Genomic DNA, 144,179 nt, shown 5'->3' on the forward strand with positions numbered 1-144,179 from the left:
TATGTTATATTCTGAAAGGATTACAAACATGGCATAGACTAGAACTCCTATTAAACACTTAAAATTAATAAAAGCTCAAATCTATTTATAGCATTTTAGGATTTACAAAAGAGCAGCAGCAAGGAATAGTGGATGGTGAGCTGGCCTCTGAAGAAGGCCTGGGCTCCAGTCCTAACTTTTGCATGTGCTGGTTATGTGACCCCGGGCAAGTCTCATTGCCCCAGGAAACACTTTAAGACTACAGTTATCCCTTCCACATTGAGACTTTCCCTGTCCAGGTTGCGATGTATCATGGATCAGCATAAGGAATTAAATGGGAATTTGGGGGGAGTTTTGCAGAAGCCATACAAAAGCCAGCAGACGACACAATACTTAACCCAAATTTTACAATAAGGTACTGTAAACGCCCCATAAAAGAAAAAGAATAAAATCAGACCTACTCTGGTATGAAGGGAGGGCCAAAAAATTTTACACTGATTTTCCAGAGCATAGGGATGCTGTGCCCCTAACTCCCGAGATGTGAAGGGATAACTGTAACACACAAGGAGTTCCTTATACCAAAAAAATCAGAGGCCTTATCCAAAAAAATTAATTTTAGTGTCTTCCCTCTCTTTTCATTTCTTATTTATCCTGTAGAGAGCTTGTGTATAAAAATTCATCTGCTTATTTTCTCCCCCATTAGACTATGAGCTCCTTGCAAGCAAGAACTGTTTTTTTGTTTGTTTGTTTTTTTTGTATTCCCAGGGCCTAGCACATAGTGCCTGGAATAGTAAATGCTTAATAAATGCTTGCTGACTGACTTACCACTATAAGCCCCTTACTTCTAGCTCTGATACTCGATAGTAGGGGGTAATAGAATGCCACAAGAAAATTCCCAAGCCTTAGGCAGCCTACTTCCTGACCTAGAAGATGTTTCCATGGTCCATCTATATGTTCACTAATACTGCTCTGGGGGCCTCAAAGAGCCGGTGAATCTTTAGAAGTCTCTAATAGCTTCACCAAAGCTATTTAAGGACACAAATTTTCTGTCTCACTAGATAGTACTTTAGAGATAATTCCTTCAGACATTTTCATTTTGAAATGATCCTTGAAACATTGCCTTTGCACATCGCCTGCTTTGAGCTTGTCACAGTGTACTTCCTAAATTGGAGTTTGAAGTCACCCTTGTAATTCAGATGAACTGCTAGGAAAAAGCAATTATTATTCTTGCTTAGTCATTTCAGTCATGTCCAACTCTTTGTGACCCCATTTGGGGTTTTCTTAGCAAAGATACTGGAATGGTTTGCCAGTACCTTCTCCAGCTCATTTTACAGATGAAGAAACTGAGGCAAACAGGGTTAAGTGAGTTGCCCAGGGTCACTTATCCAGGAAGTGTCTGAGGCCAGATTTGAACTCACAAAGATGAGTCTTCCTGACTGCAAGCTGGGCACTCTAAACAATGTTTTAAGGTTAAAAACAGTGTCTTCTCCTTAACTGGGAACTGGTGGCTAAATAAAGATGACCACTGAAAAGGAATTCTTATGCTCATAATCAAAATATCAGTCAACAAGCATTTATTAAGTACCTTTTGTGTGTATTAATTGCAAAGCCTAGTATAAGGTGCTGAGGATGTCCCTGGACACAGGAATATCACTGAAAACAAATAAACATAAAAATCTTCCTTTTAAACTTCACTGTCAGAGGCTAAATCTAAAACACTTAGCAGGAAGAGAGAATGGACTGTATACCTTTACCTCCTCAATTCATCTCTCCGATTTGTCTCCTTCCCCTATCTTTCCCAGGTTCCCCCACTGAAATTTACCTCTTTCTACCAGAGAGAGTTCTAATTGTCAGATAGGGCCAAGCTTGCTCAACTGCTAGGCCAGCCAAGCAGGGAGATATGCAGGCTTGTTTTCTTTGTATTTTATTTTTGTTATCCCTCCATCCCTACATTTTTTCCCCTCCTTTTCCTTCCTTTATAGCATGAGTCTCTGTGACTGTTCTTCCTTCCTCATCCTTTCCATAGCTAATTCAGGTCTTGGATGTTCTTCCCTAACAGACAGGTAATATGTATCTGGGAGAGGTCCTGGACATATCTTTCTTCCATATATCTGTGCCATCTATCTAGTCATCCTTGATATTATCAAGGGTGGGTGGACCAAGAACCTTAGTAAACCAGAGCAGTATCACTGTGGTCTCTCTGAACACACTGGCATCAATTAAAGTGATTCTGTGATACAGTGTCAAATTAATAGGTGTCCTTTCTCAGGTCTGGGGTGGGGTTTTCAGTTTCGTTTTGTTTTATTAATTTGCAAATGAAAAATGAGAAGGGGCAAAAGAATGCAGTGCTGAATCTTTCTGTGCCCAGGACAAGTTCCAAGAACTGCTTCCCCAATTTATGGACTAAAACCCTGGGGAAATAGCCCTGGGATTTTAACTGCATTTGTAAATCTCAAGCTTTATGGGATACTTCCTTCCCTCCCCTTCCCTCCCCCCATGAGTAGCAGGGGCAGAGTGCATTTTCATAGTGTAGCCAGAAACCTCTTTTTCAGAGAGGAAATCAAAGGAAAAAGATTATAACCACAGACCAAAATTCTGAGCCCGGAAGTGGGCCCAGGCCCCGGGGGCTCCCCTCACTTGTACTAGAACTCTGTGCCCCTGCCACATTGTAGGTGGGGCAGCTCCCCTCCTCCCACTACTTCCACTCCTAGGGACAAAGGTCAATGGCACCTCAAAACTAGACCACAAGCTGGAATTACAAGATTGGGATATCTACCCCACCCCGACTTGGCTGGCTAAAAAGCAGAGCAGGGGCATCAACTTTCTACACTAAGTACCATTTTCCAGCATCTGACATATATTTAAATATTAAATATCCTATTTTTCATTCTTTCAGCAAACAGAATCTAAACCACCTATCCAGACCCAGTTCTACCAGTGTGTATCTTTCCTTCACACAATATATACACAGTCTATGTATATAACTTCTACCTTTGTCTATATTTAATCGTCCTGGGTGTTTGCTTGCCTACTGTCTGAATTCAAGTATAAACTACTTGAGAACAATAATCATATTTTCCCTATAGCGTCTACCATTGTGTCATGTATCCAGTGTCCGCCATATAAATACTTCCATGAATTGGCTCCATCCCCTTCTCAAAAATCACCATGGAAGGAGATTCCACAGCCTTCCTTGGCAACCTCCTAACTCCTGTAGGCTACTGCAGGAAGAACATTCGTGCTAACCCCATGACAACAGAGACAAAAACAAGCCACAGTTTTAGCGATGGAGACAACACATTCTCCATCACCGTGGTGATTCTCAGTTCTGAGGGCATTTAACTCCCCTGTATCTGTTTTGTAGCCACACTGACTAACTCTGTACATCTCTTCTGAGAATAAGAAAAAAGTACTTTTCATGGCAAACACACCATAAAGAACTCAGAGAAGGAACTAGAAGGGTAGAGAAACCAGATTTATCAAATGGTTGTATTTTGTAAAACTTGCTTGTAACTAAGGAATAAATTAGCTGCTGGGCATTGGTATCTTTTTCTGGGAGAGAGGAGGGAGGGTAAATTTAATCAGCTCACTCTCATTCTTAGCTTTTGCGTATAATCTTTCTAAGAGCAAACCAAAGTGCTAGTTGAGTTCTTCATGGAAATGTAGTCATTGGCGATGGAGGGGCAGCTAGGTGGCACAGTGGATAGAGGCCAGGACTGGAGTCAGGAAGAATCATCCTTGTGAGTTCACATCTGGCCTCAGACACTTACTAGCCATGTGACCCTGAACGAGTCACTTAACCCTGTTTGCCTCAGTTTCCTCATCTATAAAATGAACTGGAGAAGGAAATGGAAAACCATATCAGTATCTTTGTTGGGGACACAACTGAAAAATGACTGAACCACAACAATCTTTTTCCCCCTGAGCCAAATATTTAAAGTCTTTATTAAATCATCTAGAAAAATTGGAACTGCACAAACTACTACTTAGGAGTCTCTTCTAAAGCCTTTCTAATGTAACTCATACAAGTTGGGTGGGGTGATAGGATTGATTCACTCAATCAGCCCCACCCTTCCACTAAAATATAGTCCCATCCTCAAACCCAAACATCAGCAAAGATCACAAGGAGGACTTGGGATGAATCCCTTCTAGGTTTTTTAGATGGAAAGAAAGAGCTCATTAAGGTCTATAGGTATAATCCTCTGACTCTGCAGCCTCTCCAACAATTAGGATTCTTTTAATGGTTCAGATAAGTCTGGCCACACAAGAGAATGGTCTGTGATTTTCTCTGTTATCAAAAACCTGTAGACTGCCTTTCATCTTACTAAAATTATACCCTTCCTGGGGTGAGTGGAAAAAAAAAAGTCAGGAATTGGTAATTGTACCTCACTCTACCAGCCTCTAAAGACGAGAGGAAAGTATCAGGGCCCTAATTCCAGTCATTCTCAGTTTATAATATCACATACTCTGCTGTTTTTAACAAGGTCTGCTGAGATCTCAACACATGTAATATTTATATTTTCTGCACCCCATAGACTGACATGGCAGGGGTTTTGCTCAGTGCTTGAAAGCTGGGAGCCAGACTTTGCTTTGATTTCCCACCCTCCCTTGTTCTCTAAAAGCTTTTGGCCAGATTACTAACTGCTATACGGATAGAATTTCTAAATTCCACCTACTTTGGACAGTCAGGTAATTATGGAGTCAAGTCATAGCCTTTTACCATGTTGCCAGATGTTCTTAAACATTTGGAAGGTAAGGATGAGACTGGAGACCACAGGCTGAATGGAAAGCTGGGCAGTTCCATGCTGCCCCTGGAGTCAGGAAGACCGAATTCAAATCCAGCCTCAGATACTTACTAGATGTATGACTCTGATGAAGTCACTTAATCTCTGTTTGCTTCAGTTTTCTTAACTGTAAAATGAGAATAGAATAGTGTGATACTTAGCTTGGAGAAGAAAAGACTGATAGGTTACAGCCTGGACATGATGGCTATCTTTAAGTATTTGAAGGGCATCATGGGAATTAGCAGGTGAATGGAATGTATGGATGAAAACCATTTGAGGAATGGGCAGATGAGAACCATTTGTTTCATGAAGGTGGCTGAAGCAGGTGCCGTAGAATGCTTAGAGCTTGATCAGACACGGGAGGACGTCAAGGTCAGGCACCGTGTTCCCGGCCACTGCCAGTCATCTTGCCTTTTGTCTTGCTACTGGACTTCGATGACTCTGGGAAAGAGAGTGAGGCTGATGGCTTTGTGCAACTCTGCCTCACCTAAATCCAATTCGATCCAATCCAATCCAAGTCAAGATATCGCCCCTGATGTCACCCACCCTCCTTGAAAATGAAGGACGAGTAACAACAACATGAATTAGATTTCTTTTTGCTCCCCAGAGGAAATAGCTAGGAACAGCGAGTACAAGTTGCAATAAGACAAATTTAGTCTTGATATAAGGAGAAATTTCCTGACATTTAGAGCCATTCGTAAGTGGAATGAAATTCCTCGGGAGGCAGTGGGTGCTAACTCACTGAGGGCTTTGAAGAAAAGGCTGGTTCACAATTTGTTGAATTCCCAAGAAGTTACTAAGTGACGTGGCATATAAAATGATGCACTTGGAGTCAGAAAGACCTTTCAAATCCTACCTTAGATGTTCATTACCATTGTCATCCTGGACAAGTCACAACCTCAGTTTCCTCATCTGTCAAACGGGGATAATAATAGCACCTACCTCAATACCTAGTGTTGTGGTGAGGATCAAATCAGGTATTATAAGCAAAGTGCTTTGCAAACTTTAAAGTGCTATATAAATTTTATTAATATTGTTAAGGTGGAGAAGATGACTTCTGAGTTCCCTTGAAACTATAAAATTATTTGATTCTGATATAAATGCGTATTCTAATACATATGGTTTCCTGCCTGAAACAATAGAAATAGTAAGGTATATACCTACCCAAGGGGTGTTTAAGAAACCGATTGGTAGAATACTTATCAATCAACATACATCTAGTTAGTGTCTATCCTGTGCCAGATGGGGTGCTAGAGATACAAAAATAAAGTGAAACAATCCTTGCTTTTAAGAAACTTTACATTCTTACTTATAAAGGAATCTATATTTAGTAACTGCTAATAAAGCAATAAAACAAAAATAGCGTATAGGCTTGCTTCCTTCCAATTCTGGATTAGTCTGGTTAATTGTAAAACAAAGAGAAGACCTCCACAAAGGCCCAATCAAGCACCAATATTTCCCCAAGGTGTTTAATCTCACTTTCCTCTCTCTGTCTCTCTTAGGTCTCTCCCCTCTCCTCTATCCCTTCCTTCCTCTTCTCTTTTTCTGCCTTTCTCTCTGTCCTTTCTCTTCTTCTTTCCCCCTCTCCTTTCTCCCTTTTCTCCTTCTCTCCATTTATGTATCCATCTTTATGACCAAACAAATGTACTTGTTAGCAAGTAAAACTGCATACCTATATTACCCTAGCTTTAATGAATAGAAACACATCCCCCAATTTATGATACACAAACATGCAAACATATATAATGTGTGTACATAGAGATCCAAAAAGGATACTTGAAGCTTACAATTCCACCATCAATGAATGGGTGTACTGATCTTTACATACCCCTATTCAATCCTACCCCCCTTCATGGTTTCACTGTTTTTTTACTTATATGTTTACATGTATATTTTTATATAGACAACATGTCCCCAAAGTGGTAGTTCAGTTTTAAGCTTCAGTAGCTTTATACACACACAAACATACATCATACATATGTATGCATGTGTGTATATATGAGCTTTATACACATATGCACACCATGCAACACATGCATGTGCACAAGCATGATACAACATACACACATACGCATATATAAAAAACATATACATATACAGCATAGCATAATGGATAAAGACTTAGTCTCAGAGTAAGGAAATCCTAGGTTTAAATACCTCCTCTGACACATATTATCTGTGACTGGGCGAGAGAGAGAGAGACAGAGAGGGAGAGAGGGAGAGAGGGAGACAGAGAGAGAAAGAGAGACAGAGAGAGAGGAAGAGGAAGAGGGAGGGAGAGGGAAAGAGAGAGAGAGAGAGAGAGAGATAAGCATTTAGCATTTATTAAGTGCCTCCTCGGTGCCAGGCACTATGCTAAGTGCTTTACAAATATCTCATTTTATCCTCACAACAACTCTGGGAGGTAGGTGCTATAAATATTCCCATTTTACAGTTGAGGAAACTGAGGCAAACATGTTAGGTAATTTGCCCAGGTTCACAATCAGGACCAAATGAGAAGCAAAAAGTGAGAAAATGTAGCATGCAATTAAAGAAGCTCCAACCTGTCCTCTTTAAAAGAACTCCACCCTGACAACGAAAATAATAGCAGACATCGTGAGACTTAAGATTTCTTAAGAAAGTGTAAGTGTTGTAAAACCAATCACCACAATTAGGGAACCAGAAAAGCCTTGTAACTGCCTGGGCCAGAAAATATTTGATCTTCTTCCCAAGTGGAGAATTAGGGCAGCTGAGTACAACAGTGGTTTAGAACATAAACCATCTCACCAAGAGGGACGGGAGAAAATTATCTCATAAAACAGTAAAAATCCACAGAGAAAAACAAGCCTATGGAATACTGTGGAGAATTCCCAAGACAAGTCATCCTGAGCACATTTAAAAATGAATCTAAAAGTAGAATAGCAGATAAAAAAGGAAAAGATCTGTGGAGATTTTTGGAGCAAACTCATTTCTTTATTAGTGGTAGGGAGCCCCACATTTGGACTTGGATGTCAAAGTCCTTGTGCTGTATGAGGAGGTAGAAATAAACTAGAAAATGAAGCAGAGAAGATCTCTGTTTGAGGTTATAAGGGCATTGAAGAATTGAGGACCAGAACATCTGAAAGGTGGGAGGATATCGAGTGCTTGGGGAAAAGCAAAGATATTACTACTGAAAAAAGGCAATCAAGAAAATACCAATAACTATACGCCTATGTTCCTTACACCAATGATATCAAGGGTCCAATGTAAAATATGCAGTATACTGATGTCACAGGAGGTCCTTAAGCCCTGAGATAATATTTCTAAAGTGCTTAGTACAATGCCTGGCACACAGTAATAAGCTCTATAGAAATGTTAGCTATTGTTATTAAAAGTTATTATTATTAATTACAAGCTTTGCAATTTATCAAAATGAATTTACATGAAAGAAACATGCACTAAATGATATAGACCAAGATTTATCTAATATTAGAAAATCTTTTAAAGACTCCCTTGTCAGGGGCAGCTAGGTGGCACAGTGAGTAGAGCACCGGCCCTGGAGTCAGGAGAACCTGAGTTCAAATCCATCTTCAGACACTTGACACTTACTAGCTGTGGGCAAGTCACTTAATCCCAACTGCCTTGCCTTCCCCTCCAAAAAAAAAGAACCCCTTGTCCAGCTCCATCATTTTTCAGATTATGAAATTCATGCCAAGAATTGAAGTAACTTGCCTAAAGTCAGCCATGCACTCAGTGGCCACAGGTGAGATTAGAATTCAGAGCTCTGGTTTTCCAACTTAGTAACAGAATGCTTTCATTTAAAAAAAAAAATAAAAACACCAACCTGACACTATCAGTTATCAATTTTAAGACAATTTTAAGGTTAATTCAAATCTATTCACCTTACTACAGGTAAATAAACATCAGACCCCTTTTCACCCACGTTTCACTAAATACTCATATTTGGCCCAAGATGCAGAAAACTAACAGATCAAAGTCTTGTTTGTCTCTGGTTATCTAATAAGAGATAGCACCATGTCAGAAATACATGTTCCTAAAAGTCAAGAAGTGATTGTTTTTTCCCTTCATGTGAACTGGTGTTATGTATTCATCAGTGGGAAGTCAAAGGAAAGTAACTGTGTCCCTAATTGTGAAATCAGGCATTTTCCACGCTTAGCAAAAGCTTTTAAAGTAACCTGTCATCACTTTAGTGAGATTACCAATTCCTGCAAGCAATTACTATCCCAACCCAGGGCTCCATTCTTTAAACATAAGCATCAATCAATGTGCAGACTCCAAGCATCCTGAAACTGATAGACATTAAAAAGCAAAAGCTGCTTTCAGAATCACAAATATTTATTTTAAGGTAGGTCTTAATTCAGCCTTCTACAGACACAGGGTTGCTTGCTGAGCCAAGCAACCAGCAGTTGGCATGTTTCTGTGACATAAGCCATTTATTTCACCCTTATTAAAAAATGACTCCATGCCAAATCACCTGATGAATGGGAGCCAGCTGTTTATAACTGTAGTTAGCCCCTCTCCCTTATTATTCACATGCTAGAAATCTAGCTAAAAAAGCCTAGAATGGTTTCACGTATTTGAATTACTTGGCTGACCATGCAAAATCCGAAGAAGGCTAGCAATTAAACTCTAAAGTATAAATCACATATTCATAGGCAGTTAGTTGATAACGTGGGTCAAAGCTGGACCTGGAGTCGGGAGGACCTGAGTTCTAATGTGACCTCACTCACTAGCTGTGTAACCTTGGATAAGTCACTTAACTTCATTTTCCCCATCTATAAAATGAGGATAATAGCAACACTTACCTTCCAGTGTTGTTGTGAGAATCAAATAAGATAATAGCTGTGAAGCACTTTGCAAATCTTAAAATACTATATAAATGCTAGCTAATATTATTATTATTTTTGTTATTATTATTATTACATGGTAGGCAAGGAACTGCCCAACCCCTTGACTGTGAGGGGATGGTCCGCTCCTCGCATGAAGGGAAGGGAAAATCAAGTCATATTCTATTTTATTTTGGATTTTGTTTATACTTTATACTTACACTTTAACGTGTACAAAGTACTTTCTTCATCATAACCCTGCAAGGCAGTGTTAAATATTATTCCTACTTTATAGTTGAGAAAACCAAGTCTCAGAGAGGAAAAGTGATTCACCCAAGGTCTCTCCGACTATGCTTTCATTTCTAACTCAACATATCCAAAACAAAACTTATTTTTGACATTTGAGTAATGTCCTCCAAGAAAGAATTCCCATTCCTATTTAAATGGCACCATCATTCTTACAATCACCTAAGTTCAAAACCTTGGAGTCATTTTTTACTCCTTACTCTCCCTTGCCTTCCATATCTAATCATACCTTTCTGTCTTTGAATTCTTTGCCCAGTAGTGGAATCTCTGGGTCAAAAGATGTAAAAATTTTAGTCACTTTCTAGGCATAATTCCAAATTTCTTTCCAGAATGTTAGTACCACTTAATCTACAACTCTACCAAGTATATTAGTGTGCCTGTCTTTCTGTAGCCCTACCAAAAATATTTCCATCTGTTGTTATCTTTGCCAATTTGCTAGGTGTGAGGTAAAATCTGAGAACTGTCTTGATTTGCATTTCTCTTATAACTAATGATTTGAGCAAACATAGTTGTTAGTCGTTTGAAATTCTTATTTTGAGAGCTGTTCATATTCATTGATACCTTATCTATTGGGCAAGTTAGTAGTTAGGGCAAGTTGGTTAGTAGCCTTATAATTTGTGTTAATTCCCTATTTATTTCGGATATCTGGTGGAAAGATTTTCCCCCCCACCCCCATGATGGCTTCCCTTATCATAGTTGCTTTGATTTTCTTTGTGCAAAAGCCTTTCAATTTGGTGTAATCAAAATTGTCTCTTTTGTCATTTGTAATTGCCTATACATAAAAGCACTCGATCTTATTTCCTCCTAATTTGTTTATGCTGTGACCTTTTGTATTCAGGTTGTACAACCATTTTTGTACTTATTATGCTATATGGTTTAAGATGTTGGTCTAAACCTAATTTCTGACAGTTTTTCCAGCAGTTCTTTTCAAAGAGGAAGTTGTACCCATGAGTTATTTGTGTTCTCGGGGTTTTGATTTTTTTTTTAGTTAAGATTTTTTTTTATCCTTCCTTATCTAATTTGTGCCACTGGTCTAGTTTTCAATTTTTTAACCAATACCAGTTTGTTTGTTTGTTTGTTTGTTTTGATGATTACTACCCTATAGTATAATTTGAGATCTGGAAGTCCCTTCCTTTTTCATTATTTTCTATGATATTCTAAGGCCTTTTGTTTCTCCAAATGAATTCTTGCTTTTATTTTCTCCAGCTCTATAAAGTATACCCTTTGTAGTTTGAGTGGTATAGAACTGCATCTGTAAAAATTATTTAGGTAATATTGTCATTTGAGACCTAACCTTGCATAATGACTTATGTATACATTGTTTCTTCCCAATACAGTCTAAACTTCCTGAAGGCATCTGTAAAACTTTAATGAAAAACATTTGAATCAAATTCAGTCACAAGGCAGAAAACTACAATTTTGTTAACAACTTTATTGATCCAAAGGATGTAAACATTCACCTGTCCTTTCCCTAGTAGGCTTGATTTAGATTCCTTCATAGTACCCACCCTGAATCCTTTTTCTTAGCATAGGATTTAGATTATTTTTCCCCACTGAATTAACTACATACTTTATCCCAGCTTCCCACGGAACCATTATAGATCCAACAAAACCTTCATTGTTCTCAATGGTTAGGATGTTTCCATTGGTTCAACAAAACCTTAGATGTTCTTGTTGTTTCAGGACTACCAACTCAATATTAGGGTCTTTTCTAGTTAAAGAGCCTTCTTGGGCTAAGTAATCCAGATTTGCTAAACTGTGTTCAGCAAATAATTGCTTAAAATTTTAATCCACTGTGCTCCTGCAGAAAAGATGCTAGTGTCTGCAGATGTGTGTGTGTGTGTTTAATTCATGCACAAGCTATAGATCCTCCTTTGAATTTATGAAATTAATCAAGAATCTAAGGTGTTTTTGAAAAATATTTTGTTTTCATCAGCGAAAATTCACCTTCTCATCTGTTTATCACATCCCTCCTCCCCAACTGAGAACACAGTATTCCAACCACATTTATCACAACTTGTTCATCCATTTCTCAATTTATGGGTAACCCTTCATTTTCCCATTCCTTGTTGCCTGAAAAAGGTATGAATATTTTTGTCCTTGTTTAAAGTTTGTTTTGCTTAGGACTAACACTTCCCTTATTCTACTCTCCCTCATATTTCTCCTCCCCCTTTCCCTTTTTCCTCATATTTCCATTGATTTAAATGTATTTCTGTACCCAATCTATCTCTCTCTCTCTCTCTCTTCTCTCTCTCTCTCTCTCTCTCTCTCTCTCTCTCTCTCTCTCTCTCTGTCTCTCTCTCCTCCCCTCTCTCTCCCTCCCTCTCCTCTCTCTCTCTCTACCTCTCTCTCTCTCTCTCTCTCTCTCTCTCTCTCTCTCTCTCTCCTCTTCTTTCTTTTGACCAGTTCAGATAAGACAGAGGTCCATTTATTCCCCCTTTAGCATTATGCTTTGTTTAGCTGGATAAGTTTTTCTTGGCCATTGGACCATGTATCTCCAGCTTTCTGGAATGTTATTCCAAGTTCCAATGAAAGTTCCAAGTTCTCCCTTAATAGTGGGAGCTGCTGAATCATGTATGATTCTGAGTGTGACTTCCCAGTACTTGAATTCTTTCTTTCTGTTTACTTACAGTATTTTTCTTTAACCTGGAAAATCTGGATTGTGGCTATGATGTTCCTGGGAGTTTTCATTTGGTGGTTTCTTTTAGTAGGTGACTGGTGGATCCTTGCTATTCCACTTTATCCTCTGGTTCTAAGAGATCTGAGCAGTTTTCCAGTCTTTTGACTTTAATATTTCTTGTTGCCTCATGAAGTCATTGGTTTCTATTTGGTCCATTCTAGTTTTCAGGGAGTTTGTGGCTTGAGCAAGGTTTTGTACCTCTTGTACCAAACTGTTAATTCCTTCTTTCTTCTATAGCTCCAATTTCTTATCTAATTTTTTTCAAGTGTTCTTATTTCATTTGTGAAAACATCTTGTAACTCTTTTTAAACTCTTGTTTCATCTCTTTGAGGAATTCTAGTTGAATTTGAGCCCAGGCTGTGTTTTTCTTTGAAGCAATGCTTATAATGTTTTGAAGTCATTCTTATCTTTTGGTTTTCTGTGTGGAAGCTTCCCTTCCACCGTAATAGCTTTAAATGGTGAGATTCTTTGTTTGCATATTCTTCTGGCCTCCTTCTCCTCCTTCCCTCTCACCTCCCTGGCTCTGCAAGTTCCTTTGATTTGGGTCTGAGCAAGAATCCCTATTAGCCAGCTGAAAAGCTCTGTTGGTTCAGAGTGGCAGAATTTAGGTTCCTCTTTCATCTGGGATTCCTGCCTTGATTATTCCTCTGCTGGCTAAGCTAGATGCTAGAAATAGGACCTTGCTTTGTGCCTGGAATCTGAGCCACACTGCTGCTGGTGGTAGCTTTTGAACTTTCTGGATATCCCCGTCAGGATTTGGTCTGGTACACTTTCTAGATCTGTTTGCAGGGGTTTTGTGGAGGAGAGCCATATTGATTCCTACCACTCTGCCATTTTGGCTCCCATCTAAGATCAAATGTATTCTTCCAGTTTTTGGGGGGGGTACTTTTCTTTTTAGTTGCTTTGTCGGTCAATGACATTATTGTCGTGTACAAAAAAATGAGTGCTGGCTTTGGAGTCTGAAGACCTGGGGTTGAATACGCTGGAAGACTGGATGGTTCATTCCATCTCTCTAGGCTTCAGCTTCCTCATCTATAAAATAAGGAATTTGGACCGGATGCTTTTTAAGGTCCCTTCCAGTTCCAAACACCACAGAAAAGCATATGGATATGGTTAGGAGGTGGATAAGGAATTATCATTCACAATTCTAATATTTAAATACAAACACAAAGTAAAAAGCAAAAAGTCAGGTACTGAAATGTAAAACAAACATTCTATGCTTTAGGAAGAATTTGAAGCTTGAATAGCTTGATTGCAGATTAAGAAGCCAAAAAAAAAATGAATTTGTCTCTAGAATTGCCCTAGCTGTTCATCTATATAAGACCCCAGGAATAGTCTAAGAAGCATAATTGATAGGATTGGGTCTGATCAGCATAAAAGAAGGTAATATCTTTACTAAGGGAACTTGCTTTGAACCTGAAATGACTGTGATAGAGGTTAGATCATTCCCACATCCTCGATGGAGGTAATAAACCTCAGAGTTAACACTCTCAGGAAGTAAAAGAGAAGAGGTTTGTGCCAATCTCATAGAATAGAGCAACTAAACAAGAGCAATGTAACATTTCTACTGAAGAGACTACAGTACTGACCAGCTGAACCAGGGGCTGAAAATGGTGAAAGACTACAGCTCTCCATCAAAGAATGAGCCCAGGAATTTCAGAGGATCAACCTCTCCAGCAAAGAGACCAAGCTGAGAAGAACCTGGTAGTCTGGCAGCAGTTGTGCCCAGCAGCCAAGGAACCAGTCCAACTGAGTGATGATTAAGCCTGGTAAGGAAACCGCTCAACACTTTGACCCAGCCCAGGCTGACCCATCCAGCCAAGACACCACACCCTGCTTGAGTAAATTTAATAAAAGTAGACTGAGGCACAGACTCCAAGCAAAATCAGTTTATTAACAGTGATGGGTACGGCTGTCAACAAAGTGTGTGGATAGCCACCTCAATTAGGGCTGAGGGACGGGGGTGGGGAAGGATGGGGGGATCTTTTAAACCTAGGTGTGTCCTCCTCTTGATTGGCCTGACGGTACATCATTTGGACCTCCCCTGACAAAGGTAAGACAATCCCAACTGGTAGACATTTTAATAAGGAGGTAGGTTAAGAATCATCTTAGCTCTTCCTCAATACTTCCTGTTAGGACACAGGAATAATTCTCAGATGATAGGATTAGTCTACAGACCTGCTGTTTTGATTGAAACAACTTGATTCTGAATCAAATTGAATTGGAGTTAAGTGGGTGGTGGGTGAAGTTACAAAGGTAGGCAACACAGGGGTGGAGATTCAATTCACAATAGAACTGAGTCCTGAGTGGAGGTTAATTATAAAACAAAAGCTTAGCCTTTAGGAGAGTTTGTCCAAAAAGTTAGGGCAATGAAGGTGGAGGTTGAAGTCAATTTCTCACTCTATGAGGAATGAACCCAGCTGAATGGCTTATCCAACAAAAATGTCATGCCCTACAAGGAGCTAGCCTAGCAGGGCCACTTATTGATCACTGATACTTTGCCCACAGAAAACTTCATGGGAGCCCTCTGAAGAAACAGCATTGAGTGCCTTCAGTTGTGGAGTTGTGACTGTCTTAGCCATGAGTGTTCCCTAGAAGTGTGCCTCACAATCGCTGTACTGTAAGTTCATGCCCCCTTTTCACCCTATGTACTTGACATGTACTTGTGGGAGAATGTGCCCTTGGTTTGGGGGGCTCAGAGTAGCAATTGTTTTTTATTCTGGCCGGAAACCCTGAGAATCTCCCCCTCCCAGGCTGATTGTTATGGGGAGTCAAACTAAGCCATCTTCTGTTTCAGTTCTTACCTGACCTTTAACTACCGAATGGGCATTGCCTCAGACAAACTGAGACCTGAGAAAGAACTGAGCTTAAAAAGGCCAAGGTCTGCCAATTGGAAGGGACAGTAAGGCTGGTAACTTTGCACAGCCCTGCCTCACTTAGATCCAATTCACTTGCAAGTCAAGATATCACTCTCCTGATATCATTGGTCTTCTAGACAAAGGATAAACAACAACCAAAGCTGATGTAATTTCTAGGGTGATAAGTACTGTCTTTGCTGTGACATTGAGTAAATCCTTTTCCTAAAGAACTGGGTCTACTAACTGATTATTAGGAGGAAGTACACACATTGAGGATTACACCCAGAAGCCTGGAATAGAAGCCACTCCACCTCTGGGGAGCGAATCTGCTAACGCCACTGTGAGTTGGAGGAGTGAACCCTGAGAGGGGTGTTACATGTAACCAAAGAAAAATTTCCCTTATAAAACCATGCACTAAATATAATGCTTACAAATATATCCATACTAGTAGTTCATTTATAGGCATTGCTGATAGCACACAAAACATAATGAATGTTTTATGTCATAAGATACACAAATTTTCTACTATGGATATCTTCCCATGAGACATAAATTTAAACATCTCCTTGTAATGTTCACAAAATATTTCACATATTGTTCAATATATAAGCATATAAAATATTTATTGGCTATTTACACTTCCATTTTTAGGCAAATCATTGAACATCATATTACACAGGACTGAAAAAAAAAAACAACAACACACACCTACAACAGACACCAGTGAAGAAAATAATATCGCCCCAAACAGTATTTGTCAGCAGTCTGGCAGCTGTCGTTTCTTGACTTTTTTAAATTTTTTGCTTGCTTCCTGACGAATAGTGTCGTATTCTAATATGGCCAGTTCAGAAAGTCTCTGTAAAAATTCTGGTGGTGCTCCAGTGAGAGGACTTCTAAAAGTAAAACCTTAAAAAGAACATATAAAAACTTGAGACAAATTGAACATGTGTGTGTATATATGTATATAAATATGTACTTGACAAATCTAATTAATAAGTAAAATACTTGTTTCAAAACTGAACTTCAACTATGTTTTCACAGAAGAATCTGAAACAGAAATGCTACTACTTACCTCCTATCCAATAAGATCAATATAAGGCAAATGGCAAGACATTTTGAAAGAAATTATTAATTCTTCATGGAGATTTTGTTATATGCCCTTATTAAAGGTGACAGGGAGGAGGGAAGGAATGCAAAAGGGAGGAGTGTGATTAGTATTAATAAATGATAGAACTTCAATAATACAAAGTTAAAAGGAACAGTTATCCTTAAGACAAGTAACTCACTGATAGTTTATTTTTCTTCATTCATTCTCTTGACCCTTTAGCTGGCTAAAGGAAGAAGTAAAGTAATACATGTTAAGGAGACTGACAATTGAGATTATATTAACCGTGCTCCTGTAGAGTATACACAAGAATATGATACTTTTCTACTCTACTATCTGCAAATAGCTCTAAAGCATCAAAAATATTTTCCTTTAACTTTCCTTAATCAATATGAACTTTAGTTTAGTTTGACAGTTTGATATGAGAGAAACTACTATTTTTTATTTAGTGACACACACAATGGATAGAACACTAGACCTAAAGTCAAAAAGATATGAGTTCAAATCCAGCCTCAGACCTTTGCTAGCTGTGTGACCCTGGTCAAGTCACTTAACCTCTGTCTGCCTCAGTTTTCTCAGCTATAAAATGGAGATAATTATAGCACCTACCTCTTATAGTTGTTAGGATAAAAGGAAATAACATTTGTAAAGAGTTTTGCAAACCTTAAGGAACTATATTAATGTTCACTGTCTTCATGATTATCATCATCTGATTCATGGAGAAACTGGTAGATAAAGTAGAAATGAAAGGAACCAGGATAGGGAGAAGTTTACACTTTAAAAAAAATCATGATAGAAATGAGCTGAAAAGCTGGACATAATCTGACATGTATCTTAGATTTTAGGAGAACAGATATCAAATTTAAAGTAAAAGGACAAGCCAATGATTTAAATTTCTACTGAGGAAGTTAGCCCCAAAGGGACAGGAATGATACTTGAGGACAGGATGGTGACTAGGATTGCAATTATCATTGGTACAGGGAACACCCAGATAAGCAAACTCCCTCCACCAATACAGGTAAGTACCTGCTGTACAAGTTATGGCCTTAAGAGAGCCCTCTAAAGCACTGTCGTATAAAGTGCCTGGCCAGGGTCATACAGGCGAGTATATGTCAGAAGCAGGACTTGAATACAGGCCTTTCTGATTCTGAGGTCAGCTTGCCAAGCACTCCACCAAGGCTGCCTCTTACATTTGAGGACACTGCAGCAATTATTCCAAAGGGAAAGAAGAAGGAATAGAGGCAGGTGGCAGAGCTAAAGAGACTAATGCATAAACAAAGAACTCATACTCTCTCACTCACAGGTTTTTTTCTTTTTTTAAATTAATTTATTTTTAGTTTTAGTTTACAAACTTCAGTTCCTCAAGTTTTTGAGTTTCAAATTTTTTCCCCTTTCACTCATAGGTTTTTAAAGAAATTTATTGAAGATGGAAAAAAGGGCAAGTAAATGAGGATGAATACAAAAGAGCATCACAGTCTCATGAGAATAGTGTCTGGAGATTTAAAGCTGAGAAAGAGCTGAAGCTGTCAAGTAAAAGGATTTTGTTAGCCATGCAGGAGCATGAGGCGGGTCAAAGAAGGGACAGGGCAGCTTAGATAAACAGGATGATGACGATAAATGATAATGAGAAGGCTGAAATACCCAACTTTTGTCTTGCTTCTCTTTTCTTTGTCAATACTACTAACAACAGTCACTTTATATATATTATCTCATTTGAGCCTGAAAACACAGTGAGGAAGATACTACGGTTATCAAGTGTCAGAGAATTTGTACTAAGATTTAAATCTCGAATCTTAGTAAATCTTAGTACAAATCCTCTGATACTTACAACTGTGTAACTATGGACAACTCACTTATATTCTGTGAGTTTCATTTTCTTCATATTTAAAATGAGATAGTAATACCTGTAAGCTAGGTGGCACAGTGGATACAGTGCTGAGCCTGGAGTCAGGAAGATTCATCACTGTGTGACCCTGGGCAAGTCATCTAACCCTGTTTGCCTCAGTTTCCTCACCTGTAAAATGAGCTGGAGAAGGAAATGGCAAACCACTCCAGTATCTCTGCCAAGAAAACCCCAAATGGGGTCACAAAGAGATGGACAGAACTAAAACATGACTGAACAACAATCCTTAGTTCCAAATCCAGCACCTGAGGAATGATCTTTGAGCTAGGAAGAACAAAAACTATTAACAAAGAGGGGAAGGTGAAGATATGAAGAGATGGTAACAGAACTTGAGCAGCCCTTGATGAGTTTAGGTTACTAGGCCTAGGCAACTACATCCTAAAGCAGAGGTATCAAACACAGGGCCCACAGCACTCCTTAGTGCAGCCTAAACCAGATTAAAATGTAACTGGGAAGTACTTAACAAAATAAATAAAAATATAACAAAACACAGATATTACATATGAAAACTATATCAATATGTGCCCTGATGGATTTTTATGCATGGTTTAGTGGCCTCTATTTCTATTTAAATTTGACACCACTAGCCTAGAGTAACAAGAAAAGACTGGCAAATGTGATCACTAAGCCATTCTTTTTTTTTTCTTTAAATTTTTAGTTGATGAATTTTTTTTATCATCTTTATTTTGGAATATATCATTCCCACCTGTTAGCCTGACATTCTAACAGAAAAGAAAAAAGAAAAAAAATTTCAGCAAAACTAACCAAAATATCAGCTGAGTTTGATACTATATGTGAGTTCCACATCCAAAATCCCATATTCCCTTCAATGAAGAATCTTCTCATCTCATCTGATGAACCACTCTTGGTGACCTCTGAAAAACTGGGGAGAGTGGAAGAGATGCCACAGGATGGAGAAGGGCAAATGTTCCCTTCAGAAGAATATAAGGTCTTTGGTGGTATTTTTATCTTTGTATGCTGTGTACCTCACAGTACAACACTTAGCACAGAGTAGGTGCTCAGAAATGCTTGTGGAATTGAATTGAAAGGTAACCTCAATGTTTAAAAAGGGAAGAGGATATGGTCTGGAAACTATGGATTTCACTTTGGCTCCTGACAAAATTCTAGAATGTATTGTTAAGTGAATGACTTACAATAATTTAGAAATGGAAGCGATCATCACTAAAAGTCAGAAAAGCCTTATCAAGGTTGGGACCAAACCAGATCGACTTCATTTCTTTTTTGAGAGAGTCACTAAGTGGGTAGATGAGAGGAGGGTTTTAGACACGATATACATAAATTTTGGCAAAACGTTTGACCAAGTTTGTCATGCTATCTTTGAGGACAAAATGGAGAGCTGTGGTATAGTTAGGTTGATTTGGAACTGGATGAATGAAAAGACCAAGAAAAGGAATAGGTTTATGTCAGTTTGGAAAGGGTCCCTAATGGAAGGCTTCTATCTGTCCTTTCTCCTAGGCCATTCAGAATCTTTTTCACTGATTTTGATGAAGGCATAGATGTCATGCTTTTCAAATTTTTTCCCTAAATGTGATCTGGCCTAGCTCCTACCAAAACACAGGGACTCAGCCAGGATCACATGAAAAGTCTAAATTCATAGCTTAGGTAGATCAGCAAGTAGGTTCTTTGGCCAGATTATCAAGCAAACAGAAGATTCCTCCCTCAGAATATTAACCAGTTCTATTTATTTTCCATGAATATTTTATTGTCCATCACAAACTATATATTTATAAATTCTATTAGATGCTTATTACAGAATTTTTATATAAACAAGAGACACAAACATATTTATAGGCAGTCATATATAGTTGGTCCTGATCTCATGAAAAGAAAATTTACTTTTATTAAGAGTTTGCTAAAAGAATACATTTTGTCAGACCATATGCTTGGATCTTTGCTTCAGGAAACAGTCACCAGAAACATGGTTCATCACTCATTTATCAGTGACTCAGGACTTTATTCAAGGGTGTGCTGAAGCCAGATCTAACTGGCTTGGGAGAGCTGGTTATTAAATTTTCTACACTTTAGAAACTGGAAATTCCAGAACAGGGCTTAATATATTGTTTTGCTGGTTATCTAGACTTAAGAAATTGCCAATAATGAAGATTAAACTTAAAAGTGTATGTACATACATTCCATCCTTTCCAGTCCAATTGTTAAACATTTACCTTCAAACCCCTGTATTGCTATATTAACGCTACTTGAGCTTAGCAGGAGTACAGTAGAAAACAAATGAGGTCATTACCAGACTGGAAGCCTGATGACCACAGGCTAATGAAAACAACTGGCATTTATATAGTGCTTTAAGCTTTGCAAAGTGCTTTACATTCATTCATGCACTTGTCTTATAACACCTCTGGCTGCATCTATAAAAGAATAGCACAGAGCTATTGAAAAGTGACACACCAAAATGAATACAGAAACTTCAGGGAGTTTTCAAGGGTTATATTATTTCTGCCCAGGATTTGGACTCAGATCTTCCTAACTCCAGGCCCAGCACTCCATCTACTGACCTAAAGGTGAGGAAGGTGTATATTCCAGGTATGGGGGACAGCCAGTGCGAAGAAGAGAAACAAATATTATCAGATGATAATTATCAAAAAGGCCACTGTGGCTCGACCACAGTGCTGGAAGGGGAATTATGTGTTATAATGCTGGAAAGGTAGACTGAGGTACCTAGGTTGGTTTGGACTTCAAAAGCCAGGTATGTATTTAAGGCCACTTTTGTCTTTGAATCCCCAGTGCTTAACACAATAACTGGCACGTAGTAATATTAGGTGCTAAATAACTGCCGGCTGATTATCAATTGATCCTATCTAATGCTAGAGGCAGCAGGGACCACTGAGTTTCCTGAGTAGGGGCCTGAGGTCAGATCTTCACTCTGATGCTTATATATGCTACGTATAGGACAGATGCAGTGAGGTAAGACTTGAGATAGGGAGAACAATTAAAAGGCTACTATAATACTTAAAGAGAGAGGCAACAATGGCCTAAACTAAGGTGGTGATCATGAAACAAAAATGGGAAGAATCTGTGAGATGCTGTGGAGAAATGACAAATGCATCAACTGGAGATGTTGGGTGTGAACCTGAGTGCCTAGAAGGATAATGGTGCCCTGGATAGAAATACGAAAGTTTAGGAAAGTGGTGTGAAGTGTGTGTGTGTGTGTGTGTGTGTGTGTGTGTGTGTGTGTGTGTGTGTGAATTGGTGGGGGTGGGGTGAGAGAATGAGTTCAGTTTTGGATACTTTGAGACACCAATGGGATATCCATTTTGAAATATACAACAGTGAGTAGGAGATGCATGCCTTGAGTTCAGGAGAAAGACTAAGGTTATTAGGTATGTTGACTTGGGAGTCTGATACTTAAAGATAATTAAACTCATGGGAACTAAGATCAATGAGGGTGAAGAGAGAACAGAAGAGGGCAGAGCTTGGGGGAATACCTACAATTAAGGGATGCAATATAGTTGATGAAGTAGCAGATGAGACTAAGGAATGATCAGATAGGTAGAAGGCAAAAGTATTCAAGAAGAAAGGATGCTAAGCAGTGCAGAGTTCAGAAGAATGATAGAGAAAAGAACTATTTCCTTCCCAGATGGCTGCTGGAGAGGCAAACCACCCAGGTCCCCTACACAAACTCCAGCAAAACCCTGAAACTCACACCAGAGTGAATAATGATCAAGAGGTCCAATGGGAAAATAGTGACTTCTTCCACCCCAGAACTACATGAAGTCAGCTAAAAACCCAAGAGCAAAGCCATTACGGGAGCAGGGTGGCCTCCCAGCAGAACTACAGAAGGCCACGGCCATGCAGGGCTCTGCGTCCTGAGGCAGCAATAAGTGAGAATTCCCCTGAGAAAGCTCTAGTGTGAGGATATTGGAAGCGCTGGTGGCAGTGATAACCAGCATGTGCTAGTTGGTGCCAACCAGTGTGACTATGCAATGCTCGGATGGAGACAGATCATGCCTAGGGCTCTTAAGTCTTCATGCTTAGTCCTGAGATGCCAGAGAGGAGCCTGAAGATCCAGCACTCTAAATCTCAAAGATCCAGGGATACCTAATCCTGGAGGTAAAGGTAAGCTCAGGAACCCAGGACATGACCAAGCTGGGCCAACCAACCCACCTAAAAATGAAGCAGCAGATGTAACCTAACAAAAACCCCTAATTTAGCCATTACAGCTGAGGAAATAAGTACATCAAAGAAAACACTGACTAAAAAACTCTGCAAAACTAGATATTCCCCCAAAAGCAAAGAAAAACTACATAAAAACTGTTAAGCAGAAACTCAAAGGAAAAAATGAATTTTCTACAAGTCTTATAAGAATACCTAGAAGAAATTAAGCAAAAGCTAAAACAGTAAAATAAAAGCTCTTGAGGAAAGAACTGGAAGGAGAATAAATAGCTTAGGACAGAAAACAGCTAACCTTTCCCAAGAAATGGATTTCCTGAAAACTAGAACAGATAAAACAGAAATTAATGAAGCCATGAGATAGCAAGAATATTAGAGAAAAATCAAAAGACAGAAAAAGTGGAAGAAAATGTAAGTGATATGATATAAAAACAATTGATATTAAAAACAAGTCAAGGAAAGATTAATTTTAAAATTCTGTGCTCCCTGAAAACCATGGTTTTAAAAAACCCAGAAATGACATTTCTTTTCTTTTTCTGAGACTAGCTCTTCCTATCTCTCTCCCACGCTGCAAGTATGGTAACTGGTCACTCATGATCTAAATCCCACTGCTAATCAACATGGCAGGTTTTTATATGCTCTGTTTCTGACCTGGGCTATTTGTCCTACCTTAAGAAGCCTGGTGACCCCACTACTCACAGGAGCTCACTGTATTAGTGCTGGACTTAATGCAGACACCCACTCAGCTTAGCCCACTATACCTCAGAATTCCCAAGCTCAAGTGATGTACCAGTCTCCACCTCCCCAGGAGCCAGGATTAGAGGAGTACATCAACCTCTCTACTTGTAACAGGATCACTTTTTCATCTCAGACTGAAACATATGTGAGATTTCATCAATGTGCATGGTTCTTTCAAGGATGCAGATCAAACCCTTTCATGTCTGCCCATCCTTGTCCACACCCTCCCAGAAACTCTCAAAGGGAGTGTACCCAACATGCTAGGGGCCTTTCATACTTTTTCTTGACATCACCAGGAAATCAGCGGTGCAAACAGGTTCTCCATTGTTTGCTCCTCACTTTTAATGTGTGACCAGTCTCATTGTCATTTTCTATGCATTTCATCGTCTTTACTACATTTTACCAAAAGTCTTTTCAGACTTTCTATAGGGATGATCTTTCTGACTAATTGGGGGTGATTGTTGCAGCTCTGAGATAACTCAGAATTATGGTAGAAGTATTAGAACTTTCAGAGAAAAGCTACAGAAAGTAATAGCTAGTTGTTGGAAGATACTTTAATTTCTCTAGAAATTATAAAAAACACTAAGTGGAAACTAATATGTAACATACAAAGTGTGACTATGAAGTGGTGTGACTATTTTAACAACCAAAGCAGAACATCTAAATGACTATTCACCTTGAATATTCCACCTCTTTTAGAATTGCCTTCACAGTCCATGAGCAGCCATTACCTAACTACTTTTAGTGATGGTAAATCTTCATCCTTTGAGGGTAGATTTGATTTCTGAAAAGTCAAAATTCATTCTGACCCAAAGCAGGTGAATAACATTCAGACTGAATAAAACCATATTTTGATCAAAAGTCAAACTGTGAGTACAAAGCAATGAGATTGATTTTCTAAGAGTATCTCCTATGGCAATTCAAAAAGGCACTCCAGGGGCAGCTAGGTGGTGCAGTGAGTAAAGCACCGGCCCTGGAGTCAGGAGGACCTGAGTTGAAATTCCACCTCAGACACTTGACTCACTTACTAGCTGTGTGACCTTGGGCAAGTCACTAAAGCCCAATTGCTCGGCCTTTTCCCCTCCAAAAAGGCACTCCAAAAATGTGTTGAATAATGGTAGTATCATTAGAATAATTTATAGGCTCTCAGAGAGTAACTACTTTGAAGAGATCAACACTTATTTAGATACGCCAACCACATAGGGGCCAATAAAGGCCACACTGCCCTCTCTCTCCCCACCAAATCTAGCTACCTTAGGGCGGCATATAATCATAATCTCAGCATCTAATAATGGTACAACTATAATGGGAAGTTCAGAATGACAGCAGAAGTGATGATAAAGTAGGTGATGATAAAAATAAAGCACCATTAATTGAAAAATGTTTTCCAAAAAAATTGTACAGTAAATACGTTTCATATTATAGTACTATATAATTATTTTTCAGCATGTACTTATATTTTTTACTTACTAAAGTGATTTTATTTTAGGGGTAGTGTTAATATTTGGATCAACACAGTTCTGTTTTGTTCATTAACAATTAACAATCACAATTAGTCTCTTTATAGTCATACCTGGCCATTGAAATATTAATACTTGGACCTTACAACTTCTTTAAATATTTTCAGCCATTTGAGATTGGGCTTGCTAAAATATCTAATCCAAATATTCTGGATATCATGTTGGCCTACTGGGAAACAGGCCAGATTTTGAGTGGAAATTTTAAAATTAGCTTTCCCATTTTTATTTGTTGCAGCTTACTCATCTACAAAAGTGTTTACAGTCTTGTAACTTATTTGACATCTATATTGTTCTGCCTAACTTTCCTGAGGTCATCTAGTCCAATCCCTTCATTGCAGAGACAAGAAAAATGAAGCTCAGAAGGTTTAGGAAGTGGTACAGTCAAGTCTCAGATCAGATCTCCTGCCTACCGGCAGTTACAGTGTTCCTTCCACTATACAAGACCGCCTCAAATGAAAGAAGTAAAACTACACCAGAAATCATAATGGGAGATGTGGGGGGAAGGGGGGTAGAAAATAATCATTCTGCTCACATTTTGTTTTCTCCTGAAGTGGTAACATGCTGCCTGCTTGGTTATTCTTCACTGACCTAAATAATGACATATAATAATCACTTTTATATAAAAGCAGTGTTGTACATTATTGAATTAAATCCTTTAGGACTGAACAGTCTGCTTAAAATGAAACTCATTTAAATGTTTGGTAATGTTGTACTGAAATGATAGCCTTGAATTCTGGTAAAAAAAAAAAAGTGATAGAAATGAGTGAGAACTGCAACTGGCCTCGGACATTAAACATTTATCAGTAGATTACAAGTTCCTCTCAAGAAAGTAAGCTCCTTGAGGGTAGAGACTGTTGTTTGGCGGTTTTAAAAAATGTTTGTTTTATATTCTCCACACCTCACATATGCTGCGGGCTCTTAAATATGCTTGCTGAATTAAATCAAATCATGATCATCACTGGCCATAAGATGAATCCTAGAAACAAAGGATATATCAGGCCTTTCTAACAGTGGAGCTATCCTCATTATCTATCATTTAATTGGGTGGAATTTAATTAATAATCAACTCAACAAGTCTGAGTCTTGGTCTTTCTTTTTCTTTAGCCATTGCAACATTCCTTAAATAAGGGATCTACCCCCTCAGTAAGGCTACTACATGGAAAAATGTAGCTGCTCTAGTTTGGCAAAAATAGTTCCGGGCTTCAGAGTGGAGAGATCCAGGTATAAATCCTGCCTCTGAAATTTTAACTAGTTTTCACTCTAGGAGTTACTCAATCTTTTTGAACCTCAGTTTCTGCATCTGTAAACTAAGAATAATATAGCCTGCATTACTTTATGAGGATCAAATAAGACAATTAATGTAAAGCATTTCGAGTACCCTAAAGTCAGGTATTAGCTGTATTAATTCATATCATAAAAATATAGCACAATAGAACATTTAGGACAAATGGGAATTTGCAAATTACCTGGTATAAATCTTCCATTTTACTGATGAGGAAGCTGGGGCCCAAAGAGTTTATGTGAAATCTTTACATTCACATAGGTAGTAAACAGAATCAGACTAGTTTCTCTGGAAACAGCTTCCTAGTTTCATTATATCCTTGTTTATTTTATTTCTATGCTGTATTTCTTTTGGGTAGCGAGGTGGCACAGTGGATAAAGTGCCAGGCCTGGAGTCATGAAGACTCATCTTCCGGAGTTCAAATCTGGCCTCAGACAGTTACTAGCCGTGTGACCCTGGGCAAGTCACTTAACCCTGTTTGCCACAGTTTCCTCACCTGTAAAACGATCTGGAGAAAGAAATGGCAAACCACTCTGGTATCTTTGACAAGAAAACCCCATAAAAGGGTCAGAAAGAGTCGAACATGACTGAAAAATGCTTTATTTTTAAATGAATGAATTCCACCATAATTACAACTAAGTGATTTTAACTGAACATAAGAAAAAACTCTTACCTTTGTAGTAGATATAATAGATCTAATTCATGCCAGATGTCTTCTCAAGAGCTACAAATTTATTTAAACTATACTACCAATGTGACATCAGAGACTGACAGTCTCATTTAAAATATTACTTTCCTTTACAATTACCATAACAATATTAACATGAACATTACCTGAAAATTACTAAAAAGGATCCCATCATCACTAAAGAGAACTTCAGCAAAAGATATTCTCTCAGAGTTCCAAAAACTAAAGCATTCCTGTTATGGGGTTAGGGGTCAAAATGAATATGAAATATATACTTTCCTGTTTTTAAAATTCTCTTCTCTTATAGACTGCTGCCCAGGGTTTTGAGATAAAGAAAATGATGGCAGGCAAGTGGGTATATCTTCATTCAAACTAAAATAAAATTAAGAAACATTTTAAAAGATGTTTATAATATGTCTAAAATACAATTGTTTTTCATATTTCACAAAGTTAAATTAGAGTACGTAAGTCAATTTAGAATTTTAGGAAATAACTTCACAAATTAGAACAGATCCAAAACAAAGAAAGTAAATAAAAACAGCCTAAAATTCAGTGTGGCAGACTGAATGGACAAGATGCTTAATAAATGTTTGCTCAATGAACATTAAATAAATGGACAAATGGGGAGGACTTCTTTAAAATTAATACTCCATTTACTTTGGAACAGGGCTGTCCAAAATGTGGCCCACAGTGCAATTTATACAGCCTGCCTACCAGCATAGAAATTTACATAAACACCTTAGTAAATGAGCTCTCACTAAAATGGCAAACCAAAAAATTGTCTATTATTTTAATAAAAACCTAAGGTTGGACAGCCCTGCTTTAGAATAATAATATAGCAAAAAACAAACAAACAATAATATGGCCCCAAAGTAATTGTAACAGTGCTAGAGTTGGCAGGAAGCCTATCAAGTGAGGTTGTGTTATGCCTCCCAGGTATACCTCAGCCTTTTGATTATTTCTTGATCATTTTCTTGAAAACTAATAAGAAAAGTTCAATGTCAGGGACCAAGGGATAGATTAATTTTAAGTCACCTTCCTTAAGGAACAACAGTGGTTTCTTGTTTAAATTGGTTCTTTACTTCTTTGTATCCTCACCGTGTCTCATTATTGTTATTGTGATCTACACTACCAATCTTTTATCTACATTGCCCATCTTTCCCAACTTTTCATTGCTCTGTGATTCCTTCTCATTGTTTTCTAAGTTTTCATAAAGTATACTAATATACTATGTAACTGGAAATGTAATTATTATTTAAGATAGAGTCTTTTGACCACTCTCCTCCCCAACTCCCACAACTGATATCAAAGACTCGTATCAATAACTATTCCTTGCAGGGTAACTATTAGTATAATTTGGACATAATATATAGGTAAATCCACAGGAATAATTTCAAGGATAACTGAACATTTAGTCATCTAAACTAATAATATTTTACATTGTAGGTAATCTTTTTTAATGGCAACTGCTTATCAGTATCAATATTAATGTAATATAAAAATTTTATCTATTAGCCATGAATTTACATGCACATGAACGGCTACTAAGATAGTAGTCTGTATTTAACTCTAAAATGGTCCATTTTGAGTAACACTAAATTATTCACAATATTCATTTTACTAAGGTGAAATTTTACATATTCATTAAACAATCGAATGGCATTTTTAAGCACCTATCTATAGTGTGCGAGGCACTGCAATAGACACTAGGGAGGCAAAGACAAAAATGAAAGTCTCTGCCCTTCTAGAATGATGACCACTACTATATTATCAACAAAAAAACAAAACTAGAGGGAGAGAAAATTCATACATACCTGGAAGAGGGTCTAGAAGAAAAGTGGTTTTTCCTTATTTGCTAACTGATTTGGGCTTATTTTATTATGTTAAAATACTTAGAGTTTTGGTTTATGATTTTGTAGGCTTATTTGATGATTTGTTTTCTTTATGGTTATTAAGCTCATAATTAAATAAATTTTAAAATCACTATGGATTTGGGGAGGAATGTGTAGCATCCCATTGTTTGAAGCAATTAGTATTATCACCTGTGAGCAAGAGCATTTAGAAAACATCACCATAGAGAGTCCTCTGATTTGGACACTGTTCAGGTCATCAACACTAAATATGGCAAATGCCATAGGTAAATAAGTGTATGTCTCTGTTTTATACTTTCATGTTGATACAGATTATTGAATAAAAACTATGTCCATGGTTATGTCCAGGGTGCTGTGAGGCTCAAATGAGATAATGGATGTGAAACACTTTGCAAAACTTAAAGCACTATATAAATGCCAGCTATAATAATTATTATTATTAGCTTACAGTCACCAGGCCTCCAGTCTAGTGATGACTTCATTCCCTGAACCTTCTACTGCTCTCCTGCTGTGCTCAAACAATGTTTACAGAGCATTACAGCGGTGTGCTGGTAAATGTCTAACAACCAAATTCTTTGGAGGGAAAAAATGTGCGTGCACACACTTTTAACTTTAATCGGCCTTATTAACACTTTCTTAAATCTAGACAATTCACAAAACAATAAATCAGGCTCCAACTTCTTAGGTGTCAAATGCTCACACTGAAAATATAAGCCCATTAGAGTTGGCTCCAGGACACCTTTGGCTATACCTGCCAGTCTTGTTTTAACACATACCTGAGAGATACTTTATTTTAGGAAAATCCTTAAGGTTGCATGCGTCTTGTTCTACCAATCAAATGCTTTTAAAAAATAATCAACAAATAGTAGACAGATTAAGTCCTTATAAGTTCCATGTCTCTTAGTCAGTTACGTGATCACAATTATTTAGTTTAAGAAAACTGTTTCTTAACCTTTTTCATATTTTCATCAAGGATACCCAAAATGAATTCATTGATTATTCTCATGAAAATTTTACATAAAGATGAGGAAGCAGGCAAAAGAAAAAGGTAGTATCTTCTCACTTGTATTTTTTTGGTGAAAGGACCATTTTTCTCATTGGAGCTCATCTATACCATCAAGTCTACTCTAAACTTCCCTATTTCTGCGGAGGGTACCAACTTTCTGTCAGTCACTCAGGTTTGTAAGTTAGGATCATCCTCGATTCTTTCCCTCTCCATATCTTTTAGGGGGAAGAGCTAACATACACACACATTTTTTGTCTGCTAACTTCCTTTTTAAGTTTTATTGACAACTTTTGTTTTTATAGTAGCCATTTCTGGACGGTGCTTCTCCCCACCCCCACTATGAGGCTTCCTTTTAACAAAGATAAGCAATTGGGTAAAACCAACCAACATAAGAGACCGCATTTGAGAGTACACACCGCATTCTGCACCTACAAGCTTCACCTCCGGAAAGGAGGGAAGTACATTTCTTCATCTCTTCTCTGGGGCCAAGTTTGGTCATTTCAATTACACAAAATTCATCTTCATTTCATTGTTATTTTTGCTTACATTATTGTAGACACTGTGTATATTCTTTTCTTTGTTCTACTTTTTTCACTGCATCAGTTCATTCTAGTCTACCCATGTTTCTTTTAAATCCTCATATGAATTATTTTTTATAGTTCGATAATACTGCATTCCATTCAAATGCCAAAATTTGTTCAGCCATTCCCCAAATGTTGTGCATCCACTGAGTTTCCAACACTGCTGTAATTAAAGAACTGCTATAGATATTTCAGCCTACAAATGATCTTCCTTCCTGTCTTTGACTTATAGCAATAGAATCCCTGGGTCAAAGTGTCTTGACAGCATAGTTCCAAATAATTTTTAAAAATAAATTATTTTTATTTATTTTGTTAAATATTTTCCAATTACATGTAAAAATTAATAATCATTTTTTTAAACTTTGAGTTCCAAATTCCCTCCCTCTCTCCTGCCCTTTCCCCCTCCTTAAGAAGGCAAACACTTTCATTTTGATTATACATGTGAGGTCATGACAAATATATTTCCCTATTAGCCATGCTGCAAAAAAAAACACAAACAAAATAAAACAATAAAAATAAAGAAAGTTTAAAAAAAAGTATGCTTCAATCTGTATTCGAAGTTCATCAGTTCTCTGGAGTTGGATAGCACTTTTCATCATGGGTCCTTAGGAATTGTCTTGGATCATTGTACTGCTAAGAATAGCTAAATCATTCATAGTCATTCACATCATTACAATATTGCTATTACTGTATACAATATTCTCCTTGTTCTGCTCACTTCACTTTGCATCAGTCCGTATAGGTCTTCCCAGGTTTTTCTGAAACCATCCTGTTCATCATCATATCACAACAGTATTCCATCACAACCATATAACACAACTTGTTCAGCTATTGCTCAATTGATGGGCCCCCCCTCAATTTTAATTCTTTGCTACCACAAAAAGAGCTGCTATAAATATTTCTGTATAAATAGGCCCCTTTCCCTTTACTTTGATCTCTTTGGGATACAAACCTAGCAGTGGTATTGCTGGGTCAAAAGATATGCATACTTTTATAGTCCTTTGGGTGTAGTTCCAAATTATTCTCCAGAATGGTTGAACTATTTCACAACTTCACTACCAAAGCATTATGTCCCAATTTTTCTGCATCCCTGCCAGCATTTCTCATTTTCCTTTTTTGTCCTATTAGCCAATCTGATAGGTGTGAGGTGGTATCTCAGAATTGTTTAATTAGCATTTCTCTATTCACTAGTGATATGAAGCATTTTTCCCTATGACTATTGATAGCTTTGATTTCTTCTTCTGAAAACTGCTTAAGTCCTCTGACCATTTATCAGTTGGGGAACAGCACTTATTTTTATAAATTTGGCTCAGCTCCCTACATATTTGAGATATAAGGACTTTATCATAGAAAATTTTTACAAAATTTTCCCCCAGTTTCCTGTTTTCCTTCTAATTTGGGCTACATTAGTTTTTTCTGTGAAAAAGCTTTTTAATTTCATGCAATCAAAATTATCTATTTTACTTCCTGTAATCTCCTCTTTCTCATGTTTGGTCATAAACTCTTCCCTTTTCCATATGTCTGACAGGTACATTTTTCCATGCTCTCCTAATTTACTTATGATATCATCCCTTATGCCTAATTAATTTATCCATTTTGACTTTATCTTAGTATAAGGTGTAAGATGTTGGTCTATGCCTAGTTTCTGCCAAACTACTTTTCAGTTTTCATTCTTTTTTAAAATTTAATATTTTATTTTCCCCAATTACAGGCAAAAACAATTTTTAACATTTGCTTTTAAAAAATTTTGAGTTCCAAATTCTCTCCCTCTTTTGCTCTCTTTCTTCCACCCTCATTGAGAAGGCAAGCAATTTGATATGTTATAAATATGCAGTCATGCAAAACATATTTCCATGTTAGTCATGTTGTGAAAGAAAACAAAGACAAAAAAACCACAAGAAAAATAAAGAAAAAGTATGCATCAATCTGTATTCAGACTCCATCAGTTTTTTTTCTCTGAAGATGCACAGCATTTTCCATCATAAATTCTTCAGAATTGTCTTAGATCATTGTACTGCTGAGAATACCTAAGTCATTCACAGTTGATCATCATACAATATTGCTGTTACCGTATACAATGTTCTCTTGGTTCTGCTCATTTCACTCTACATCAGTTCACGTAAGTCTTTCCAGGTTTTTCCAGAGATAATCCTGTTCATTTCTTATATCAAAATAGTATTCCATCACGATCCACACCACTTATACAGCCATTCCCCAATTGTTGGCCATACTTTACAGTTTTCTTAACAATTTATGTCAAATGGTGGGTTTGGTCATTTATTATTGTGTATCGTGTACTTATTCTATTCCACTGATCCACCATTCTATTTCTTAGCCCGTGCCAGATTGTTTTGATGATTACTGCTTTGATGATAATATGGTTTGAAATCTGGAACTGCTAGGCCACCTTCCTTAACATTTTTTTCACTAATTCTCTTGATATTCTTGACCTTTTATTCTTCCAGATGGATTTTGTAGGTATTTTTTCTAGTTCTATAATTTTTTGGTAGTTTGAATGGTACTGAATAAGTAAACTAACTTAGTAGAATTGTAATTTTATCATATTGGTTCAGGTTACAGATAACAATTAAATTTCTCCAATTGTTTAGATCTTTGTGTGAAGTGTTTTATAATTGTATTCATACAATCTCTGCGTTTGCCTTGGCAGATAGACTCCCAAGTATTTTATACTGCCTACAGTTATTTTAAATGGAATTTCTCTTTTTATCTCTTGCTGTTGGACTTTGTTGATAGTATATAGAAGTGCTGATGATTTATATGGGTTAATTTCATATCCTGCAACTATGCTGAAGTTGTTCATTGTTTCAACTAGTTTTTTTTTAGTTGATTCTTTAGGGTTCTGTAAGTATGACAACATATCATCTGCAAAGAGTGATAGTTTTGTTTTCCTGTTGCCTATTTTTATTCCTTCAATTTCTTTTTCTTGTCTTATTGCTATAGCTAGCATTTCTAGTATGATATTGAGTAATAGTGGTGATAATAAACATCCTTGCTTTACTCCTGATCTTACTGGGAAGGCATCAAGTTTATTCTCATTACAGATAATGCTTGCTCTTGGAGTTAGAAAGATATTACTTATCATTTTAAGAAAGCTCCATTGATTTATATGCTTTCTAATATTTGTCAAAGGCTTTTTTGCATCTATAGACATAATCATATGATTTTTTGTACTTATTATTATTCATATGATCAATTATGCTGTTAGTTTTCCTAATGTTGGACCAGCCCTGCATTCCGGGTATAATTCCAAATCATTTTTCAGGAAGGTCATACAAATTCACAGATTTACCAATAGTATATTAAAGAGCCTATATTCCCAGAGCCCCTACAACAATGAACATTTTATCTTTACCAATTTGCTGGGTGTGAAGTAATACCTCAGCACTGTTTAAGTTTTCACTTTTCTTCTTATTAGTGATTTAAGACATGCTTCAACATGGCTGTCGATAAGTCTATGACTATTCTTTTAAAATCCATTTGTTCATATCTTTTGACCACTTTCCTCCTGGGGCATGACTCTTGGTCCTATATGTTTGTGCTAATTTCTTTCATTTTTAAAATCAGACTTTTATCATAGATATTTAAAGAAAAGATTTCCCCCCCACAATTGACAGTCTCTACTTATCATTGCTGCTTTGATTTTGTTAATTTTATATAATTGAAATGATTCCATTTTCTCTTCCATGATCTATTTTTGGTTAAGAATTCTCTTCATAACCATAGTTGTGAAAGGTACTTTCTTCCACACTCCTTTAATTTTTTTCATAATATAATTTTTTATATTTAGGTTATTTCCATGTGGAATTTCTGTTATATATGATGTTTTCTGTCAAACTAGCTTGCAATTTACTCAGAAGTTCCAGTAAAACAGAAAATCCTCCCCACCAAGTGGTTGCTTGGTTTAATCAACACTCAGTTACTAAAAGAAACAACTGTTCATTATTATTATTTTATAATATAGTTTGAGGTCTGGAAATGTGATGTCCCCTTCATACTTTTTTTTTCATTCTTTTCTCTGAGATTCTAGAACTGCTGTTCCTCCAAATATATTCTGACACTATCTGTCTACTTCTAAAGAGTAATCCCTTGGTTGTCTGCTGGGAATAGCATTACATCTATCAGTTCTTAGGTAGTATTTTTATTTTACTGTCCATACCCTTCCAATAATGCCTTCCCATACTTCTATTTAAAAAAAATAGTCTTGAAACTATTTCTATATAGGTCTTGAGTGTGACAACTTAGGCTGATTCTTAGATATTTTATATATTTTACAGTTATTTTGATGGCTTTTTTTCCATTTCTTCCTGGTTTTTGTTATTGCAAGTTAGAATTTCCAACAATTCTTGTAGAATTATTTTTTTAATTAATGAATACAAAGATCTCAATTTCCTTCCTGTGGTGATTAAAATAATTTCAAGACACAAAGTTTTAGGGTAAATTGTAATCAGTTTTATCAATCACAACCAGCGGATGACTAATAAAAGAGGCTCCTTACACTCTAGTTGTGTCAGAATACATGACTATTTTTTTAGGTTTATATGCCTTTGGACAAGAGGTGTTGCATCAAACAGCAATGGACTCTTTAATTGGTTAACAATATAATTAGAGGCAGATGTTACAAAGAGAAATGGGTTTACTCCAATGATGAGCTGAGAGTGATATCATGTCACTCTTGGATAGAAAGACCATCCCTATACTCAGATCACCCCAACCTTGGGCAATCTAGACAAAAGGATCTGTTTCCACCCAAACGTGATTGAATTCACCACAGACTAGAGATTCCTTGTAAGGTTGTGTTCCCTTCGATAGAGAAATTTAGCTTGGCCTTCAGAGACTGAGGTCTTGAAAATAGGAAAAAAGAGCTAACTCTGAATCTCCCTAAATCATTAGTTGTTAATAACCATTTCTTTCACTCCTTATTCCCTAGATTTACCTTAAGTAAATTACCATGTAAATAGGGATAATTTTCTCTTCTTTCTAACGTTCATACCCTTAATTTCTGTTTCTTGTCTTACTGCTATCACTAAAATTTCTAGAACTATGTAAAAAAAATTGGACAGGGGATTTTACAACTATATTTATAGGGAAAATTTCAAGGATTTTCAATGACAAAAAATAATGTTAGCCTTGGAGACAGATAATTTTTTTATCATATAAAAAGGTCTCTTCAATGTCCTTTTAGAGCTGCATTTTTACTTGTATTCTCCACATTAATTTCTACTTTACTGTAAATGTTCTATAAACATAACCATTTCCGTCTTTTTAATCTTTATTTTTAATTTTTCAATGCCTTGGAATATGGTCCATTTTAAAAAAAATTTTTAACATGGTCCATTTTTGTAAAGATACCATATGACAGAAAGAAATATTTATATTTTTTTTATGTTTCCATTCGGATGTCATGTCTTACGAATCTAATTTTTCCAACAGTGTATTCAGTTCTATGTTGTCCTATTTTTAAATCATTCTGTTAAATTTAACCAGTTCTGATTAATATTAAAATCTTCTACAACTGTGTTTGCTATCTCTTTTTATTTAATTATTAATTATATGTAGTATATAATATTATATTAAATTATTATTTAATTCATTTTCTCTTTAGGTATTTAGATTCTATACCATTAGGAATACAAACATTTAATCATGATTTTGTTTCCTTATTTATTTCATTTGACATTGTTCTGCATTTTAATTTTGGCCTGTTTGATAGCACAATTGCTATTTCTACTTTTTTTGAGGAATAGCTCAGGGCAGAGTAAATTTTCTTTCAGCCTCTCATCATTATAAAGTGTATCTTTATTTTTAAGAGAAGTTCATGATATACAGTAAATTAGTGAATTTTGTTTTCTTATTCATTCTATTATTCTTGGGTTTTTTTAACATACACATTAAAGATAATAATCGTTAGGTTTGGTTTTTCTATATTTCTTTTGCATTGATACTTAAGACCCTATCCTCTTAAATTAGTACTCTGTTCCTGTGCTTAGTTTTATCTCTACTAATGTGACCCTAGTTTATTACCACAGCCTTCCCCATCTCCTACTGCAAACTCCTGTTTGGTTGCTCTACCCAAAAATTCTTTAATTTTTTTAAAATTTTAATTTCTCTTTCATTCTCCCTTATTTATTCCCCCCTCCTCCCCATACCCTTTTAACTTAGGTAACATTCTTTGGTGGTGTTCCTTTCCAAGAAGTGTTCATTTACTTCTTCTTCCTTATTTTTATCTCAGGTTAGATTATTCTGAATTTTGCTCTCCCAGTCAAAAACATTTACATGCCCTCCTTTATTTTATAACCCTCAAGTAAGTTGGTGCCTCTGGTGATCAGGAGTTGAGCTACCTCCTCTGTCAAAGAACTTGTAGATTTCACTATAGCCTCACCTTCCCTTATTTAGTTCGTTTGGATAGAGATTTCTTCTGAGTCATATGCTCTAGAAATATCAGTTTATGAAAGAGGCCCACAAAGTTTGGTGGGAATCACTTTGTATCACATAATGAGACCCACTCAATTCAACTCCCCTACCCATTACTACTCAGTCCCACTGAGTCCAGTATATCCTATTTCTAGGTCAGAGGTTCTTACATGGACTTCATTGGCAGTGTGGGGAAACCTGTGGGTTTTTTAATGCATAAAACAAAATAAAATAAAATATGTAAGATTACAAAGAAAATGAATTATATTGAAATGTAATCATCAAAAAAAAATTTTAAGTTCCCAGAACTCAGGAAAAGAACTGCTCTCTAGAACTATCCACTATGCCTACAAACTTGGGTGCTGGTCATCCCTCAAGATACACATACCCCATCTCCTCGGGCTGGAGACAGTTCTAGGAAGCACAACCTTGCCTCACAGATAATAGTCTCCTAAGATTCCCATTCCCACAAAGAAGTCCATTATGAGGCCTCTCTCCACTCCTCAACCATCATGACAGCATGCTACAATGATACCACTTCATTTCCCCTTCCCCACTTGAGTACCTTGACTCTTCTTCTCTCATGCTCCTCTCCCACAGAGCCCCAACCTTATGGAGAGATTGAAAAAATTATTATCCCTTTGCTGATCACATTCAGGTCAGTTAAAATTGTATCTGCAGCTCTCCTTTGTCTCTTACTTCCACCCTCCCCAATTAAATGATTTTCATTGTGTTATTCCCCCAATAAACAAAGATATTGGTTCCCTTAGACAGAAGGATGGGGTATTAATCCATGGAATATTAACTCAGTTCTTCCTTCCCTGACTCTAAATTGCCCTTCAATTTTTAGTCCCTTAAATCCTGTGCTCATTGGTGATTCCTCTTTCTTTTAACTCAATCAGATTTTTTTTGACAGTCCCTTGAACAAGTGAGAATTTCTTTTTCAGGAATGCCTCAGATACTTCTATATTAAAAGTCTATCTTACTAAAAAATAAAAAATGAATTTTAAAAAATGATCATTCAAGGCCAAAATTTTAAAAAAAGTCTATCTTATTTTCATGGAAGTTTCGGCTCAACTTTTCAGGGTATATTTTTAAGAGTGTATTCTTTTCTCTTTTGCTTTTTTGAAATATACTATTCTAGCAGCACCAGATCTTAAACTATATTATAAGGTAGTAACTCAAAATTATCTGGTATTGGCTAAGAAACAGAAAGGTGGATAAGTGGAATAGAATAGACACACAACACACAGTAGTAAATGATTATAATAATTTTGTGTTTGACAAATGTAAAGATTTAAGCTTTTAGGATAAGAATACACTATTTGGTAAAAGTTGTTGAGAAAATTGGAAAGCAGTCTGGCAGAAATTAGGTATAGATCAATATCTTACTCCATTTACCAAGATAAGGTCAAATTAGAAACATGACCTAGATATAAAAGGGAATATTACAAGAAAACTAGAAGAACATGAAACATATTAGCTATTAGACTTATGGATAGGAGAAAAATTTATGAATAAATAAGAGATAGCATTCTCAGATGTAAAATGTATAGTTTTGGCTACATTAAATTAAAAAGAACTTGTACAAATAAAATCAATGTAGCCAAAATCAGAAGGAAAGCAGAAAATTGGGGGGGAAATTTATAGACAGTTTCTCAGATATATAGAGAACTTTGTCAAATTTGTAAGAATATAAGTCATTCCTAATTGATAAATGGTCAAAGGATATGAACAGGCATTTTTCAATGAAGAAATCAAAATTATATATAGCATATGAAAAATGCTCTAAGTCACCATTGATTAGAAGTACAAATTAAAACAACTATGAGGTATCACCTCACAACTATGAGATTGGCTAAAATGATAGAAAGGGAAAATGACAAATGTTGGAGGGGATATGGAAGAACTGGGACATTAACACACTGTTGGTGAAAATGTGAACTAATCCAACCATTCTGTAGAGCAATCTGGAATTAGGCCTAAAGTGTTATAAAACTGTGTATACTCTTTAACCCAGCAATACCACTATTAAGTCTGTTTCCCAAGGTGATCAGGGAAAATGGAAAAGAACCTATATGTTCTAAAATATTTATAGCAGCTCTTTTTGTGGTGGCAAAGAACTGGAAATTGAGGGGATGCCCATCAACTGGGGAATGGCTAAACAAGTTATAGTATATGATCGTGACGGAATACACTGTTATAAAAAGTGATGAACTGGTTGATTTTATAAAAACATGAAAAGACTTTCACGAAATATGAAAAGTGAAGTGAGCAGAACCAAGAAAACATTGTATACAGTAACAGCGATATTGTTCAAGGAATAACTGTGAATGACTAAGTTATTCTGAATAGCATAAATATTCAAATCAACTACACAGATCCTTACCTACGAAGAAAGATGCTATCCGCCTCCAGAAAAATAACTGATAAACAGAAATATGCATAGTATGGTTTTACATATATTTATAAATCTTCATCAAATGGTGGCCTTCTCTAGTGTGAGACAGAGTGGGAGGCAGGGAGACAGCTTGGAACTTAAAACGTAACCCTCCAAAAAATTAAATTAAAAAAACAGAAATATCCTATTTCAAGCTCTTCTCATGGATGCGGAGTAATCCTTTAAACTGACATTTCTTCAAAGCTGAAATCTTTTTCCTGATTGCTTTCCAAATTTATTATTTAGCACAAAAATTCTGAAATTTACCATTACATACCTCGGAATTTCAGTCTTGGAGTTCTTTGCTGTTGGCAATCTGTAGAATTAATCAAATGATGAAAAAAAAGTATGAAATCACAAGTAATTAAAACTATACCAAAAAAAAAAAGAAAACAGAAACACCACTATGGTTTTAATAAGGCTTGCTTTTTTTTAAGGAACTTTTCTTCTTATCCCATTTCAATTAGCCAAGAAAACTATAATGTTTTTTTCACTATATGCAGGGTTCTATACTCATTATATTGGAAAGTTACAAGAGAAATAGCAGAAACTATCCTTGATAACTTGTGATAAATGAGTCATCAAGAGAAATAATTTTCTGTCTCTGTTGCAACCTGGCATCTATCCACAACCTGCCCATAGATATTTCAAGGAATCTGTGAATTTAGATAGGAAAAAAATTACAGCTTTATTTTTAACCTATAACTGAAATTTTAATATTAAAAAAATTATTAAGGGGGGATCCATAGGCTCCTCCAGAATGCCAAAAGGATCCATGACTCAAAAAAGGTTAAGAACTTCTCTCAATTCAAAGCCAGTAGGAAAATTTCCTAATATTCACATTTAAGTATTTTTATTATTATTCGGATTTTGTGGGGTTTTTATGTTAAAAACTTCTAACTCTCTCACGAACAGGTTCCTATGTATATAAGGTTTTTCCAGCCTAATCATAAAAGCCACCAGTTTCCAAGGAATACTATATAACTCTATCCTGTCTATCCAAATTTAGCAAAGGAAGAAAAACAAGTAACATGTAGAAATTGTCAACTGAAGCAGAAAATTTAAATTCTTCATTAAAATATTTATAATGGGCAAAAAAATAATCAAAATTGCTTCTACAAAGAAGCCCCAATATTACCAGTATGACATAAAGAAATATTCTACTAAAATACATCTAAATTTCTATAAAATCTACCTGATTTTAGGTGTCTTCAGAGGAGTATATGGCTGCCTTTTAAGCACATCTAATGGAGCCTCTGTATTTGTTCTGTATCTTTGCACTTCGGGTAGAGATGGAATTGTATCCACTTCCTTGAAATCTTTCAGACCAAATACTGAGGAGTATTCTAATTTAAATATTTTCAAAGAAATACATGTTATTGTTTGATCATAAGCATAATACTTCTTGTATTCAAAACAAAATATTAAATACAAAAATATTTTCAATCACTCATTTAAAAGAATATCTTGAATTCATATAGAACCTTTACTTGGAAGACTTTTATTTCCACATATCACAATTTTGTTAAAGTAATTCTGATTTTATCATTTTAATGCTCCTAACCCATTCCTGCTACAGACAAGTATGTGTAAAGCTTCAGAATCCCAAAGAATAGCTGAGAGTTAGGCATAATGACAATTCAATAGAAACCTGGGAGTCTCCAATTTCAGTTACCATCAAGGCTGACTCTGATCCACCAAAAGGATGTTAGGAAACAGCTGGGCTCCAAGGAAGTCTCTTTATCTTTTCATCCTCTGACAGATATTCTGCTCCTGTGGCTGCAGTTTAAAAACTACTCATTCTTTATCCAACTTTCATTGAAGTCACAGACAATAAGTAAAGAGAAGTAAACAATTCCAAAACGGAAGAGGAAGAAAATTAAAAACCATCCCTGAAACTCACCTAATACACCAGATAGTCTGTGGAATCTCAAATTTTGAAATAAAACTATAGGAGTAGAGACACAATAGCTATAGTCTCACAAAGCTATATTTAATAAATACTATGTTCAATAAGTAGGGTATGTTTGAAAGCTGTTTTAACTCTTTTGGTCCAATGTGTTGGTTTTCTAAATATTCCTCCTCTGAATTACATTTGAGTCACCTCAACAGTATACATTGCCTTCATCATTTCTTTTTATATATGAGGCATTCAAGAAGCATTTATTGATGGTGGTGATCATAGATTTAGAACTGGAAAGGACCTTAGAGCTCCTGTAATCCAGGGGTTCTCAAACTGAAGTCTGTGAATTTAAAAATTTTTTTTGGATAACTGTGTTTCAATATAATTTGTTCCTTTGTAATCATATGTATTTGATTTCATGCACGTACAAACTTTATTCTGAGAAGGGGTCCATTGGCTTCATCAGACTGACAAAGAAGTCCATGACACACACAAAAAGTTAAGAACTCCTGCTCTAGTTGAACCTCTTCATTTTACAGATGAGGAAAATGAGGCCCAGAGAGATTAAGTGATTTGACCCAGGTCACAGAAGTAGCAAGCATCAGGGCTTGGATTTGAGACAGGTCCCCTGAATCCATATCAAGTGCTTTTTCCCCCTTCAGCTAAAATATGAAATTGTACTTAATGCAAATTAAGGGAATGTCCAATTTAAGTTTTGTTTTGGTGAAGTGGAATTTCCTATAGTCCCACTTCTAGCTGTAACACATGTCAGCTATGACTTCTCTTCCTCCGGGGATGCTTACACAATCTTTCCCTTTCCCTTGCCCCCCACCCCCCACTAGTTCAGGCCCTCAATCCCTCTTGCATAGATTATTCTAATAGCCTATTTCCAGGACTCCTGGACTCCAGGCTCTCCTTACTCCACCCTACACACATCTGATCAGGTCATTCCACTGTTCAAAAACATTGTATGGCTTCTTAAAGTCTAGACTGCATCTAGCATCCAAGGCCCTCCATAATTTGGCTTCAGTCTTCTTTCTAGCTTTATCTCATATTACCTCTACTTCATATTTTCTATGATGAAACTACTTTTAATTATCCACTGAAAATATACAATGCTGTCCTGCCTCTGTACCTTTGTTCTCTCTATGCCCAACGCTTTATTCTAATATCCTTTATTTGGGCACATAAATTCTATGGCTAAACATCTCTTCTGTGCAGCCTTCCACAATTATGCAACAGTTGAAAGCAATCTTTCCAACCTCAGAGTTAGCATTTTGTATTTCTCTCATATAGTGGGACTTGTCATTGTTCTTGTTCCAGATTTGTGATCTCATTGGCATTTTCCCAATGAGAAAAATCCTTCTACTCACGAAGACCAGCAAATGCTCTGCAATTTCTAGTCCTAGAGAGCAGCCTAGTGCTGAGAGGTTAACTGTATTGCTCAGCATCATATAGCTTGTATGTGTCAGAGGCAGGACTTGATCTCACTTATTTTAGACTTTAAGGCAAACTTTGTACTGATGATGCTGTGGTGGCTTTCATACATTTGTATTGCAATTATACAAGTCCACGCCTAATCAGTCCTATTATACTATACATTTCAGAATGAAGGCAGGGATTGTGTCTTATTTATATTTGTATCCTTGCCATCCCCAATACTCCCAATAATCTAGCATGGTCCAATGTATATAGTTGATGCTTCTCCATTTGTAACCAAAAGCAGGTATTAAATAAGAACTTTTCTCAAGGATTAAATATTACAGAAACCAGGTATACCTGTGCACAAAGGTGAACCTGTCTGATTGTTAGCTGGATGAGTGGGTAGGATTAATGATGAATAGGGCATGCACACATTTTGACTAAAATTATGGAGGATCAAACCACTGTCTCAAACTTTTATAGCTATGCATAGTTACTTCAATACTTCAATTCATCTTTGATTTTTATTGATGTGGCTAGTTCTTTCATTGGCATAGCTTGCAACCAATCCATGTGTTCTCATTCTGTTCAATTCTTGTCCATGTCTTTCCATGAATCCTTCCTAGATAATGTACTCAATATGTTGAGAGTCTTCCTCTATATGTCTTAATATAACATTCTTCTTACCGAAAACCAGTCTGGTTCCTTTCTGGTCATACACATACTTAATGATGATTTTTTTTTTGCCATTTCTCATGGAAAACTTATTGTTGGTAATATGCTTCATTATACTTATACTCCCACCATGTTTTACCTTTGCATTTGGGATACATGAAACTGATTCTTCTGAAACAGAATTTGCAGCCATATGAGATAACTAGGTGAATACCAGTATTTAAAAAATGTGTTTCTATGGCAAGGAACAGCTTAGGATCACTGAAAGTACTCAACTTCCCAAATTCAATCCAGCCCATCCTCCTATTCAATATTGGGCCCAGTTTACTTTCTATCTACAGTATTTGGACTAATTCAATTGATTGCATATTCAACAGAATATCATACTCTACGTAACATACATTCATTTCATTCATTTAGCTTTACCTGTGTAGATTCTAGGCTAGTCTTTTTTGAGTGGCTGTAGATCTCATAGGAGAGGCATTTTAGCTTTCTGGGTTTCAATGTAATTGTATCAGTAATTAAGGTGGGACTTTCTTTTACTGTTTTCTCTTTTAGCACTTATTTAATCAAGTGCCCTTGAAGAGTCTGGCCTTTGTTTCTTTGATTAAATCAGGGGTCTTTGATGACCTTGGTGCCTCAAGGGAAAGCCTAGTTTACATGGGTTTGAATCACATATTTGTGACTCCAGAAGTTTTTAGGCCACGTGGGTTTAAGTCAGGCCACATGGGTTTAAGTCACATGTTTATGACACTTTTAGGTCACATGGGTGAGTTGCATGTTGTGACACCCTCTGACCCTGAACAGAATATATAAACTCAAGGGGCTGGCATTTTGGGGGCGGGGGTTCTCACTCACTGGAAGAGTGTCATGTAACTTGAAGAGACTCTGGGGTCCCGCTGTTAAGTGCCCCACCACCTTGTAAATCCAGATGTTGATGCATTCCCGATAACTGTGAATTGTGATTTGAATCAGACAAGGTCTGTTTATTGATGTTTGTAATTTGTTTGTACTTGCTCTGAAGTTCAGGTTGCTGGCTTTTCCTCCTGAACTAAATGAGTTATATTTATATGTGTGATTAAAGTAAGATCGTTAACCCCTTACAATTACTTTCCTTAGTAAAGCAGATAAAAGAACCTGTGTTAGTGGCCTTCTGTGTGCTGGTTGTTGTTGGTTTTATACAGCCACAGTAGCTGCTAGCCAGATTGTTGCTACAGTAATCAACAAAATGTTTTCCACAAATGAAAGATTTGGAGAGGCCTCATCATCAATAAAACATTTCTTCCATTTGAATTTGTTCCAAGACATCCTCCATAAACTGTCAGACATACCTGGTAGGGTGGCTCTGGAGTCAAATCTCAATCTGATACATGCCATGTGTGACCCTGCACAAGACACTTCACCTCCCTGGGCTTCAGGTACCTCATTTATAAAACGAGAGGGTTGGAACAAATGATCCCTTCCAGCTCCCGCTGATGATACTTGGCAAGCATGTTTTCCTGTTTTATGTCTCAATTTGAGAAGCAACATGGTTATAACAGATAGAAAATTGGCCATTTAGTCAGGAAGAACAGGGTTCAGGTTCTGCCTCTGATATGTAGCTTATGACCCTAGGCATATATCACTGCACCATTTCAAAGTAGGTGCTGATCATCATGGTGCATGGAATTTTGTAATCAAAAGCTCCTTATAACCAAGAAAATCATAGGTTTGGCATTCCCCCAAAAGCTTTTATTTGTTATGTAGACCTGGAGGATACATGATATATGTTTTCTTCTTTGATTGATACAGATAAGACTTTAGGGCAATCTGACAGCCCTCCGTCACCACTACTGTCCTATAATCCTTTCTCCTTTTCAAGAAAGCCATCTACCATTGGTGCCTCCATTTCCTTTCCTCTCATTCTCTTCTTAACCCTCTTCAATCTGACTTCTGAACTCCTCATTCAACTGAAATTGCTTTCTCCAAAGTTATCAAATGTACTCTTAATTGCCAAATCTAGTGGACTTTCCTCAATCTTTATCCTCCTTGACCACTCTGCAGCCTTTGCCACTATAGATCACACTCTCCTTGACACTATCTTCTCTCTAGGTTTCTGTGACATTGCTCTCTCCTGGTTCTCCTCCCACCTGTGTGATCCTTTCTTCTCAGTCTCCTTTCCTTGGTGTTCATCCAGGTCAGGCTCGATAACCCTGGGGGTTCTCCAAGGCTCTGTTTTGGGCCTTCTTCTCCATTTTGTTTATTTTGTTTGGCGATTCCAGCAGCCACCAGGGTTTCTCTATATAAATGACTCTAATATTTATCCATGCAGCCCTAACCTCACTCCAGACTTTCAGTCTGGCATCTGCAACTGCCTATTAGACAGTTCAAACTGTTTGTCCCCTAGATATCTCAAACTCAAATTGTCTAGAACTGAGCTCATTATCTTTCCCCTCTTCTCACCTTTCCTATGAATACTGTCAAAGGCACAGCAATCCTTCCAAGCTCGAAACCTAGGTGTCATCCTTGATTCCTCACTCTTTTTTATCCCACCCCAATATCTACTAAGTTTCCAGATCCTACTGAATCTACCTTCAAAACATCTCTTATAAGCACGCCCTTCTCTCCTCTGACATTACCACTACCCTAGGCATGCCCTCATCACCTCTCACCTTCTGGTTGGTCTACCTGACTCAAGTTTCTCTCCACTCTAAACCATTCTCCACTCAGCTGTCCAATTGATCTTCCTAAAGTGTAGATCCGACCATTTCACCTCACTACTCAATAAATTCCAGTGGCTTCCTATTACCTCTAGAAACTGGCCTTCTTGCTATTCTTTATACACCGTACTTCATCTCCTGACTCTAAATGGCTGTCTTCCATGCCTGAAAACCTCTCCCTCCTCATCTCTATCTCCTAGCTTCCATCAAGACTCAACTCAAATCTAACCTTCTGCAAGAAGTCTTTCCAGGTTCCCCTTAATGCTTCTGTTATTTTCTCCAATTTATCATGTATATATTCTATTTTTATATATCTGTTTGCATGTTGTCTCCCCAATTAGATTGTGAGCTCCTTGAGATCAAGGGCTGTTTTTGCCTTTCTTTGCATCCCCAATGCTTTGCACAATGCCTGGCACAGAGTAGGTGCTTAATGTATGCTTGTTGACTTATCTTCTACCTTTACTAAGTTCCCTCTACCCCCACTGCTATACCTTTACCTCTTTTCTTCTGTGATTACCTACCAAGATACCGTGTGTGTGTGTGTGTGTATATGAATGTGTATGTATGAATACATTTATCTTCTTATCTATCTGTTGTTTGCATGTTGTCTCCCCCCATTAGAATGTGAGTTTCTTGAGGGCAGGCGCTATGATTTTAATTTTCTCAATATGCCCAACACAGCATAGTAAGTGATTAAGAAATGCTTGTTGGTGATGATGTTGATTTTGTCTAACTGCTATTCTTCCAATTTTACCTGTATTTACAGATGAAACAATTTGCAAATTATTTCATCTATATCTATGCTATCAGGATAACCTATTTTAGTTGGGCCTCAAACTAAGCATTACATATATTCATTTCCTCCTCTGCTAATTTTTTTCACACTTTGTGACACATAACCTACTCTTATCCTTTCATCATTCTCTTCCTCCATAAACTAATATAGCCCTTGGCTGCCACATCTCTCAGTTCAACAAAAACAAGTGCTTCCTGGGTGAGGTGGTTTTTGGGTTTCTTTTGCTTTTGAGACAACTGCTTTAAAATGGTTAAACATCTTTTTAAAATAGTGAAAGAATCATTCTTTATTTTTATCCACTTCCCATTTCCAGAGTCAACAGTTTTCTTAAATTAGATTAAGTTGTAGGCACTGTATTTGCACACAGTATAATCTACTCATCTTTATATTGTCTTCTAACTGTAGCCCTGATTTTAGGCTTTGATATGATGATCTGATTGTAGTAGGTTAATGATCTGAAATAACTTCCTTGTTGGTAAGTAGGCGCTTCTTTGTCTGATAAAAGACAGTCAATTATGATTTTTGTGATGTTTGATATTCACCGAGTCCTGTACTTCCCAATTCTCTTCTTGAAAAAAATGATGAAATACACATGTAAGGTTGTCCACAAGCCTTTAAACCTCTTTCATTTCTTAATATCAAACAATATTTTCCAGTAATTTTCATTTCACCTTCTGTGACCAACAATACATTGAGTATTAAGATATATTTTTGCTTGGTTTTTAAAGACCTAGTCAAATTCTTGTAAAATTCCTCTACTGCAGCAGATGGTTGGCCAATAAACTGTTATTTTATGGTGGGCTTTTGGATTGTATTCAGTATGGGCATTACAAATAGAGAAGACCAAATTAAATGAGCCAGTGTTTCATGAAATGAGCAAAAAACGGTTCTTGCCCTCAAGAAGCTTACATTCCAGTGGGTGAGACTATGTAAAAAACAGTTCATACAATATATAAAACAAAATAGGTAGAAGGTATTAGCAACTGGGAGACCAGCTGGCATCCTGATTAACATATGATTTGGGCTGAGTCTTGAAAAAGTCAGAAAAACTAAAGGGCATATTAGGGGGGCAGAACACCCCAGGAATGAGGGACTGCCAGTGCAAAGGCATGGTGGAGGTAGTGTCCTTTTTTGGGAGTTATAAGAAGGCCAGTGTATCTAGATTACAGAGTGTTTGGAGGGAAGTAAAGTGTCAGAAGGAAAGAAAGGGGACAGGCTATGAAGAGCTTTAAAATCCTCTTACTTCTTCTAAGACTTTGCACCATTACTCATTCCTTCTCCTTCCATCTTCAGTCTCTCTCTCTCTACATGTTCTCTTTTTCCTCTATTAATTTCTGATAATAAAGGAAAAAAACTTTTCTCAAACTTATTGCCCCTCCTTCAAGATTCCATCCTATGTGTCTCTTTCCTTATTCAGACAAACTTTCAGAAAGAGTCTTCATTTCCTGCTTTCACTTCCTCACTACCCAGTCAACCTTTGTTAATACTCCACCACAACCTAATTGCAAAATACAGGAATCTATTCTCAATCCTAATCCTCTACTGTTTCTCTGTGACACTGGATATTGCTAGTTACTTCTTCCTTGATATTCTCTATTTCTTTGGCTTCCATAACATTATATCCTGCTGGATCTTATGCTTCTCTGATAAAGCTTCCATTTCCTTCAATAATTCCTGTAGCTCCAGGCACCCCCTCCTCCCAAGGGGTCCTTCAAGACCTTTTCCTTGGCTAGGTCCTCTTCTATCTAAACTGTAGATTACAAATAGTACTAGACACTAGAGAAAAAAAAGTTTCTGTTTCTGGTTCTACCACAGACTCATTGAGTAACCAAAATACATAATCTCTATTCATCTTATATTTTTCTCTAAAATAAAGATTACCCTTACTGGAATGTAATAGGGTAAATTATGAAATGTCTGATAAAGGTTTTAAAAAAATTCACTTTGTAAATTCAAGATGTTACTAAGTATTTCTTCTGAAGCATTAAAAAATTAAAGTAGCATTACCTTTTTTCATCTTTTGTGTTTCAAGAGCTGCTTTCTTCCAGCTATTTTCAAAGAAAAAACAGCCATCAAGTGAACTTTTGGTGACTCTTGAATTTAAGTATCTGTTCTCAGGAGTGAGCACAGGCATTTTATTTTCTTCTTTTAAAAATGATGATATGTTCCTAAAGTGAAGCACAAAATAAAAAGGAAAATGCAAGAATTTTAGGAATTTTTTTTTCTAATTTCTGCTTCAAACTGACCTTTGATTCAAAGAAAAATGTGTTTGTATATGCATTTTTAAAGATTTTAAAGCAAAAGAACTTTAGGAATATAACTAATATGTACAGACAATGATTTTTTTTCAATCTTTTTCACCCTTGTCTCAACCAGGGGCAATCAAGAGTTTGTCAGGGCATAGTGCTGTGGCTTTGGATTGGTCAGTCAATTAACACTTATTAAGTGGCTACTATAGGTCAGGTACATAGAGCTGTGTAATACAAAGAAAAGTAAAAGAAAAGTCCCTACTCTCAAGGCACTCAGAGTCTAATATGGGACAGTGCCTGGCAATGGGCCAAGGAAAAGTCGGGTTTTATAGGTATCAAAGCACTCAATAGGAAAAGGCCAATAAGTCCATCATATAAAAGAGGAAATGAAAAGGTCCATACAACAAAGAGATAAACAGTAGATTTTCAACAGAAGCCAAGCAATCACAAAGGGCTTGTATGAATATTTTAGAAAAAGTTAGTAGAAATGAAACTATCGTGTATAAGGATATTCCATTTGGGAGGTCATGAGCCAAATCTGACAGCTCCAGTGAGTATATATCTGTGCAAAAGCCATATGCAGCCCCACACATTTAGAGATTCCCCAAAGGTCTATGGCAATTGGACCTCCCTTGATGGTCTGTACTGTTTCCTATAGGTTGATTCGGGCCAGTTTGGGTTCCTCCAGGTAGCCACCTACTATTGGTACAACAGTGTAAAGGCCTAATTCAGGTAATAAAATGGGACTGGACTCTGTCTCCATCTTTGTTTCTCTGATCTTTAGTCTGTCCTGAACAATATAATCATTCTGGACTAGAAAGAGGCTCAGGTCTCCTCCTCCCTAACAAACCACCATCCTATCCTGTTCTCCATTTTACTGATGGAACATTTACTAGAAAGAACTGTTTAAATTCACTTCATTACTACACATTTACTTTTTAAAACTACAATCTAATTTCTTACCTCACCTGGAATACTGGAATAGCTCTCTCAATCTCTCTTGACCTTACTGAAGCATTCAACACTTGACTTCCTCATGCTTCCTCTCACCACTCACTCCTAGCTTTCTTCCCTTGGGGCCCTCTTCTCTTCTTTCTCTACACCATTTCACTTGGTGACCTCATCAGCTCCCAGGGATTTCATTACTATCTCTCTGCCGATGATTTGCAAATATATCTTTCCTGCCCCAAACTCTGTGCTATCTTGGATTAGAATGTCCATTAAACATCTTAAACTCAATATACTCAAAGTTGAACAAGGAAGAAGTTAAGGACCTGAAAAGAATTTTAGAAACGTTAGATATAATAGGCCTCTAGATGTTGCTGAATGGTAAAGAAAGGAGTATGCATATTTCCAACTATCTATTACATCTTCACAAAAAGTGACCATATATTAATGCAGAAAAAAGAGAAATCCTAAATGCATCTTTTATGGTCTATAACATATTAAAATTATATTCAACAAAAGGCTGGGTGGGTCAAAGAACAAGTCATAGAAATAATCAATTTTATTAAAGATAAAGACAACGATGCAAAAACATGCCAAGATTTTGGGAGTGGGAAGAATAAACACAGGCAAAGAAGCAGCAAAATTATCAGTTTTTGCAAGTGACGGTTTCCCTAGAGAATCCTAGAGAGTCCACTAAAACATTAACTGAAACAATTACCAGGTATAGATCAATACCATATATCAAGATAAGCTCCAAACAAGTACATGACTTGGACATACAGGGTGACATCAAAACAAAAAAAATTGAGAAAGGAATAAATTATCTGTCAGATCTATGAAGAGGGGTGCAGTTAATGAGATACTAATAGAGTCACAAAAGGTAAAATGGTCAATTTTGATCACATAAAATGTAAACGCTTTTACACAAGCAAAACAAATGCAGACATAATTAAAAGAGAAGTAAACAAAAAGAACATCTTTGTAGCACATTTCTCTGATAAAGGCCTCATTTCTAATGTAGGGAAACAATTCAAATTTATATGAATAGGAGCCTTTACCCAATTAATAAATGGTCAATGGATATGACTAGGTAGTTTTTAGAAGAAAACAATTTAAGTCATCAATAACTATGTGAAAAAATGCTTTAAGGTACTTAATATATTGTAGTTATGTGGCAGAAAATTTTACATTAATATGACAGGTAGAATGTACCAGTATTTTGAACTGGTTTTAAATGTTCATTTTTTTGCCCTTTTTTAAACAAATTTTTACTTGATTCTACCAAGAAAATATAGAAACATGAGGCTGCAAATGTATTTAGAGATAACAGTAAGGCAATGATACTCAAGGTCACATGCACACTGCCTTACTGCTACTTGTGTTCTACTGAGTTTTGATTTTTATTCAGGTCATATTCTGGATAATTTTCCTCATCAGCTTCTTCTTCCTTAGCAGAAGTTAGAAGGCAGAGTGTTGGACCTGTTGTCAGTTAGACCTGAGCTCAAATGTGGCCTTAGACTTACTAGGTATTTGATCCTGGACAAGTCACTTAATCTATTTGCCTCAGTTTCCTCAACAATAAAATGGGGATAATAATAGCACCTACCTCCTGAGGTACCTCAGAGTTATTTTAATTTGTGTTTCTCGAATCAATGGTGATTTAGAGCATTTTTTCATATGGCTATTGATAGCTTTGATTTCTTCATCTGAAAACTACCTTCATATCCTTTGACCATTTATCAACTGGGGAATGAACTGTATTCTTATAAATTTGACTAGGTTCTCTATATATTTGAGAAATGAGGCCTTTAGCAGAGATACCTGCTGCAAAAATTTTCCCATTTTTAGCTTTCCTTCTAATTTTTATTACATTGGTTTTGTTTGTGCTAAAACTTTAACTTTATATAATCAGAATTATCTACTTTATATTTCATAGTGCTCTCTTTATCTTGTTGGGTCCTAAATTCTTCCCTTATCCATAGAACTGACAAGTAAACTATTCCATGCTCTCTTAATCTGCTTATGGTATCTCCCTTTATGTCTAAATCATGTACCCATTTTGATCTTATCTTGTGAGATGTTGGTCTATATCTAGATCCTACCATACTATTTTCTAGTTTTCCCAGCAGTTTTTTGTCAAATAATGAGGTTTTCTTTTGGTCCCCAAAGCTTGAATCTTTGGGTTTATCACATACTAGATTACTATGGTCATTTACTACAATGTATTGTGTACCTAATCTATTCCACTGATCCACAACTCTATTTCTTAGCCAGTACCAGATTATTTTGATAATTACTGCTTTATAATATAGTTTGAAATCTTTTATAGCTAGACCATCTTCCTTTGCATTTGTTTCCTGATTCCTTTGATATTCTTGACCTTTTGTTCTTGCAGAAGAATTTTATTATTTTTCCTAGCTCTGTAAGATAGTTTTTGGTAGTTTCATTGGTATGGCACTGACTAGATCAACATAGGTGGAATTATCATTTTTATTATATTGGGTCGGCCTACCCATGAGCAATTGACCTTTTTTCCAATTGTTTAGATCTGACTTTGTTTGGAAAGTGTTTTGTAATTGTGTTCATATAATTCCTGGGTTTGTCTTGGCAGGTAGACTCCCAGGCATTCTATATGGTCTACAGTTATTTTAAATGGAATTTCTCTATCTCTTGCTGCTGAATTTTGTTGGTAATATATATAGAAATGTTGATGATTTATGTGGGTTTATTTTGTATACTGCAACTCTGCTAAAGTTGTTCATTATTTCAAGTAACTTTTTAGTTGATTCTCCAGGATGCTCTAAGTATCCCATCATATCATTTGCAAATAGTTATAGTTTTGTTTCCTCATTACCTATTCTAATCTCTTCAATCTCTTTCTCTTCTCCTATTACTATAGCTAGCATTTCCAATACAATATTGAATAATACTGGGTAATAATGGGCATCCTTGCTTCACCCGATTATATGGGGAAGGCTTCTAGCTTATCCCCATTACAGATAATGCTTGCTGATGGTTTTAGATAAATATCATTTATCATTTTAAGGTAAGCTTCACTTATTCTCATGTTCTCTAGTGCTTTTAATAGGAATGAGTGTTTAATTTTGTCAAAGGCTTTTTCTGCATCTATTGAGATAATGATATGATTTGTTGGCTTTGTTACTGATATGGTCAATTATTCCAATATTTTCCTAATATTGAACCAGCCCTGCATTCCTGGTATAAATCCCATCTAGTCATATTGTATGATTCTTGTGATATATTGCTAGTATTTTATTTAAAATTTTGGCATCAATATCCACTGGGGAAATTGGTCTACAATTTTCTTCCTCTGTGCTCTCCTTGGTTTAAGTATCAGCACCATATTTGTGTTATTAAAGGAATATGATAGGACTCCTTCTTCGTTGATTTTTCCAAATAGTTTATATACTATTGGAATCGAATTTTCTTTAAATGTTTGGTAGAATTCACTTGTACCTCCACCTGGTCCTGGGGATTTTTTCTTAGGAAGTTCACTGGTGGCTTGTTCAATTTCTTTTTCTAAAATTGGGTTAAGTATTCTCATTTCCTCTTCTGTTAATTGGAACAACTTATGTTTTTGTAGATATTCATCCATTTCATTTAGATCTTCAAATTTATTGGCATATAATTGGGCAAAATAGCTCCTAATAATTGTTTTGATTTCCTCTTCTTTGGTAGCAAATTCACCCCTTTCATTTTTGATACTGGTAATTTGATTTTTTTTAATCAAATTAACCAATAGTTTACCCATTTTATTGGTTTTTTCATAAAAACCAGCTTCTAGTTTTACCAGTTTGATGGTTTTCTTACTTTCAATTTCAGTAATCTCTGCTTTGACATTCAGAATTTCCAGATTGGCATTTAATTGGGGCATTTAATTAAATTAATTAAAAACAATTTGTTCTTTTTCTAGTTTTTGTTTTTTACTTGCATGCCCAATTCATTGACCTGCTCTATCTCAATTTTATTGATGTAAGCAATTAGAGATAAATTGTCCCCTAAATACCACTTTGGCTGCATCACATAAATTTTTGTGTGTTATTTCATTGTTGTCATTCTCTTTAATGAAACTATCAATTTTTTATGTCATTTGTTCTTTGACTCACTTATTTTTGGGGATTAGATTTAGTTTCCAATTAATTTTTAATCCATCTTTACGCTGCCCATTACTGAATGCGATTTTTGTTGCATTATGATCTGAAAAGGATGCGTTTACTATTTCTGCTTTTCTGCATTTGGTTGTGAAATTTCTATGTCCTAATACATAGTCAATTTTTGTTTAGGTGCTATGTGCTGCTGAGAAAAAGTATATTCCTTTCTATTCCAATTCAATTTTCTCCAGAGATCTGTCATATCTAACATTCCAAGAATTCTATTTACTTCAACTTCTTTCTTGTTTATTTTTTGTTAAATTTATCCAGTTTTGTGAGGGGAAAGGTAAGGTCCTTCACTAGTATAGTTTTATTGTCTATTTCCTCCTGCAACCCATTCAACTTCTTCAAAAATCTAGATGCTATGCCATTCGGCGTATGTATGTTTAGCACTGATATTGCTTCATTGTCTATGGAACCTATTTCAGCAAGACAGAGTTTCTTTCCCTCTCTCTTTTAATTAGATCTATTTTTACTTTGTGATCATGAAGCTTTTTCTGCCTCAGCTGAAGCATAATAAATTTTGTTCTAGCCCCTTACCTTTACACTGTGTGCATCTGTGTTTCAAATGCATTTCTTGTAAACAACATGTTGTAGGATTCTGGTTTTTAATCCATTCTGCTACCCACTTCAATTTATGGGTGAGTTTATCCCATTCATATTTATAATTATAACTATATTTCCCTCTATCCTATTGTTCCCTTGTTTATTCTTCTCTCCTACCTCTACCCTGTCCTTCCTCACAAGTGTTTTACTTCTGATCACCACCTCCCCCAATTCACCCTCCCTTCTATCAGTCCATACCTCCCCCTTCTCTTATCCTTGTAGCCATATTTACTTCCCTATACAGCAAGATAGATTTTCATATCCAATTGAGTGCATATGTCATTCCCTCTTTGAGCCAATTCTGATGATAGTAAGGTTTAAGTTTTGTCCATCTCCCCACTCCATCTTTCCTTCCTTATAAAAGCCCTTTTATGTAAGATAATTGAATTCATTCTGTATTTCCCTCTTTTTTCTCCCAGCACAACCTTGTTTCTCACCCCTTTGTTTTTTGGGGGTATCATCCCATCAAAGTCACCTTATATCTGCATCCTCTATCTATGTATAATCCTTCTGTCCTTATAGTAATAAAGTTCTTAAGAGTTAGAAATATTATCCTGCCACATAGGACTATAAAGTTCAACCTTGTTGAATCTCTTAAGTTTTCTCTTTCTTGTTTTTTGCCTTTTTATGCTTCTCTTGAGTCTTGTATTTGAAGATGAAAATTTTCATTCAGCTCTGGTCTTTTAATTAGGAATGCTTGAAAGTCCTCTATTTCATTAAGTATCCATTTCCCCACCCCACCTCCAGAAGGATTATACTTAGTTTTGCTGGGTAGATGATTCTTGGTTGTAATCCTAACTCCTTTGCCTTCCACAATATCATATTCCAAGCCCTCTAGTTCTTTAATGTGGAACCTGCTAAATCCTATGTAATCCTTACTGTAGCTCCATTATATCTGAATTGTTTCTTTCTGGCTGCTTGCAGTATTTCAATTTGACCTGGGAGCTCTGGAATTTGGCTATGACATTCCTGGGAGTTTTCATTTTAGGGTATCTTTCAGGTAATGATTGATGGATTCTTTCCATTTCTATTCCGCCCTCTGGTTCTGCGATATCAGGGCACTTTTCCTTGATGATTTCTTGAAAGACGTTGTCCAGGTTTTGTTGTTTCATTTTTTTTTTTATCATGGCTTTCAGGTAGTCCAATAATTCTTAAATTATCTCTCCTGGATCTATTTTCCAGGTCAGTTGTTTTTCCAATGAGAAATTTCACATTTTCTTCTATTTTTTTTTAATTTTATTTCGTCATATCTTGATGTCTCATGAAGTCATTAGCTTCCACTTACGCAATCCTAATTTTTAAGGAATTATATTCTTCAATGAGCTTTTGTACCTCCTTTTCCATTTGGCCAATTCTATTTAAGGTGTTATTTCCTTCAGTGAATTTTTGCATATCTTTTTCCATTTTTTTGTGTTTCTTTTACCAAGCTATTGACTTTTTTCATGATTCTCTTCTATTACTCTCATTTCTTTTCTCAATTTTTCTTCTACTTCTCTAGTTTGCTTTTTAAATCCTTTTTAAGCTCTTCCAGTTCTTTTTGGGCCTGACACCAAATTACATTTTCTTTTGAGGCTTCACATGTAGCCGTTTTGACATTGTTGTCCTCTTCTAGATTTGCGCTTTGATCCTCCCTGCCACCATAGTAACTTTCTATAGTCAAGTTTTGGGGGTTTTGCTCATGTGTATGTGTACATACACACACATACTTGTCTATTTTGTTACTTGGTATTTTTATGTGGGAGTTGGGCTCCTCTCTTTCACTGCCCCAAGCTTCTTGTGCCAGGGGTCAGGGGCCTTGCTGCTGGATTGTTTTGGAGGCAGGGACTCTTTGCTGACCAACCCTGGGGACAGAATCTTGTTGTTGGCTGGCCCTGGGGGCATGGTCTTGCTGCCGGTCAGCAGTGGGGGTGAAGCCTCACTGGTGGCCTGTGCTGGGGATGGGGCTGCTGAGGTGGGGCCTGGCTGTGCTGCACAGACTCCTGGCTTGCATGAGGATGGGGCCTCACTAGTGGATTGCCCAGGGGCTTAGAGCTTTGCTACAGACCCCTGAAGTATTGCCCACAGCTGTTGTCCTCCACCCCTACCCTCCCACCCCAGTGAGACGGACCTTTCCTACTGTGCTGGTAAGCTGCTTCCCCACTCCTAAGTCAGTTCTGAGGAGATTTTCAATGTTGTTTGGAGGGGAATTTAGGAGAGCTCCATGGAGTTCCTGTCATACTCCACCATCTTGGCACCAGAAGTTCATATCCTTTCTTAATAGTTTTCAAAGTAACATTTTTTACCTTTTTTCCCTCTAATCTACTTGATAACCTGTGCACCTCATAATTTCTGGTCCACCAAAGGAGAAGAGATCTGAATCATCTGGCTTTGACTACATCCAATATATCTTTGTCAACACCTCATTACTCAAATATCCATTGGGTTCAAAGTGAAATTCCAACATGAAACTCATAGGTTGGCCACCATATGAGAACTTCACTTCATCTTTCAACTGCTTTGGAATAGGTTCATCATGTTCCTGAACCATATCATTGAGCAAGTCAACATTTTTTTAAAAGGCCAGAATTCAGGAATTCCTTTAGAGTGTTCTTTTTCTTAATCTTTTTTCCTCCTCTTCAAAGGCTCGCCTTCTCTTTTATCTCTTCTGAAATTTCTTCATTATCATCTGGTTTCTATTCATATTTTGCTTCTGTAGGTTCATAAATTGCATTAATTTCACTTCTTTTATCAAAAAGTGGCTGGTAAAGAAGAGCATACTTCGAAGCTTCCCCTTAGAATGTGGCTTCGATCTGCACATTTAACTTAAAGGTTTCTGAGGGCACCGACACATTACTTAATTAATTTTGTCAAGCTTTCAACGTAAGCAGTCCATGTTCCCACCCAACCATACAATATTTTTTAGAGGGCTAAAAGAATTTGAGGATTTTGCATCACCTGAACAGTAAGCTGATGAACTTTGCTATTTACATCTTCACCAGTTTCTTTTTCTAACCAAGTTTAGATTGTTCTTTGTCATCAACGTCTGCCATATTTGATATCTATAGCTGCTACAGGGATCAAGGAGCCACAACAACCCAGGGTAACTCAGAGCAATGGTAGCAAGGAAGAGAAATAGGAGAAAGAAGATGACGTATCTTGGGCAAACAGTCCTTTTGAAAGGGTCACAGTCCCTTTCCCCTGTTCAAACCTCATCCGGAATAGTTTATTACAATCTGAGTGCCATTCTTAGTTTAGAAACGACCCTGATAAGCTGGAGAATGCGCAAAGGAGGATTACCAAGACGGTAAAGGGCTCAGAGCAAGCAGCAGTATAGATGGGTAAAAAGATATGCATAGTTTACTAACTTTCTAGTTATAGTTCCAAATTGCTTTCCAGAATGGCTGAGCCAATTTTCAGCTCTTCCAACAGTTACACTACTATACCTCTTTTCTCATAGTTCCTCCAACATTTGTCATTTTCCTCTTTTGTCATCTTTGCCAGTCTGACAGATGTGAGGCAGAACCTAAAAGTTGGTTTAATTTGAATTTTTATAATTATCAGTTATTTAAAGCATTTTTATTCTTGATCATTGATAGGCTAGATTTCTTTCCCAGGAAACTACATATTCCTAGCATTTGACTGTGCATTGGAGAATGGCTCTTTTAAATGGGAATCAGCTCCTTATAGGTCTTGGAAATAATCTCTTGATCAGAGAAACTTCGTGTAATTTTTTTTTTCAATTACCTGTTTCCTTTCTGATTTTAATTACATTAGATTTGTTTGTACAAAAACTTTAAATCTTTTTTCAGCAAAATTGTCCATTTTATCTTGTGTGATCCTATCAGGCTTATTCACGAATACTTCCTTTATCTATAAATCTGTAAAGTAATTTCTTCCTTGCTTCTCTAATTTATTTATGATGTGACTTTTTATATCTAACTCATATATGCATTTGGAGGTTATCTCAGTTTATGGTATGAAGTATGGTGCTAAAACTAATTTCTGCCAGAATTGCTGTCCAGTTTTCCTAGTAGTTTTTGTCAAATAGCAAGTCCTTCCCCCAGGAACTAGGACATTTGGGTTTATCAAACAATATGTTACTATTTGCTTCTATACATGATGTACCTAATGTGTGCCACTTTTTTTTTAAACCAGTACCAAATTATTTTCATTAGAGATTTGTAGTACAGTTTGAGATCTGACACTGATAGACTCCATTCCCTCCCACTTGTTTCATGATTATCAACTTTTTATGCTTCCGTATGAGGCATTATTTTTTTTACACATATAAAATATTCTTTAGGGAATATGGTACAGCACTGCATTAATTAAATTTCAGTAGTATTATCATTTTTGTTATGATGTTTTACCATGAGTAATTAATATTTCTCCAATTATTTAAGTCTGTCTTATTTTGCAAATGGTGTTTTGTAATTAGATTCATATAGTCCCTGGGTGAAGCCTGGAAAATACACTCCCAAGCATTTTATAGTTTCTATAATTATCATTAATGGAATTTCCTTTTCTTGCTCTTTTACTGAGTTTTGTTGGTGATATATAGGAATGCTAATGATTTATATGGATTTATCTTATATCCTTCAACTTTGCTGAAGTTAATTATTCCAACAAACGTTAGTTGAATCTCTTTCAAAGTACCACCATATCACCCGAAAAAAATCTTCTAGCAATATATTAAATAGTAGTGATGATGATCGTCATCCTTGCTTTACTCTTGATCTTACTGGAAAGGCATCTAACTTTTTTCCATTACCAATAATGTTTGCTTTTGGATTTAGGTTAAAGCTATTTACTATATTAAAGAAACATCTATTTATTCTTATTTCTAGAATTTTTACTAGAATTAAGAGTTGGATTTCGTCAAAAGTTTTTTTCAACTCTGATATAATCATATGGTTTTTATTATTTATATTACTAACATGGCTTATTATATTTATAGTCTTCCTTACATTGAACCAACCTTACATTTCTGGTATAAACCCAACTTGGTCATAGTATATAGTATATTTCTAATATATAGCTATAGCCTACTTGATAAAATTTTATTTAAAATATTTACATCAATGTTCTTTAGGGAATACTCTCTGCTTTGTCTCTCCTTGGTTTTAATATCAAGACCATATTTGTGCCACAGGAAGAAACTGGAAGGGTGTCTTATTACTATCATTATCATCATCATTATTATTCTTATAATGAACAGTTTAAGTAGTATTATCAGTCTTATTAGCATACAATTGAGCAAAATTTATTTTTTATTTAAAACAAGTTTATTGATGTTGTTTGCTTTTTTTATTACCTTCATTTCCCAGTATACCCCTGCCCCTAGCCTGAGCCATTTCTCATAAGAATTTTTTTAAAAGAGGGGGGAAAAGAAGTTCAGTAAAACTACCCAACTGAATCTGATAGTATCTGCACTGTTTCACATCCATAGTCCATCACTTCTTCAAAGACAAGAGGGACATGTAGTCTCATTTCTCATATTTGGAGACAAACCTAGTTAGTCATTATAATTATATGCTGTTCATTGGGGGAATGGAGGAGGGAGGAGGGAAAAAGACTTTTCACTTATATTTGTGTAGTCATTGTGAATATTGTACTTACCTCACTTTGTTTCAGTTTGCATAAATCTTTTCATGCTTCTCTGTATTCTTTACACTTACAATTTCTTCCAGCATAGAAGTATTCCATTACATTCATTCAGTATAATTTGTTTAGCTATTTCCCAATCAATGGGAATCTACTTTATTTCTGAACTAGATGCTTCCCGGACTGACATGGTTTAGAATCTTATGGAATTTTTTGTAAAATCAATGGCAAAAGGGTAGTACAAAAGAGGTAATCTACACCTTCCCTCTATTGGTGGGAGCTGCAAAGTATCCCCTCAAAAGGTAGTTTCAGCAAGGAAAGCTCCTAAATTGAATGTTGTCAAGCGTAACCAAAAATTAACTTAAAGGACCAAATGAACTTAGCTACAATTAAGAGAAGGGGGGAAAAATGGCTCGAAGTGATATTTAAAGTATGGAGCTCTAATACTACTAGAGATCCATGCTTTAAATATTACTTTACATCCAATATATCTTTTAATGTAGTACTCAAATGATGACTGCTAGGGACAACATTCTTGGGTAACTTAAACTACTTTAACTCATCCTCTAGCCAGTAAACAGGAATTCAGTCAAGGAACTTCATTGCTACAGTCCTGTTTCAGAGGCTGGAGCTGTTCCATTCATTGTGAAAGTTCAAACTAGGGGAATAGAATGATCATATCATACCTGTTACCCTGGACTCCTCAGGAGAGGGGAAAAAAGGCAAATGTGCCTCAGGAGCCAAGGGCTAAAGTTAATATACTATTGACTCTTTTAACCTAGAAAATATATGGGTTAGGAGTGCTAATAAATTAATTCCTACAAAAGCAGGTGATTTAACAGTGATTGAAGAAGACTGTTAACTCTGCTTAAGGCAGAATTTTTATCGAAAGAAATAAAATCTTAATAAATTGTTAAAATCTTTAATTTGTAAAGCTTCAAAACTGAGTAAATCTAAGTCTATATTTCTTATAGTACTAAAAAGATCATAAAGGTATCAGTTCATGTCCAGAGACTGAACACATTAAAGTAACACTGGTATATTAATGGAAAATTATTTAGGCTAATGTAAGAACTAACATTAAAAAGAAAAACAAAAACAACATAGCATTAAGAAAGTCTTTAAGATCTTACTGAGGAGTAAAAGATCCATTAAATGGAATTCAAATAAATAAAACAAAAATACCTAAGTTTCTGAAAGTAATCTCGATCAAATCATCATGCAGACCCTTACTAATTGGAAAGTCCTTGAGTCAAAAGTCCTAAGACTCTCCCCATCTCAATTTTCAAATTTAAAGAGAGGGAAGTCGAAAGTTAATGAAACTTAGCAGAGAGATGAAACTTGTCTTTCAAACCCAAGACGAACCATAGCCTACCTTTTTTTTTTCCTCCCTAAATTTTAGAGGAAAAAATATTCAATGCTACTGTCTGCTCTGTGTTCTTTGCTTGTGGCCTTGAATGAAGGCTACAAAATCAAAAAACTTTCAAGCTGGAAGGGATCTTACAACTCTCCAGTTTTGCAGATTAAGAAAGTGAAGTACATGGAAATTAAGTAACTTAATCTAGATCACAAACAAAAGCCACTGGTACTATATAAACACTGACAGAGGCTTTTCAAATATTTTGGGGGGAATACACAAAGTAGAATAAGTGTTAATCAAATGAAGATCTAAGACAAGAAACTAACAATAAGTAGTGGAAAACAGATTAACAGGAAGGCCAAAGAAGCCATTGAAGAGGAGGCAGTATGAGTTAGGCCATGAAGAACGGGGTTTCAACAGACGTGAGGACAGAGTGGAATTCATTTTAGGTATGAACAATGATATGAACAAAGGTGACGGAGAGCAAAATGAGGACCAAAAGTAATGCTGTTTGGCTAGAAGCTAGATGGTAAAGAAGGCAGTGTGGGATAATGTTAAGATTTGGAGCCAGAGGACAAAGATTATCCCAGCTTTCCCATTTACTACTTTTTTTGAGACCTTAAGTAGCTTAGGTAACCTCTCTAGGAATCCGTTTCAGACAAGTGGTTGGACCTACAGTTCATTCCTGTGACTATGGTCTTTGGGGCAAGAATATGAAATATGACTGGATAGGTAGGTTGAAACTAGATTGTGGAGGTTCTAGAACAACAGTGACACCTGGTGCCTGGGGAATTACTTGGCCTAAAGCCCTTTCCCAACAACCTCCTGGAGGTTTCTGTAAATAACCAATTTTCCTTTCTCTTGCAGCACTCATAGTTAAATTAATTCTAATAAAGCTAATCTCTTTCTCATTAAGCACTCTGAAAACCCCCCTTTCTTCTTTTCCATTTCTTGCCTGGTACCTCAAAAGCCACCCCTCTCCCTCTTATCCTTTTGTGGATCCAAAAATAACCTTAAATGTGATTCCCACTAAAGTCCTGTTCTAATGCTTCACTACAGCATGTGGGTGATCCTGGGTTCTCAAAGGCTATCTCAGATAAGCCCAAACTCTGAAAAGTCCTTCCTACCAGTTGGAAAAGCTTGAAGTATAGATTGAGAAGAGCCTTCATGTCTACTGTGGGAAAACTGGCCCTAGGTAAGGCCAAAAAGCCTCATCATCAGGTTGGCCACATAGTGATAATTTTTTTGGGCTATAACTCTCAAAGACTATCTACTTAAGAGAGCTGAGATCAAACAGTGGAAGAAATACCTACACAGACAAAATCATGGCTTTTAGGGCATTTAAGAAATCATGTAAAAAATAATGATAATATATGCTTGTCTTTAAAAAAAGTACACATTTTTAAATGAAATTAGATCTACTAAAGAGTAAATACCATAAATTTCTAGTCTTTGGAAGTACCAAAAAGTCCATTGCAAACCTCCACAAAAATCCCCATCTATCTCCTTACCCTCCCTTCTAATTTAACCTGATTTTCCTCAAGCACCAATACCAAGATGAAGAAAACCAAATATATTTTTCAATTTGTTGTTTAACAATATTGAAACTATTGTTTTCTTTTTTTTTTCTTTGCAAAAAATGTTCCAGCTTTTGCAATCCTAGAAACCTACATATGGCAATCCTTTCTTGGTTCCAAACATGTAATGTACTGATGATATACCTACTTGTTTGCAAGAAGGAGACATCTGTATAGGGAACTATCTTTACAAAAGTGTATATAATAAATCTTTAGAAGCAGTATATATAAAATCTGTGGAGGGTTGAACAATTTTTTCTTACATTAGTGCCTGATTTATATTAGTACTTGGTTTGATAAGTTTTCACTTGGTTTTGCTTTAGTGTTGGTAGACATAAGGGTTGTTCTAACTGGCTTAAATCAAAAGCGCTGAATTTATTTCAAAGAATCAATTACTAAATACGCTCATTTAATTTGAGACATAAATGTATCTGGATATATGTAGCAGTATAGTATATATATGTAGGTATATCTGCACACATTTTTTTAATGAATCTGTCTTTATTTAACTTACTATAAAATGTTTTCCCAAAATTTTGATCTATTAAAAAAGAAGTTCATTACCTTTTCTTAAGAATTTAAAAACATGGCAAATAAAAAAATAATATTATACCTATCAATTAAATAATATGACTAAAAAAGGCAGTGTGCTATAGTGCACAGTGCTAGACTTAAGAGTTAGGAAAATCTGAGTTCAAATTTCAATTCAAAAACAGATATACAGAGATAGTAAGATATACATGTTTGTTGTTATTGTTCAATTGTTTTAGTTATGTCTGATTCTTCATGACCTCTTTAGGGTTTTTTTTGGCAAAGATATTGGAGTAGTTTGCCATTTCATTCAACAGTTCATTTTACAAGCAAGAAAACTGAGGCAAACAGGGTTAAGTGACTTGCCCAGGGTTACACAGCTAGTGAGTGTCTGAAAAGCCACATTTGAACTCAGGTCCCTCTGACTCCAGGCCTAGCACTTTATCCATTGCGCCACGTGGCTGTAGATATATTCAAACTCCATTTCAGCTACAGACATAAATATGCTCATGTCTATAGATATATAAACTGTGAGCCTCGGGCAAAATACTTAACCTCACTTTCCTCTTCCATAAAATAGTGATGATAATAATAGTACGCACCTCACAAGGTTGTTATGAAGTTAATATGTAAATTGTTTTGCAAACCTTACAGAGTTATAAAAATATCAGCTGAGGACAGCTAGGTAGTGCAGTGGATAGAGTGCAGATCTTGGAGTCAGGAAGACTCATCTTCCTGAGTTCAAATCTGGCCTCAGATACTTCCTAGCTTCGTGACCTTGAGCAAGGTTTGCCTCAGTTTCCTCATCTGTAAAATGAGCTGGAGAAGGAAATGGCAAATCCCATCAGTATCTCTGCCAAGAAAACCCCAAATGGGGTCATGAAGAGTTGGACACAAATGAAAATGATTGAACAACAATTGTACTGTGAGGGGCAGCTAGGTGGCACACAGTAAGTAGAGCACTGGCCCTGGAGTCAGGAGGACCTGAGTTCAAATCCTGCCTCAGACACTTGACACACTTACTAGCTGTGTGACCTTGGGCAAGTTACTTAACTCCAATTGCTCTGCTTTCCCCCCTTAAAAAAAATATACTGGGAGTTCCCATTAGATTGTGAGCTCCCTGAGGGAGCTCTTTTTGTACCCCCAGCACTTAGCATAGTGTCTGGCATATATAATGCTTAATAAATGTTTACTGACTATCATGTTCCATTTGAGGTTGTACTTTAAAAAGTGAGTCAAATTCTAATGACTAGGCAGGGTCTACAAAAACAGAGTGGAGTACTGAAGCAAACATCTTTATGATTAATAGGTGCAAGTGAAGAAATAATACTTTGACTGTCTAGATGTTTCAGATATGAGTAGTTTTAATATGAATCATCTAACACTGAAATGTCATTTTATATACTAGAGAAGTAATGTTCTAGATGGTGTCCAAATAGACAGAAAAATTTAATTGCAAATGTCAAATGTAGAGCCAAGAAATAGCTTACTTACCTTTGAGAATCTATAACATTATATTGCAGTAAACTCAATCTGAATTTCCTGTATAAATGAATCAATCAATTAATAGATATTTACAGACCACCTACTATATGTAAAGCACTTTAGACAGCTAGGTGGAGCTATGGATAGAACACAGAACTTGGAGTCAAGAAGTTCTGAGTTCAAACCCTTTCCCAGACACTTACTAGCTGTATGAGCTTAGTTATTTAACTTCTCTGTGCCTTAGTTTCCCCATCTGTAAAAGGGAATAAAGATAGTACCTACCTTGTAGGGTCACTGTGAAAGTGACAACATATGTAAAGCACTTTGAGCAAAGTACTCTACAGATGCAAATGATACTAATTACTGTTATTACTACTATTATTATCACACTTTGCTTTATGAAACAAATTTATACAAGACTATGCCTTGGAGCTTAGCGGAGAGCTGACATCTATCTATGAAGGAATATACTACAAAGTAGTATCACAACGCCAAATAAGTGGTAGAATATGCACGTCATGCAACACAGAACTAAATGGCTCAATTAGCAAGTCTACAAAGTGACTTCTTATCAGTGCTCTGACAATCCTGTTTCCCAAAGTAATGTGAAAACTTTACATTTAAGCATTAAACATAAGAAACATTTTATGAGAAACATATAAATGATTGAGTTAATGGGTATCATGCTGAAAGAAAAAGTCAAAACTGCTTTTCTTGGATCTGGGAAACAGGCTTTTGTCTATTTAATACTAAATAATAAAATACAAATTGTAGATGTTAAATGGCTTTCACATTAATCAAATGACAGACTCAACACACCACCAAATGAATATAATGTTCTGGTAGAGCTGTCTGGTTTACTAAGAAAGTAAATTTTCATTTTTGAAAAGACTAAAACCCTAGAAAGGGGTTTTGTTTACCAAAAGTGGATTGCATCCCAATTGATAGTCTATTTGTTGAAATACTCACTTTTGGACTTCCCCATAGCAAGTCCAGAGTTTACAGTTTACTATTTAAATCATTTAGTGTACTACATATTTTACTATTCATTTATTCTTATCCACTGATTCATTAAATAATGGGATATGTATCTTGGCAACTTCCCAAAGCTCTCTTTGGAGTACCTAAAGAGCAAGTAAAAATGTCATGAATAACGCCTTCTCTTCTCTGTTCCCCTGTAATGTGTATGCATATTATGTGTAGATATGAGCAACCACATATGTGTAAAATGCTTGTCAATACTACTTCATTATGAGGCAGAAGGCCACAGAGATTAGAATCAAAAGTGGAATGGAGAAAATGGAAAGATGGGAGAATTTTGAAGAAAGAAAGAAATGACTGGTGACAGAAGAAACCTAAGGAGAAGGAACTGGTGGTACCCAAAAGGAATAAATGTATCAGTGTAGGAGCTCAAATTCCACTTAATCCAATTCAATAAGCATTTACTATATGCAAAGTACCAGGGACACAAAAGCAAAAAAAAAACAAAAAACAGTCCCAGCCTTCAATGAGCTTACATTATACTGGATATAGATACACATATTTATGAACACACAGAGATGGGTAAAGGCAAAATATATCCAAAGTAAATACAAGCTGGCAGAGGAAAAGAACTAATAATTGAGATGATCAAGAAAGGCCTAATGTAGGAAGCAGTACTTGAACTGTACCTTGAAGGGAGCTAGGGATTCTAAGAGTCAGGTAAGAAGAGAAATCATTAAAATCATGGCAGCCAGCCTGTGCAAAGTCACATAAGCAGGAGATGATATACTGTATACAATTTAAGGGGCCACTTTGGCTGGTAAGCAGCATAAGAGGGAAAAAAAGTGTGCTGTGATCAGCCAGGAAAGACTAAACGGAGTCACACTGTAATGGTTAGTAAACACTAAACAGAGGAGTTTCATCCTAGAAGCAATACCACTGAAGCTTCTGGGCCAGAGGAATGAGATAGTCAGATAGCTGTTTTAAGAAGATCAATCTGGCAGCTGTGTAGAGGGTACACTGAAAAGAGGAGAGATTGGAAGCAGGGAGAACATTAGGAGGCTATTAAAATAATCCAGATGAGAACCTCAAGTAGGGTGGTGGCTGTGTATTCAGAAAAAAAAGGGACAGATACAAGAAGTGTTACAGAAGAAAAATCAATAGGATTTGGCAACTGACTGGATAAGGGGATGAAGGAGAATGAAGAGCTGAGGCTAACTTTGAGGTTGTGAACTTGATGACTGGAAGAATGGTGGTGCCATCACAGTAGTTGGGAAGTTAGAAGAGAAGTGTATTTCCTAGGGAAAGATGATGAGTTCTGTTTTAAACATTTTCATGCCTATGGGACATGCAGTTAAAAATGTCCAGCAGACATCTAAGAAAGAACCACCCCCTCTGTCATATCTTATACCACAATAGTATTCTGTCATAATACTATACCACAACTTGTTCAGCCATTTCTCAATTGATAAGCAACCTCTCAGTTTCCAATTCTTTGCCACCATAAAAAAAAAAAAAGCTGCTACAAATATTTACATAACTATGGATCCTTTTCCTTTTCTTTTGATCTTCTGGGGGCATAGACCCCAAGCAGCATTGCTGGGTCAAAGAGAATACACAGTTTGGAGTATTTTTTCATATGATTATTGATTGCTTTGATTTCTTCCTCTGAAAACTTCCTGTTCATATCCTTTGACCATTTATCAATTTGGAAATGGCTCTTATTTTTATAAGTTTGGTTCAGTTCACTATATGTTTGAGAAATGACACTTTAATCAGAAAAATTTGCCATAAATTCTTTTTCCCAATTTCTTGCTTTCCTTCTAATTTTGGTTGCATTGGTTTTGGTTGCATTGGTTGCAAAAACTTTTAAATGTTATGTAATCGAAATTATCTATTTTACCTCCTGAGAACCCATTGATCTCTTGCTTGGTCATGAATTCTTCACCTAGCCAAATATCTGGCAGATAATTTTTTTCCTTGCTTCCCTAATTTGCTTATGATATCACCCTTTATGTCTAAATCATGTACCCATTCTGAGCTTATCTTGGTATATGGTACACTGGTCTATCCCCAGTTTCTGGCAGACTACTCTACAATTTTCCCAGCAGTTTTTGTCAAATACTAAGTTCTTGTAGGACAAGGGTTCTTAACCTTTTTTGTATCAATAGCTGATGAAGACTGGTAAAGCCTATGGATCTCTTCTCTAAGAATAATGTTTTTAAATGGAAAAAAATACATGACTAGAAAGGAAACTAAATAAATTATAATCACATACAGTTATCAAATGTTATGACTAGAATTCTATTCTCTGTGCATGTGCAATCCAGCCAGGGCATAGTAAAAATTCAAATTCTAGGTTGAAGCAGGTTATGTCTCACTTGGCTTCTTTCAGATGAAACTAGTTCAGCTATAGATGGGGGTGGGGAGTGGGGGTTCCCCCATAAGGGTTCTCCCCTCAATGTCTTTGATGACTTATTGGTTTTCATTGTTTCACTTCAATGTTATTGAATGTGTTATTGTTTGTGCCCCTACCTTTATTTCAATGCTCCTGAATACTGGTCCACACAGGTAAGGATACAAACAATAAAATACTCAAGAACATCTAGATAAAAGAATGAAAAGACATAAAGCAATGAAAAAACAAGATAACAGCAGTTCTACAACAGGACAAACCTATCTATTACTTAGTCTCATAAGAAATACTTGAGTATGTCAGGCTAAAATAATGTTAGCTAAGCAATGCCTCAGGAAGACCTAACTAGCAAGGGGACTGTAAACTGGGGTTTCCTTGAAATTCTGATAACACATACTGCTGCCAGGCCTATTAGCACAGGCATATGTCTGATACTTTTCTGCCCTTCCCTGTCACACTACATCTTCCCCCCAAGACATAATCTGACTGTAATTGGGGAATTTATAGCCTCCTATTTGAGCACTGACTTTCATTCCTGGACTTACCACTTTTACTGTAAGAGCCAAGTGACCACTGCAGCCCTTCTCTAATTTCTCCGCTATTTCCTATTCTGTATGACAAACCAAAGAGGTTCAGAGGACATACCTTGTCCCCTCCAATCTCTCTATGACCCTCTCCAGCAACATTTCCTATAAGTAGTAACCTCCATCCCAATTTTTTCCCCAGTGAGTCCATCCCCAAGATGGACTGTGGCAAATTTAGAAATTTACCAGTGAAATGACAAAGGAATTTTTAAAAAATTAGGAAAGAATGAACTAGAGAACAGTACTTCTTCCCTTTGAAAAGGAATCAAAAAGTGAGGTTGCTTTCTACCACTAAAGAATGAGAAAATTAGCTGAAGAGGAGCTAAGAAAATCATAAAGGAACCACTGACCCATAGGAGGACTAAGGTCTTCAATTTAATTCCATCTGACCCAGAGGACAATATCCTATGATGTTATCATACTCATTTAGTAGATAAGGCCTCTGAATTTTTGTGATGTCAAGAAGCCTGCCCAGGGGTCACTCAGTGGGGTACAATATGATGAACCTCACTCTACTAACCCCACATCCAGCACTCTTTCCACCACAATACTCTGCCTCTCCATTTACATTTGTACTTGTTAAAATACAACACAGCTTTTACAAGCCTTTAACTATGGCCTAAAAGGCCACAAGATTAAGATGGATCTTCACAAAAGTCCATCTGCGGTTCGATGCTCTGTGTCTTTCTCTGGGTTATTGGGGATTTATGTGTCGGTTTCTTATTCAGTATCTTTCTATGTATACTTCTGTCTCCTTTTGTTTGAGATTTTTTTCCCTTCATTTAAGGAGAAAAAAGAATCTTGGTCACATATACTGCATGTATGTAATTCAATGAAAAGGACAAACACTCTGACCTTAAGTTCCTTCTGATTTCAACAACATTGAGAACATAAACACAGTGTAGGCATTTATTCAAAGTATAAGGTAAAAAGACTTTTATGCAAATAAACTTGTTCAACAATGCAATATTTAATAAATCACAACATACAATGCTCACCTTCTTAGACTGCATGTGGACAGCAAGTAATTTAATTCTGATGGGTATGATTCTAGAATATAAAAATATTTTTAAAATTTCCAAAAGACATAAATTTGTAATTTCTCTAATTATAGAGACAAAGACAAAAATTCTGCTTTCAACACCAAGCTTCACTAATCATTAGCTGGGTATTTCTGTTCACGTCCAGCTCAGTTCACAATCACAGCTGGGCAGGTCCTCCAAGTTCATCCAGTCATCTTTTTGAACATGTCTAACTGTCACAAAGTTTTCCCTTAAGTCAAGCCTAAATCTCTCTCTCTTCAACTTCCACCCCTTACTCTTAGTCCTGGCCTCTGGAACCAATCAAAACAAATTACTGAAATCACAAAACTTCAAAACTGGAACAGAATTCAATGGCCATCCAAGTCTAAAACATACCTGCAGAAAGAATCCGCAGCACCTCTAATGAGGGGAGATCCTACCACATGTCATGGAAACACATTCCATTCTGAGATAATTGTAATTATGAGGAAATTTTTCTTCACACCAGGCCTGAATCCACCTCCTTGGCTAAGTCTGTACACCCACTGTTCCCCATTCTGCCATCTGGGGACAAGCAGAATAAATCTAATTCTTCTTTCACCTGATGGCCCTTCAAATATTTGAATACTATCATGTGCCCTTTAAATCCTCTCTTTTTCAGACTAAATCTCTAATTATTGCAACCAATCTTCACATGGCATGGTCTCCATAACCCTTACTATCTTGGTTGTACCCACCTCAGTTCTTCATGAGTGTCCTTCCTAATACGTGTTACTCAAAATCAAACAAAAAACTCCTGATGTGTTCCGATCAGGGCAGTGTGTAATGTCACTATCAATTTTTGTTCAGATATTATGCTTCTCTTAAAATGCTTAGCATTACATTAACTTTTTTGGCTGCCATACTGTTAAATCATTCTTCAGATTAAGTTTTCTTACCTTAAAAAAAAAGATGGCTTTATTTTCTCTAAATTTCTGGGAATTTCAGATCAAAGGGATAGAAAATGCCAAACATTTACTATTAAGTATTCACATGTCATTTGAAATTTACATGTGATTAATTTAAAAACATATTTTGAAGTCTCCAGGTAACAGTAGATTCCAAACAGATTATCATGTTCTAGTAGAACTGTCTGTTTTATTGAAGTTGTTACTTTTTAAAAATGATTATTAAAAACTGATGAGAATCCCTCATTACTAAAAAAAAAAATGGAGCTTACTTAATTATTGCCTAATCACAGAAAAATAAGAAATTTACTATACTTCTTGCTGCAAGTCATCTTCAGCCTACGTAAAACATATGGAAAAATTCAGGGTTTTCTGTTTATTGTCTAAATATCTAACTGTACTTTTTTGTATAAGCTAATAAGTGTTCATGGTTTTATAAAGAGGTTAATGTTAAAACTTTCCCTTCACAAAATAAAATAGGATGATAATAAGGCTGTACTTGGGGGGGAGGGGAGGAGCTCGAGGCAATCATAGTTAAGTGACTTCCCCCGGGGTCACCCTACTTGTAAGTGTCAAGTGTCTGAGGTGGCATTTGAACTCAGGTTCTCCTGCCTCCAGGGCTAGTGCTCTATCCACTGCCACCTAGCTGCCTCATAATGGTGTACTTTTGAGAGTCAGTGGAAAGATCAGTGGCCTGGGAAGAAGGATGCCTGGAATTGGGGCCTTCATCTACCATTAACTTCACTACATAACCCTGAGCAAGTCACTTCACACCTTCCTGGGACTCAGCTTCCTCTTCTTCCAAATGAGGTAGTTGGACAAGTTGATCTAAGACTCCTTCTGGTTCAAATACTCTAAGATTCTATGGTTATTTCCTTTGTGCCCCAATCTTTCAGTTTAGCTTCTGGATAACAGGCAATATTTGGCTTTTACAAACCAGGATTTGCACCTTGATAAAGTTACAAAACAGGGGATATATTTTTATACCTGCTCCTCTCATTTCATTCTCAGTTATTAATGAAAATAATAACCTAAAGATAAAACATTTCCTAAAGATTGATGCCTGGCTGTTCTGTTGACTACTCTTATGTTTGCCATTTAGACCTAGATATTTTCCTGAACCTTGATCATCACTGCTTATTTAGAAAATGTAGCTATGAAAGTTATACAATTGATTTAATAGGAAGGGTGGCCCCTACTGAAGGGAAAAAATATCCATTCCTTTCGCACCCAAGTCTTTATAGGTCGGCCATATATTTAATGACAATATAAATCGGCAACTGAAAAATTAGATAAAACAAGATCTGGGCATCTCAGGAAACTGCATGAACGGAATACATCAACAAGCTATAGTTCACTACTTCCCAATGGTTCTGACTTTCTTAGCTTTTACTCCTATCCAAAACTTTCCTAAGTCCTCCGTCCAAAAACACCTTTACCTTATTTGGCCCCGAGATGGATTTATCTATTTTACCCCACATTGATACATCTGCTGTTCTCATGGCTTTTCTAACCTGCTTCCTCCCCTTCCACTCCACCTCTCCAACCATATCTACTTACATCTACTTGTAGCTATCCCTCATTCCCAATTTAAATATATCTAGAAGTATCTCCTGAAATCCACTATTGGCAGGCTACTCATTCATGCCATACTACTTATACTTTGGGTATATCACCACAGATTGACCCTGCCATACTTGTGCATCTCCCCTAATCTCTTTAGGGATATACTCTCATCACCTTAAATGTTATTTCACTGTTAATTTACTCACCAATCCTCTCATTCAGTTTGCACACTGACTTATTTTTCTCCTAATTAAATTCACCTCGCCAATTATCTTCGTCTATACTCCTTTTAGATACTCTGTTCACTCTCAGTTTTAACTTTGGCTTCCTCCTCTAAACAATAAACTCATTTCTATACTTCGCCTGCAGAACCACCTGGATTCTTGCTCCTCATTAATGAACCTAAATCCTCCCAAACCTATAGGGATAAGACAGATGAAAATGTCAGGAGGTACTAGGGAAACACTGAAGGGTAACACTTAACAATTTAGTGGACTCAAGTTCAGATACCTATAGGTTAAGTGTTACCCTTCAGTGTTTCCCTAGTACCTGCTGACATTTTCATCTGTCTTATCTTGACAGCAGTACTAGTTTCCCTTTCTCTGTGCTTATGCCTTTTTAGAAGGCTATCGTATCATGAAAAATATGCTCAATTTGGATTCAGGACACTTGTGCTGGAATAGTACTTTCAACACTCAGTGACCGTGTAACCCTAAGCAAGTCACTTACTGGTTTTCCCCTTTTCTGTAAAATAAGGATAATCCACCTGTACACCTCAGGGTTGTTAAAAAGAAAACCCTTTGTGATTCTTAGAGTACCATATAAATATAAGGTAGAGTTGCAGATGTCTGGGTCCCCACTTAAGTTCTAGCTGGTCTTGTTTCCAATTCCACATATTCCTCCACCTGCTCATCACCAAAGGTAATGCACAGCATCTAAAAGCTGCTTCAGCCCTCAGGGCTTCCCCTCATCCAGGGTCTCCTTCTCCGGCCCCGTAACTCTTACTTGAGGGTAAAGTTAATGAAAGGGAGGCAGTCCTAGCAGAATCACGCATGTCACACCCGATCCAAAGGGACTAGATCCCCGATTCATCATTACCGGTGAACAGCACTTCTAACCCTCTCTGCGGAGCCCCGCCCGCCTCAGTTTCCTCTCGTGGAAATAAACTAGGGCTAACCTGCTCCGTGGCCGTGAGGGTCTCCGCGTCCGACCACGCCTCTGCCCCGCCAGGGCTGGGACTTGAGCTCGCACACCACCCTCCGCCCCCTCCGCTCCTTTTCTCCCCCGCCCCCACCTTCTCGTTCTTCCCCCTCCTCCTCGCCCCGCCCCCGCCCGCACTCACCATCCCCGGGGCTCCACAGGGGGCGGCCTCTCCGCCTCATCCCTACGCTGTCTCCGGCGGGCCCCTGGCGGGCGGCTCCGGCGGGCAGCTGGATCCCCGCATCCAGCGGCGACCACACGCTTGTGGTCGCCGCTCCCAGGGCGGGCATGCCCCCCGGCCGGCGGCCCGGGGTCCCATGCGGAGGGCCGAGAGGCCTCCCGGGGCCCGGTGTGTCCTCCCTCACCCCCAGCTGCGCTAGAGCCGACCCTGACGGGGGCGGAGACGGCAGCCCCCGCCCGCAGGTGGCGGTTCCGCGGGCAGGCGCCCCCGCCCGCCTCGCTTCCCCACCACCCCCCCGCAGCGCGCGCGTTGCTAGGTGCCCGGCGCGCGAGCGCGGGTGGGGTGGGAAGGCGGGGCCCGAGGGCCTCCGGAGCAGTTTCAGGAGGCAGGGCAGAGGACCAATGACAGGCAGCCTCTGGGGAGCCGGGCAGGGCGGGTGGGGAGGCTCGGAATTCTGCAGCAAGTAGGTAGAGCCCAGGGCGGGGGAGGAGAGAGGAAGAGGCTACTGGTCACTTGTTCCTGCGGCTTAGAGATGCTTGCGGTGTAGGGCTGATGAGCTTCTACGGCCGGAGCAGGACCCAAGCCATCTTACAGACCAGATGCCATTAGGTTTAGCCTTTGACTTCAAGGTGACAAGTGCTCCCCAAAATGGGTCTGGGCGACTCTCTCCTTCCTCGCTTCTTCCATGAGAACATCTGCCCCGAGTGAGAACCCGAATTGGAAACTGAAAAATCTGTAGTCACAGCCAAACGGATGTTCCAGTGATTGTGCTGTTATGAGTACTGGAGTACCACAGAGGAGACCTACTCTGTGGTATTAATAAGAGTTGGACATGACCATCTTTCTAGTTATAAGTCTTGATTTTGGGCCCTTCTCAACCAGTCTTGTTCCAAAATTTAACTGGTTAAGATAGATGACCTTTACCAATAAAGCCAATGGCCTTTCCCCTTTTCTTAGCATCCCAGACTGTTCAGCATTCAACATTATTACTGTAAATAATACAAACTCCTCCTTTGACCTGAGCCTGAATGGGACCCTGGTTCTTGGATGTCTATTTACTCCAGCCCCCATTGATTATGCTTCTTTCTGCTCTTCATTATAGTCTTCTGCGGTTTTATTTATTCCTAACTTCAACTATCACCTCTGCATATGACTTAAGAATCATCTCGTGCTTCTCTGCCATCAAGGTAGTTCTACTTCAATGACTCACCATGAATGGAGCAGTTTACTAAGCACCTTCTGTGTGCCAGGCACCGAAAAGACAAAACACCATCCATAGTGTATGATCCATGAGAAATAGCACTTAAAAATGCAGTTTCTTGCCACTGTGCTAGAATTAACAATTGGAGAGGTGAGGAAGCATTAAAGGTCTCATGAGGTGGCAATTTTGCTGAGATTTGAAAGAAAGTAGAGATTCTGAGATGAATTGTATCTAAAAATATGCTCCCCCATCTGTTATTCATTAGTCCAAACCCCTCTTTTTTCAGTTGTAAAACTTATGCTCCTAAGTTACTTGCCCAAGCGCACACAGATACAAAGTGGTAGGACAACTCCAAACCGAGCACTTTACCATACATAACTGTCCAGCACCTTCAGCCCCTAGGGCCCCTGAGTGGAGACCTAGTCTCCCACAATCTCCAAGGAGGCACCCTAGGAGAGCCAACTCCATCCAATTTCCTACTCATCCCTACTCCTCTAACACACCCTTTCCTCAGCCCAACAGGTAGGTACCTTTCACCCCTTTCTGCATCCTTTTCTGTTTACTTCCACCATCAGATTGTAAGCTTCAGGACAGGAATTGTCTTTTGCCTTTGTTATCTCTAGTTCTCAGCACAGTGCCTAGAGTGTAATAGGCACTAAGTTTATTGACAAGTATTCCAGATTATCAACCTCAACTTCAGAGGTGCCCTCAACATCCCCATATCCCCCAGATATTCTGCCAATACCTGTCATTCAACCTTTGCACACCACTCAGGTTCATTCTTAATTGTCCCATAGCCACCAACCTTAGGGCTTCCAAGCTACATGTCTTATCTTCCTAAAGCTAAAACACTGGGTTCCTAAGAATTAGAAAATCTGGCCATGAGTCTTGATTCTTCCACTTAAGTCTTGCAACATGTTATTTCACTTTAGTTTCCTTAGCTACAAAATATTTTATCAGCCCAGGCTACTGGATATGGGTGGGCTGAATGGCATGTTAAAACAGATCAAAACATTTTGTAAATAGAGCCCTAGAACATGACATAAGTCATCTACTAGAGCATAAACCTTGAAATCACTACTCGCATTAACTAGGCGGTTACTAATAGGATAGTCAAAGCCCTCTATAACCTAAATCTTACCTTTCTTTCTCACAGTATATGCCAATATAGTCCTTGCATCTTGCATTCTCTTCAAATATCCCCCACTCCATTCTTTTAATAATTAGTCTTTGGCTTCTACATTCATTGTTCCCTTTTATCCAATGTTTTTGAGTACCTATCATACTAAGAAATGTGCATACAAGCGGTATATAAACTCCCTGCCAGGTAATAATCCAGTTGAGATGATACACCATATTGATCCAATAGTGGTCAACTCTGAAAATAAACTGTTTTAGAAGGCGTATCGAAGACACAAGGCGTGTAGAGGAGAGACCAAAATGATGGCCCAAATAACGTAACAGATGTGAAAAGGGGAAGGAAGTGTGTTAGGGGTGTGTGGTACAACTCCTCTGGTAAGATTTGGAATTGAAGCTACATAAAGCAGAGAAGCATCCAATTATTCAGTGATTTTTTTCCTGATTATTTGTATCACTCTTGGCCTTTACCAAATTACCTTGTGATAGGATTTGCTAAATGAATGAAAAGCTAAGTGCCTACACAAATGTGAAATAAGCCTAAGTAACAGAACTAAGACTGAAACCATGTCATAATTATTTAATTATGATAATGTTAAATGTTCAAGAAGAATACAAAATACTGGAGGAGATTCCAAGATTACTTCTGGCAAGTACAGGCATTCACTCAGGGACAGTTTCTAGCATGTCAGTTGGGCCCAGGGTTCTTAACCTGAGGTTTATAAATTAAAAAAAAACCAAAACCCTACCATTGCCACTCAATTGGTTTCTTGTAATCCCGTGTATTTTACTTTATGCATTTATTAAAAAGTCTGAAAAGGGGGTCAACTGCTTTCACCAGACTGCCCAAGGTAGTTAATGAATACTTCAGATGTTAGACATACATCTGAAATTCCATTATAATAAAACTTTCTAAATGAGGATATTTGTGTCAACAATGTTGCCACCAAAACATTCCCTACAAATAAGTTGTGTTTTCTCCAGTAACAACTTCTCAATAAACACATGTTATTTTGTAAGGTCCAGTCCCCAAGCAATATCTGGAAGCAACATGCTGATGTGGTCTTAATGGCTTGGATCCATTTGCCACTAAATATACCCCTACTCTCTATTCTCTAGGGTTTTATCTCTCTAGGTCCCTAACCCTGAACTTCAACTTTAAGCATATTGCCAAAGACAGCCTGACTAGTCAGAAATGTGTCCAATAAAGCAAATATCAATTTTGTCACAGGCATTTTTTATTAACAGACCATTAGAAAAATAATCATGGTAGAGACCTGAAAATAGAGAAAAGAAAAAAAAAAGACATTAAAATTTATTCAAACACATCAGCTCAAATCAGCATCACAGGCTAAATATATCAGATGCAAATGATTTTTAAGGAAATACTTCCATCAGAAATGTTTTTCTCTTAAAGAAAGGCTATCCCTTTAAGCACGGGACATTAAACACAATCCATTAAAAAATGCAGCAATTATAACCACCCCTTCAAATAAGACCATTTGACCTAATGATCTCTGCCCAACAATTAACTTATTCACAGAAACTGAACTAAGAATACTCTTACTGGTTTTTGCCCCAAAGGTCTGAAACATAGCCTTCAAGTCTATCAAAATGTAAACCAAAAATTTTCCTCAAAATGCTCGACACTCACCTTTAGTTCATTCTTCTAATAAGCCTGTTGATCTGGTCTTCCCTGTTACCAGCATCTCCACCTTCCACAAAATGTGTAGTCTTTTTCTTCATTCCGCCTCGTGGAGAAGATAATTTGAAGGGCCACAGGAAGTTGTTGGCAGCTTTGAAGTGCTTGCCAACAGTGTAGATCTCATGGATCAAATCCTCCATGCAGATAATTCCATATTTACCTGAAATTTACTTGGGCTATTAGCTGTGATCCATTTATTCAAACATATGTTCATTGTTAAGAGATTTAAAAGTTCAAATGTCAAATTTTCTATGCTTGAAAATATCAGTAAAATTCATCGGTGAAACCAACTCAAAACATTTTATTTTACTGCAACATATAGGTATAGAGTCCAAATCTTAGTCTATTGGAAGAGCACCAGATTTGGAATCATCACACAGGATTAGAATCTAGATTCTGCTACTAATCACCCCGTATAATTGGGGGCAAATGACTTTTTTTTACCCACCTAGTTTTGTCATCTTCTAAATGAACCAACAATATCCCTTCCTGTTCTAAATTGTACAACAATCCCCCTAAATAGGCCAAACTTACCAAGAGATTTTGCAATAAGGGCATTATCCGTCAGGGCAATCCTCTGTTTCTTGATCTTGCCATAACCACGTTTGTAAATCAAGTCATTCACAGACTTCAGGTTTGGGTAACTGAAATAAATTTTAAAAAATGAGGGGTGTGTGTGTGTGTGTCAGTAAAGGAATTATTTCAATAACATGAATAAAATTAAAATAGGAAGAACTCGTTACCCCCATGCAATGTATGGTTCCACAATCCTCAGCATGTTAATAGAAGCCTTGTTAAGTTTAACAAAAGTGCCATTGAAGATTTGGCGAAGACGAAGAAGTTGCAATACTTTTCGGACCTTTGGGCTAACACCATTGATACTGGAGGGGAAAAAAATATTAAAAAATTGATCAGGCTTTTACTTCCTTTAGTGCCCCATAATTACAGTAAAACAGCCACAGTTTTAAAGACTCTGAGAGGCAAGAATACATGTTTCAGTCCTATAAAGGTTTTTATGTGAATGTTTCCTGAGTCAGGGAATCCAGTCACCTGAGATCTAGGGCTTTGTATTTCACGAATAAACATTAACCCCCAAGTCAGAACTCAACTTACCCTCTGATTCTGATCACAAAAGCTAACTTGGGTTCAGCAGGTACATAGTAGTTGCCAGCTTTGCGTGCCATTCTAGCCAGCCGGATTTCACTCCTGTACATCTGTCTGTACTCCTTATGGTAGGCTTTCGCTTTTTCATAGATAACTTTTCTCCGTATTTTACGGAGCTGAAAAAGAAATATCCAGGTTTCACTAAATATAAATTTAATTCAAATACTATTTCAATCTATTGATTGATAATACTATATTATCTTAGTATCCAAGTGCTTAAAAAAATCACTTTAGATCATGTTGCTGAAGTCAACCTCAAGGATATTCTCTATCAGTCCAGTCCAAAACTGTTGCTCAGGAACTTTGTCTCAACACAAAAAACTAAGTATTAATTCTGTCTTCTAGGTGGTGAAGCAATGAAATGCTTTCCTCAAAACTCAACAGTAATTCAGAAAACATAATAATGCATCCATTTAAAAATTTAATCCAAGTATGTGTCTATTTATGACATTCAGAGGAAAAGTTTAGCTTTTTTTAAAGTAAATAAATAGTGCTATGCTATTACCTTTTTAATAGCCATCTTCTTCTTCAAGCGTTTGGCCTTCAGTATTGCAAAAGCCTTTCGCTTTTTCAGAAGGGATTCTGGAACGGATGGTAGCTTTTTCTTTTCTCTACATTAAAAAAAATAACAATCATAACTAGTATTTCTCTTTCAAACAAATGAAATCTAATAATAAGCCCAAATCTAAATGCAATTATATACTAGGACACACAAGATGATGTTACAGTGGATAAAATACAGAGTCTGAAGTCAAAAAAACCTGAGTTCAAAAACCAGACTCTACACACTTAACTATGTGATGCTGGACAAATCACTAGCCCTCTATTGCCTCAGTTTCCTCATCAGTAAAATGGGGATAATAGCACCCACCTCCCAAGGTTGTCGTATCAAATGATTATTTGAGAAGAACCTGGCATATAGCAAGCACGATATAAACATTAGTTATTATTAGATCTACAATATTCTGAAGTCTCTTTTATTATCACAGAATTTTGAGAGTTGAGAGATTAGAAGTCCTCCAGTTGAACCCTCACCTGGAAAGGAATCTATGGTGCCTTTAAAGTTTGCAATACACTTTAGAGGTGTCTCATTTTATCTTTACAAAATACTGTAAGGTAGGTGTTATTATTATCCCCATTTTATTTATATATATAAAACATATATATAACAACTGGCTCCCCATTTTATATGTTATATATAACACATATATATTAACACATATATATTTTATATATATAACACATATATAACAACTGGCTTGCCTAGGGTTGACACAGTCCGTCCACACCTGAGCTATCTGAACCAGCATTCTTTCTGCAATCCTACCAAAGTGGCAGGCCTCGGAGCCACGAAGAATCGAGGTGGACGGCTTCCCTCCAACATGCCACTTAACCTCTCACTGTTCTAGACAATACACTCAAATCACAGGTCCAGCTCCTGTAACAGGTACGTTTTACCATAGATATGGAATCCCAAAGCAAAGACGCGTTACTCCTTCCAACTTACTAGCATTTCAATAAACACTTAATAATAACTCATGTGCCAAGCACAGAAAGTTCAAGCACTGCCTTCAAATACTCATTTCATCAAGCGAATACACACACACGTATATACATATAAACGTACAAGACGAAAAACAAAGCAAGGGGTTAAGAGTGAATGCGTGGAAATTGCTGTAATTTAAGGCAAAGAGGCCTAAATTGACTAACAGTAGCAAATGAAGAACCCAGATCTGATTTCTACCTGGAACCCTTTCCAAAAAACAAAAAAAAAAAACAAAATTTCCCACAGACATAATTTGAGTAGAGAACATACTGGGGCTGGATCCCAAGTCAACAACAACTAAGTGCCTGCTACTTCTTGCATTAGATTAACGGACTTAAGACTACCGGGGCGCTGAGAAAGGGTCGCTCCGTACTTCAGGAAACGGCCCCGGGGCTTCCCAACGCGGGCCTCAGCAAGGCCTTCTGGCCCCAAGAGCCAAGGAAAAGACGCCGGCCCCCCGGGGCGGCGGCAGCAGCGAGCGGAGGGGCGCGGGGCTCCGAGGGCCTCGTAAAGCTGCGGCCTTTGCCTCCCCAGGCCGGGCCCCCTCTCCCGCTTACCCCAATTCCTCCCGACACCTTCCCTCCCTCCACTCGCAAGGCGGCCCGCATCCCAGCCCGATTTCGAAGGATCCCGCACCCAAAAGTAACTCAAACTACATAAATTAGAAACATAAAGTCCAGGCTACCGCCACATGGAGGGAATAAGGACAGGTAGGACTCCATTCTCAAGGATGGAGAAGGATTCTCAAGAGGAGCCGCATTTACTTACTCTACGCCCGCCATGATTCCGGCTGGGAAAAAAGGAAGTACGCGCATGCGTACTGAACACTTAAAGACTTGGCAAGAGTTGGGGTCCTAAAATGTATAGGTGACTGACGTAGTGCCTGAGCATAGGCGAGACAGATTAGTTAGCTTTTGTAGGCGGAAATCGAAATTCAAGTAGTGTCTGGTTGGGTACTCGTTTGACCAAACTACGGAAGGAAACAAGTACTGGGGAAAAGAATACAACTAAACTTTTCCATCAAAATGCTAACACTTTTGTGTTATCCTACTTGACAACATGAGGTCCTAAATCTCCCTCTACCATTCGTTAACCGTGTTGGGTTGGGAGTTCTCCACCCTTATCACGACTTGCAAAAAAACAAAAAAACAGAACACACTCCCCTTCCTTCGAGCTACCTAGTTTCTCGGAAACTACAAGTCCCAGCAGGCCTTTCTCGCGTTCTTGCCCGCCGGACAGGGAAGCACAGAATGCTGGGGACTGTAGGCAGATCTAGGATTGGGAAGATTAAGGCCACTACTACCCAGGTTCCATTTTAGGGATGGCGGTGATTAGGCACTGCTGCAGCGAATGTGCTTGTTACCGCCTCCCGGGCTCTGCCAATACTAGTTATAGGCTCGGAAGGCTCCGGTGGAGCTCCGCCGAGGCCCTTCCTTCCCTCCTCCCCGGCTGGCTGGGGTGTCCCCCTTAAGAGCCTGACCCCGGGCGCGGGCAGGAGCGAGCGTGGGCCAGGCCTGCTCTGGAAGCCGGAGTGGCTGGAAGGGGTCGGGACCGGGGGGCCACAGAGGGGGATGGCGGTGGTGACTTCCCTGTCGGAGGCTGCCGGGCTGGGCAGGCGAAGGTCGGGGCACCCCCTGGCGCGGGGCGTAAGCGGGGAAGGGAGGTGCGAGCTGGCTGAGCGGCTGCGGCCCGGGCCAGCGAGAGGGGCTGCCCTGGCACGGCGGACGCCGCTGCGGAGCTGGCGGGCGGACTGGGGGCTGGGCCAGGGTGGGGGGCGGGGTGCGCTGTGGGGGGGAGGGGAGGGGGAGGGAACAAGGGGGGCGGGGGGAGGGAACGAAGGCTGCTGCTGCTGCTGCCGCCGCCGCCGCCGCCGCCGCCACCGCCGGCTTTTCCCCCCGTCCCGGTTTATATAGCGCAGAGCGTGGAGCCCGCTCAGTGCGCGCGGGCAAGCCTGCGAGTTGCAAGCTGCGCCTTGCTCCGGACTCCCGGTGCCCGAGTGACAGCCGTGGAGCTGGGAGGGGAACGAGGGGGTGGGCGACACGAGACCTCTGGGGGGCCTGGCAGGTACAGGGGGTGCTTCAAGCCGTTGGGCTGCTCCTGCCTGCGGGGAAGGACTGGCTACTTTCTCGGGTCCTTCCTCCGTACCCCGCTCTTTAAACTTGAGTTAAGTTGACAACTCCTCGTCCGGCCGGCCTGCGGGTCCAGGCTCTGCACGGCTCTTGCGGGGCCAGGGCGGTGCGGCCGCCGCCGCAGCAGGAGCAGCAGCCGCAGCCACAGCGGCAGCTGGAAGCATGAGGGCAGCTTAACGTGTGGCTGTCACCGCAGCTGGACCGGGCGCCCAGGCAGCGACCGGAGCCCGGCTGAGCGCTCCCAGGCGGGCGGCTAGCCAGCAGGAGGCGGCCAAGGGGTGACTGCACCGCCCTGGGGGGGCAACAGCGCCCAACTGGGCAAGGGGGTGGCACAGCCGAGGGCGTGCGGCAGCCTCTGGAGCAGCGGCCGCGCTCCGGTCCCCCCGAAAGTCAGGGAGGCAACTTGGGGGGAGGGGGGAGTTAGGTGTGGGGTCTTTCCTCGGGTCCTTCCTTCCCTCCCCCGGGAGCTCCTAGGGCTCCAAGGAGGGCGGCACTCGGCCACCTCCCGGGGCAAGGAGCCAGGAGGGTCCCGCAGCCCTTCAGCTGCAGGAAAGCAAAAAGGCCGGGGTCGGTCCGTGCGGGTGCTGCTGCTGCCGCGGTCGCGGGGCTGGGCTGGGCGTCGCGATGAATATTGTAGTGGAGTTCTTCGTGGTCACTTTCAAAGTGCTCTGGGCTTTCGTGCTGGCCGCGGCCAAGTGGCTTGTGAGGCCCAAAGAGAAGAGCGTGGCGGGACAGGTGTGCCTGATCACCGGGGCCGGCAGCGGCCTGGGCCGCCTCTTCGCCCTGGAGTTCGCCCGGCGCCGGGCTCTGCTGGTTCTGTGGGACATTAACACCCAGAGCAACGAAGAGACGGCGGGCATGGTGCGCCACATCTACCAGGACCTGGAGGCAGCTGATGCCGCTGCCCTGCAAGGTAACCCGAACCGGCACCCCGTCCTCCCCATCACCCGCTCCTGAAGGCTGTGACAGCCCTGTATGGTCCATGCCTCCCTCCAGAAAGAGAAAATGGATCTGAACTAGAGTCCTTGCTAATAGCCCTGTCCTGAAAAGTGAATATAATTTGCCTAAAGGGTAAAGTAACTACGTATTCAGTCCTCTCACAGTATTAAGGAGAAAATGTGCTGCAATCTGAGAACAAAACTGGTGTACTAATTGAATCTCATTTAGTTCCTAAGGAAAGAATAGGGTTAGCAGAATTCTCTGCAGACACACACACACACACACACGCCCCACTAAGAGAGACTTATTACAAAGTGCTTAGGGTCCAAGGGGCATTTCTCACACCCATATGCTGTGGGAAGAGTACATATTGTTGGGAAGTTGCTCTGATTGCAGGTATCTAGTTCGCTACAGCGTAGCATCATGACTTATTATATTGTAATCCTAAAAGATTGGTTTGGGGGCAGGATTAATTGCATTGTAACTGCCTGCACAGGAAAATGTTCAAATTGTTTCACTAAAGATAACACATACACACACAATATATATTGCCGAATGATTGAAAATCACTTTAGATTTGAGCCTCATTTTTGGAATTTCTTTCCTACTTTTGGTAACCCCAGGGAGACCACAGCATTATGTACAATATCTGTTCTTAAATGTGGTTAGTTTTTAGTGGAATTAAAGCCCTCCTTAAACTCATTTCTTCATCTAAAAACTTGGTATTGATTTTATTTTTTAGTGAGATAGTTCATTTCAAAGGACAGGATCAGATACTCCCCTCCCCTTCAAGGAAATGTACAACATTTAGCCTTTAAAATTAGATACTGCGTTTTTCAAAAATATGAATTGGGCTGCTTTTCATGCCAGGAAAATTAAAGTACAAAATGTAACTTTAAACTTTAAATTGTTAATATTTGGGGGCATAAAATCTAGATCATATCCTTGTTTGTGGAGAAAACCCAATGAATAAATGAGAATTTTCTAGTAGAGATATTTAATTTAAATGTCATTTATCTAGAATTTAGCATATGGAAGCTTCATATTCACCTGAGATGTTGACATGTGCAGGGGCATCTTTTGGAAATACTGGTTTCTCTAATTAAGACTAATAAATCCCCCTTATAATAATCATTTTCTTTGGTACATATGAGACAATTAGATTACTAAGAATTTTTTTTCTTCTCAATCCTGAAGTGAGTTTCTATTTTAAAGAACCTTGTATTGGTTGCGAGAGAGAAGGAAAGGAGAATGCAAAGAGATTTTGTCCCTCACCACCACCAGTTCCCAGAAAAGGGGAGGGGGAGAAACTTTCTGGGATGAAGTCAGTTGTTTCCAGGTGTTTTTAGATCCCAGTAAGCTGTTTTCATATAATTCAGGGTACTGAACCTTATTGCAGATGGTGTGGGGTTTATTCTGGCTTGTATTGTACTTGTCACAATTATGTTGCTTTCTCTTAAGTAAGAGTATCCAGTAAATTGCTGTAATTCTTCAAGACTGTGGGGGGAGAAAAGCAGCTGTAACTTTAATAATTGGCAAACTTTTTGTTTATAGAAATTGTAGCTTGCTGTAGTGTTTTAGCTTTGTGTGATCTTTTGTCGGATTACCACTCCAGTCACTTTTTCTCCCTCCTTGTTCCATTCTTTTCCCTCATCTGTATTCCTGAGAACAGCTGGAAACGGTGAGGAAGAAGTTCTACCTCCCTGCAACTTACAGGTTTTTACCTATACCTGTGATGTGGGAAAAAGAGAGAATGTCTACCTGACAGCTGAAAGAGTCCGGAAGGAAGTTGGAGAGGTGTCAGTCCTGGTTAATAACGCTGGTGTGGTCTCTGGGCATCATCTCTTGGAGTGCCCTGATGAGCTTATTGAGAGAACCATGATGGTCAATTGCCACGCGCATTTCTGGGTAAATATGAACATGCTTGATTTATGTCCTTTTTTCCTTTTGTGGGATGATTGGGAGGGAGGAAAGATTTTGGCACATAGCAACTGTGTACCACTTTGTCACCATAAAACAGCCTTACAAATAATTCCTCACTCGCAATACTTCTGCATTAGTGTCAACATTGAATATTTATACGAGAATGTTGACTTAGTTTTTTGTTTTACAAACTGGTTACCTAATGAGACGAAGGAGGGCTTCATTAACATTGTACATATTTACAAGGTTGCCATAAAAGCAACCAGGTATAAATGAAATGTTGGTACTATATTTTTCTTCTTGCCAAATTTGTGTAAAAGTAATATTTTTGTTCTTATACACTTCTAAAGTTTGAGTTCAGCTATGCACATCTTTTGGTTGGTCATATATATCTACAATTTGCCTGAGATTCTGATATCAGTATTTGTGACTCAATGGGGAACCATTTCGGTCTGTCAAAGCCATACTGTCAGTCAGTTAATGTTGATTGAGCATCCACAGGGTACATGGCACACTATACAGCACCAGGGGTAGCCCATCGACTTCTCCCACCCCTGATGATCTGAGGTCATGGCAACTTTGAAAATGCTCCATGTGTAAGCATCGAGGTCATCTCAATTCTGGCAGTTAGTCACAATGGCAAGGTAGGGGACAGGACAAACCAAGGATTTTCAAAGCAGTCATAGCTCCTAACCAACAGGGGGCTGCTGCAGCATCTAAGGAAGTAATAGGAGTTCTACTTCCTCAACTTCCATTAGACTACCCCTGAAATATCTTAGTGGTCCTTATTTTCCATAAGCATCCAAGGGTGGGAGATTAACCTGGACCAGCATAGCTCAGGGTACTAAAAGACTTTACTTCTGTTTTCTTTCTGACTGTTGCTTTTCCTTCCATCCTTTTCAGACAGTTATAATTTAGGGAAGAAAGGTGAGGGGATGTAGGACTTTGTGCTTCTTTTCCAGGTAGATAAGGTTTATAGTAAAATATGACAAAGAATTTCTTTCCTAATAGGGCACATTAAAAATCATTAATTTCTTAAAGTAACTACTTGAAAAATTATATCTTCGGAAATACCTACCCAAATTCCATTTCTCACAGTGGACTATACTGGATTCATTCATTAGTTAAGGGATGTGTGTTTGTGCCTGTGGAAATGTATATACATATAAATAAAATGTATATACATATAAATATATTTTTAGATATATAAGTGTATATATAGTTTGTTTCGTAGAGATGAACATACAAGTGACTTTTATACTAATGTTGCAAAAAATTAATGAGATTCCTTTTTTTGTACATTTCTAAAATGATTCCTAGTTAAACCACATCTCTAGTCTATAGCATAGTAATAGAGAAATGATCCTAGGCCAAGCTGTAAACTTTGAAAGAAAGTAGCAGGGAAGGGAATACAGAGAGGCAAAAGAATAATTGAAGAGGTGGTGCAAAACTAACCAAAAGCACTAGTATCTGTATGTACACAGGATTCCCAACAATGTATTTTATAATCCACTTTTAAGTAAACCAAAGTACTCCCATTTGGGATAAGAGGACTTCATAGATGATGCAAAAATGACACAAACTTTAAAGAATAACACATGAAGCTGCTATGGTCTCTACTGGAATTTAGTCAGGTGTGTTTTCATGCCATAGAGAAAGATACAGTGAATAAATAAATTAGAATAGGACAGGATACTCGATGGGTTAGTAACAAGCCATAATTAAAATTAGAGTTGTTCTTTAACCTTTGAGGTGATGCAAGAATGTTTCATAACCATTAACTTGAATGACCACTAAAGACTGAAATTCAATCTATCTTTCTCCTGTTTTAGCATGTCATTATATTGTAAAGCTTTAAAAATTTCAAATACATTGTTAAAACATATACCCTAAAGGAACCCCATAAAACCTGCTTAACAGTAGTCAATCTCCCCTAGACTATAAAGCTCATCCTGTTTTAGGGACTTTCATAGCCTTGGCTATGAAAACGTACCTAAGTTGAAACACTCATAATTCTGTGTTTCTGTTTGCCATGTGGAAAAATTGAATCAAATATTGAATTGTAAAAACTACACTTAGACTGAATTTGCACATTAAGCAGGAGAATATTAGCTTTGGCTTTCTGGAGTTCTTGATCTTCTGGATGTTGCTTAACTACAGAATTTAGGGAGTTCTTGGAAGCTTTGTCAATTATGACATCACTTCATATTAAAATATGGGAGGCTCCTGAATTCTCCAGCTGTTTTTGCCTTAGGCATCTAAGCTAAATAAATTCTTTTCAATATTGAGTCAGCTCATTATAAAGATGCCCTTTCCAAATTCTTGTAGTCTTTTAATCTTTCAAGTGAAAGCTGAGCTCTATCAATTTAAAATTCTGAAACAAAATTTTGCAGTGCATTTGGTTTTAAATGTTACCAACCTCAGTGCCACTAGAATTTGACTTAATACAAAAGTCATGATTCCCCTTATAGTACCAAGATGTAGGTAGCCTCTGAACAAAGGTATTTTCAAAGGTGCTAGTTTCAATCCAGAATAATCAGTGGTGTCTCTTCTGTGTTTGGGCATGGGAAGGGAGTAGATACAATTGAATTGGGAAAAGGGGTAGAATTTTAAAAGATAAGTTTGTTTCAAAAAGTGAACCAGCTAGACAAAAGCTGTATATGCCATTTGACTAGGTGATCTTGAACCCTACTTCTGAGTGTATCTGCCTTTACAGGGATAACTAATAGTCTGGATCCTGACTCAGAGGTCATATACATATAGTCATACGCAGTAAAACAAAGTCATCATGCAGACTTGTCTAATCAGTCCACAGAACATAGCCGTGACTTCCTGGACCCTACACCATGGTTCACACCATTCCTCCTGGCTGAAATACCTTGTATTGGTTCTTTAGAGGAATTATTACCTGGATTAAAAAAGAAAGGAAAAGGGAAGGTTGGGTATCTTCTATCTAGCTTCTATAGAAATGCTTCTAGCTAGCATTTCTATTTATCTTTTTCTGTATCTTTCCCACTTTCCCAATTAGATTGCAAACTACTCGAGACAGAAACTGGGCCCTGTGCATCTTTGTATCCTCAATTCCTTACCACTGAGTAGATTCTCAATACATTTACATTGGCACGGTCTACTCTAGACCATTGTTCAAAATCCTATATACTCCCATATTCTTAAATCTGAAAAGGTAAGCATTTCTTTAGACAAGTAGTCAACAAGCATTTATTAAGCTCCTACTATGTGCTGGGCACTATGTAAATTTTATAGTGTTTCAAAACTAGGATTCAATGAAGGCCTACCATTAATTGTTATAGACCATAGAGCCAATGTGAAAAAAAAATTGTGGCTTTGTTTCCTTTTTGTTATTATATCCTTTTGCCATTTCCTTGCCTTACTGCTCCCAGCAGTAATAATAGTTTTTTGTTGTTGTTGTTATGAATATGCTGTGGTTACTGTGTAATTGGTATTTGATTTAACAGTTTAAGTAGCCCAAGTGGTACTACCAAATTGTCTGTGACTTGACTCAACTATCTAGTATCAAGTAGAGGAGTCAGTGTTGCAGTTTGTCCCTTACTGGGTCATTTGCAATTTATCTGATGTTGGAAATTTTAAAGATTGATGGTACTAGTCTTTGGGATTCTTACAAGTCTGTTATATGACTTTACATCTGCCAGTGTTATATTACCATTGGCAGCTTTCCCAGTAACCTTCTTTTGGTCAGCATTCAAAAAGTGATGGATTTTGGGTAGATCCTAGCCAGCATAATCTGTTGGGAAACAATTTAAGGTTATCATGAGGCCCTGGACACTGTACATTAGCTAACACTCTTTAACTTTGGTACAAGTATTACTGGAATGTATCACTTTGGGTTTTTCTTTGCTTCATTGGGACACAAATGCTTGAAAATAAGTTTTCACTGTTTTGGATATGGAAGGGTTTCTGAGTATGGGATCTGTAAATCTTTTTTCTTATTTTTCAAATTATTATTGGTATCTTTGTGAGAGGCGGGAAAATTTGCTCTTCCTAGGAGTGTTTATCTGAAGATTCTTTTTGGCCAAAGGACAACATCTGGCCTTTATACAAGAGCAAATTGATCCTTGAATAACCAAAAGGGGGAAGCAAAAGCATTTAACTCTAGTCCTTTTATGTTCTGAAGGAATTTTGCATGGTAAAAGACTAAATCTGTCAAAAAGCTAGTCAGTAATTTACTTCTATTGACATGGTAGGCAGACAAGATAATTGGTAGTTAATTAATAGTCCACTTAACTTAAAAGGTTTCACAGTTTTAAAATAGTAATTACTGAATTAGGCATTTATATCCAAATGTCTAAAGTCTATTTAGGTAAAATCCATTCAGAAAAGTAAAAGCAAGGTCTGAGTAATGCAGCACTTAAGGACATTAGTGCTACTACTGTACCTATATTAAATGAATGGTCCCTGATCATTAATGTTTTCCAAGTTCTTATATGATTTACCTGATTTTAATCACAAGTATACTGTTCCATGGTTATACGGAACCCAGTTTTCTTTAAACTTGAGATAAAAATCACATTCCTATAAGTAATCAAATCAATAATCATTTTAGATAATCAAATGAATAATCATTTTAGGTGCTTTGTTGAACATTTTTTATGCTAATATTAAGGATTTTAGGGCATGCTACGGTACAGAATTTTCCTGGTGAGAGAGCCCTCAGGAATTATTTAGCTCAACCCCTCCTCATTTTACAGGTGGGAAAACTGAGACCTACAGAGGTTAAATAATTTTACTGAGGTCATGGTACGTTGCACAGCATTGTTTATCTCTAAACCTAGCTGCTAGGAGACTTTGAATTTATGACTTCTTCAAAAGGAGATTAGATGCGTCTTTGGAAATTTTAGACTTTTTAGGTAGTGGTAGTTCATTCTGCCATTTTCTTCGTAGGCTTTTATTTTTAAACGCATATTTAAACAGTTACAAGAGTGTGTCTAAGTTGGACTGAGTTGAGCTGAGGAGTAGGACTTTGGTAGTTTACCAATAAATATTACTGACTTGTTATGTGAAGTACAGCATTATATGTACAAAGTAACTGAACAGAGAGTTGTTCTCCCTTTAACATACATTTCTATTAATTAGTAGTTTTGTCCTATTGTAGGATGTGCTACTTTTCTAACTTCCTAGAAGGAAGTTTTCATTATTTCTCGTTATTTTTATTTTCCTTGTTTATAGTTAGAGTTTGATGTGTGCATTGCAGGCATTATCCATTCTGTTCCCAAGAAGAAACTAATCTGTAGAAAAAGTCCAAGGAAGCATTCTTGAACTTAGACTAAACATTCCATTGGTTGAATAGCTTTTTCAAAGGGCTGGGATGATTACCCCTAATATAGTGCTCAACAGTTCATTAACAGGATCTAGTAGTGATAAGGGTCTAGTAGACCTCTAAACCCTATGGTCAGATACTGAGGACTTCCTGACAGTATTCTCATTTTTCTTCCTACCTTAAATTTGCTTTCTGATTGACACAGCATCTGATGTTTGTATTTTCTCTTTAATTAGTATTTGGTCCTATGAATAAATCTAAGTTTGTATTTCATTAGACATTTTAACCCTTGTCAAACTAACCCAATTTGTGATTTGATTTTTCCCCCACCACTAGATCTCCTTTTCTCATTAAGATATGTTATTGGGTTGTTGGGGGCTGGGGTTGTTTGCTTGTTTTTAGAATGTTGGTAGTAGAGTGTTTGCTCTGGGTTTCATTGAAATTTCTAATTTTATATTCCAAATTAAAATAATATATATAGGTTAGCAATTTTCATGTTTAAGAATAATTCAGATAGGGATGAAAGCAAAAATAGTTAATTTGAATGATTAATGGATATGGATAGTCTGTTCTGACAGTTATGTGATAGAAGTCAGGTATAGAAAAATGCTTTTTAATTTGTACCAATGATAATGTACTTTGGATAGTATTTTTCAAAAGGAGTAGGAGGATAATGCCCATAATGCTAGGTCACACATATAGTTTAGGCTCCCAACTTGCATCCTGCTAAAATTCCACTAGGGGGAGTGTAGTCAGGGTGAATTTACATTTGCATACATATTCCTTCCACTCATGTATGTACCTGCTGTCTCTGTATGAGATTGTCGTTCAGTTTCTTTTTGGTTCCAAATAGTTTAATATTTTAGTAGCATTTAAAAGAAAAAATAAAGTTTCTTTCAGATATGGTCTAATTGCATGTTTTAAACCTAAAAATTCAACACTATGCATCTTGATTTTATTCTGTCTAGTTTAATTAATGATTTCTTGTAAAAGATAGTAATGGCTACCAATTAAGTATTCAGTCCTATTCAGAGGGAGCTCTCTCCCCTAGTCTTCTTCACAATTCCATGGCGTTCCTTCTGGGAGGAGGCTGTTATGATAATATTAGAGCACATTTTAATGTTTACAAAATACTTTACACATATTATCTCATTGGATCCTTACACCGACCCAGTAAAATTATGATCCTAAATTTACAGATAAGGAAACTGAGGCTCATAAAGCTTAAATGATTTACCCATACTCCTAGAGCTAGCTAGCAAGCATCTGAGGGGAAATTCAGCTCACTTGAATCCAAGTCTGGCACTCTATCCACAATGCAAACTTCTTCTCATTAATGTAAATTGTCATGTCAGTTGAAAAGGACTTTGGGTTTAGAGTTCATAAATTCCAAACTTTATGGAAATGAAGCACTTCGTGGCAAGGGCAAGATCAATTGTATAACCTTCTCTGCATATAGCTGAAGTGAAGTTGGAGTAGGAGGTCACTGGAACTGAGCAAATCAAGGAAGTGGAAGTTAGGGTAGCTGAGGGGTCATCAGTATATGTTGAAGTCACCTAGCATGAGGACAGAAGTTGGATGGAGAAATTGATCAAGGCACTGGCCTCATTGAGGAAGGTAAGAGTATGTTCTGGAATTTGATAGATAAAGGTTACAAGGACTTGGATTGTGGGATAAATTTGAATAGCATGAACCTCAAAGGAGATGTTAGAAGGGGAGTCAGGAAGTGGCAGTAGGGAAAGCAAAGAGTGTTCTGACTTCTCCACTATGACTAATGGGGAAGAGGGGTATGAGAGAAGGTATACTCATTAACATCAACATCCCCTGCCTCTTTCTCTGAGTAGAAGTTAGGTTGAAGGGATGAGGAGTGCTATGCTATTCATTTTAGGGTTCATGTTTAGATCCTGATGACCTTTATCTCTTTGCCTTTTTGCCTCTTTTCTTCTCTAGTTCAACCCAGATAACCTTTCCTTAATATGTGCAATGTAGCTACATCTCCTACCAAAAAGGGTCAAAATAGGGAACAAAAAAAGTCTTCCATTTCCTTAAACCAAAAGGTACGGTATCAGACTTGGTGTCCCTGGACCTTAATCATTTTAGCCCTTTGTGAGTTGAACCTCTTGGCCACCATAACCAAAAGGAAAAAAAGGGAAAGAGAAAAGGAGGATACTTTAAAGATCATTTGGTCTAACTCATGCCTGAGTGAGAATCCCTTCTACAACATCACACACACACACACACACACCCCCAAAAGGGTCTCAAGATTGTCTTCAATTCAGCTGTTGAAAGTCTATGTAAATGTAGATAGGAATAGAACATCTTTTACCGACAATCAAGTGGCCTTGGAAAGTCACCTTTCGTCATCAATTTGCTTAACATGTTGTAGCATTCTCTTGTTGAGATCGAGTCAGATTTACTTTTACGTATTCCACTAGCCTATTCTAAATCCCTTTTACTAGCATTTTTTTCCTACTTTTTTGAAACAAGATCCTTCAGAGTCTTACATAACTTTATTTTAATCTTAAGGATTCATTTTTTAACAGCTGTGCTAGAGGGGCGTGTTATCTAACTCTTTTTCATTTTATTGGTCTAGTTCACAACTTTTGGGGACTGACTTCCTACATGGCCTGAAGTTTAAAGTAGCAGACTACAGGGAAATAATTTAATACTTATCACAAAAACTTTCAACACTTTGCACTAAATGCTGCTAGAATATGTTAACAAATGAAAATTACTGGAGAAGCTTGAAGTTATGTCACAGAATATGACACATACTCTTAGCCCAATTGACAAGTCACTTAGAATGAATTCACATTTGGAAACAAAACATTATTAGATTGTTGAGACTACCAAGAGAATAGAATGTAAAAATGTTGTAACTTCCACAGAAGCATTTTAGGTATGTTTTCAAAAATGTGGCATTAGCAATATTGTTTCACTTCCATTTGTCACAAAAATGTGAACCTTTTATCTTTGCTGCAGGTAATTTACTAGTAGGCTCCAAATAGTGAACTGCTAAGTTCTTCTGAATATTAACATTATATAACTTAGTATCAGTTTAAATGACAGAGCCCAAAATAACATTTTTCTTCAAATAAATGCCACGGAGAAATACTTGCATTATAATTTACATAAGCATGTGGGTGCTTTAAGGATATTAAATTCAAAACAATTGCCTCAGATTTTGCTTCCTATGAATTGGTAATTAATCTACTGCTTCCAGTATTGAAAATTTTGAATGGAATCTTTTCTGTAGGTGAATTAGATGTAGAAGAAATAGAGAAGCATGAGATATCAGGCTGCATTTGAAAATTTTCTTTACTGATTTTTGGATTCCTCCGTACTTAATGAACAACATATCTTCTGTTCTAGCAATTTTTAACTGCTACCTTTTGGCTTTTAAATGGCTTTCATTTCCAAATATGTCTCTTAAGAGTCGGTTTTTGTAATAAAAAATTAAAAGACTGGGTGGGATGCATCAGAGACAGTTAAGAAAAGATGCATTGCCATTGAGAAAATGTCTCTTCTCCCATAGTTATCAACGTTGTTGCTAGGAGTTTGGAGATTCTGTTCTAACAGCTTCTAGAAATCTTTTTCTAGGCCTCCCACTATAATAGGAAGTTATCCATGCTTCTTGCCAGCATGACTACATTTGCCTATTTCTGAGGAAGGACCTCCCATTTCTAAATGTCTAATACATTGCTCAGTTAAAACATTAGCTAAAGAATTCTTTTTTATTATAGTGTTCATTTCAGTTCATGTAGTTCCCATTTCTTCTTTTTTTCTTCCTTTTTGAGGGGGGTTGGGGAGTAGCAGAGACCAGACCTATGATTTGATACAGGAGAGAAGCTTGCTCTATGCCAACAGATCTGCACCTTCATCAATAAGCATTTGTTTTGAGCCCTACTATGTGCCAGGCACTGTGCTAAGAGTCTGAGAGAGTTGCCCCAAGCACTCAGAGGTTAAGTAATTTACCCAGGGTCACATAACCAATACATGTTAAAACATGCAGTCTTGAAATTGGAAATGAAAATTAGGGAGTCTATAGAAGTAAATATTGAGCTACTTACTGTCAGGAATCAATCAACAAGCATGCATCGCTCACTTACTTTATGCCAGTTCCTGGGCTAGACGCTGACAAAAGTAAAATAGTTCCTGCCCTCCACAAAATTACAGTCTAGCAAGGGGAGAGAACGTGTATGTAGAAAAGGTTATACCAAATAGTTTGGTTGGGTCAGGTGGGGAACACTGACAGCTGGGAAATCAGGAAAAGCTTCACGTTAAAGCTAGTACTTGAACCAAACCTTGAAGAAATCTAGGAATTCTGAAAAACAGAGATGAAGGGGTGCATTTCAGGGATGGGAGAATACCAGAGCTAGGGCCTGGAGATCGGAGATGTAGTATCATATGTGAGAAATGGCCAAAAGGCTAGTTTGTCTGAACTGTGGAGATCATGGAGGGGAGCAATGTGTAATTAGTCTGGAAAGGCATTTAGTGATTATTATGTGCTAGGCATTGTGCTAAGTGCTGAGGAGGCCACATTTCAATGGAAGAGACAACATGGAAAATAACAATGTACATTTGGCAACTATTTGGATGTGGGGATAGCAAGGAGCCAGTGATGACCCCAAGGTTGGACATCTGGATGACTGAAAGAATGGTGTTGCACTCTGCAGATGCAGGAAAGTTTGAAAGAGGGATAGGTTTTAGGGAAAAGACATCATATGTTGGACATGATGAGTATGAGATATCCATAAAACATCCAGTGTACTCTAATAGACATATAATAGTCTTAATGGACATAAAGTCTAAAAGACAGTTGATGATACAGGACTAGAACTCAGGAGAGAGTTTAGGATTCAATTTGTGAATCTGAGAATTCTCAATATAGAGAAAATTAAAGCCAGCGCCCAGAAAGGAAGTTTGGGGTTCTCCCCCAGTTACGAGGCAAGAGGCAAATGATCTAGAAAAGGAGACTGGGGAGAAAAGGGGATCCAACAGGTAGGAGGAAAATGAGAACAATGTCACAAAAACCCAGAGAGGAGACAGTATAGGGGAGGGCATGGTGGTCAGTAGGGTCAAATGCAACAGAGAGGTCAAAAACGCTGAAGACTGAAGGATAATCACACTTATCTTTTAAGAGATCATTGGTAATTTTGGAGAGAGCAATTATAGTTGTGATGAAGTCAGAGGTGAGATTGCATGGGATTGAGAAGAGATTAAATGGAGGTGATGGGTATAAACAGCTTTTTCTAGGAGTTTGGCCCTGGAAGACAAGAGAGATAAAGGATGAGAACCTGAAGGAACGAAAGGGCTCCAAAGCGTTTTAGGATTTTTGTTTTTGTCTTCTTAGGATAGAGCTGACTTCGGCATGTTTGTAGACAGGAGGGAAGGAAGCAGTAGCATATAGGCAAAAAACAAAAATGAGGGCAAAGGGATAGTTATAGGGGCGGTTTGCTAGAGAAGATTGGTGGGGATGGATCTAGATTACATGTAGAGGGATTGATCACATAGAGAAGGGCTTTCTCATTATTGGACTAGAGAAATGGAGAGAATGGGGGATTATGCAAAGGGTTGTAAGATACAGAAAATGGGAAAGAGAAAGCTGTTAGCAAATGATTTCTTTTCCCTGTAAAATACTAATTGAAGTCCTTAGAAATATCTGATTTAGTTCCCCATCTATTATATACTGGTTATGTGACCCTGGGTAAATTACTTCACCTCTGAGTGCCTGAGGCAACTCTCTCAGACTGCCTGGCATATAGTAGGGCTGAAAACATGTGTTCATTGATGAAAGTGCAGATCTGCTTCCGTAGAACAACCTTCTGTCCTGGAGATCCCTATATTAAATCATAGGTCTGACACCCACCCCACCCTCCCCCACCCCCCAGAAAAAAAGGAAAAAAGAAGAAATGGAAATTAGATGAACTGAAAAGAACACTATAATGAAAAAGAATTCTTCAGCTAATGTTTGAAAGGACCTTCCTTGGAAATAGGCAAACATTTTTATGCTGGCATAAATTAACTTTTAACTTACTAGTTGATTTCAGTGTCACTTATTCCTCTGACTTTGAGAACAAAATTGAGTGTCTTCGAATGAATAAATTTTGAGTTTGATTAGCATGGCTAATTTGGCATTGATTAAATGACAACTTTTAAGTTAATATCACCAGAAAGTTTTTCCCGTAAATTAGGCAATTATTTAATACTATAATCCTAAAGAACCAGCACCATGCTGGGACTTATCAAAATCTAATTTTCCTTTTTTACTTTTATCTCCTTTCAGGGTAGCTTTTACCTTGGAGATGATGGGTTCTGTCCCTATCAGTGATCTTATTTTTCCTGCTTAAAGTACTTGAATGTCTCTCCTCCCTTTCTTACCAGTGATGGGGCTCTAGTTGCCTCCTTGCAACTCCAAAGTCCTCTTAGGCCTCCCCTATAAGCAACTGAGTAGATAATGCTGAGATTTTCTACAAGAAAATGTCAAATATGTCACTGTTATCTTACTTTGCTAGGAATGAACTCTACTTTTACAAAAATTCAGTATGCATGTCAAAATATGATCAATTGGGCAAGAAAAAGTGAAGGATGCAGTAGCTCTTGTTGACTGGCAAAGGATGAGTCTTATGTTAGAAGAACTAGGTTATAGAAGTACTTAGCAGCAAAGTTTCTGGTTTGTTTTTTTTAAGGGTTTTTTGTAATACGGCAGTATGATTTTCAGTTTATCCCTGTGAAAAAAGCTAAGCCTTTAATCTGTTACATAATAAAGTCTTAAGGTACCTTGCTGATAATTCAGTCCTAATTCCCAATAACTACTTACACTTTGTCTTATGAAATCAGCTTTATTTTCTTTTGCAAAAACCAAGTGTCACAAGACCACAAATTTCTAAAATTATGACACTTGTGCCAATAATCAGTCTTATCCTTAGCATCTGTTTTGAGAGGATTTTTTTTCTTAAAATGAAGGTCATTTTGAGAGTAGGTGTACCTTTTCTGTGTAGGAGAAACACCATCAGAGAGTTGTGGTCCTCTAACATTGAAATAGACATTCTCAAGGACCTATCCCTAAAGTAAAATGAATTGGGCAGTACTCCAGGAGGCTAAGCTGCTTGTGCTGGGAGAAGAGGAGAGGGCAGACACTAAAGAAGAGTTCTACCAGCTCAAAAGGAATGGGGGTAATGGAGGTACAAGGAGACACTAAATATCCTCATCATTTCCAAAGTCTGCCTTTCTTCCCACAATCCACTCCAATCCCAAGGTTGCCTATTGTCCTTTTTTGACTTTTTTTCCTCTTTAAAAATTAAGGATTGGTTTTAATCTGATTTTTCTCAAGTAGAACTATAGTCTCACTAGTATGATTGATATTCCCTCTAAGCAATGCAGACGACAACTCACCCATACCTGCTTATCCTGTGTGTAGTTCATATGTGTTTTCCCATTGCTCTAGGGGGAGGAAATAAGTTTTTCCAACATACTTAAGTACCTTCGTCAGCATCTTGACCTGTGGATACGAATCAAGCATGTGAACCATCCATTGGGTATCTCACAGTCTTGCCATGTGACTGGCTGACCTTTTCTGATTGCTCATCTTTTATACCACTTTTCTGGACAATATCTTGTTTTTAATGTGCTGCATCCTGCTCAAACCCTCCATGTATCATATTTCCCTTTGAATCATCCTTACTTTAATGCTTAAAATGCTTAGTATTCCATGACTTGTAACTATATGATATCACCAGAAGAATACTGATGTTAAAAAGTGAACCTTTACTTCAGGTAGAAGCATGGGGTCATTAAAGGAAATATGTAACTTCCTAGAACCTGTTTATACCTATATAAAAACTTTGAAAGGACAGCACAGTGTTTTGCCTAGGGAAATACTGTATTACCTTTTCGCCAAGAACAACCTTTATTCAGAGCATACTTCTGTGTGTATGCAAGAGCGAGTACATAACTCTTGAAGTGTATAACAATGTCCTCCCATCTCCCTCCACTTTATCGTAAACCAACTCGTCTTCATGTGGTCTTCCAGACCAAGGACATTCTAAACCAAGCTACTTGGGCTCACTTGCTCCTCCTAAAAGACAGCATAGGTTTCTAAGGGTAAGAGATAGGGATACCCTTCAGATCAGTGCTCATTTGGCTGCTTTTTGCTTGGTTATAATTTCCCCGGATAAATATGAAGCGTCTTATGCGACAAGTAAAGCCTCCCTCTTAGAAACAAAATAGCTAATGGAAATCCTGATGAGAAAATTGTTTGCAATTTAGACAAGATGAGAAACTGTCTTTTATCTTATTACCATAAAAATATTTTATCACTTTATGGCATGTACTGGAATATAGCCACCATTCTGATTGTTAAAATTGATCTTATTTCTTTTCACTGTGGCTTTCCTATTTGTTTTTAAAGAGACTTATGAAAGTAATAGAGCAATAGTGAACATATGAAAATAATACCCATTATTTATTTACCAGACAGACTGAATTTGTATCACCGATTTTATAAGCAAGCTTTTATTTTTTAGTTTAGTAGTAGGATTGTGATTGTATGACACAAGTTATATAAACTGAAAATTATGTGCTTCAGTCTAGATTTAAATTCAGATTCTTTTGTTAGAGAAGTTTTAAACCACTGGAAAAATAATGTGAAAAGCTTGGGCTATGAAGGAAAGACTCAAGCTCTTTCACTGCTGATATGGATTTGTCATCTTTGGGATTCTGGGAAAGAGAAATAGTATAGTCATGATAGTGTTGGACTTGGAGAGAGTTGGAGAGTTTGAATTCTGCCTTAGGTACTTACTAGCTCTGTGACCCTGGGCAAATCACGTAATCTCTCCCAGCCTTATTTTCCTCAAAATGGATAGGGTCACTGTGTTGTTAGAATTAAATGAGATAAAGTGTATGTTTGTGTACATATGTAAAGTGTTTTGCAATCTTTTATGTGCTACATAAATGCTAGCTCTTGTTATAGATGCTTCTAGCAGATAGCAAGTATAAATTAAAATGATGGTGTTTTTCTGGCTTAAAAAATAGAAATTAATTGTGAGGGGTTAAATTTTACTTATTTATCACTTCATTGAAACTGGTTATTTTACTCTTTGAAGACCAGTAATTAGCCTACTCCCTACCCACCCACCCCCAAAAAAGCCCTAAATGCCCAAGGAGGGCACACCTTTTTTAAGCTTTGGGAAAGAACTTGTAGACTGATGACTCTTAAAGAGGTAGAAGAAATATCAAAAAAGTAGTATTATAATCATAATAAGGAAACACCAAGTAATTTGCTACGGATTCCGGAGGCAAGAGGAATAGAGAGCAGCCTCTGTGGCTTGAACAAAGTATGTATATATACATGCCTAAGATAAATGGTTATTTATAATTAGAGTAGTTCCAGTGTTTCTACTTTTTTGGAAACCTGATTAATATTGTCAAGAGTTGTATGCTGATTTGGGGTTAAAGAAAAAGGAGTCATGATAATCTAAGCCCTTTATTCTAAGAAGCTATTCTGAGGGTTCAAGAATAGCCCTGAGGTATGTAGGGAAGAAAGGGTTCGCAAGAAGGAAAATAGATCTGAATGTCCCTCAAATTTAATCATTTTCATAGTTCTTGTATGAAATGATTTAATATAGGAGGAAACAAGTATGAGATCATCCAGGTCCGCCCTTAAAATAAATAAAAAGTTAAAAGATCTGGTATTCTATTCTTGAGGCACAATGACATGGTTGAAAAGGAAGAGGAAATAAGATTTCATTGTGTTGAGCATTAATAATTTTGGCTGATATAACTACTATGAACTTTGTAGAGAAAACTAATTAATGATTCCAGATTATTAGCGATTTCTAATCTGTAGATTTGAGTTAATGATCTGATCTACCCTGTCTCTTGATTATAAATAGATTTGGGACTAAGTTCTTTAGACAAGTGACTTATCTGTTGAGTTTTAGTTGATTCTGATGTGCTGTACATAAACTTACAGCATCAGAAGAGGATTAGCTACTAAGCTAAAAAAAAGGGTAGGAAGAACATTCATAGAATCCTTGAGCTTCTAGCCTGAGGGAAAGGACTGTCTCTTATCCTTTTTGTATCCCCAGTACTGAACACAGAGCATAACACTAGTAGGAAGACTTGTTGACTGACAGGGAAATTTGAATTTTTCTAGTTGTCGATATGATGAAAAGAGAGAAATTACTTTTTAAGCCGTTATATATTTGATTTACTGATTGCCAAATGCTAACAGTTATCTTAATGGAATTGATACCTCATTAGGTCATCCCAAAAATTACAAGTTTCATTCTAAACTTCATTTAGTTTTAAATTTTCTCTCTAACTCATTACACTTATTTTTGGAGCCAAGTAGGGGCTCTAGATGTTTCTTGTATCATGCACCTCTTGGGTAGTCTAGTGAAACCCATAGGGTTCTCTTTCAGAATGTTTTTTAAAATTTTTATTTATTTGATGTATTTAAAAATGCATAAAATAAAATGAATAGACTTTCAGAGGAAACAAGTTCATCAACTCCAGGTTAAGAACCCCCAATTTAGTCTAATGACCTAATATTATAAATGAGAAAACAGTCCTAGAGATATTTAGTAATTTGTCCAAGATCGCACAGAAAGTTAATTAATGGTAGAACCCAGGTTTCCTGACTACATTCAAGTTCATCATGCTTTCCAGTATAACACACTACATCCCATAAAAATCATAAGCAGATTAAATTTTTTAAGTTAACATTTAATTGATTCCCTTTTTCACATCATGGTAATTTTTGGATATATACCCCCCGAACTTTCCTTTGCAACAGAAATGGTGAAGTAAAATCAGCCAACAGAACAACCCTGTCTGATAATGTAATATAACATTCTTTGCTGTAGGATCCCTGCCCCCATTCCCCACCACCACCACCCACATACCCACCTTTACGAAGAAAGAAATGAGGAGATACATTTTTTCCTCTCTTCTCCTGGGGAGAAAATGTTTATTGCAATTAGTGTTCAGCTTCACTTAGCCCTCTCTTTATATTTACATTATTGTAGTCACTATATATATTGTTCTGGTTCTCCTTACCTTGCATTGGATCAGTTCATACAAGTCTTCTCATGCTTCTCTGAATTCCTCATTGGTCATTTCTTGTGGTGCAGTAATATGGCTTGCATTGCATTAATATGCACAATTTGTTCAGCCACTCACTACTCACGCAGTTACTTTGTTTCTGGTTATTTATGGCTACCAAAGAGTGGTGCTATGAATATTTTAGTATTTATGAGACCTTTCTTCCTGTTTTTTGACCTCTTTTGAGTATATGCCTAGTGATCTGATGGTCAGAAGTTATGAATAGTTGAGTGATGATTTATCTTACATAATTCCAAACTTTTCCAGAATGGTTGAGTTAATTCACAGTACCACCTACAGTGTATTAGTGAGCCTGTGTTCCTGTAGCCCCTTCAGCACCATTTCCATCTTTCCCTGCCTTTGCCAGCTTCATGGTTGCAAGGGTAAAACTTCAGAGTTATTTGAATTTGTATTTCTTATTGCTGTCTTTGAATGATCTGAGATTATTGATAATCTTTTGAAATTGTTTCTTATTGTTTTATCTCTTATCTTTTGGGAAGAGATTGAATTTTAAATATGAGACTTGAATTGGAGCAGTAGATATACTAGTACTATTGTGAAATTTTTGTAGTTCTGAGTCACCGTTTGAGGTTAACACCATCCCATCCTTTAATAGCAGCAGTCACTGTTTAATGAGCACTTATTTTTGCTGAATTATTAGTATTGCCATCGTTCTAATCGTGTCCATTTAAAAAGTCTAGCTGTTTCTTTTATTAGCTTTTTGGCTGCAAGGCAACTGCAGAAGTGTTCTTGCGTATATGTATTAGATATTAACTGCTTCTGCAATTCAATTTGAAATCTCTCTAGCCACAGAAATAATAAATCAAAAAATAAAGGAGGGGGTAACTTGGTAAAAATTTGACTTTTGGGCTTTTTCTGTTCCCTTCTCCTTGCTTAAATAATAGAGAAGGAACTATAGTGTGCCTTGGATTTTTATATCTTGCCTTAATTCAGATGTAAGTTAAAATGACCGACCCCATGTCTAGGTACCTTAGAGGATGCTTAACCTTATTTTGTGTTGTAGATCCCTTTGGCAATCTGGCAAAACCTACAGACTCCTTCTCAGAGTAATGTTTTTAAATACATAAAATACAAACATAGGAAGCCAATTATATTGAAATGCAATTTTCAAAGTGTTTTCTTAAACATGTTCATGGATCCCTGCCTTAGAGAGCTACCCCCACTGTTATTGATCTCAAAAGTCTTGGGAACACATCACACAATTTGGTTTCTGTCACTCTATGTTCATTTAGATAACTCTTGACTGCTATAAATTTCAAAATAGATGTTCGTTAGAACCAAAATATGATTTCATACAGTTTACATACTAGTACAGATTAGGTTTGTGTTTAGTTAACACTTAAAGGTAATTTCATAATTGAGAAAAGAGATTTTCTAAATACTTCTTTGAGTATAGTAAAGTTTCAAAGTTTTGGTGGTCAGCATCTTAAAACATAACACTTGCAAATTTAAGAATCTTAGTTCATTTAATCCATATCTTTTTTCTAGGTTCCCAACTCTCTGATTTCCCTTCCTCCTTTTTAAGCATTTGATTAATCTTTTCAGCTATTTCTAGAATTTTTGACTAAGTTTTACAAAGTTTTCTGTGTCTTAGTGCCTTAAATAGTTCCGTACCATCAATACATTAATTATATAAACTTTTCCAGTGGAGATGAGAAAGATCTTGCAAAAAAAAAAACCCTCAAAATAATCACTTTTCCTTCATATAAGAAGGTAAAATTTCCTTCTTTACATTTTGTTTATGGATGTTTTTTGTTTTGTCACAAAATGCACTTCTCTAAAAACTCCCCAATAAAGTATATTTCTCCAAAACAGATAAACAAAACCTTCTAATTACATGATTACTAATGATTAGAGAAATGCAAATTAAAACAACTCTGAGGTACCATCTTACACTGATCATATTGACTAACATGACAGAAAAGGAAAATGACAGACACTGGAAGGGATATGGAAAAATAAGTTTACTAATACACTCTTGGTGGAGTTGTGAACTGGTCCAACCATTCTGGAGAACAATTTGGAACTAAAGAATTAGAAATTGAGGGGATGCCCATCAATTGGGGAATGGCTGAACAAGCTGTGGTATCTGATTGTGATGGAATACTGTTGTGCTGTAAGAAATGATGAGGGGGATGATTTCAGAAAAACCTGGGAAGACTTATATGAATTGATGCAAAGTGAAGTGAACAGAATGAAGAGAATATTATAAACAGTAACATCGTTATTGTAAGGATGAGCAACTGTGAAAGACTTAGCCACTTTGATCAAGACAATGATCCAAGACAATTCTAAAGGACTCATGATGAAAAATGCTACCCACCTCCAGAGAAAGAACTGATGAACTCTGAGTGTGGATTGAAGCATGCTTTTTCACTTTCTATATTTTTCTTGATTGTTTTTTGCAACATGAATAATATGGAAATGCATGTTTTGCATGAATTCACATATGTAATATTATCATATAACTTGTCTTCTCATTGGGTGGGAGAAATTGGAGGGAGGGTGAGAATTTAGAACTCAAAATTTTAAAAATGAATTAGAAAGGAAGAATGGTGGGCTAGAGCCAGATTATGAGGGCTACAGCGGTTTTATTTTATTTATCCTATAGGCAATAGGGAGCCAGTGGAGATTCTTGGATACAGGAGGGATATTATCCTACCTATGCTAAGGAATATCTATCTTGGAAGTTGTATAAATGGAATCATAGAATGGATTGCAGAGGGAAGAGACTCAAAGTTCAGTTAAAAGGCTGTTGTCCAGAGAATAGGCAATCGGACCCTAAACTAGGATGACCACTTGGTGGTAAAGAAAAGGAAATGGTTACGAGAGATGTTTTTGAGGTAGTAATAGCAGTAAGACCTGGCAACTCATTAGATATGGGTGGATGAGCAAGGGGAAAGAGTGAGAGACACCTACATGAACATAGAGCCAGTTAGTGATATCAGACAGAGGAGACCAAACTGCATAGTGGAAGGAATGGTGGGTTTAGTCAGGACATCTTTGAGCCCTATCCCAGTGTCAGAGAGGTGAGAAAACTGGGCCATAGTCATAGAACCACTAAGCATCATTTCTCATTTATAAAACAAAGGCAGTGTTTATTACCTAATACGCAGGGTTGTAGTGAGGAGAAAGGCCTTTGTAAATTAAAAGCACTTCTTGTTTAGCAGATCAGTCATGTCTGATTCTTTGTGACTCCATTTGGAGTTTTCTTGGCAAAGATACTGCAATAGTTTGACATCTCCTTCTCCAGCTCATTTTACAGATGAAGAAACTGAAGTAAGCAGGGCAAAGTGACTCGACCAGGGTCATAGAACTAGTAATTGTTTGGTTTTGCACTTAGGTCTTCCGGACTCCAGGGCTGATACTCTATCCATTGCACCTCCTAGTTGCCCTTTGAAAGCACTACTAAACATGAAAGCAAATAACAATCATATTCCTTTCCTGGAAGTCCTTTATCATCATTCATCACATTTATTTTTTTTGCATTTATGATTAATAACGTGCCTGCTTCTAAGAAGAGTTTGAGGCATCAAGGTATTTTTTCCTATTCCTATCATAATCTCCATTGTGTTTTTTAGAATTTTATAGGCCTAAACTTGAAATTCTTCTGATTCGTAGACAGCTAGATAATAGGGAGTTAGAAAAGCTCTGAGGAAGGATGCTTTTTAGAAGTGTTCTCTTGATCAAAAGAATATTGTACATATGCGTTAAGAATATTTCTCTTGTGAGAATTTGAATTTCTTAATTAGTGTCCATTAATCTGATTTATTTACAAATAGAAGTTTATGTATGCTTTTGCCTACATCTTTAACATGTCATCAGTCTCAAATTTTCAAAAGCCACACTTTGCAGATGCAGCATTTCTTTGCATTCTCATTTGTTTAGTTTTCTACTAATTTGTCCTGACATTGCAGCTGCAGTCCTCTTTGTGCTGTAAAATCTTTCATTAAGGACACCAAGAATGAACTAGAGGATTTTTGGAAAGGGGAGGGAAGGAGTGATAGACTGTTAAGAGTTAATTTGCCGTAAATCTGTAAGAACAGATTACTGAAGATGTGACATAGCTTATAATTGTTCATTTAGTTTCACTCAAGTGTTTAAGAAGTCATTAAGATTATGCAAACATAGGAAAACATGAGGTTTACAACTACCATTGAAAGTTACTTATGGGGGAAAAGAAGTTGCCTATGCTTTTAAGAGAAATTTTGAGGTATTATGGAAAATGTGTGGAGTGTTTCACAAAACGTGGTACAGCATCTATTAGAATTTTGGTTTCTTCTGAATTTCTGCCTTCCTGTTTATACAGAAATTTCTGACTGAAAGATTTAGTAAGAATTTGATATTGTAGCTTCTTGATAAAACTCCTCATTTCAAAATTCAGCTTCTACAATTTATCATATTTGGCCAGGGCTGAAATATACAATAAAATAATTTATGTGTGGCTGTAGGTCTTTATAGCCAAAATGGTATATTATATATATACTATGTAGAAAGTGTAGATGGCCTTTTAAATTCCCTTCCAACTCCAAAGCCTCCCGTTTTATAGGTCTTTTTAGCTAGAATGTGACAAAGCATTGGGCAGTTCTCTAGAATCTGAAACCCCCCTAGGATGAGGGCCCCAGCCTTTTTCCCATGTTCAGACCTACTTTGTATTTCCTTGAAGTCCTGTGATAGTTGCTGAGAGAGCATGCAAGTCTCTGCCAATTGAACTCCCTGCTGGTATCCCCTGCCAGCTATGGGAAAGCCGGCATAATGCCAACAACCAGCTTAGAGGTCTGCCCAGGTAAGTCTGAGAGTCAGTGATAGACTAACTGTCTACTGTTTGGGGATCCACTGACCTAAATAGTCACTTGTTATCATCTGGGTAACAAAGCAAAACTTCTTTCAGGTGGAAGATGTGGACTGGCAGAAATTCATCTGATAATTGTGTAACTCTGTTGTTTTACACTTTGGCAACACAGCCCTAGATTTGTACATAAGCTACTGGATTATGCATTTCAAATATTTGCCCTTATATTTTTTCTCATGACTATTCTGGAACAAATGAAAAGCTCTTAGAACCTTAGTTTGAACTGACTGGTGTCATAGCAACTGACACTTCACCCTTTGCTGATCCCTACCTCATTCTTGGTGTAATATTTGTGTGCATTAATAATGCATTATGAAGAGCCAAATTTCATTCTGCCATCAAACTATGTCAACCAGTGAATACCTTGTACTCGTCATCTCATATAGCATCTACCAAACCGCAGGGGACAAGAATAATTAGGAAGGTAAACTAGTACATAAAGTCAAACTGCTTTTGAAAATTACTGAATGTGATGCTTTCCATATAAATACATGTAAAAATAAAAAGTACGTAACATCCTTTTTCTTGTTTATGATAAAATTGATGTTGATTAAGTAACTTGCTCTCGTTCTTGTGAATGTAAAGCCTGAGTTTATTTGTGAAAGCATAAACAACATAGTTGATTCCTTTCATACAAACTGCTGAGGAAATGTTTAATGGAAACTCAGCACTCAGTCACATATTGTATTATGCTACAATGTGAAACCTAAGCCAAGGTTTAGAAAGGAGACTGATTAAGTGGTAATGATTTGAATGTCCTCATACTAGTCCTTGCTTTGGGTGTTCATTCATAGAGTAGTTTTGTGGTGCCTACAAAATGACATTCTTTCTAAAGAAAGGCCTTCAACTGATTAGCCAAAGAATGTTTATCTTAGAGCTATAGAGAAAGCTATGGCAAATTTAGTCTTTTATTCACAGAAAGCCAAATTTATCCTTGATGGGGAACAGGAAAGGGAAACTAACCAAAAACAGTTTCCTTTTTTAAAATGCTGTTCAGTACAGTTTTTTGTTAGCTATTAAAAGTGGGGCAACTCACTAAGTAGGTATTCTGGTTTTATCCTCTAATTATACTGTGTCCACAAGATGCCAGTTGAAAAGTAAAAATCTCTATCAAACTAAGGTTGTTTTTCATGGATTTCTTGAAGTCGGTTACTCTTAAGTTGCAGGGCATGGGGCCCATGGGAGTTGGGGGAAGGAAGGGGGAGGGGGTGGTTTTTCTTTCTGTATGAAATTGACCTAAAATGATTGGCTTTTGTGACTGATGGACATTTCCTAGAATGTTTGGTGCAGCTGCCACACTCCACAGAAAGATGCACAAACCAAGTACTAGTTCCAAACAAAAATAAAATGTTTTAAGATGCCATCAGAACTGGGAAGAAGTTACCATTATCACTATCAGAATCTGATAGCCAATGAAGCAAAAATAGAAGCAGTTATACTTTTCTCTTCTATTCTACCAGATGTACAGAGGAAGAAATTATCTTCCAAGGCCTAGGGGAATGGATAGGTCATTTAATACCTATAGGCAAAAATGTCTTATAAGAATATGTAAAGATTATTAGAGCAAAACTATTTTGTGTTTTTATAAACACAAAAACCAGACACATAGAATTGGATTGTAAACAGCGTTTGTATTCTTGTTTGCAGCAGATATGATTCAGAATGTCAGTTAACCAAGTAGCAAATGTTAGGATTTTATATCATGTGAATTTCTCAGGAGTTAATGTTGGACTATTTAGCAAAGATATATGTAGAAATTCTTGAAATTACTACCACCATTTTGGTTTTCTCTTCCTTTCAGTCTAATCTTTAAAATGTAATAAGAACTGATTTAGAGTTTGTCATTAGTGATTCTTGACCTACTACTACTCTTGTAATACTTTTAGAGAATATAAAGACAATTAGCCAAAACATGATTCCTAACTAAAGACCTGGAAACACACAGATACTTTTCCTGGCCTATTTTGAGAATGTGTGCGCTCTGTAACAATTTAACTTTATTTTATTTATACAATTGAGTATTCACTCTGGAGTTTTATGCCGGAGCCTGAAGACAGATTTCAATGTCCTGAAAAAGTGGTTCTCGAAACTTAGGGTTCATGAACTGTTTCAGCAGAACAAAACCAAGATAATGACATGAACTACCTACTCCAGCCACTCTTACTTGATGGTACAAAAAAAAAGTCAAAATTTCTGCCAACTGTATAACTTTAACTTGTGCCTACCATTTAGTATTGCTAGGTATATGAGGAATACTAGAAAAATATATGGTACAGTTCACATCCTTGAGTGAAAATGTAGTTGGGGAGGCTGTTAATACTGGCACAAACAACATTATAAGGCAACCTATATGTAATTAAGTGCTAAACTGTATAGTACATAGTGTCACATAGGAATTTGGGGAAAGGAGGATTAGTTATTGTGGACTGGGTATATTCTGAGAAGACTTCATAGATAAGGTTGGGATAAGAGTTTACAATATGGGATTATTGTTGGGATTAAGCTAGAGAATATCTGTGAAATACTTTGAAAAGTATAAAGCACTATACAAATGTAATAATAATGCCACCAGCTTATTTGTACAGTCCTTTATAATTTATAAAGCAGTTTCACATAATTATTTCATTTTGATCCTCATAGCAACCCTGTGAAGTAGAAAGGACAGGTGACATTGCATCTTATAGATCAAGAAACTGAGACTGAGAGATGTGACTTGCCTGTGATCACACAGCTAACAAGCCCTCTCCCCCAAGGGACTCCAGCTTGGGCTCCCACAGCTTTATTATCGGGAGGAAGGAAACAGGGAAGTCTCTGAAATAAAACTTAGCTGTGTCTCATTTAGGGTATCCTAAAATGTATTGGAAAATACATTGAAAATATATTCAGTATACCATATAAATATTAGATAGAGGACAGAGATTTATTTTTTCCACCATAAAAAATGCTTAACATGTAAAACAAATATTTCAATTTCACATTCACCTTGGACCTGTATTGCCTCAGTAGTTCACCAAGGTGTCATTTGGGATTTTCCACTGCAGGGTCCTCCTTCACTGAGAACCATTGTGCTGTTCTGGAAATTGTCTCCTGCTAGGCAGCCAACACAGAGCAGCTAAGAAACTTATGGCTTGCCTTTATGGTAATTTCATCCTTCTGAAAGGATGGCACCCGGTGCTGAAGTGGAAAGGATAGGAATCTTTGAGTTCATACAGCTTGTGACCAAGGAAAGGAAAGATATCACCTTAGATTTTGGCAGAACAGATTTCAAAGAGTTCACAGCAAGGATAGGCAGGATCCAGTGGCCTAATATAAGGGGAGTTGGCCCAAGAGAGATAGAAAGCTCTCAAGAATGAAACCCTGAAGATAAGAAGAAGTTATTCCAAAGAGGCCAAAAAGAAGAGAAATAAATATAAAGAGAACCCACTGACCATTCTAGATTTGTAAAAGCTGACTCCAAGTCCAATAGTCTTTATTCACCATGTAGCCTTTCTTGGTACATAAGGGATTGTGATTGACCTGGGTCTTTGAAAGAGATAATTTAAAAGGAGAGCATCCCAGACGCAACAGTATGAGTCAAATGAATATCAAATGATAAGACAGATGAGTTGGTTAGTAGTGGAAGCTAAAGTTGTTGGATTTTTTTTTATCCTCATAAAAGATCGAAGATGGAATAGGTGATTGAGGATGAATACAAAAGACTAGTACATTCTCATAAGAATCATTTTAGAAGCACTAATACCCAGAATAGCTGAGACTGATTAAGAATACTAAGGACAACAAAGAGGGCTTTCCCTGGGATTTTTAAAAATTTGTGTTGAAGGAAAAGGAAGCATCAAAGAAAGAATAGGAATGCTACTGCTTAGAGTATTTTGGGTGGTGAGAAGGCCAAACTATTCAACTCTTATTTTGCTTAATGCCTCCTGTGCCAAGAAGAATTGTTCTGTGGAGTGGAAATGATAGGATTTTTTTTAAGTTAAGAGGGAGTTAAAACTGAAGTAAGATGATAATATAATAACTGGCTTCAATGAATCAAGTCACCAGAATTAGATGGACTGTGTCATCTGGTACTGAAAGAACTAGGCAATTAAATTGACAATGTAATTGAGTAATTGTCAGTCACTGGGAAGATGTGGCTAGGCAGTAGTTCATGAGAAGAAAACAAGATCTGGAGAGTTTAATGGTCAACTCCTTTTTTTCAAAAACACATAACAATGGTGGCTATACTAGACTACATTAAGGGACGGCTTCCAGAAGGAGAGGAGTCATCGTTCTTCTGATCAGACCATACCTGGAACACTGTTCACCTTTGAAAGCCACATGTTAGAAATGACATAGACAAGATAAAGCACATCCTAGTGGTGGCCAGGTTTTGGAAACTGTAATAGGATTGTCAGCGTTGGTTATGGTGGGGGGAAGGGAAAGAAGAGGGAGTTTCCAAATAGATATCTGGCCAGTGGTTATAACTGGTTACAACTTCTACGAGCTGCTGAAGTTAGGCGATAGAGGGGCCAGGTCCTGGTACAGAAGTAAGGAGTCTGGAACTGAAGAGTAAAGCAGTAGGGAGGAATGTTGGAGTGTCACGGTAGGTATGATTGTATTGGCAATAGATCTATTACTGATTATCTTGAGGAGAGTAAGATTCAACCATCTTCCCATCCTCTGCTGGTTGATCACATACCCCCTTGTGTCAAGCCATAACTTGGCCACACTTTGGAGATCACTGATCTAGACCACTGCTTTAAAGGGCTGCTTTTAACGCTCCTCACCCTTTCCCCTAACAATAGCTCAGGATAGATGATCGTGCATTAAAATCCAATTAGCTGCAGCTAGTTCCTAGTCCTTGCCATAGGAATAATACATTGTTGTGTTAAGTAGACATTTACAGGACCCGCTGTCTTCCTAATAAATGCAGAAGTTTTTGTTTTACTGAATTGGGAAAATAAAACATTTTGAAGCTAAAATTTAATTTCTGTTAACGGTTTTATGTTGTAGATGAGTTTCATGTAACATTAAGAATAATTGTTGACACTCAACTTTCTTTTTCAGACCACTAAAGCTTTTCTTCCTACAATGCTGGAGATTAATCATGGTCACATTGTGACAGTTGCAAGTTCCCTAGGATTGTTCAGTACTGCTGGAGTTGAGGTTTGTCAACTACAAATCATTTTCTTCTGTTAAATTTGTATATATTAAGTGTCAAGCCCACTTGCAGCAATAGGGTTAACTACTGTTTAAACAATTCATAGTCCGTCAAGGACTCTCCCCACCGGCCCCCCATCCCCCAAGGATTTCTGATCTTGCTAGTTAGAATGAGAATGACTTTTTACAAAAATTTCCCTTAAGAATCTAAACTTTTATGACAGTTGACAGCAGTTATCAGTACTTAAACCTCTCAACTGACAGAACATAGTTTGTGCTAGTACTAGACCAGATAGAAGGACAAGTCCTGATTCCTCCTGGGTGTCAGGGAGGTTAATGGCCCTGATTTGTAGCTGCTAATGCTAGTGGCAACAGGAGAACCTTGGCCAGAGTTTGTAATCCTGGGCAGGACACTTGCAGTCCCATCCAAACAGCACCTGTAAAGTGCTTGTAATGTGCCAATCACCATACAACACATTGGTGATGCCAGAGAACAAAACTGAAGCAATACACACAACCCTGCCCCCACCCTACCCCCACCACCAAGGACCTTACATTCTGACAGGGGTGGAGGGAGTATGATACAGCATGTACAAAGATAAATATATACAGCATAATTTAAGGAAGTGGAAGCAAGCACTAACAATCAAGGGGCCCAGGAAAGCCCTCCCAACGGAGGTGGTCCATAAGCTGACCCCTAAAGGAAGCTACAGGGGCAAAGAAGCAGAAGCCAGGTCAAGCCCTTATCAAAATGGATGGTGGAGGCACATGATACTTACTCATGTTAATTCATCCCTGTTTCAGTGGATCAGAAGGGGTAGCTATGGTATATGGGAGATGTAGCCCATAAAACTCCTAAGACTACCTTTTCCTTTAAAATGACCTTCCTAATCACATACTAATTTTATTTTTTAATATTTTTTCAAATTATATGTAAAAACAATTTTTAACAAAATTCATTTTTTTAAATTGAGTTCCAAACTCTCTTCCTCCCTTCTTTTCTCCTCTCCCTCGCCCCACTCCATTGAGAAGGCAAGCAGTTTGATGTAGGTTATACATCACAAATTAATGTTAAAGGTGAGCATGGTACAGTGTTGGATGTTGTTAGGCATGTAAAAGCGCCACTGTGTCTTCCCTGCACAATTGTATAAGATAAAGTAGCAAACATAAGGGCAGATGAACATGTTAAGAGAATAGGCTGAACTAGACAGCTTTCAGTCCAAGTTTATGAAAAAAATGAATCTTATAGACTCTGGTCAGGGGGATCAAAGTCCTGCTTCTGGTCTTCATGTATAGGTAACGAGGAAGGACATTCTTTTCACTGCACTGGGGGTGTGAGTTTCCTAAATTAGTGTTAACTTGCAGCCAAGCTATTTAATATATTTTTTTATTTGAACTTTAGCTTTAAAAAAGTCAGAGACTCAAACAAGTTATACTCTTAGCTAGACTAGTCTGCTTTGTTCTAGCCTTAATTTAAACAAACTGGTTTTTCAGTCTCATTTACTGAACAAGAGACCATTTGTAAACTTTCCAGACACTTCAAAGGCAGCCTCTCTCCATCTTTAACTTTAGCTTGTTAGCTTTCATAGAATCTTTGTGGTAACTTCCCCAAAGTAATGTGATACTTAGTTGCTGTGGCCAAAAAAAAAAAAGTGTTCATCTATTTCTGCTGTCACTTTGGAAATATTATTTCTGCACTGACCCAAATCCAATATCTGCCTTGAAATAGTTTTCTTTTCTTTGTTCATTCACCTGTAACATAGCAGACATCTAACTAAAGTTAATAGGACCAGTGCATCTAGCCTGCTTTGACTTTGGGAGACTACTTAGTGTTGTTTCTATTCTTCCCTCTAACACAGGATTATTGTGCCAGCAAATTTGGAGTCGTGGGTTTTCATGAATCCCTGAGCCATGAGCTAAAGGCTGCTGAAAAGGATGGAATTAAAACGACATTAGTTTGTCCTTACCTTGTAGATACTGGCATGTTCAGAGGCTGCAGAATCAGGTAAGAAAAGCCCACCTTTCTCCTTTTCAATAAAAGGGAGCAGGAGGTGAGGGGGAGAGTAAAGACATCCACGCACTTGACACTGGTTTTTCAGACACTTATGGCCTGCCTTGTTGCCATAACTATTAAACAGTAATTGCTGTTTTACATTTAAGAAAACTCATTAATATGTATTAAAATTAAAGCATAGGACTAAAGCATCATATTGATAAACTCACAAAAGTTAATGTGAAATTATCAAATGGGAAATTAATCAGAAAAGCATTCTCCATCCTGAAGAGTCAACCTAAGCATTAAAGGTTTCCCTTAGGGGTTATTTTTTTTAAGATCTCACCTATATTTTATTCAAAATTTCATTGGTCAGAGAAGGCTCACTGTATTACAGATTCCCTCTGCTTCCAAAGGACAGAAAGCATACCTATTACATCAAGACAGAATCTGTCAAGATGCATACTAATTTTTGCTTAAGACACACAGTTGCAAGATTCCTAGAGGTTATTTCTTGAGAAATAACATAGTTTCTATATTAGTGTATATAAGGGCAAGGTGGGCAGCAGCTTTCATGCGGGTTTTCATCGCATAGAGGAGAACTGGTGACAGCAGAGTAAAAATGCATTTCTTCTGAGGTCACCTGCTTTCTTAGTGAAAAGGTGAGAGAAGAGACCCCGCCCCCGCACTCCCAAGGTTGCTCACAGTGTCTGGGGGATGCCAGTCACAGGTGGAAGGAGAGACTGCAGTGGCTCTCACTAACTTGAATTAAGGATCGACCGCTACAGCCCAACCATAGGAAGATAAATGAGAGGCTTTGAGAAGTTTGTTTCAATGACTGAGCAAAGAAAGACAACTGAACTTGTTGCTGCTTGGTCAGAGCTTGTTCTTAACATGTTGCTTTTTAACTTCAACATTCCATCAAAGCAGGTGGGTGGAAGACTATTGCCACATTTGCAAATGGGACATGGTTAAATGATTTGTCCCATTCTTAAAAATCAGTCAAGACAAAGAGTAGGATACAAATAGCCTGACTCTTAATTCAATCCTGTTTCCTTTTTTTTCTTTTTTTCAATTTTGTTTTTGTTTTACCGTGAGTACTCAGCTGATGCTGTGGGTCTTGAGAAGCTCCCTGTAGTGCTGAGCATGGTGACAAGTGGGGATTTAATTAGCATAGTCACCTTCCAGTTAACCAGAGGAAGAAATAGTGAGTTCAAAGTGGTTTCTCCAGCTATGATAGACATTCAGAGATGGTATAGAATCAAACATCCATAGGCACACACCAACCCAAACTCAACTTTACTTCATCAGCCATGGATCTGATGGGTATTAGTGGGGAAATCGATGATAACTTAAAAAAAAATAGTACACCAAACTAATAGGGAGAGCACTGGAAGAGGGGCCAAGGAGCCTGAGCTCTACTTCCAGCTCTGCCTCTGGCCGTTGGTGTGACTTTGGGCAAGTTGCTTCCTGTTTTGTTTTGGTTTTATCAATAAAATAAGAGGAATGGACTACATAACAGAGTAAATATTCTCAGACTACTTAAAAAAATATTCTAACAATTGTTTTTCAATCACTTAAAGAAGGCTTCATCTCTCACGATAGCCCAAGCTTTGCCACTGCTCCAACCACAAGCATCACCTCCATATTTAGTGTTTGTACTTCACCTAAGTACAGCCTTAGCCTTGGCCTCCTCTGGAGGTGCTACAAAAATAATTTGAAGGAATTTTTTTTGCTTTATGGTTTTTCTCAAATTTGACTCTGTTGTACTTTACTAGAAAACAGACACACATGGCTTTTGTTCTTATTTTAGTTTTTTTTTAATGTACCATTTCCAGGAAAGAAATTGAGCCTTTTCTGCCACCTTTAAAGCCAGATTATTGTGTGAAACAGGCCATGAAGGCCATCCTCACAGACCAGCCCATGATCTGCACCCCTCGCCTCATGTACATTGTAACTTTCATGAAAAGGTAACTTTTTTAGAATCTCTTTGCATGCAGCCTTATCAACCTGGATGTCTTCTACTCCAGATGTTTTCTGAAACTAAAGTCCTGTTTTTAAAATGATGATGGCATCTTCTCCTTTCCTTTGCAGCATCCTACCTTTTGAAGCAGTTGTCTGCATGTATCGGTTCCTAGGAGCAGACAAGTGTATGTACCCCTTCATTGCGCAAAGAAAACAAGCTACAAACAATAATGAAGCTAAAAATGGAATTTAAGAATTTTTTGTCCAGATTGTCATTTGGAGCTGAAGATGATCAAAATGTTTGAAGATGATGCACATCAGCATCTACCCTGACATTTTCTGGATCTTAAGCCTGTGCGAACTTTTACAAATCAAACTTTTTTTTTATATAGACTGTAAATTAACTGACTAGAGTACTTGGAAAATGTGATAGGCAAAAATGAACTTAAGTAGCTGCCAACAGTGTCCTTTAGTTAGGACATTAAACCAGTCAATGTTTTTTATAGAAATGCACTGTGTGCCATCTTCAGACTATCATTGTTGTTAAAAATGAAGAGAAAGTCTAGAGATGGTAACTTTGGTGTATTTCAGGTGTGTTTTTCTTCAAAATCTCTCCAGGATTTATAAATTCATGCAGTTGAGAACACCTTTCAGCCAACTTTTTGCAACTTAAAAGAATGATGGCAGTACTATTCTCCTTACTTGTACCCATTAGCCCCGATTTGCAAAGTGGTGGTTGGGCTGTTTTCATATATGCATGTATCTTCAACTGTCTGCAAAACCAATTTTTCAATCTCCACCTATTCAAAGCTAAAATAATGTTCTTGAGTGTTATGGTAGAAAGCTGAACAGGTCTCTTCTGTTAAAAGTTACAATAAATTTTCTAAGCCTAATTCCAAATTTTATATTTGAAAAACTTTATTAGGTATCTAGCCATCACTCTGGAGACCTAGCTGTTTAGGAAAACTTTACATTTTTCTACCTATGAATTTTGCTGCATAAAGTGTCCTTCCCCCAGGAAGTTGCTGTATTTCTATTTCTTTACCTGGACTCATACCTAAAGTACATAGCAGCTCAATAAAGCAACAGTTTATATAAAATGCCCATTTTTGTGCCAACTATGATTAGTAAGGAAAAAACCTTACTCTATGGAGTGTGAAAGGGTGTAAAGATTCTTTCAGAAGTTTTATTCAAATTGTAGAACAGCAGATGACATTTTTACAGTATTTTTTTGTAAAGCAAACTATTTTGTGCCTTGAATTTGGTATCTGTGTATTAGTGAAACATTGTAAAAGTGAACTTCTACCTCTGTATCTAAATGTGTACCATTCACTTGTAAATTACTATAAACTATTCTGTGATTACTTTTTTAGAATGTCTCGTTTAAATAGTGACCAATGTCTATGGCTATTAAAGAGAGCCATCTTTTATTAAATGATTGGGAAGTTTTGTAAGAGACTGATTAAATTGAAAGAACTAACTTCCAGATAACCGATTGTATGCCTGTCCATGATTGGCCGTGCTGTTGGGAAACACTGTCTTCTTTGCACACCAAGTTCTATCTTAGGCTTCTTTAAATATTTGAGTGAGATGATTTTGCTAAATATATTTGTTAATATCCTCTCTATTCAGGTCATTTTAAATGTTTCATACTGCATGTAGAAAAACAGGAGGTAGAAAAAAGAGCAAAACTCCACCAAACAGCACTCTCATTACATGGATTCAATTATGCTACAGATCAGCTCAATGGAACACAGGCCAATCCTTCACCAGGGGCTGTGGCGAAGCCTTCCCCAATACCAGGATCATAGAGGCCCTAGTGAATAACCTCTGTTTGTATATCTTTAAGATCTACATTAGCTATGGATGTATGTCTGTAAGATACATCTTATACATATATCTTTATTTAAATGATGACACGTAGGCAGTGTCATCAAAGATACTTGCATCCTCTGTATAACTTTAAATCACAGATTTAAACAAGCAATGGAAAAGTGGGATCATAGGAGTGAGTGGTTGCACCTTAAAAGGTCATTTATTGTCATTTGAAAGTCATCCAAGACAGATTAAAATCTGCCTTTTTAACTCTTCCAAAAAAAAATTCTACAGCTCACTCCAAGATGTAATGAGCTTCAACGTAAGGGAATTCTTTATATTCAAGACAATTCTTTCTCCATAATTTAAGCATATTTTTCCAGCTTTCCTTTATTTCTTTGCTGGTCACCATCCTTGCTATTCAGGGTTATCCATCAACTTTGCCTTCTCTAAGCTTAAATAATCCCAGTTCACTTAAGCTTTCCTTATATATTTTGCTATCTTACATGCCACACCACTTAATCATTTTTCTGGTTCATCATCTTTCTCCCCCAACCCCACCAACTATAGAGAAAGTGTTCTCTATTTCCTTTTAGTGGCCTCTAGCTGTTAAGAGGCAGCTAGATGGTACAGGGGATGGAGCACCGGACCTGGAGTCAAGAAGACCACAGTTCGAATCTAGCCTCAGATGCTTATGAGCTGTGACCCTGGGCAGGTCATATAACCTCTCTGCTTGTTTTCTCAGGATGGGAATAAAAACAGCACCCACCTGGCAGGATTGTTGTGAGGATAAGTAAGATAATATTTGTAAACCAGTTAGCACAGTGCCTGGCAAGTATTTTTGAACTAAATAGCCAAAGCTGAGTCTGATGGAAAGTCATGGCCGTCGACATGTTAGGCCTAGATTAAAGAAGGAGGCCTCGAAGTTCCCTCTCTAGCCTGAGGTTCTGTGGTTCTCTGCTGGATCATCCATAGCACTTCCACATTCTATACTACATACGTATCTCAATAGCAAGCTTTATAGATAATGCTACATCACACACGATTCTTCTTTCTAGCGGCCATCTTTCAGCCATACTTGTTCCTGATCATGTCCCCTCGTATTAACATTTCTTCTAATTCAGATTCTTAACTTCATTCACTGTTTGTGTTTTCTTTTCCATCATCTTAGTACATCAGTTCATTCTTTCCCAATATTTTAAATGAAACTTAGACGCCTTCTTTCCTGAGTCACCTTTTTTTCTAGTTAAATATAAATACTACAGCAATTCCATCTTCCTGGTGCTACACAACAAATGAGTGCATAGTTGAGTAAATCACATCTCACGGACCAGTTTAGAATTGTGGAGCTATGTCCTATGATGAGTCAGTTAGTTTGCATCATCTTTTTGATCAGGTGAAATGATGAAAGTCAAAATTCCCAGGTAATAGGGATATCCAATAATCTCAGTAAAGGCACTAATACAATCATGGGGTTTTCTCCATGTCAGGGGCCCTGCCTTTGAAAGAGAGGGTCAGTAAGACTAAGCCTGCTGTGAACTAGAAAAACTTGGGGGTCAGATTCAGTTCTACTTCTTGTCCTAAGAGTGACACAACTCAGAATTGGGCCCCCAACACTGCCTCCACACCCTAAAATGAGATCGGATTTAAGACACAAGCTACTTCTGCCTTTTCCTGGGCCTGATTCGTTCTTAGACTGAGTGCTAGCAATATTTTCCCCAACTGGACCCTAGGCCCAAAGGCAATCCCCATTCCGACTAGGGTCAGTAATATTAATAAAAGAAATAAATAAAATAAAAGCCACAATGCCACTGTTAGGTTTCTAGGAACAGAATCTATTCAATTGTTTAAAAAAAAAAACACCAGAAGGAAAATTTCTTCATGAGTAGAACCTGAACATCTTTTGGGGGGGGGGAGGGGCAGGTTTGGCTGATTTTCTGAAGCATACCTTGTTTAAATGTGAAGACTGTTTTGCAAGAACCCTTTGGTTTAGGAAAATGTTTTTTAAATGTCACCAAATGAATATATGTTCAGTTTAATGGACCACTTTTGTAATCTAAATGATGTGACACAAGATCTGCCACCATCAGTCTCCCAAAATACAATTTCCTATCTGGTTACTGGTTAAATCACTAAAAACAGCTTGCCAGGAGCTGCCCAGGGACAAATTTCCTGTGCTGAAATTTACATCTATTTTACTTCCCCGATATCTCACCAAACAGCGCATAGCTTTGAGGCAGAGTGGGATATATCCATCAGCGTAGACCGGGTTGTGAACCTCAGGCTCGAATTTCATATATTATGATAGCTTCTTTAGTCTTGATTTAATTGATTCAAAACACTTAAAATATTCAAAACTTTCTCCTTAGAAGAAAAACGCTAAGTGTTGCCACAGTTTTCAGATTTATGCCCACAAAAAATGGTTTCCAATGTGAGTTCTTGAGTACATCGTAACCCTCCAGGAGCTTCTGACAAGAGTTCTAAGGCTTTTAGTTATGAGCATTGTAAAAACTTCCTATTCTCAGCTCAAGGTAGATGGCTGGTGAGTAAGGCTGATATGAAGAAGGGAATTGACTATCAAGAGCAGTAAAGCCTCTTTAACCCAGACTCTCAGGTAATTAAAAACACTTTGATATGATGCTATGTTTGCATAACAGTCGCGCACATTCCCTACTTGCTGGCCATTCAGATTGGGCTACCTACTGTCCACTTTGAGCTCTCAGTGGTCAAGAGGGAGAGGAGTAATCAGAGCCTGGTTAACCATACCTGTTCTGCTGCCGTTCACACATACCTTACCTCCCTTTCCTTCATACTCACCTAGCCTAGTTTTGTTGGTTTTCTTTGGTGGAATCTAGGCCTGGCTAGCTAGGCAAACGGCGTCTTTGGTTCTGAACATGGAAATACACGCCGTCCCTGGTGACTTTCATCCAGAGGATGATGCCCTTTTGTTTTTCTTTTTGAACCAAATCCTTGATTTCATTGATATAAGGACCTCCAACTATTCAGCAGGTCTTAGAGACTTAAAGCAGTAAAAAGTTTAATGACTTTCCCAAAGTCATGCAGGCAGGATGTGACTTCAACGAGCTCTATCTACTGCACCACACTGCCTTTTTGCATGTCACTTGATAATAAGATCACTTTATAAGAAGAGAAAATGGTTTGCTTCTGCTTTACCCAAGACAAGGGACTATTCTAATTCTCCAGCCAGATGTCTTTTGGACTAGGGGATGCCGTGAATAGAGTGTGGCACTGAAGCAGGAAGACTTCAGTTCAAATCCAGCTTCAGACACTTACTAGCTGTGTGACCCTGGGCAATTCACTTAACCTCTCCCTTCTTCCATATGTAAAATAGGAATCTTAATAGCGCCTACACACTATGATTGTTGTAAAGATAAAATGAGATAATATTTGTAAAGCTAGCATAAATGCTAGCTATTATCCCCCATATTCTAATATCACTTGAGATTTGGGGATCCTCTTCTATTTCTTTAAAGGGGTTCCTGCAGGCCTTTTGATATTTTCCACCTAGGTTCCTTTTTTATACATGCCCTCGTTAAATGGGGCAAATTCAGAATGCAAAAACAAAAAAATAAAAATAAAAAGAATGCAAAAAACAGCTGCTCTTTTTACTTTGGTGCAGAGCATTCCCTAGTAGGCTGCTCCAGCAAATGCATAAATAGGAAGCTTTCTCCCAGTTCCTCAGAACAGCTAATCAATGAGTCGATCGGGTTTAGGAAAGTTGTCGACAAAACCAAATTTATCCATACTACCTGTGCAAGCTCAGGAAACAAGTATTGGAGTTGTTTTAAACTTTAAAAAAATCTAAACTGACTTGCCTCTGATTTGGAGAGTATTTGAGATTTGGAGTATCTGAGAACATGGTTTGATCAAAAAATCTTATCCTTTTAGGAGGAAAATCTCCATTCCCCCAGCTCTCTTTTGTATAAAATGAGTTCTCTATTTTCCAGATGCTATATTTTATTTTTGGTATCTTTTTTCCTTACTTCAACAATGGGGAGGTGTTGTCAGTTTTCCTGGGACCTACCTCAGGAAGCTGAACTGTCTGCGAAATTTTTGGAACTGGACCCAAAATGATTCTCTCACAAGGGACCCCCTAACACAATCTGCTGCCCTCAGCATTCCTAAAGTACAGGGCCTGGAGGATTGAGGCAGTCGGGAAGCAAAGAAACTGGCCGGAAAGCAAAGAAATGAATACGGCTGTCACTGAAGGAACGAGATGGAGCAAAAAGCTAAGCCCCATGGGGAGATTCCCTAACCACAGCTCCTCCAGCTGCTACAACTTCCTGCTCAGGCATGGCCTGGGGTTTGTCCCTGAAGATAATTCTCACAGCAGTCTGAAAGGCTAAAGAACCATTTCCTCTTCTTACCTGCTAAAGACGCAATGTTGAATTTGAATGTGTGTTGAAGAAGAGCTGAACAATTTGGCTTAATGTATCTGAGTCATAGAATCATAGATTTAGAGCTGCAAAGGACCGTGGAGGTCATCAAGCCCCATCATTTCCTTTTCACAGAGAAGGAAACTGAGGCCCATAGCACTGAAGTGACCTGCCTACGTCACACAGGCAGCAAAATCCTGTGAGACTCAGTTTCCTTCTTTTGGGCTTATGTTTTAGAAACTTGTGCCTACCTCTAGATTTGGGTTAAATGGACTTAGGAAGCCCATTATGGCATCATCATCACCATAACCATCATAGTTGATATCCATATACCACTTCATGGAATCACTGAGTTGGAGAGTTAGAAGAGATCTCAGTGGCAATCTCCTATAACCCAAACATGAAAGGAATCCTCACTATAACATACCTAGCAAATAGTTGTCCAGCCTCTGCTTGAAGATTCACAAGCAAGAGGAACCCACCACCACTTGGGGCAATGCCGCACTTTTTCTCAGCTCAAATTGTAGCAGGCTTTTTCTAAAATCAAGCTTAAACAAACTTCTCAGCAACTTCCCCCCATAGCTTCTACTTTCTTCCCTCTGGGGCAAATAAAAAAAGCCTAATATCTCCTCCATATGACAACCCTTCAAATATCTGAAGACAGCCGTCATGTTCCCTCTGAGTCTCCTCCATGCTAACCCACGTCCAGATCCTTCCACCAATCCTCATGTCACATGGACCTGGTTACCCTCATCTAGAACACAATATTCTGAAAGCTGAGTACAGAAGGACCATCACCCACCTATTCCTGCAAGTTATGCCTTTCTTAATGTAGCCCAGGATCCAATTCACTTTTTTTGGCTACCACTTCCCACTGCTGTGGTCCACTAAAACTACCCAGAGCTTTTTCAGAACAGCTGCTGTATGGCTGTGTCTCCTCCATCCTATACTTGGGAAGCTGACTTTTTGTGGTTCTTGTCTTCCCCCAGTGGAAGACTTATTTATCCTTATTGAAATTCTCCCTGTTGAAATTTGTTAGACTCAGTCCATCCTTTGGGATCCTGACTGTCGTCCACTGTATCAGCTGGGTGTCATCTGCAAATCTGATGACCATACCAGCCGTGTCTTTATCCAAGTTATTGATAAAAATGTGAAACAGTGTAGGGCCTAACACAGATCCCCGGGCTGCTCCACTGGAGGCCTCTTGCTAGGCTGACGCTGAACCATTAATGCCTCCTCCTTGAGTTCAGTAATCCAACCAGTCCTGAATATATCTAATTGTATTTTAAGATTTCCAAAGCACTTTACATATATGACCTCATGTGATTTTCATAACAACCCCATAAAGCAGGTACTATTAGTATGCCCATTTGATAGACTAGGAACTCAGGTTAATTGACTTGTCTGGTATCACCCAACTCAATGAATGTCTGAGATGGACTCCAAACCCTAGGGCGCCATCATGCTGCCAGTGACATTTAAAATGAGGGGCCAATCACACTGGAAAGAAATCTGGAATTATGTTAAGAAAGGGTTTCAGATGCCCATTGACTCGGGATCACTGCTGGCATACTCTCCCCAAGGAGATCAAAGACAGTCTCATGTACACTAAGATATTTATAGCAGTAAAAAAATTTTTTTTTAAACTGGAAAGATAGTAGATGCCGACAGATTAAGGAATGACTGGACAAACCGTGGCACATGAACATAATGGAATGTCACCATGCCTTAAGAACTTGGTGAATATGAAGAATGCAAAGAAGAATGCTTAGACATATGAATTGATGCAAAGTAAATCGAAAAAACTAATAGTGAACAAGTACACACTATGACTACACCAATGTAACACACAAATGTGCATACATGTGCATAAGCACACATCCACATATAACCCCTAAATGCTGTGTAATTGTAATGACAAAGTTTGGTTCCCAAAAAGAAATGCAACTCCCTCCCTTCTTTTGAGAAGTGGGGGACTACGGATGTGGTCCATTACCATATTATCCCATTCCATTGATGTGTTCATTTTGCTTTTCCCCCTTTCTTATTCTTTCTTAATGAGGATGGCTCTCTCGGGATGTGAGGAGGAGAAAGATATATTGGGAAATGAAGGTGATATTTAATATACTACAATTTTTTAAAAAATAAAATGATCGGAACTGGGTTTCTAATTGTTTAGGAAGAAGAAAAGCTTCTAAGAAGGTGGGTCAAAATCACATAACTTTGTTATGCCTGTGAGGAGCAGTGTCAACCAAATAGAAAAGGGAAAGATTAAGACTGGGCTAGGAAAAAACCACAAAGCTCTAACACTGTGGACGATGGCCTTTGGCTCTGGCTATTTCACTCCCCCTTCAAGGGCCCAAAGTGATGGCCAGGTTGACCACCCAAGGTGTGAAAGCAAGCAGGAAATCTGCATGGGTGTTATGCATACATGCTTCTCCTGGGTTTGGGGGCTGGGGAGCAAGGAAGCGTTAGGAAGTTCCATATGTGGCTATTTTGATTATTTTCTAACAGGGCTTATTGTGTCTTGTCTTGGTTGGTCTTTTATGGTCAGTGTCCCTTTTTAAATTCCATCTCTTACCAAACTGGTCCCAAGAGGATCTGATGAGGAGGAAAAGAGAAAGGGGATCAAAAATTTTTTAAAAGATGAAAGAATATCTTTCCATATGCTGGTGAAACTTATCTAGGAGAAACATCTGGAAGGAAGGATATCTGTATAGAAGGGGCTGGATTCATTAGAAATTTATGTTATCTAATCTCACTGCTATATACAAGTTGTTTAGTTCATCTCTAGTTGACCCCCAATCACACTCCTCACAGTAGATTTTCCAAACCTACTTTACATCTCAGCTATACCTACAAGCACCCTCCCCCACCAAAAAAATCCTTATGACCTGGATTCTTAATTTACTGAGATTGAGGCACTTTGACCTCTGTTATCTTTTCTACTCCAAACCTCAAAGCCTCCCTATACTCTTACCCATTCTCTAGTCTCAGAGGATAAAGTGGTTCTTCAGTAGTGGCCAGGGTGGGCCCCTCCCCTTGTCCTTGATCCTGTCTCCTCCCATCTCTTTCAAGAATTTGTCCCATCGATCATTCTATCTATTTACATCCCTACCTACTGGCTTGTTTGTCTCCTGTTGCATAAACATGCTCAGTTCTCCCCCATCCTTAACACCTCCCTAATTCCCTCCCTCAATAACCATCCCCAACCCCCTTCCAGTGATCATGCCTTCTTCTCAAGTTATCACTATATTTCTATTTCTCTCCTTTTTTCTCCTATATTTCTATATTTCTCTCCTTTTCACTGCTAAACTGCTAGAAAAAGTAATCTACATTTAATGCCTCTACTTCCTACATTCCTTGCAACCTAACCTCCAAACCCACCACTGATCCTTTCTCAAAGGTTACCAGTGGCCTCCCTGTGGCTAAACCCAATGATCTTGTTTTTAGCCCTCATCCTCCATGACTTCATTTTTTTGCAGCATTCAACACTCTTCTTGGATTTTTTTTCTTTTCTTGGTTTCTGTTACACTCCTGCTTCTCCTTCTGCATGCCTGGCTACTACATTTCGGAATCCTTCACTGGTTAACCATAAACCCATGCCATAAATGTGAATTTCAGTCAAGTCGACAAGCATTTATTAAGCATCTAGTGTATGCCAAACACTGTGCTAAGTGGTAAGAATACAAAGAAAGGCAAAAATAGTCCCTGCTCTCAAGGAACTCACAGTCTGATAGGGTAGACAACATGCAAACAACTATGTACAAACAAGCAACATATAAGATAAATTGGAGATAATCAACAGAGAAGAGGCACCGAGATTGAGGGGGACTGGAAAAAGCTTCTTGCAGAAGATAGGATTTGAGCTAAGACTTGAAGGAATCCAAGGAAGTCAGGTATCAGAGAGAGTCGGTGAAAATGGCCTGAATTGAGAAGTGGAATATCTTGTCCAAGTGTTATCAAGGAAGCAGATGTTACTAGATCACAGAATATGTGGAGGGGAATAAAGTGTAAGAAGCCAGGGAGGAGTCAGATTATGAAGAACTTTAAAAGCCCTTCAGGATAACATATAAAAAGATTTTACATTTTTCACTGGAGGTAATAGGGAGCCAGTGGAGTTTATTAGGTGGAAATGGCAGTGGTGATATCGCCAGACCTGTACTTGATAATTGACAGCTATATAGAGAATGGACTAGAGTAGGAGGAGACAGGGAGATCAACCAAAAAGTGTGCATTGATGAGGACCAGCACCAGGATGGCATCTGTGTCAAAGAAAAAAAGGGGACACATGCAAGAGTTGTTAGGGAGGGAGAGTTGATAGAATTTGGCAACTGATTGGGATGAGCAGGGAGTGGTGGTGAAAAAGTGAGGAGTTGACACCTAGTGGAAAGCTTGGGTGCCTGGGAGGGTGGTGGTACAGTTGACCGTAAAAGGGAAGTTTGGAAGAGGGGAGGGTTTGAGAGGAAAGATGAGTTCAGTTTTGGATATGTTGAGCTTAAGATGTCTATGAGACATCCAGTTCCAGATGTCCAATAGGCAGTTGGAGATGCAACAGTAGACTGGAAGTCAGGAAGCATCCCCAAAGCTTCTGACCCAGACTCTCAGCCCTCTATCACTGCCTTGGTTGTCTCACCTATTCCCATGAATTCAGTGATCACTTCTATATAGATGATTCCAAAATCAATACCCAACATTACTCTTCCTCTTGAGGTACAGGCCTGTATCAACTACCTACTCCTATATCACCACCAGGATGTTTCAGTGGCATCTCAAACTCAACCTGCCCCCAAACTGAATTCATCATCTTTTACTTTCTACCACAATCCTGCCCCATTCTCCCAACCTTCTTATTTCTTCTGAGGCCACCACCATTATTCTTGGAACCCAGGCTCAAAACCTCAATTATCTTTAACTCTCCCCTCTTTCTCTCACTCCCCTTTCCTTCCCCCAATCTATTTAATTTCCAGGACCTATTGATTTTACCTCAACAATATCTTTTATGAGAGCACAGTGGATAGATAGTAATCCTCAGAATCAGGATGACTCCACCTCTGACACATATTAGTTGTGTGACTCTGAGCATGTCACCTAGCCCTGTAGTGCCCCTGGCAACTCTCTAGGACTATGCATTACAGAGCAGGTACCAATCTCCTTTGGTAGAAGGATTTACACTCAAAGTTCCTTACATCAATGAAATCATAGATCTGAATTTTTTTTTTAAAAGGCAGGGCAGTGAGAAAGGCTCTAACATTCACTCTCTCACTTTCATTACTTCTTATTCAGGCTATGCAATTAACCTCTTAAATGGTCTCTGTCTCTTTCGTCCCTCTGTAAGTTACCTTTCTTGACACAGGTACCAAAATAATTTTCCTAATGCACCAATCTGGCTATATTATTTCCCTGCTGACTCCCCATCAGTGTCTCCCCAATATCTCTAGAATGAAATGCACACTTTTTAGTTGGGCATTTTTGAAAGGACTACTAGACTGGTAAGTCTGGGGACTGCTGTAGATATAATTCACCTAGGTTTTAACAAAGCCTTTGACCAGGTTTCATATGCTATTTTTGTCAATGAGACAGAGAAAAGTAGGCTATATAGTAAGTGAGTTCAGAATTGGTCGAATGGCTTGTCCAAAAGAGTAGTCATTAGTTTTAGGTCAACCAGAAGGAAATCTTCATTCTGGTGCCCCAGTGATCTGTGTTTGACTCTTTGATAATTTAAAAGGTTTTTTTTAGTGATTTTTATAAAATGTAAGGATGGCCTCAAAACCCTCTCATCCATTTTAGCTTGATAATTTAGCTAGGTAAGAAATGTCTCAATCAAATCAGAATAGACTTTGGATTACATGCTAAATGGTCTTTGACGTTGCATGAGAATTGTGTTTATTTTCAGACAGGCTTGCATGCAGAGGTAACTTGGCCATGCCATGTGGATCATTTATCAAAGGAGTCAAGAAGCGATGGAACTCCAGAAGTCAGAGCATGTGGTTTTCCAGGACACTCCCAAAAAGGGACCACCTAAGAAGAAGGAGAGGCCTTGGCCAGGTCTCTGCCCTCTCCCCACCAACACCATCTTCTCTCACCTTGCCAGCTTTGAAGTGTCCAGAGGATATTGGGCTTTCCTATCTTCCTATTAATGTCCCAGCATATGATCCTTGGACAGTAGCAGCCAGCAGCTGCCATTGGTGTCCTAAATAACATCTTGAGACCATCTGGCTTTAGTGTCTACATGAGCCAAGAACAGACTGGACTCACAGCTCTACGAGAAGCTTAGTAAAAAGAATATACAAGGCCTAAGGAGAAACTTCTTGAGCACCTTATGAATGGGAGAAAAGGACTTCTAGCAACCAGGAACTGTGAGTTTCCCCATGGACCTATGTGCTCAGCTCTCTCTCCCTTATCCTTGGGTCTCTGTATACATTTGATAGAGAATGTGTCACAAATGTTGGAGGATAGGCAGATCTGTTCTTACTACATCACCTTGGTAAACACCTTTTTCTACAAGCTTGTTAAAGTTTGAAAAATATATTCTCTCTCTCTCTCTCTCTCTCTCTCTCTCTCTCTCTCACACACACACACACACACACACACACACACACACACACACACACACGCATGCACGCATGCACACACACCTCTTTCCTATCCTGCATTAAGAAAGCAAAAAAAAAAGCAACCAAAATCCCTACCATAAACATGTATAGTTAAGCAACAAATTCTCACATTGGCCATGTCCAAAAAAAATGTGTCTCTATCTGCACTCAGAGTTCATTATCTCTCTATCAGGAAGTGGGAAGTATGTTTCATCATGAGTCCTCTCAAATTATGTTTGGTCATTGGTTAATGGTCCTTGGTCATGTTCAGAATTCTTAAGACTTTCAAAGTTGTTTTTCTTTACAATATTGTTATTGTATAAATTGTTCCAAATGAACGGATAAAGTAAATGAAGGAATGAATGAATTAAAAAAAACATTTATTAAGGCCTTACTATATTCCAGGTACTATGCTATGCCCTGGGGATACAAATAGAAAAACAGAAAGTCCTTGATCTCAGAAAGTTCAAATTTCAATGAGAGAGACAACACATTGAGGCGGGTGCAGTTATAGGATGAATGGTAATGTATCTAAAACCATAAACCATATGTTGCTAAAACCATATCCATTTCTGATGCTGAACCATTTAATGGTTCCAAAGACTGTGATTTGAGAACTTTCTTTTCTGGGCCTTCAGTAGTTGTGGCTTGCCTGTTCACATCTCCACAATGGATGATGACTTCAGATACCAGGCCAGAAGGAGGAGTAGTGGAGTGAGTCACTGCTATTCCAGATCTCCCACTAGGATCCTCTGTTCTTCTGGTTCTTCTTCATTCACTTTGCCTCATTTTATACAAGTCTTTCCAGGTTTCTCTGAAACTGTCCCCTTCATAATTTCTTACACCAAAATAGTATTCTATCATGTTAATATACCATAATTTGTTCAGCTATTCCCCAATTGTTGGCATTTTCTTCAGTTTCTAATTCTTTACCACCACAAAAAGAGTTGCTATGAATATTTTTGTATATATGGGTCCTTTTCTTCTTTCTTTGGGGTATAGACTAGTGGTATCACTGCATCAGAGGAATTGCACAGCGTACAAAGTTTTTAGACATAATTCCATATTGTCTTCTAGAATGGTTATAGAAATTCACAGATCTACCAACAGTGTATTAATGTACCTGTTTTCCTACCAGTTCAAAGCTCCACAAACTGTGAATTAAAATACCTGTTTCCCCACAGCCTTCCGGAATTTGTCATTTTCCTTTTTTGCCAATCTGATGGGCATAAGGTGTAACTTTCAGGGTTATTTTAACTTCCATTTCCCCATTTATTAGTGATTTAAGCATTTTTTTATATGACATGACAGCATGATTTCTTCCCCTGAATTTCATATCCACTGACCATTTATCAACTGGGGAATGACATATTCTTATGAATTTGAATCAGCTCCCTATATATCTTACAAATGAGACCTTTATCAGAGAAACTTGCTTGTAAAGATTTTTCCCCCAATTTATCTTCTGTTTATCTTCTAATTTTAGTTGCATTGGTTTAATTTATGCAAAAATTTTTAAAACTTTATATAATCAAAATGACCAACTTCACTTTTTTGTGACCTTCTCTATCTCTGGTTCGATAATGAACTCTTCCCCTATCTTACAAATAATTCATTCCTTGGTCTTCTAACTTCTAACTTTAGGTCAAAGGCATGTATTCATTTGGAGCTTTTCTTGGTTATACCACGTGAAATGTTCTAAACCTAGTTTCTGCTAGAAGGCTTTCTAGTATTCCCAAGAGGTTTTGTTGAATACTGAGTTCTTGCCCCCAAAGCTAGGATCTTTGGGTTTATCAAACACTAGGCTACTATGCTCGCTCTCTTTATAATTTTAAACTGCAACTATACAGCCCTCAGTTTTCCAAGTGGAAAATAGCTATAGAAGTTCACAGATCTTGGAAAAACCAGAACGCTCCTTTTTGAAACTATTTTTGCAGACCTTTATATTTGTCGATGTTTAATTACTGGTGCTTGATGCATTACTGAATCTTGTACAAGTATTGATGTTGATACTGAAAAGGGAGACTTTGCATTCCTTTCCTTGTATTTTTCTTTTTCTTTTTGGGTTGGGTGATAGGATACAAAATGACCTCGATGGAATAGAACCAATAACAATGTTAAATTTAATAGTGATAAATGTAAAGTATTACATTTGGATTAAAAAAATCAATTCCACACACAAAGTGTGTTTATATGTGTATATGTGTGTAGGTGTGTATGCGTGTGTGTTTTTGTGTGTATACAGGCACACTTCAGCTCACATAGGTATAGATAGCTAAAGAGCAGTTTATTTGAAATAGATCTGTGGGTTTTAGTGGACCGAAAACTCAGTATTAATTATGAAATAGAAGTCAATGAGACTAATATTATCTGGATTAAGAGAAGCACAGTGGTCATGATTAACAATCCAGACATAGTCTGTCCTAGCAAACCACATCTTGGTATCACATCAGGGGATTTGCACAGCTTAATAAGTTTTTGGACATAATTCCACATTGCCTTCTAGAATTGCTACAGAAGTTCACAGATGCACCAACAGTGTATTAATGTACCTGTTTTCCTACCAGTCCAAAGCTCTATAAACTGTGAATTTGTTAAGTGCTTACTGGGAGCCAGACACTATGCTAAACGCTGAGGATACCAAAGAAGTGTAAAATTGATACCTGGCCTCAAGGGAAGCAACACAGAAATAACTGGTTCACACACACACACACACACACACACACACACACACACACACACAGAGGAGGTAATCGCAGAAGGGAAGGTACTAGCAGCTGGGAGGGACTAGGGAAGACATCCTGCAGAAGATAGAAGTTGAGCTTGGACTTAAAAGCAAGCTAGAGAAGCTAAGAGGTAGATGTGAGGAGGGAAAACATCCCATGCATGGAAGCAAACCAGATGGAGCTTTGTGCGCCAGGAGCAGCAAGTAGACCAGAGTAGCTAAATTGTAGAATGCTTGGAGAGGAAGAAAGTATAAGAAGCATGGAAAGGTAGGAAGGGGCTAGGTTGTAAAAAAAAAACCAAAACAACTAACTGCTAAACAGAAGACTTTATGTTTGATCCTAGGGCCAACAGGAAATCACTGGATTTTAAAGGAGGTGAAATGGTCAGACCAGTGCTTTTGGAAAATCACTTTGTCACTAAATGGAGGACCAATTAAAAGCCACTTCCCAGCCCATTCCTCACCATAACACTGTACCGGCTCCTCTTTATGTTTTGTCTTCCTCTATTACAATGTAAGCTCCTTAAGGGTAAGAACTGTTTTACTTGTATCTGAGGTTTTTTTACATTTGTGTGTGTGTGTGTGTGTGTGTGTATACATATACACCTATGTTTCAGTTAGCAAAAATCTACCTTCTCTCCCCCTTACCCTAATCCCCCCTCTCCCAACTGAGAATGAAAGAAAAGTATACCCCTGTTACCAACATGAAGAGTCAATCAAAACAAATGTCTGCATTGGTAATGGCCAAAAAAAATGTCTCATTTTGCATTCTGAGTCCTTCACATCTTTATCAGGAGGTAGGTAGCACGTTTCATCACAAGTCCTCTGCAATCGTGGTTGTCATTATGCTGATTTGAGTCCCTTAATTCTTTTAAGTTGTTTTTATTATATTGTTGTCATTGTATAAATTGCTTTGATTTTATTCACTTTGCTTAGTAATCAGTTCATATAAGACTCCCCAGGTTTCTTTGAAACTATACCCTTCATTTCTTGCAGCATAGTAACACTTCATATAACTTGTTCAGCCATTCCCCAATTTATGGGCACTCTCCCCCAGACTCCCATTCTTTACCACCTCAAAAAGGGCTATTAATATGTTTGTACATCCTTCAATTTTGGTTTGATTAGTTAGGACTAATCCTTTTCTTACTCTACCCTCTCTCTAATTCCCCCTTCTCCCCTTTTCTCCTATTTCCCTACTAAGTGAAATGTAAATGTAATTCTGTACCCCTACGCAAATGTGTGTGCCCGCATGTGAGTGTGTGTATTCTTTGCTTCTTTGACCAGTTCCAATGAGAATGAGTTTCAAGTGTCAGCCGCTGCTCCTCCACCCCCACCTCCTCCTTGTTTATATGGATGTCTATTTGTACACCCAGATTGGTGAGATAATTTTCTCTAACCTTCTTTTCCCTTCCTTCCATCCTACCTAGAGTATTCTTCTTCCCCTGTTTCTATTCTTCTCTTAAGATGATCATGACATAACAGAACCACTCCTAGGCCTTGTCTAATTAGAATCCCTTTGTGACCCCTGACAATGATAGGGTTCAAAGAGGACACATGTATCACCTGCCCATATTTGAATGTAAGCAATTTTTCCTGATGATTGCTTGTTCATGTTTACCTTTTAATGTTTCTCTTAACTCCTGAGCTTGAACTTCAAAGTTTCTGTATAACTCTGGCCTTTTCATCAGGAATGCTCAGAAGTCTTCTTCATTAAAGGCCCCTTTCTTCTCCCCCCTCCACCCTACCTCCATAGAATCATACACATTTTTCTAGGTAAGTCATTCTTGACAGTAATCCTAAATCTTTTGTCTTCTATAATATTATATTCCAAGTTCTCTGCCCCTTTATAGTGGTGGCTGCTAAAGCAGGTATGATCCCGACTATGGCTCCCTAGTACTTGAATTGTTTTGTTCTGGTAGCTTGCAGTTTTTTGTTTTTGTTTTTTTTTTTTTACACTTGACCTGGAAGCTCTAGATTTGGGCTGAGAAATTTTCATTTAGGAGTTTCTTTCAAGAGTCACCAGTGGATCCTTTCTATTTTCACCTTGCTCTCTGGTTGTAGGAGATCTAGGCAGTTTTAAGAAATATTCTAGCTAGGTTCTTTGTTGGGCAATAGCATTCTTAACCTTTTTCTCCTTACTCTTTTTCTTAGGCAATTGTTTTTGCCATAAGATACTTTATGTTTTCTTCTATTTGTTTCATATTTTTGACTTTGTTTTACTATATCTTCTTGTTTTGCGGAGTCACTGTCTTCTATTTGGTCTATTCTAATTTTCAGGGAGTTTGTGGCTTAGGCAAGATTTTGTACCTTTTGTGCCAAGTTCCTAATTCCCTTTCCAATTCTTTCCTCCATAGTGCTCATTTCTTTTCCATTTCTTTTCTCTAGTTTCTCATTTCATTTGTAAAAATATTTTTTAACTCTTGCTTCATGTCTTCTTAGGAATTCTAGTTGGATTTGTTGCCAAGCTGTGATGTTCTTTGAGGCTTTGCTTGTAGATGTTTTAGAATCATTCTTCTGGGTTTGTGTCTTGAGCATCCCTGTAGACCATAAGCTTTTTACGGTAGTGTGTTGGTAACCAAAAATGGGCTCCTTAGCACTTAGTTCAACAAGTGCCCTTGAATAGTTTGGCTGTTCCCTTTGAGTAATTCATTGAGCCTTACTAGGTGCTAAGCCCCAGGCCCAAACCCCTATTAGGTGTAAAACCTTAGTGGGTGTGAATTGGCAACTAAGGTGGAGCCCAAGGTGGGGCTTACTCCAGGGAGGGCCTAGTTTACATGTCTGGGAGAGCAAACACGTGGGTTTAAGTCCACCTCTTTGTGACGATTCTAGGTCACGTGGGTGAGTCGCATGTGTGACTCACCCCTGATGCTGAAAAAGATACAAAAACCAGGGGTTGGCTGTCTGTTCTTTGGAGCTCTTTGCCGCAGCAGTGGTGGCGAGTGACTCTGGGCCAGCCCTTGTTCTGAGCTCCCGGGCTGAACCTAGATGTTGGTAACTATGAATTGTATTGGGTCTGTCTGTTGATATTTGTAATTTGTTTGTATTTTGTTCTGAAGTTCATGGTGCTGGCTTTTTCCCTGAACTGAGTGAATGCTGTCTGTATGCTGGATTAAAGTAAACTTGTCAACCCCTTCACCTTGCTTTCCTTAGTTAAGCAGATCAAAAGAACCTGTGCTGTTGGCAGCTTTCCGGGTGCTGGCTGTGGGTGGATCTTACACCCCCGCAGAAGCTGCTAGCCGGATTGTTGAAACAGGTAGTATTTTTTTTTCTTTGCTCATTCCTTGGGCCTACTTCTTGACTTCAGACTTGATATTAGAGCTGTTGTTGTCGAGTCATGTCTCACTCTCCATTTGGGGGATTTTCTTGGCAAGGATACTGAAGGGGTTTGCCATTGCCTTCTCCAGCTCTTTTTACAGATGAGGAAACTGAAGCAAACAGGGTTAAGTGACTTGCCCAGGGTCACAGATAGAAATTGTCTGAGGCCAGATTGGAACTCATGAAGATGACTCTTCCTGATTCCAAACCCAGTGCAGTATCTACTGTGCTCTATGCATTTCTGAAAGAAAGGTCTGGGCTGGTCCTATCACTGCTTTCTTGAGTTACTAAGTTTTGTGCTATTCTAGGACTTCAGAGCCAGCTCAGGCTGGGGACCTGCAAGCTCTCAATTGGTCTAAAGTGGTCCGAGCCTGGTCAAAGTCTGATTGCTGTCCCCCTGGTCTGAGCTCCGCAAGTTCTTGACCTGGGCTTGGATCTGAGCAAGAGTAGATTGCTGCTGGGCTCAGACTATTTCAGCCAGGTAGAAAGTTCTTCAGGTTCAGAGTAACAGAATTATAGACTTCCCTTTGGTCTGGGATTCCTGACCTGGTTATTCCCCTGCAGCTTCAGATTGGGCTAGAACGGGGGTGGGGAACCTGTTGCCTCAAGGCCTGCATTCAACGTCAGTACTTGATCCGGACCCTTTCCTGCCTGGGTGTAGAGCCTCTTCCTTTGCTCTGCAGTACTGAGCAAGGTAGGCTCCTGGCTAATACCCAACCCTAATGTTGGCACTTCTCATGGAGGTCCATGAATTTTCAAAGGAGAAAACTGTAAGTGAAGTCTTTGCCAAAGTGAAGAAGGTTCCTGGAGTAAAGGTCAGAGGAGTGGAGGGAGCATTAATGGACTAATTCGACAAGCTGCCTCTATTAATTACCCCATTTATCCTGTATATATCTTGTTTATACATTGTTGTTTGCAATTTGCTTCCCGTAATATACTTGAGAATAGGGACTATCTTTTGTTTTTCTGTATCCCTAACAAATAGCACAGTGCCTAGCACATAATAGGGACTTAATAAATGCTTATCATCATAATTTATACAATATTCATTTTTAATTATTTTGTTTTTCTATAATATTTAAGTTAGGTAGGCCAGTTTATACTGTGTGATTATGGAGTTCACTATATTTTGGTAGTATTGTAGGATTCAATGCAATCAATATAATATCATCAGCAAATAGCATTTATAGAATATCTCAATTAACAATAAATCCCTCTTTCATTTGGACTTTGTGAAAGATAGCTTCCATGACACTGACAAATACCTCTAGCAAGCATTTGTCCAGGACCTTGAGTGTTAGGCAAAGGAATCTGAATCTCATTTGGGTATAGGAAGCTATTGCAAGATGTTGAACAGAGAAATAGTACCAAATCTATGCAAAAGAAAGATGAATCTGGAGGTGCTATGAAGAACTGCTGGAAGAGAGACAGAACAGGGGTGCCCCTTCAGCATTGCTTCCTCGAGATTACATATAACACTGATTTCCAGCCCTCTGATGCAGTTATCATGCAACACAGTGGCTATGTTTCTATCTTTTTGTTTTACTAAACTTTAAGCTTCACTTGGGGAAACATTTTCCTCCCCTGGTGCCTAGTCTAGTAATCCCCTCAAAGTAGTCATTTAAGAAGTGCGTGTCTAGTTGAATTGAATGTATTGAGTAGACTAACTCTGGACGTAGATTTAGGAATGGGAATTGATCCCAGAGAGTCTATAGGAAAATCTGGGTAAAATAGTTTTGACATGAAAAGTACAGCTAAGTCATCATTCCCTTTAATAGAGAAGAGACATCCTGGGAATACATGACGATCCAGCCCAAACGTAGCTTTGGCCCTTGTCTCCAACTCCTTTCCTTGCTCATCCTTTACCTGCTAATGTGCAGCTGAAGGGATGATGGATGGCAGTTTCACCTCTCCTCCCTTCATCTCTCTAAGGGATCCTAATAAGCAAGAAAATAACCCAAAGACCCACGGAAGGGCCGGGGGAAGATATGCTGCCTGCAGCTAGGCAGTAAGTAGAGAGCTTCTTCTCCATCTTGATTAATCCATCCCTTGACTTACTGTTTTCACTTTCAGAGTTCAACATTTCTCAAAGCTGCAGCACATTGGGGAGATAACTCGATGTCATAGAAAGAGCATTTGGAACTAACTCTTGGGTGGGCACCCGGCTGAGATTTATTACTTGTGTGACTCTGGGTATGGCACTAACTTTTTCTGGGTGTCAGTCTCCTTATCTTTAAAATGAAGAGTTAGACTAAATGATGTCTGAAGTCTTTTAGCATTTAGTGCTGGCACAAATTGAAAACATGCTGGGGTAATGTCAGAGTTATTTGTGCTTTTCAGGAAGAAAGCTAATAGGCTAAAATCTGCTATTTTTTTCTTAAATTCAATTTCATTTTCTTTTCAGGTTCATATTTGTAGCAACAATGTTGCTAGCAGCAGCTGTTGAGGTGTAAGATACAACAAGACCAGGAACAAGAGCCGCCAGCACAGTTTCTTTGATCTGCTTTTCTAAGGAAAGCAACTTTAAGGGGTTAACAGTCTCACTCTAATCACACATGCAAATATCATTCACTTAGTTCAGGAGGAAAAGCCAGCACCCTGAACTTCAGAGCAATTACAAACATCAACAGACAGACCTTATCTGGTTCCAACCACAATTCATAGTTACCAGAGGATCACCAACATCTATCTGGGTTACAAAGCCAGGGGGCAGTTACGGTTTGCCCAGTCTCAACACTTCTTCCATGAGTGTGCCCCAAAAGTCAAAGGAGAACCTTGGATCTTATATACCCATCTCAGGGCCCTGGGGCACTTGATTACCTCAGTGCTGAGAGGCACTAAACAAAGAACAGTGAAAAATCCCATTTAGGGTGTGGCACAGTTAATCGCTAGTACCACCATATACAAGTCAATGACTTCTGATTCAATCAAAGAAACAAAGGCCAGAATCATTAAAGGCACTGAAGAGAAGAATAGCAAAAAGTCCCACCTTAATTACTGAAACAATATTCTTCACTTTAACAAAGACTTCACTTCTATAATCTTCTCCTTTGAAAATTCATCCTCTAACCTCCATTTGGGGAAGCATCCAACCATGCTCACTCCAAACCTAGTTTAACCCATGACTTCACAGACCTCCTTCTGGACCTTTCTCTCATGAAGATATCTTCTTTCTTCTCCCTTCCCCCCAAATTCTAAGCTCCCTTTTCTGTATTGTCTTCTCCCATTAGAATGTATTTCCTTGAAGGCAGGAACTATCTTTTTGCTTGTATTTATATTCCTGGCACTTAGCACAGTGACTGTCACAGTAAATGCACAATAAATGATCTATCAATCTTTTCAATCTAATACATGTAACTTGCACAGGTACTAGAAGACCAACAAACTGGGACAAAAATTAAGTAGGAAGGAGAATGATCTAAAATGATCATAGAGAGCAGAACTAAAGGTGCTAGACTCATCACAAACCCAACAAAAACAGTAAACAGTAAGAAGAACATGGCTACAAAGCATGGCTAAATACATAAGAAAATGAAAACTAATCAAAAATTTAAAATGAGCAAAGTGAAAAAAAATGCAATGTACCCCAGGGAAGATTTATTCACGTGGGTGGTTGGTATACTCAAAGAAATTAAACAACAATAGGCAATGCTAAGAAAAAGCACAAGATCATATTTTTTAAAAAGTTTAAGAAAGTAGACATTTAGATGAAGACATTAGGCAAGATGTAAGGAGATGAAAAAACAAATAACAAGAGAAACTAATAAAGAAAATAATGATTGTGGAAAATATGACCTAAAACAAACAAACTGAAAAAAACAAAACAAAACATAGAAGCAACAAACAGACTGACCACAAAGGAAATCAAAATTAAATACTGTGTACGTCAACTGGAAATAAAAACTGAATTATCCAAACTACTACAAAACACACAGACCCAAGTGATAGAGTGGGAAGACAGATCAGGATGCAACAACTTTGGCATTACTGACTGACCTTACCAAAAACTTGGAAGAACAAAAGAATCTTGAGACTATATTTCAAGAAATCAAATCAGATTTCCTGGGATTGGCACCCCCCAAAATTGAAAATACACATAGACTATACATGTGACACTCACAAGGAAGAATGTATGATTTAACATACCTAGACACAGCATAGTTAAACTTCAAAGCTACCAAATAAAGAAAAATATGATGAGTACTGAGAAGTGAAGTCATTTACCACAGAAATACATTAGGATCACTTCAGACTTTCTCAGGCAGACAAGGGAAGATCTTAGGAATTGGAATACAACATTTATAAAGCTAAAAAAAAAACATGGGCAGCATTATTTATGAAGACAGAAGATAGATATTTGAAGTCAGCAAGCACTTAATAAGTTCATACTATATGCCAGGAACTGAGCTAAGCCTCTAAAAAGTTTGTAGAGACCTAGCTACCTCAAGGAAGCCTTTGAACCATGAACAAGCCTCCTAGACAAAAAGATAAATATTTTAAATCAAAGACAATATAATCACTAACATAATACGAGCACTCTGAGAGTACTAGCTTAAATCACTAGAAGTTTCATAAGACTGTTTCAGAGAAACAAAGGGAAAAACCCCATTGGGAAAAAAGGAAGGGAGAACGGTAATCTTAAAGCAAAGATATCATTGATAGAAGGGAAAGTCCAAGTTCATGTAACCTACACAGCATTAATAATGACCAAATTTGGCCACTAAAAAGAGATGGAAAATACACCTCTCTCCCTTTCTTGCAAAGAAGGATGATTATAGGTGTGGAACATTGTTTATACTGTCAAAAGCTCTGGATGTAATGATTAACTTTGCTAAACTTTTTTTTTATTCTCTATTCCTAGGGATGTCTCTCTAGGTAGGGTAAAGGGCAGTATATGTTTAGAAGTGAAGGTGATGTAAAAACAAAAAGTATCAATTAAAAATGTTTAAGTAATCTACTACTACTACCAATAATAATAATAATTGTTTGTTTCCTTCCAAGAGAGTAACCAAAGAAAAGTTTTTTAAATTATAATGTTAAATATAAAGGGGCTAAATTCCCCAATAAAACAAAAATTACAAAATGGCTTAAAAAGCAGAATTCAGCAATGTACTGCTCATAGGAAGAAGACAACACATAAAAGGGAGCAGAAGGGGGCAGTGGGAGTAGGGAAGTACCTGAGCATATGGTGGTGAAGTCTAGAGAGTCAGAAGCAAAGCCAGGGGAGGAATGGGGGATGGCTGGCTAGGGCACAGGGGTGCACTGCATCCAGGGAGCACTGGCTCTTAAGAGCAGATTGTTAAAATTTCAGTGTGACTATTTATGCTTCAGAAATCAGCAAATGCTATAAATCAGGACTTGATTTATAGTTTTGTTTCTTGACTAGACTTAAGAAAGTGATGGGGTAGTGTTAATAATACAGATTTAATTTAAAAGTACGTTGTACTTTTTCCTGGAGAATTAATTGTTTAAACATTTACCAGCACAGCCCTGCCAGAACACTTCATCAAAATGGAGGTTCTGGTAGCAACTCACTAATGAGAGACAGTGGGATGTCAGAGAGTGAGAAGGCCACAGGACCTATGGGCAGGAACTGGGAAGCAGGGAGAACAACATTAAGTTTAAACCAAAAAATAAATACTAAAACAAACAAGGACAATATATAATGATAAGGGGATGTGTACCGTATGAGAGTAAATCAACCTTAAATGTATATGCATTCTGCATATGCAGAAAAATGCGCAATAAAATAATCAAATTTGCAAAGAAAGATGGCTTTGAAAAGACAGTTTGGGGAGATCTTAATACCATTGTCAATATACAATAAATCCAATAAAAAGATAAACAAGACAGAAATCCCAGAGCTAAACAGAGCACCAAATACACTAGGCCTTACTTATAAATATGTAGATAACTTAACTGAGCGAAGACTATACTAGTCCATAAAGACAGGCACATATAGAAAATCAGAGACCCTATATACTCTATGACAATTGTGCAATAATAAATAACATGTTGGGGCAGCTAGGTGGCGCAGTGAGTAGAGCACTGGCCCTGGAGTCAGGAGGACCTGAGTTCAAATCCAGTCTCAGACACTTGACACATGTACTAGCTGTGTGACCTTGGGCAAGTCACTTAACCCCAATTGCCTTGCCCAAAAAAAAATAAATAAATAACATGTTTATAATTAAAACCAATGTTAATCAATTGCAATAAATAATGATACAATAAATAAAATGTGCAAGGTCCCATAGAAAATTTCAACTGACTTTTTAAGTGATTTCTGGGTGAAAGAGGAAATTATAAAAACAAATTACACTAAAAATATTAGCAACATGGATGCTACATGTCAGAATCTATGGTATAGAGCTAAACACAAAGAAAGCAAATTCAAATCACCAAAACTAGAATCAAGAAACAAGAGCTCCTAATAAGGGTAAGAAAACATCGTCAGAGATTACTATGTACAGCTAGCTCTGTGACAGGAAACTTGAGGACCTGAAAGAAATGAATGGATGGACGGATTGATGGATGGATGGATGGATGGGTGGATGGATAGATGGATGGATGGATGGATGGATGGATGAAAAAGCATTTGTTAAGTGCTTACTAGTTTACTATATACACTGTTCTAAGTGCTGGGGATATGAATACAAGAGCAAAGATAGTCCCTGTCCTCAAGGAGCTCACATTCTAATGGTGGAAGAAGAGAAAGAGGTCAGAGAGGTGTACTTTAGCTCAGAAGGTTACCAGGAGGATGGTGAGCAGGGTGGGGCATAATAGGCAGTAGATGGATACACTCCATCTAGGAAGAATGGCGGAGCTGATTTGATCGTGTTTGTTCTAGAACTGGAGGTAGTTGAGTAGGAGGAAGTAGTTGAGGAAGAGGTGGAAGAAATAGTAATACTATTAGTAGTTATTAATAACAATAACATCGAGCATTTCTACAATGCTTTTGGGTTTGCAAACTACTTCACTCGTTATTTCATATGCTCCTCACAATAGCACTGGGAGGTGATTCTATTATTATACCTATTTTACAGATGAGGCTGAGGGAGATTCGGTGGTTTACCTAAAGTCATAAAGTTAGTATATATCTGATGGTATGGAGGAGAAAAGGGAAGAGAAGCAGGAGGAGGAGGAAGAGGAGGAGACACAGCAGCAGTGGCAGCATCATAAGAGGAGGAAGAAAAGTGACTCATGTTTGGGGCTTTCCTGAATTGAATGACCATCTATCAAAACTAACAAAGTGAGAGGGGACAAAGTGTAGAGACCAGTGTCAGAGGGAGGAGTCAGACAGACCATCAAAGAGCCATCCATTCAAGAGACCCTGGACCTCAGCAGATTTACAAAAGAATTCTACCAGTGTTTGAAATGTAAGCAGCCTTTGGAGCATGACCAGAGAAGTCTCCTCAGACTGTCTGGATGTGCTCCAAAGGCCCCTCTCATAAGAACAAATCATTCCCATAGCGTGCAGACTGTTTCCAAATCCACATAAAGTGATGTGGCCAGACCACATTTGAGAGCGTACCTAGTGTGCGAACGATCCTAAGCTGCTCACTGCTATGAGTCCATTTTTTTTATACCCATGTTTTTCTGTTAATGGATCATAGCTACCAGTCATGGGATATCATGGTCTTAGAAAAATCAAAACTTCAGGAGACCCAAAAGATTATAGAAAGATATCCGATGGGTGTAAGAAGGTTATAGCATATTGCCTTCAATAACTTCTACATGATAAGTGGCATAAGACATTATAAAAGCTATGTGTAATTGGAAGAGGAGGTGGATTGGTCATGTAGCAAGATCAAGGGATACAGCTGGTGTGCTGCCTTGGTATCCACAAAACACCGAGAGAACCAGGAGGGCCTCCAGGGTGCTAGATGGACCCTTGAGGGGAGAGGGAGGGTACTTATGGAAAGACTTGGACAAGAATAACTCAATGTAGGGTATGAGTGGGTTGAGACCTATATCTATACCAATGAGATCACAGATCCATTAAAATATAAGAAGATATAGTCTGCCTTTGAGAAGCTATTCTGTCTTCATTAGCCACCTACTATGTATAAAGCAATGTACAAAGTGCTAGGGATATAAAGAAATCTGTCTTATAACTTATCTTGCTAGTAGACTTTTTCGTTAAATTACTTTTGCTTTGAACTAATGGGTCTTCTAGTTGTCAGGTAAAAGGAATCTATTGGTGGGGCACATGAGCCATGGTTCTGAGGGGATGCTGACCCATGTGAACCTTGTGCTTCATACGTGGGCCAGCATTCAAGGGAACTTACATGCTACTGAAATCACTAGATTAAAAAGGCTGAACAATTTACTGATGCCAAATGATAAATCTTAGAATTTAGTGGAGGATTCTGGATTTGAAGCTTTGGGATATTCAGGAGTCAAGTTCTCTGCGAAACCACAAGTCTGATTTACCAAACTAGAGATTAGTGAGAACTTTTGAGATATCCTGAGTGAGGAGCTCATGAACATCTTGAAGATTATTCAGGAGATGAAGACATCCTCTGGCACCTTGTCTTGCCTAGACAGGCTTCTATAAGCTTACGGCTTTCTAAGCTAGAGCATTGACTGATTACTCCCTCCAATCAGGAGGGAGATTGGGAAAGATCATTTAATGAATCAATTTAAAGTTCTTGTGGAAACTGCAGACATGCCTTAAGAACAGAAAGTCCTGAGGCTTCTGTGACAGCTTCTGGTGAATGGCACTGAGCCACCCAGCTTTAGATCAGATTTGGCCTGTCACTTTAAGATGGGGAACTGTCAATAGGAACTGTTTTCCCTGAATTTTCCCTCACAGCCCACCCTGGGCCCAACATTCCTCCCCTAAGCAAGAAAACATTCAATCACTTAAAACCACAGTTTCTATTCCATATGGCTGAAAATCAGTCTTAAAGGGGCAGTTTAGTTACAGGCTCAGGGTTTTTGACTCCTCATGCCATCCCCTCCCTACTGCAATGTGGTCAAACCCATATCAAGAAGCACTGGCCCTCATGGCAGAGATTTAGAGACTAGAAGCTGTGTGGGACTGAGAGAGCAGGAAGAGAGGATGGAGGAGTCCACTGGAAGAAGCAAGAAGAAAAGAGAGATCAGATGCCAAGGATAGGCACAATTTTGTGCTTTTCTGACTGATTTCTTTAAGACTCCATCCTGGAATTCTCAATTTGGGT

At 38.0% G+C, this 144,179-nt stretch overlaps 3 protein-coding genes and 1 pseudogene across 3 annotated transcripts; 1 reads left to right on the forward strand and 3 right to left on the reverse strand.

Moving 5' to 3' along the window:
- Window positions 1-14,802: 14,802 nt before the first annotated feature.
- On the reverse strand, window positions 14,803-74,136 carry C1H8orf89 (chromosome 1 C8orf89 homolog). The gene is made up of 7 exons (XM_036736454.1): window positions 73,968-74,136; window positions 70,110-70,161; window positions 65,140-65,187; window positions 48,627-48,787; window positions 40,320-40,470; window positions 25,357-25,412; window positions 14,803-16,318 (listed from the first exon to the last, which is right to left on the reverse strand). Exons 1-7 carry the CDS (start codon window positions 74,134-74,136, stop codon window positions 16,170-16,172), a joined length of 786 nt encoding a protein of 261 aa, XP_036592349.1. The 3' UTR covers window positions 14,803-16,169.
- On the reverse strand, window positions 56,326-57,623 carry LOC118856211 (annotated as a pseudogene).
- Window positions 74,137-77,581: 3,445 nt separating the features above from the next.
- RPL7 (ribosomal protein L7) lies at window positions 77,582-82,677 on the reverse strand. Its single transcript, XM_036755752.1, has 7 exons — window positions 81,549-82,677; window positions 79,740-79,845; window positions 79,184-79,350; window positions 78,814-78,951; window positions 78,605-78,714; window positions 78,020-78,230; window positions 77,582-77,642 (listed from the first exon to the last, which is right to left on the reverse strand). The coding sequence occupies exons 1-6, from the start codon at window positions 81,593-81,595 to the stop codon at window positions 78,022-78,024; spliced, it is 777 nt and encodes a 258-aa protein (XP_036611647.1). The 5' UTR covers window positions 81,596-82,677; the 3' UTR covers window positions 77,582-77,642; window positions 78,020-78,021.
- RDH10 (retinol dehydrogenase 10) lies at window positions 82,570-117,634 on the forward strand. Its single transcript, XM_036755749.1, has 6 exons — window positions 82,570-83,822; window positions 85,521-85,756; window positions 112,093-112,191; window positions 114,045-114,190; window positions 116,017-116,148; window positions 116,273-117,634. Exons 1-6 carry the CDS (start codon window positions 83,534-83,536, stop codon window positions 116,394-116,396), a joined length of 1,026 nt encoding a protein of 341 aa, XP_036611644.1. The 5' UTR covers window positions 82,570-83,533; the 3' UTR covers window positions 116,397-117,634.
- Window positions 117,635-144,179: the final 26,545 nt, after the last annotated feature.

This window comes from Trichosurus vulpecula, chromosome 1, assembly GCF_011100635.1.
Source record: "Trichosurus vulpecula isolate mTriVul1 chromosome 1, mTriVul1.pri, whole genome shotgun sequence".
Taxonomy (NCBI): Eukaryota; Metazoa; Chordata; class Mammalia; order Diprotodontia; family Phalangeridae; genus Trichosurus; species Trichosurus vulpecula.

Coding starts and splice junctions, on each gene's coding strand:
- RDH10 (XM_036755749.1), top strand. CDS start 83,534: ATGAATATTGTAGTGGAGTTCTTCGTGGTCACTTTCAAAGTGCTCTGG. Junction 83,823..85,520: donor TGATGCCGCTGCCCTGCAAG/GTAACCCGAACC, acceptor TCCTGAGAACAG/CTGGAAACGGTGAGGAAGAA. Junction 85,757..112,092: donor ATTGCCACGCGCATTTCTGG/GTAAATATGAAC, acceptor TTTCTTTTTCAG/ACCACTAAAGCTTTTCTTCC.
- RPL7 (XM_036755752.1), bottom strand. CDS start 81,595: ATGCGCGTACTTCCTTTTTTCCCAGCCGGAATCATGGCGGGCGTAGA. Junction 79,846..81,548: donor GGAATCATGGCGGGCGTAGA/GTAAGTAAATGC, acceptor TTTTTAATGTAG/AGAAAAGAAAAAGCTACCAT. Junction 78,231..78,604: donor CCTTATTGCAAAATCTCTTG/GTAAGTTTGGCC, acceptor AGTAAATTTCAG/GTAAATATGGAATTATCTGC.
- C1H8orf89 (XM_036736454.1), bottom strand. CDS start 74,136: ATGCCCGCCCTGGGAGCGGCGACCACAAGCGTGTGGTCGCCGCTGGAT. Junction 40,471..48,626: donor AACACAAAAGATGAAAAAAG/GTAATGCTACTT, acceptor TATTTAAATTAG/AATACTCCTCAGTATTTGGT. Junction 25,413..40,319: donor CTGAAGACACCTAAAATCAG/GTAGATTTTATA, acceptor GTCATTATTTAG/GTCAGTGAAGAATAACCAAG.